Raw genomic sequence first — 144179 nt, 5'->3', positions numbered from 1 at the left:
AGTGATTTTGGTATATATGGGGATTATTTATGTTGAATTTCAACTTGATAGCGACATTTATAAAACATTTATGCTTATTTAAAAGATTTTCAGAAGTGTACATTATATGGGGGCAATGGTCAAATATGGGCCGATCCACGAAAAATTTTGTAATATAATTTTCTTTACCACGAAAATTATTATTGCTGAATTTTGTATGGATATTCCTATTCTGTAGGCATTTATAGACCATAGAACAATATTTCGGGAAGAAATTTGTATGGGGGCTAGGAGAAATCATGGACCGATTCTTATAATTTTCACCAAAGTTACTCCTTTTATCATAAAAGTAACGAGTGCAAAATTTTATGATATTAGCTGCAATGTTTTTACAAAAATTTCCAAAAATATGTCAAAACAAAATATTATAATTTTTTTTTTGAGGTTGTCCCACATTTTAATTCATAACTTTGGTTCCACTGTACCCATTTCACTGATTTTCAATACCAAACTGCTTAGGACAATAGTAAACATTTTTCTTGCAACTCTGCTAAGTTTGTTTGCGTATTTTGGACGTGAGCGTGTTTTACACTGACGGACAGACAGACGGACATGGCTCAATCGACTTAGAATTTCATAAGGATCAATAATATATATACTTTGTTGGGTCTCAGATGAATATTTCTCAATGTTACACACGGAATAACAAACTTATACATACCCTCATTCACCACTTATGGTGGTGGAGGGTATAAAAAACTTTAAAATGATACTCATTTTTATTAATAACACTGTGCTAGTTGAAAAAAATGTCCAGCGGGGCACCCGGTGGATTAAACTAATTGGGGTACGCTGAATTCAGTAGTTTTTTTAGGTCATTTTAGAAATATACATTTTTTTTGGAAAAATTTCTAAATTTTTGGTTTTTAAAACGGCATTAAAAATTGGAAAATGAATGTACGCTCTTAATTTTTAAATGAATATAAATTTGGAGTCAGTCACGATTTGTAAAAAATTTTTTTGTTTAACATATACATTTGTACTTAGTCCAATAAATGAAAAAATGAGCAAATCGGGAAATATTTGGACCCGCTGTTATCAAAAAACTGGAGTATGGTGGGTAAACATTTTGATAATTTAATTTTAAAATGCGAATATCTCCTAAGCTATAAGAGATAGTTGCCACGATGAGGTTTTTTGTAGTGCTCGATGAGGAGATTCTATTTTTGTAAGTTGTTTGAAATCGGAACACAAACGAAGAGAGAGTATCGTTTTAAAAATTTATCATTCCCGAGTCCTACTTTGGCGACCCCTGGCCGCACCTCTGGTGGACTCATGCGGTCAAAATTCAAACCTTACACTCGACAACACTTCTTCTGTGCACATGTCAAATTTCAATCAAATCGGACTAAGCGTTTAGATTTATTTCCCTCTTTTCTTTCTATACCACTGTGCACTGCACGATGTAGCTAATTACTATGAGTTATGTACTTTGACAAAATATTAGGGGATATTTGTAGTTTTTTTTGTGCATAGAATGAAAAGTTGTGGACAGATTTTAATTATTTAAAGTTTATTTTATTTGGAACTTCGTTTTCTAAATGTGTAAAGAGCATATATGCATTTTTCAATTTTTAATGCCGTTTTAAAAATCAAAAATTTCAAAAAATTTTTTGGCCAAAAAATTTATATTTCTAAAATGACTGCGAAGATTATAAACATACTAAGCTTTACTTGAAGGTAATTTCATTGCGGAATTTCGTTTTTTTTCAGTTTATTCAATAAACTAAACCGTTTTTGAGTTACGCGAATATATGCGAAATTTTACAAAGGTTTTTGTTATATTTCGCGATTTATTAAATGGTACGAATAATCCGCACACAACACAAAACTTATTAAGGTTTGGGCACTTCATATTTATTCACGTTTGCAAAAATTACTACGTTGTAGAAAAACTTTAATTGATTTAAAAATTTTAGTTGATTTTTTAACGTGACAATTATTTCAGAACCTACGAAAAAACATATTTTGTACCAAATAATCTAAGTACTAATTATTATCTTTTTCGATGAAATTTGAAAATAAATTATAAAAAATAAAACAATGCAAATTTAAAGTATTATTTAACACCTTAGCAGTAAAGCTAGAATGATAAAATTTTAGCACGTGATAACCCATAATTGGGTCTTTAACGCAATATTTTTTTGAAAAATTAAAATTGGAAATCTTAAAGGATATTAAAGGATACAAATTTTGAAGGACATTTTTGACATATTTTGATCCTGTCAGAATAAAATAAAAATAATACTAAATATTTTACAACACTTCTTGGTCATTTGACACCAAACTTGGCATAATAGGTTAAGCAGAAGTATTTTAAAACATTATTTTAAAAATGAGCTACTTTAAAATTTTGAAGGAAACAGGATCACGAAATAAAAACCTGTGAACGCAGTTTTGCTTCATTCAATCTCTATTTTCAGACTTATATCATCTGCTTCGTGTCTAATTTTGAGTGTTGGACGGTGTAATAACAGCTTTGAGTTATTTATACAGTTTTCGTTTCCATCCGACCTATGTTTAGGCAGCCCAGAAATTTACTTTACCACAGCCCACGATTACATTTTTCATATCATTGTAGGGGCCAAGCGTTTTGGCGAAACCCCACAATATAAATATTTCTTTTCTTCATTGAATAAAACATATATTTTTGAGAATTAACAACAAATTAACAGTTTTTGTTTCAGAAAAAAATGCATCTACCCGCATGCACACACAATTTTTAAGTTGATAGATGTATGTATCCCAATAAAATTATTTATTAATATTTGTGAAGTAATTTGAAAACCTTGATGTTAATTTTTTTATTTAATGATAGATAAACTTGGAATTTTGTTCAATAATTCAATATCTTCGACCATTGCCTGAAGTAAGGTGCACTATTATATCGATTTAAAAATTCTTGCAGCTTATCAATATTACAATTTTTTTTAAACGGTTTTTTTTATTAAAATAGGTTGGTCACAAATTTTCTGATAGCTCAATCGGATAGTGGAAGAAACTGATTTATTACAACTTTTCTTCCGATCCGATGGCCTCACGAATGTCGGTTTCTAAGAAGTACGGATCAATGACGCTGCCAGCCACAACCAGAACAAAGCACTATGTTTTTGATGCTACATCCATCAGATGAACCTCATTTCGATTGGTGACGTCCCATAACGGCAATTTTGCCCTTATAAAAGGATATTAATTGTTAATATATTATGCAATAGCGCAACTCTCTTTAAAATATCTTAAAACCATCTTAATTTGTTTTTATTTTTTATTTGCTTTATTAAGGTCAACATTCACATCCATTACCTTTAGCAAACTATTAACTATTGCAACAGCAATCAATAAGCAAAGATAATTTTTGTTATGAGTTAATTACATAAATTTACTCGTAAATGTTGAAGTCATTATCAATTTACATTGAAATACTCAATTGCATCTCACTCAATGTTTGTCCAATCGATAAATGTCTAACAGAGATTGTGGCTGAATGCATGCAGCCAGTAGTAAGTAGTATGTAAATACACGTTACAGAACAAGAACTTCAGCTCATCGTATAAAATGTAATCAAATTATGTAACGACACATTAAATGCATCCCCGGAACTTGAGAGTCTCAATCACTGGTGCAACTTGGCGATTTTTTTTTTTTTTGCTGTTTGGCATTATATTCATTAATTTCTTCTCCATTTAAGTGCACACATTCGCGTGCTAAAGACTTTTCAATATTAAAATAGGATGGTGGAAAAAATCAAAATATATGTAAATGATTGTTGGATCAGAAAAAAAACTATGCATACATATATAAGTGCTATACAAAAAGGGATCAAAAAAATATAAGTATTTATAAGCAGCGGTAATAGAAAACAGACTAGAGATTTATGCAGGTTTTTTTGCAAATAATTAGTTTGGATATTTAAAAGGGCCCTTAGTATAAGTACTATAAAGTCATACTTAAAAGCTGGTGCTTTGTATTATGTATTATAAAATAAATAAGAAAGTATAGTGCCCCTTTTTTACGGATTTATTAATATCTCAACAACAATAATAGCGACGCTCGCAAAATTTTACGTGGGTAGCCCTTAGACCAAAACGCATATTGTAACAAAATTTTAGGGATATAGGAGGGGGAAGTCAATTACCCACCATATAAAATAATTATTAACTGTGCTATATCTATAGAACTACAATAGTTATGCACACTAAATTTGTTGCGGGTAACTCTAAAAACAAACTACACGTTCCGCCAAAATCGGAAGGGTATACGAGGGTGGAATCGGGTTCCCCCCATACAAATGAATTATTAATTCTCCTATATCTATAGAACTACATCAATGAGACACTAAATTTATGCATGTTATTGATAAAAAATCTACCATATTGTTTTAAGATGATATCATTATATTAACTAGTAATGGGAGGTTGAATAATAGAGATTTTTATCTCATTATAATACAAGAATATAGCCACGTCCAGGCCTGACTCACACGTGACTCTCGTATTATTAATCACAACACTTGCACATCTCTTATAAAACAAAAAAAAATAATGACAATAACAACAACAACGACAGCAATTAAACCTTTATCAGAATCGCAAAGTGCTTTTTGATGGTAGACTTAAAGGGTGAAACTTTTGCTAATTTACATATAACTTATGAGGCGCAGCGATGCGCAACCTAATTTCTTCTGAAACAACGCCTAACTGTCCAGGCTTTTAAATTATATTAAATTCTCAGCCCAGCTGATCCCAGCTAATAACTTTATGTCCATTTGAACTGACAAAATCCATTTTTTTTTGCACTTCCAATATAAAAACTAATAGCATAGCCACTTCCACAAATAATTCAAATTTAAATTTAACCAAAACATATCAATAAATACTTGAACTTGATGGTTGCATAATTAGATTTGTTAATTTTTTTAAATTATCTATCACAAATAGTATTTATTTGCGCAATTTTTTATTTTTTTTTTTATCAAATTTTTAGGTTTTTTTCTCACAATATGTAATTTCAACACGTGACTATAAAAATACCTTTTAATATTTCACATTAATTTTTGCCTGCTGATGTAGAATTTTGTGCTCTTTAAGCTGGCACTTTCAGTTTTCACGATACTTGAAATTTGTTTTTTCAATTAATCCGCAAAATTAGTATGTTTGGCCCCTCTGTGGGCCGGGTCGATTTATATGAAGGATCAAAAAGTAAAAAATTCTATCTTGCGCATTTCGTCTTTTATCCAATAAAAGAAACTATTAAAAAAAAATTATATTGAAATATCATTGGATAAAAGACGAAATGCGCAAAATAGGATTTGATTTTAGACCTATGGTTCCTTGGGGAAAATTTCTGAGAATTTTCCGTAGAATGCGTTTTTTCTATTTTTCGTGAAAAAAATCGACCCACCCTAATATACAGTGGTTGACAAAACAATAGAAACTTTTCCAAATATTTGATATGTAGCCCAAAATTTAAAATATTTTTTGAAAATAAAATTTTTTTTAGTTTTATTTATATAAATTAACTGAAAAACAAACAACATAATTAATTATATTCTAAAAAAGTGAACAAAATTAAAAATATTCACTATTTCGCTACTGACAAAACAATGGAAACTTTTAAACTTCTGCAAGAAAAAAGTGTAAAACGAAATTAATATTTAAAAGAAAATGTAAAAAGCATCCTGTTTACAGTTATTTTTTTTTATTTTATTTTTAAATTCTGGTAATTTTTCACAATTTCTTTTTCTATGTTTTTCGCATAATTGCTTTTTTTAAAGTTAACGAAAATGGCTAAAGTTGAGATATGTGAAGACTTAAAAAATAAAGTAATTAACGATTTTAAAGCTGGTTTAAAACATAAAAGTATCTGTGACAAATATTCAATAAATAAATCAGCAGTTTCAAAAATTATAATGAAATTTCGTGAGACCGCTTCCGTAAAAACTCAACATTTAGGTGGAAGACTACTCCTAGACAAGATAATTTAATAGCGAGAGAGTTCAAGAAATTCCCAAAAATAACTCCTCGAGAGGTTGTTAATAGCCTAAAATTAGAAATAAGTACCCGAACAGTTAGTCGCAGGTTAAATGAGTCTGGTCTTGATTGCTATCGTCCTGTGAAAAATCCACTCATTTCTAAAATGAACCGTTCATTTAAACTGGTCGATACAGAAATGGAATACTGTCTTCTTTTCCGACGAATCCAAATACAATTTAAGAGGCAGTGATGGGAGAACATTTGTAAGACGACCAAAGGGAAAATATTAGATCCAAAGTACACAAATAAGACTGTAAAGTTTGGCGGTGGCAATATTATGGTATGGGGATGTTTTTCAGGGCCCAATTCATATTATAAAAGATACCATGACAGGTATAGGATACAGAACCATATTAAAGGATGTTATGTATCCATATGCTGAGGAAAATATGCCCTTAGTTTGGAGATTCCAACACGACAACGACCCGAAACACACCTCTAGGGTTGTAACCGAGTGGTTACAATCCAACAAGGTACGTGTTTTGAAGTGGCCTGCCCAGTCGCCAGATCTCAATCCCATAGAAAATCTATGGGAAATTGTAGATCGTAAAATAAGGACCCAAAATTACACCAGGAAGGAAGATTTATCGGAGGGGGTTATAAGGGAATGGCAAAATATTTCAAAGGAGACTATTGACTCAATGCATCGTCGATGTGTAGCAGTTATAAAAAATAAGGGATACCCAAGAAAATATTGAGTTATTGCAAAGTTTAGATCATATTTGTTAAAATAATACCTAAGTTTCCATTGTTTTGTCAATGCCGTATTAATGAAATATTTTAATTTTGTTTTCTCATTTTTAGAATTTAATTAATTATTCCTTTGTGTTTTGCTAAATTATGTTAATATAAGTATACAAATAAAATACTACAAAAATTTTAAAATTTAAAAAAATTATTTCAGATTTTAGGCCACTAATGAAATATTTGGAAAATATTTTTAATATTTTAGGTATGTTTTAGGCTAAAATTGCTGCGAATACTAGGCTCACAATTAGCTTGTAGTATGAAATGAATTTGACTCTGATTTTTTTTTGCTATTGTCAAATTGTTTATTGAAACCGAATGTATATTTTCTATTCACTTTTTTAGTTTTTGTATAAATATACTTACAGAATAAATATTGTTTTGTTATAAGAGAAAAATCTGTCACGTATGGTATGTCACGTAGGATATTAAATTTTCTTTATTATAAAATCATTCAAAGATTGTTTGTATTTAAATATGACGGATTGTAAAGGAAAAATATTTCATTTAGTGAAAGAAATTAAAAGAAAACATAACTCCTCACACGATTCGATTATTTTCGCATATTTTTACATGTACCTCAAAATGACTACCGTTTTATGTCACGTACGATATATCCTTATTTCGCTCAATATTTTGAACAACAATATTTCGAAAGAACTTTTTATTATTTTAAAATTTAGTACCCTCTGAATGGAACATAAAGACCAAATAATTTTTCAGATACTATTATTTTTGCAAAATCAATTCCACTCTATAGGCGTACAAATGTTACGTACGATGATATGGAATTGCACATAAGTAATACTTACCATAAACTGAGTATATGAGCAAACAGAGTTTTTACATTTTATTATTTTTTTTATCGTTAGTAATTTTCGGAATTGGGAATTATATGCAATTTAAGACTAGTTAATAGGGTATTCAATCGAGTAATTATCATTCGATTAATCGAATAATTTCTTATGAATAAATTCTCGAACAATTTAAAAATTACCATTTTCGAATAACGAATAATTCGAACTATTTTATGTAGAATAATCGAATAAAACGAATAAATGTACATCAGGGTGACCCTTAATAAACGAAAGTTGGATTTTGGCCATTCTCACCCTCCAGTTTGATGAACATTAGTAAAAAAATCATCCTGAAAAAATTTTAGGTAAATCGGTTGGGGATAAGACGTGCCACAAGCCCTCTGAAGTTTTAAGATGCATTTACAAGGGGAAAAAATGCATTTTTTTCAGTTTTTGTAAAAAGTTTGCCATTAAAAAATTACTTTTGCAATTAAAAATATAACACAAAGCCTTGTATTTACAAAAAGAGCAGAAAAATTAAAATTAACCCTAAAACCATAAAAAAATATGATTTTAAAAGTTTGGGGTCATTTTAATCCCAAGTGTCATTAAGGGTTCATTTCCATTCTTGTAAATTATAAACCCTAGAGTTTATGTTATATTTTTCTTAAGTTTCATCAAAATCGGCAAAAAAAAATAAATAACATTTCTATATCTTTAAATTAGAAATTCCAAATATTGAAAAATTTTACATTTGACCTTCACGATTTAAGGTTTAACGATTTCCAATTTTAATAAAACTTTCAGAATATATTTAGAAATATCTGGACTATAATACTCTGAATAGGTTTTACTTATAATTCATAACAGTAAGGAAATTGAGCTCATTCACAAAAAAATGGCTAAATAATTAGTTTTTCTCGAAAATTTCAAAATTTAAATCGCAGCTACGGAAAAACTATAGTAGATATTTTCATAACTTTTTCACATTTTTATTCCCTATTATATTCTTAATAAATCCCAATGAGATGATCAAAAAATTCTGAAATTTGTTTAACAAAATTTTTAAAAATTTGAAAATGGAGTTTTGAAACTGTCGTTAAAAAAATTTTATTTTTTTGTTCATACCTGAGAATGTGTTAACGGTATCCTACGAAGACAAAAATTCATATACAAGTAAATATGGACATATTTTAAGTAAAAATTTGCTTTTATTTTAATATTTATCAAAATATGTTAATTTTGTTCCTACCGTTCTTGTTCTAGTTGCCTGAGACACGTTAATGGCTTGGCGAATTTTTAATAACTTTAACATTTTTTGACCAATTTCTGTTTTGTATGTCTCATTAGAACGACAATTGCGTACACATTTCTATTCTTTTAAATTAAATTGGAAAAGTAATTTTTTAATGGCAACATTTTTACAAAAACTGAAAAAATGCATTTTTTCCCCTTGTAAATGCATCTCAAAACTTCAGAGGGCTTGCGGCACGTCTTAACCCCAACCGATTTACCTAAAATTTTTTAGGATGATTTTTTTACTAATGTTCACCAAACTGGGGGGGTGAGAATGGCCAAAATCCAACTTTCGTTTATTAAGGGCCACCCTAATGTACATATACATTAAAATTTATTAAATTCCTTACAATTTTTCATAATTCCAAATTTAAATAAGTAATAATGACTAGAAAAATTCGGAAATTCTATAACTAAAGATAAAATTCTAAAACCAAGTCTTTCAAAATGTTTAATTTAGAACTTGAACCAATGAAAATAAAAGGTACGGAATAAAATATTTGTTATTTAGTAAAAAAAAAAGGCTGAATGATTTTAGAATTGATTTCGAAACATAAATTTTAGCGTCTAAACATGAACATATGCTGGCGTAACATTAGCAGAATCGCAATTAATAATCAAAATATTAACTTAGGTTAAAGTGGTGTTGAAAGTGATGGCGAATGTGATTTTGAAACGGTCGTCGAAAGTGATATTGAGGATGATATAATGATTACGTTGAAATAGACGAAGGCCATGATCTTAAAATATATACATAAAGGTGGTGTTATTAATCGTTTACGTAAGTGTTGCAAAATATTTAATAAATCTAATAATAAACACAATATTGTCTATATTAATGACTTAGTAATCCAGATATAGGTCCTTATATCTCAGCCATTTGTGGACCGATTTTCTCGATTTTAAATAGCGACCGAGCCGGAAGAATTTCGGAGATACTAATGTATGAATGGTGTATGTAAGTTATTTGGGGGCTTCGGAAAGTTGATTTCAACACACAGACGGACATGTCTATATCGATTCCGCTATCTATAACGATCCAGAATATATATATATACTTTATGGGGTCGCAAATGAAAAATTTGGAAATTACAAACGGAATGACAAACTTATATATACCCTTGCCACTATGGTGAAGGGTATAAAAAGAGAGTTTGGAAAAGTGATTTCTGTCATTTATAAGACATCACGATATTTAATGATATTTATATATCATGATATTTAAAGCATAAAACTAAAAATCCCAAAAATGGGATTTTTAGTTTTTTGGCTATAATGTCCATACCAGGGTCGAGCTTATCGGAACCTTTAAAAAATAATTAAGAACATATTGGTCCATCTAAAATGAGTTACTATATTTTGATATCGACTATACGATTTGAGAATTTTTTAGCTAAAATTTAATTTTACATAAATATCGGCGTTTTGTTTTATAAGTCACAGATCTGACAAAGAATTTTTTTTTTTCTTTCAACTTTTTGTAACTCAAAACTCGCACATAAAAGTTTGTCTATGTTTTGTTTTCTCTACTTTTTTGTTAAATTTTTTAACGGGCCCAATAAAACAGGCATTGTCAACGCATAGGTGTGAAAAAGTTAACGAAAAAAATATGTATTTAAGTGAAAAATCTGCAAAAATAACAAAAAAAATGCTTAGATGACACCCACCCAACAATGTTTGAATCATCCATCAGAAACGTACGCAAGCGAAATGCAAACAACTTTGTTACAGCTTTTGAAAATATGTAAAAAAAAATGTTTAGATTGTTTATTTTAGAGAAAAAATTCGTGAAAATGAATACTCAGTTTGTTGCAATAAAGTTTCGTATGCACTTTTATATATGCAGATTTATCTCCAAAATTTTTGCAAATATATCTGGCTATTCAAAAAAGATGACATGTTTTTTTACCAAAATGTTCTCCTTACAGACAAACATTAAATTGTTATATATTCTTAAAGAAACTTTTTTAATTAAAAAAGAGTTAGGTTACCTTTTCACCCAAAAAACAGCAAAAATTTACGATTATTTCAGTTTAAGGCCCCTGCAACAAAATATGTCATGCACTACATCAACCCACCCGCACTGTGAGCCATTATCAAAAATAGCAAAATAAAAAAACAGCGCTATAATATCAAACAACGACCCTGAGATACTAAATGCCTTATTGCCCTTATTGTAGTTGATGATTATGACGACGTCGACAATGATGGACTTTAATGATGTTGATGGTGATGAGACCGATGATGATGATGACGATGGCACTAGAAAACCTTGCTACCGCATGCCCGACACATTCCTACCCACAGCAGTCGCTAGTCATCAAGCTAAAGTTTGTTTTTTTTTTTTGTTTTGTTGCTTTACTTTAGCTGATGATGATGGTGCTCTTGCTGCTGCATCACTTACTGCATCTGTTTATTTACGCTTGTGTTATAAGGATGATGAGATGACGATAATGATGGCGCGTTGGTGAATGGCGATGATGGTACTGCATTCATTCGTTTGTTTGTTGTTCATGATTTTATTATTATTGAGATGGCCCATAACTGTCATCGCAATAAATTTTCCATTTTACTCAAGTACCACTTTCCATATCCTTCGTTTTTTTTTCGTTTGTTTGCTTGCTTGTGATGCAGCTCAAGAAATAGCTGGAAATGTAAAGACTTTTCCTTGTTCGATGTTTAGCATCACAATATGCAGGATTTTTTTTTGCCTCACTTTATTTTATATCAAAGTTTTATTATTATTCTACGATACACAATTTGTCCGTCTGTTCATTCTACTTTTGAAAACTAGAGGGAAAAAATCGTATCTTCATTTGACTCGCCAATAGTTGATGTCATAACATGCCTTCTCCTGTTCCTGGTTGATGCTATTCTATGATATGATGTTTTGTACTGTTTTGTGTTTCGTCCTGTTGTTAGTTTCCCTTGTTGACTAATATTGACTGAAAATGTTAAATGAAAAACACAAAGGAGTGTACAAGAAAAAAATCATCATTTTAGTTTAAGTACAAGCTGCGAGAGTACACTTGAAATGTTTCCAACAGCTTAGAATCTAAAAACAGAATTCAATTGAATATTGCATTTAAGAGAAGAATGAATGAAAATTTAAATACTTAAATGAATGCCAGTAGGAGGTGTAGCTTTGAAATATATCGGCAGTAGTAAATATTTCGAATATTAACTAAAATTTATCAAAACATTTACTATCCATTAGGGTTGTCATTCGAATAAAAATTATTCGAATAATCGAAGAAAAAATATAATTTTTATTCGAATGAAAAACATTTTTCAATTTAGAATAAAAAAATTTACGATTAATCGAATAGTAGAATAAATTTATTCTCAAGTTAGAATTTAAAAAAAAACCTTGTTTATACTTATAAACAAAAATGTGTACAAAACTATTTCAATGAAACAGGGATAAGTCCCAATAATATGAAGTCATGTTATGTGTTAAGTAATAGTTATACTGACAGTTTTCATACAAAAATAATTTTAATCGAGACTGTAACTATTAGTTAACACATAGCCAGACTTCGTGTTAATGGCGGTAATAATTTTCCAATTTGGTTACATTGAAAGTTTATTAAAAACGACTTTTTACATTAATTTTCTAATTGATTTTCCAATATCAGAAGATTATTAAACCTAACATAAAATCAAAATTTTTAAGATTAGCAATATGATTTTGAAACTAGTAATAAACAAACGCCCTAAACATTTTCTGAAAGCCTTATACGAATTTAAGAATAATTTGGAAACTAAAAACTTTCAATTAATAACACATACCTCATTTTTTTGGTATTTTTCTTCTAAATTTTGGCTAATGACGCTTAGAATGTGAAATTTTTTAGCATGAAACTGGTTGACATAAACATATGTATGTATGTTTCTTTTGAGTATAATAATTCTAGGGGATGTTTTGGAATATTTGTCTGATCTTTCAGGAATGTTGAAATTTGACTCTTATTTATTATCGAGAATTTTGTATTTAGGTGATATACAGCGTTTTAATGACAATATCTTAAAACTTAAGGAAAAAAATATCTTAAAACTTAAAAAAAGGAAATTAAAGCATTTTTTTTTTTATTTTTGAGGCGTTCGCTGTCAGAAAAACTGAATTTGGTGAAATGAATTCCGTATACATAAAATTTATTTGGAGCGAAATTTTTGTAGATACCTACAGTGCCGGACATAAATATTCACACAGCATACAGATTTATCTTTAATCTTCCATATTATAAAACAAATTTTTAATGGAAATTTTGTTTTATAAACCTTTGATTAATTTAAAAATTGTTTATGCATATGGGAGTTAGAAAACAAAAAAAAAAACACATTCAAAATATAGTTTTTAAGTGGCTTTGAATTACTAAAGTTTTCTTCTTTGTTTTCTATAACAACTCTCACTTAAAACAGAGCGAAATCAATACTGTTTAATTGTTTCTCTTATTTATTTACAACAACAAATTGGACAAACACGCATTGCTTTGTTTACATTTGAGCTAATGTGTTAGTAACATCTTTAAACGCTTATAACTGCTAAAAAAACTGAACCGATTTCAATAAATCCCTTTAAAATGGTATATTTCTTGCCCAAATTGAATGTATAATGTGAGCGTAAAAGGGGTCGACTTGCATATTAATATTATGATATGGTGCTTTCCTACATGTCCGCCCAATTTATCCCACAGATGTTCTATGGGATTCATGTGATTGGTGATTGCGGAGGTGTCGGGAGAATGTGGGGAACATGATGCACTATCCATATTCGGACTCATGGGCTGTGCACGCAGAGAAAAAATATAATTGGGCATGGTTACTGTAACCATTTCAATATTGTTACAAGTTTTTTAACTATATTATAGTCACAGTAACCATTTACATGATTGTGGTAACCATAATATGGTTAACTTACGATTCACATGATTGTCTCAACCATATATATGGTTACAGTAAACAAATATATGTTTGTGACAACCATTTATATGATGAAGGACTTATCATATTATGGTGCTCTCGGCTTAAGGCTTATCATAATCTGAGAACAACATATTATGATAAAATTATTCATCATAAATATGGTTGCCACAAACATATATTTGTTTACTGTAACCATATATATGGTTGATACAATCATGTGAATTATAAATTAACCATATTATGGTTACCACAATCATGTAAATAGTTACTGTGACTATAATATAGTTAAAAAACTTGTAACAATATTGAAATGGTTACAGTAACCATGCCCAATTATATTTTTTTCTCTGCGTGTGTGTTTAGGGTCATTGTACTGTTGAAAGTAGAAATGTTCCCAAGCGTTAACTTTAGAGCGCATTGTAGTAGGTTTTCTTTTAAAATATTAAGGCACACTGTTTTGTCCATTGAACCATCGATGAAAACTAAGTTTCCTATACCAGATGTAGCCATACAACCCCACAACATGACTCTCCTCCACCATATTTGACAGTGTTTACTACATTGTTCTATTCCAATTTATTGTTTGGCCTTCTCCAAACTGTTACTCTGCCGTCATTAACAGTCATTTACAAATATTGTAAAACTTCGAGTTATTAGGGGGACCTTGTATGTTTACTAGGGACAATTGTTGTCCGATTTTCGACATATGTCCTTTACAGTATAATTTCAGAGACTTAAAACTAATTTGTGCAAATTTTTTTTTTTTTTATTTTTAAGACTTCCGCATAATCAACATATTTGTGACTGTTCAAACAGTATTCCGAGGGAACATTTCTATGAGGGGTAGGTATGAGGACCCAGAATGCATATATTTGTTGGTTATATGTTACAAACGGAATGACAAAATCATATTTTTTGATGGCGACTATAAAAATATTATGAACTTTTATTCGTTTAAAATAAAACTCAAACAATTTACAACCCTACAATCTATATAACATTTTTTATATAACATTTACTATATATAGTAAATTGTTCAAAACGTTCGCTATCTATAGCAAACTTGTTAAACATTATATATCTCTAGTAGAGAGTTTAGCTGTCCTCATACAGTGTGCTTTATTAATTTTTAACACTGCGATCTTTGATATTTTTTACTTTGAACTATATACTTTTTTCAATTTTCAAATCGCGATATTTTTACATCGGCAAGAGTTTCCGTTAAAAAATCACTGATATTAGAATATATTGGATATATTATGTATGTGGTAAATTTCATTAATATCGGAAATGGTAAATCCGACTGCTGTCCGCTTTCACATGGATCTTCCCACTAGTCATTTTTTCAAATAGTAAATTGAAAAAAAATATTCAGACATTCAACATTTACTATCTATAGTACATTTTGAAAAGAATTTGTATAAATAATACCAGTTGTATACCTTTTTTAACTACAGTTACTATTTAGTAAATTTTTCAAACTTTTTTTCTATTTATAGCAGATTTTTTGCAAATTTAGCACTAGTAAACTTGCAAATATATATTAAATCAATCAAACTAAAAGAACACTTTCAACTAGAACACCCTTTCGCAATGCGATTCAAGAACATTAGAATAGTTGAAAAGAAGAAAAAAAAGCTTCATCATTGAAACAGGACAAAACAACAACCAAAAATTTATTCATAATTTTTTCTAGTTTTTTTCTTCTTTCAGCTCGTTCTGGCCAAGTGTATAAGTGACAAGGGCACCCAACAATAACAATAATAGTAATAGTGGAACGACAACAACAACAATAACAATTTTATTGTAAAGTGTTATATTTGACCTTTTTTCTGCAGTTGTTGTTGCTGTTTTTGTTATTTCGTTTTTTTTTTATTTGTTTGTTGATCTCCGGTTATTTGCTCTATTTTGAAAATAGGACTTAGAGGGATGATGGCTTTTTGGAAAAATGTGAATTGCAGATTTAATTGCTGTTGATTGTTTATTGCTCGTATTTATCATTAAGTTTTATGATAAAAACAACAATAAAACTGCCAAAGACGGAAATAGGAATACAAAAAAAAAAAAACAAAAACAAAAACGGCAACATCATTAAACTTGAAACGGAAGTTAAATTCATAGGGGTGAACAACGATGCTGTTATAAGCAGTAGCACGATGCAATTGAAGTTATTTTAGTAGAGGGTTGTTTTAGCATTTCATAAGTACCACTCACTATTATCATCTTCATCTTCACCATCACAATCTTAATTACGAGTAATAGTGGAAAATGAGATTTTTATTATTTTAATTTAGCTGTTGGCTTATTAGCTGCATGCTGATAGGGATCAAAAGTTTATTGGCTTTTTAAAGGTCTCTGTTTCAAAATCATTTGGGAATTCTTACTATTTGATTTGGTTACACTTCCCCATCCATGGGTATCTTGCCATGGTAATAGACCACAGCTACTAAGAATTAAAATTTTTAGTTTTTCTAAAAACAATAAATTAATAAAAACTATGAGATATCACAGATAATTTAAGATTTCCACTGTGATACAATCCATCGTTGTTTGCCAATAAAAATAACTTTAAAGCAGGAACATCAGCTAGTATTCTTTAGGACAAAGCATTACAATTGCACAAAATGTTGCTTGTCCTAACATAACAATTTGTTTGAGTTCGAACAGCTATGCATAACACCTCGTTTGAGTCATAACAATATAGCAGATTATAAAATATTGTATTCATTAAATTATATGTATTGAACCGATTGTGGTTTCTGAATAAAATTGTAACTCTTCACTTTCATCATATTTTATATAAAAACTTGCCCCCTAGCTTTTACACTTAATTTTTCTTAGAGAAGAACTGAAATCTTTTAATGGAATGAAATTTTTGTGAAAAAAAATTATTAGTTTTTTGTAGAGCAAGCTATAAATTGCAAAAAGTTTTACAATTATGTTGTACTGAGATCGTGATTTTCAATCGCTCGAAGACAAATAAAGACACTCTAGTCTACATTTAAATAATTTCAAATTAATAATCCCAAGAAATTATCCAATTTGATGTAACTTGTAGGAAAATCAAAGCTTCATCTATTAACTCATCCATATATCTGCCGCATTACAACATTTGTGGCATTAATAAATAATGATTTGTCATTAAGAAACAGCAAATGGACAATTGCTGTAAACAACCTAAGATGACCTATAGATATTCGGTCACACATCACTCCAAAGCAATTAGAAGGAATAAAGTGTGACCATACAGTACGTACATTTATTTAAAGAAATAGATTCCAATTACAGATACACTTGCACACATGTGTAGGTAGATATATATACAAATATATCATTAAGGTGGCCCTAACTATGTTCATTGTACCATAGAGAAATATAGAGCGGAAACTAGAAAAAAGCTCAAACAAAATAATTTCTCAACATAATTACACATATGAGTGTTGTTTTTGCTTTCAAATAGTTTTTTCTACTAATACATTCTCACCACTTAGGTTTCAGACAACTGAGTTAGGTCTTTGACAGGTGAGTTTCCGCTCTATGTGTATTCTCTATGTATTGTACTTTGTCGATTTCCAAGTTGTAAAATACCTATCCGTTGTATAAACACCAAATGCTGAAAATTTTATCAAAATCGGATTAATAGGTCTCACCCAAAACTCAAAGCTTCAAAAAAAATGTGTAGCTTCTATACGTTATCCAATATTATACATGATATCAAAATTTGATGTGTCTACTTTACGAGAAATATGAAAAAAAAAACATTTAAAAAAGTCTATTTTACGTTCTGAATATCGACACCTTATTTTTGCTCTATACAAACAGGGCCATCCCAATGTTTCAACTAAACTAAAAGTTTGTATTTACATCTCTTCCATATGTAGTTTTGTAGTTAGTATTAAAGTACTGGTCAAAATCTGTTGGATAGTTATTAGTTGCCCTACAGTCATACATATACAAATATAAATATACATATGTAAGCTATCTTATTTACCCAGCAGTTCCAGGAGACTGTCCTAAACTAGTTCCCTATCATTTAGGGAGACAACTAGTTACCTAACTAGCTACTTGACTAGTTATTTTAACACGTGCATGTCCTAAGCACGGGAAAATGTTCCCTTTTTGATTACAATGAGAATGTCTAATAGCTGGTCCAAAGTAGTCAACGCATTGGATTCACATAAAACAAAAATTGTGAACATATAAAAACAAAAACAATTCATCTTCAAGATCAAAATCGCCAAAAAAAAAATTCGACATAAATTTGTTTAAAGTTGCCTAAAGTATGCTTTAGTTTATAATAATTTAATAGTTTATGGCCCAAAACACTTAATTCCTTTAGTTTTTATACCCTACACCAGCATAGTGGGGAGGGTATAATGCGTTTGTGCAGATGTTTGTAACGCCCAAAACTATTAGTCTAACACCCACCTTAAAGTATACCTATCGACTTATAATCACTTTCTGAGTCGATTAAACGATGTCCGTCCGTCCGTCCGTCTGGTCGGCTGGCTGGCTGTCCATGTAAACCTTGTACTCTGCGCAATTTTGTCGATATTTGGTACATATTATTTCTTCGGCTCAAGGACCAAGCCTATTGAAACTGGCTAAAATCGGTCCATTATTTCACCTAGCCCCCATACAAATGTCCTCCCGAAATTGGACTTTATCGGTCATAAATGTTTAATTTATATACGTATCTCCACAAATTCCGCTCCAAATAAGTTTTATATACACAAAATTCATGTCACCAAATTTTGTCACGATCGGTCCATAATTAGTCATAGCTCCCATATAGACCCGCTTCCGAAAATCACTTTAACGTGCATAAATCGCTTAAAAATGTTGGTATACACACAAAATTCAACATAGTTAACTTCAATATAGACATAAATCACACGACCTAATTTCATGGTGATCGGTCCATAATTGGTCATAGCCCCCATATAAAGCCCACATCCGAAAATCACTCAAAAATATAAATTATTGAAATTTTAAAAGAAAAATGTTTTTGCTCTTTTACTTAGTGTAGGATATTATATGGTCGGGCTTGACCGACCACACTTCCTTACTTGTTTCTTACTAACTTACCTAAATAGTGTTAAGAATTATTCCTAGGAAGTTCATATGTTCTAGAAAGTTGTTTATTGAGATCTTAGGTACATTTTTTTTAGTTGATTGTTTCCTTGAATTTTGAACGGTTTGCTACCTATGGACCTGAACAGGGGAAAATTTTTATTTTTTATAAGTTCACAGTTTTTGTTCTTTATGACAAGGGCTACAACTTTGCCTCAGAGAGTAAATCAAAAAAATTATCACTTTTTTGCAAAAATGACACCGAGGACCCAAATCTTTGGGGGCCCATAAAAAAGTCCATGACTTTGGGCAAAACTGGGAGACACGGGCCTTTTATCACGTAGTGGTTTCCGTATATGATTATTTTTGTTCGTGTTGCACTGTGTAATCAGTTAAAAAGACATCTCATAGGCAGTCCAATAATCAATTGATTCTCCTTACCCATTTCTGGTGGGTCAAATAAGTACTTTCTAAAGTGTAGTACAAAAAAAATGTTTAAATCTTACTTAGAGAAACTTGAGTGGTAATTGTTTTCATGCTAGATTGCATGGGATGTTTTAAGTAACCAACTGACTTCTCTCTGCACTACAAAGAGCACATAAGTGCCAAATGACCTAAAATATATAAATTGGAGTCAGCTAAGTGATCAGACATTAGTGACAATTACTGTCTGTAAAGGATACATTGACTACTTGCTTAACTGCTGGGTAATGCTTAGCTTTTTGTGTGTACGAGTGCTTGTGTGTATGTTTATGTCAATAGTGATTTCCGGTCTAAAGACTTTTGATGTCAGGTTTTTAGACCAAGTTTGTGCTTAGAAAAGATACATACGTACAAAAGAGCTGCATATTACATAGGAAATGTATTTGTTTTTAGGCCATAATGACAATTTACATATAAACATACGAGGTATTTATACAAATTCATAGGTACAGTGGTTACGATGTATAAAAACTGGTTGATTTTCAATTTGAAACACATCTAGAGAAAATAACCTTTTAAACCATATATGCTTCATCAATTTTGTTGGACAATAACATACTTTAATGTATACCACAATCGTGTGTGCTCTTTATATATAAGATTAGTTACTGATTATTTGTCATTTTAGATTTTTTCTCATTCGATTTTTTCCGAAGAAATTATATTTTCGGATTATTTTGTTCTTCTCTAAAAGTGATACGCTTGCTTAATTGGTCAGTTACATTCTGTGTACCACTGTATTATATTCAAACACTATTAATTTTTTGTATTATGAAACTCTTCTCTTTACCACTGTATACATTAAGTTGCCCCCTAACTCCTCTCTGCACTAATGTACTCTGCTCCACTATACTAGCATACCACTGCACAGCAATGTCAAAAGCAACCATTCCACATTCTAATGATTATTAAATAAACATGAGTTTAACAAGAAAACGCTTATTGCAATAAAACGCTAACACTAAACCAGCGACATGTTTTAGCATGCTCGAATACCTTGTACATTCTACTACACCTTTATAATGGTACAGTGGTAGAGTAGCTAATGTTAGTATATTAATACTCTATAGTCAGGGGTTCCCAAACTTGTTGATAATATGCCACAGGTTTTGATTGGAATTATTCAAATTCTGATCAAATATACAAAAGTTGTAAATAAAGAGCTTTACACATAATTAGCAAAATTGCACAACATCTCGGGTCTCACATTTTTTAAAAATATCTCCAAAATCCAAATATGATCCGAATGAGCTGAAATTTAAAACATAAATAGTCCTTAGGAAGATCTACAAAATGTATATATACATGTGTATGTTATCTCTTTTAGTTCAACAAAAAATTTAGGTTTATTTATTTATTTTTTTAATTCTACTCGATCTTTTTTTTTGTTTTTTTAGATATGGCGGGCCTACGGAGGTTCGATTTTTTTTTTTAAAATATCATCTATATCTGTAATAAAATTTCGAATATAACAAAATAACATGCTAACAGTTGTCTCATCCCTATAAAAAGTTACACGCTTCCAAAGTTGGAACATGAAAAAATGGTCGTATTTTAAAAAAATGTTAAAATTTTTCTAAAGGGAGCAAGGTTTGTGGAGCTCCTGGTGAATAAAAATAAGCTTTTTGTATAAGTAGTTGGTACTGTTGAAAACTTTAGTATTTGAAGCTTAATAGTTTAGTGAAATAATTTTATGAATTTGTCGGACGTCATTTAGCTTAGAAACTAAAAAAATTATAATATAGGGATTTTTCATGCACAAAAATATAAAGTTTGAATTAATTTAAAATTTCAACGGTTAATGATAATACATCAAAAATTGGATATAGTGTATATGCAAATGTCCTTAAATCAACGGCATTATAATTTTTGACACTTTTTACTTTAAAATACAAAAATTCCTAAAACGGGGAAAATGTGTTCCAAAAACTAAGTTTTTTTAGAAAATACCCTACTGCGAAGTTATTTACCGCTTGATAACAAAATCACTTTGTACGTATTTAAATAAGATATAGGAATATACAAGCATGATGCCTTTTCGAGGATCGGTGCTTTGCCTTTTTATAATTTTTTACTAAAATCAAACATTTTTTTTTTAAATTGGAAAAGTTTGGATATGTCTGGAGTCGACTAGGTTTTACTTTACACGCTTTTGCATTAGATTCTCTTTTCGGGTCATATAAAAATTTTATATAGTCCCGAAGAACATTTTTTTCTACAAAAAAAAAATATTTTTTGGGAAAAAATTTAAAAAATACGACCATTTTTTCATGTTCCAAATTTGGATGCGTGTAACTTTTTATAGGGATGAGATAACTGTTAGCATGTTATTTTTATTACATTCGAAATTTTATTGCAAATATAGATGATATCTTAAAAAAAATCGAACCTCCGTAGCCCTGCCACATCTAAAAAACCAAAAAAATATCAAGCAGAATTAAAAAAAATAAATAAATAAACCTAAATATCTCTTGAACTAAAAGAGATAACATACATATGTATGTATATATTTTGTAGATCTTCTTAAGGACTATTTATATTTTAAATTTCAGCTCATTCGGATCATACTTGGATTTTTGGAGATATTTTTAAAAAATGTGAGACCCGATATGGCGTGTAATTTTGCTAATTAAGCGTAAAGGTCTTTATTTACAACTTTCGTGTCTTTGGTGACCCCCACTGAAATTTTACGACAAAAAAATTCGTAGAATATTTTAATTTTGTCGAAAAAGGGGTCAAATTGACCCCTAAAGAGAGTAGATAGGGGGTTAAGATCTTCCACAAAAATTATCCCCATAAAATTCCACAATATAACTCTGACAATAAGAATTATCTCAGATATTACAACAACTTACAACAACTTACAACATTTTTTTCAGTTAGTATAATGCTACCTTCGATCAAAAATTAAAACTTTGACCCAATGTAAAAAAAATTCATACCAGCTGGACTATAAGTTTATTCTACAAAATTGATCTACTCAACATAGCCTTTCAGAATTATAGGGTCTCTAGTCTGTTCCAAAAATACTGTTGGACAGTGTTATTAAATAAAACGTTGTTTTCCAAAATATACTTCCAATAAAATAAATCTTTGAATATGGATTCTATTACATGAGGTGTGTATTTTTAATTTGTAAACATATCTTGTAAATGTTTGTATTTATTTTGATGTTTTTACTGATCTTTATTGTGAATAGTGTTATCGTCTTTTGTGGAGTAGAACTTCTGTGATAACAACCAATAAAGGAGGAGGAACATGTAGTGGTTCATGGAAAACTAAGGTTGAATGACATGTAACTCTCGATTTAATGCTGCTTTTGCAAAAGGTAAGTTCATGTGGGAGCCCCACGAAACAAATGACATGACTTTCATAATTTTTTCTGTGGTTTAAAGAAATGTATGTACCAAATTATAAAGGTAGAGTTTTAGTAAAAGTGGTTCTGTAAGCATTCATTTTTGTTGTAAATTTCCGTCTATGGGCGGCCCACTACAAAAAGGGGGCGCGGACCGCCCATTTTTACTCAAATGGAATATTTTGACAGTAGAAGACTGCGTACTAGAGATGAGCGATATTTCCATGCCTGTGATTTAATCACAATGACTGAAAAATCACTGGTAACAACAGTTACTGAATATTGCAAGTAAAAGGTACATTTAAGTCGTTCTTTTATATTTTTCAACATTCATTGGTAACGTTTTAGAAAAATCACTGGAACAACTTTAGTAACAGGTACTTTTAATATCGTTCTTTTACATTTTTCAACATACTGTTAAATGTCGTTCTTTTATATTATTCAACATTCACTGGTAACGTTTTTAAAAAAAATCACTGCTAACAAAGGGAGATAGTAACAGGTACATATTTTAATGTCGTTCTTTTATGTATTTCAACAAACTGTTAAATGTCGTTCTTTATATTTTTCAACATTCACTGGAAATAACATATATGTATATCTCCAATACAGTGTATCAAATAAAATGTTAAGCAACATATCAGTTAGTTAGCTTAATTTTGTTATTTTCCTATGTTTTTGGTTAACATAAGAACAGATTTAAGAATGAAAATAATACATAATGATTCTTCTTAACATAATTATTATTTTGCTTAACATAAACCAAACGTGATCGCAGTCACTGTTTAAAAGAACAGTGATTTATAAATCACGTTCACTGAGAACGACGTTCTTCAAAAATCACGGGATCGCTCATCTCTAATAGCAAGTAACAGGAAAATTTAAGTCGTTCTTTCATATTTTTCAACATTCACTGCTAACGTTTTTAAAAAAGCACTGTAACAATTGGAGAAAGTAACAGTTACTGTATATTTTTAGGCGCATAATTTTATTTATATTTAAATGCATGAAAATCCGCTCCATAGCTATCTCCAACACAGTGTATAAAATAAAAAGTTACGTAACATATCAGTTAGTTCTCTTAAAATTTTGCAGCATTTGCTTTATTCTGTTATTTCCTATGTTTTTTTTAACAGACGTTTTTAAATCAGCAAATATTAGTTTTTGGTTAACATAAGAACAGATTTAAGCATGAAAATAATACATAATAGTAATGTTCGCGTACTTGATAATTTGTAATAATTTGTACAAATTATCACTGGAAGTTACTGGATTCTGTTCGTTTACTTTTAAAAACTTGTAACGAGAGAGCAAAAGAGTGTTAAAAGTAACAGTTCATAGATAGAGAACATGATATTGGACATTTTTTTTCCAGTAAAAAATATCAACATAAAAATATGTTTATAACATATGGTTGAAAATTAATACAATTTAGAAGTTTGCAAAGAAAAGATGTAAAATAAAACAAAACAAACGTTTTGAATTGATATATAATAAAAAACAACTTATTTTTACAAATTGTTGTTCGCGTACTTTTTTTTTGTTAATTTTTCAGACTGAGAGTTATTTATTTTTACTCTCTAAAATAAAGTTACTGGATATTTTTTACTAGAAAGTACGCGAACACACCTAATGTATTCTTCTTAACATAATTTTTATTTTTCTTCACACAGACAAAACGTGATCACGGTCACTGTTTAAAAGAACAGTGATTTATAAATCACGTTCACTGAGAACAACGTTCTTCAAAAATCACGGGATCGCTCATCTCTACTGCGTACCAAATGTGGTGATGCCGCTACTTGGAGTTTTTCGGCCATAGTGATTTGGTATAGGCAGATAGTAATTATTTACGAGGGGAATTGTTTAAAATGGATCTAATAGCTATTCTGACATCGTTGAGCATTACAACTTAATTCAGTGGACATTATTTGATTTTTTGGAAAAAAAAATTAAATCTAAAAGAAGTAAGAGAGTTATACAGTCAGAGTCAAAATTTAGTATACAGCACGCATTTTCATCTATGAAGCTAAATATTTTAATAATAGAAAGAAATATATAAGTTTGATTAAACTTAAAATTAAATTTAGGGTTTAATCTTTTATTATTTTAAAAAACTTTGAAAATTAAAATTGATTTTAAGCGGATCTTATATGAAAACGATGGACAATCATTGAATTATCGTCACAAAATCCAATAAAATTAAGCATGATATGGTATTTGCGGTCTGGGTTCGATTCCCAGTCGCTGCCAATCAACAACATCAGTTTATAATTACACTCTGCTACATGAAAAGCGACCTAATGGGGGTTGTAGGCCCAGTTGAGGACATACTAAAACCGTTTTCAAAGATTTTGAAACACCTTCAAAATTTTGAGTTATTTTCAAAAAACTGTTTTAGGGTAGGCCGTAGTACAAAATTTTAAACAATTATGGATAGGTAAAGAATTAAGCTTTCATAAAATGTATGCATAAAATGTATATTCCAAAAAATTTTGTAAGTTTTTATAAAAAGTTTTGCTTTATTTTTTATATTTTTTAGTAATTTTTTAAATTCAACAATAGTTGATTAATTTCTTTTCTATGAAAATCTATTTTGTTTTGCACAGTGTTTTAAAGACTATTTTATATAGACAAAAATGAGACATTACTTGTTAAAATCGGTTTAAATTTGCAAAAGTAATTAAACTTTTTCGAATTAAGTTCGAAAAAATTTACCTTGTAAATTAAAAATTTTACAAATATTTTCTTTTGTAATTTTTTTGGTTTTTATTTTATCTATTTGTTTTTCTTTTAGATATTCTTAGCAAAAACAATACTTATAACTTACAAATGTATACAAAAATGTACGTCATTTTAAAGCGTAATCAGTTTTCTATCCAAACCTTTTAATAAATTTAAAGTGGGACAAAAACTAACTGCGCTACAGGTCGTAAAGGTTGTTGGCTTGACTAATGCGCCATTTCACCAACACACAAACATTTCGAAATTGCTGCTTGAGCAGCTCCCAATTCTTTGCCTTCAAATTTGTTGGGCGAAATTTGTCTTCCGTGTCATAATCACCATTTGTTCATTTTAACAACATGATACTTACAGTTTCTTTATTTCATTTGTTTGTTTGTTCATTAATTGTTACATTTTAAATTTATTTATAATAACACTCACAAAATTAAAAAATAAAAGGTGTAAAAGGTTCATGTCCTACAGCTATCCAATGTTTTTAAAAACCATTTAGTGATTTTGAATACATTTTACAATATTTTGTTGTTATTTAACTTCTGCCTCTGTTTTTGACGTTGTTGTTAGAGACCCGTCACCTCTTGTTGAAATACATATATAAGTACATACATATTTATTTTAAATAATTTTATAGGATATTTTACGTTGAATAACTTTTGTTTCGTAAGTAATTGTTGGTTAAAAACATTGGACTTCAATAGAAACCCCTTAAGGCTTTAAGTTAATTTGATTGCATATTCAATTATTATGTTTAATATGTTAACTGTGTGTTATTTCATTTTGCGAATAACATAAAATGACAAAAAAAAGTAATAAAGTAATTAGTGAGAAAAATAAATCCCGATCAGTGGAAAAAAATTTTAAAAATATATTTTGGTATTTGTAGCATCTATATGCATATATGTATAAATTAAGCTGAATTAAAACGAATTTTTTTAGTGATTCTGTTAAAAGTTTGTACTATAATTACCAAAAACTAGGTTTTTCGGATGAAAACGACAGCGATTTTGAAGTGTTTACGACGCCTTGACCTTTAAGAGACCTTGACCTTTCGAAAAGGAGATCTCAGCTGATAGCATATAGACTCAAAGAATGATATCTTTTAACTCAAGGTAAAAGCGTAATTTTATTGCAGTAGAGAAATAGAACTTCTTCCATTGTTAGCTCAGAAAATGCCATTGGTGGACTTTTAACGAAGATGTGACTCTCTAGCTACAAAGGTGACCGCTTAAAGTGAAGTTTAAAATGTGTTTTACTAGATATTAGTAAGAAATATGCAGCTGTACGTATTGCTTATTCTACGAAATTAAGGAGCAAAGCAAAACATAACCATTAGAATAAGAAAGACTGGCCTCTGAGAGAGATAAGATTGTTGTGCCACCATTACACATCAAGTTGAGACTTATGTAGCTGTATGTGAAGGCATTTTGACCACATTTGACAAATAAGACCATTAATGAAAGCAACGATTTCATACATTCAATGAAGCAGCGGCTTGGAAATCTTTTTTTGTCGTTGTGAAAAATTTCTTAGGAATTCAGAAGGCTGAATATTATGACGAAATAGTTACTTACCTCTTAATTAGCTTTAAAGATGCTAATATGAGCGTACACAATCTGCACAGTTATTTAAACAAGTTTCCAGAAAATCTTGGATCTTATAGCGAAGAACAAGGGGAACGTTTCCATATAGATTTAAAAGTGATGGAAGATAGATACCAAGATTGCTGGGATGAACATATGATGGCAGATTACTGTTGGAGTATCACATGGGAGTATCCTGAGGACATCCTTGGTAGAAAATATAAAAAAAAGAAGCTTCTAACCTGTAACATAATTTAATAAAATGTAGTCGCTTAGTGAAATTTGAGCACATGGTTTCCATGGACAGCCAGCTAGACGGACGGACGGAAGACCATCGTGATTATTTGCATATTCTTTATGGATTGTTATAAGTTTTGAAAAAACATTGACCATTATAAACAAATAATTTAATTCAAAATTGTTAAACTCATCAACAAACATCAAATATGTCAAAAATTATAATTTCATTATAAAAATATATAAATTGCTCCACTTTAATTCATTAAGAATAATATTAAATTCAAAATAACTCATTATTTTCCACTAGTCGTAACATCAACAACATTAAATTAAACTAAAAAAAAAAAATAAAAAATAACTAATTATTTCGAAATATACATACATATGTATATTTGTAGGTTGGTAGGCAAGCATAAAGTGGTGTATAACTATTGAAATTTGTTAAGCATCATAAAGATAAAAGGGGTTAAATTATAAATAAATATCAAATATGCATAAAATATTTGGTGTTATTGAATGGTTTATAAAATTGGTTACTATTTGTGGGGTTACAAAAAGACAACCTCATAACAGTACCATAACAACATGCCACAACTGGAAATGCTAACAGAGAAAAGCCAATTTAATAAGGACGACACAACTTCCGTTCTATAATCTAAACTACTGAATATGTGGAAAATTGTATTGGACAAGTCCTATTTTCATTATAAATCATGTATTCAATATTTATGAAATATTTAATTTAATTAGTACAATACATTTGTATGTATTTATAAGTATGTTTGCATATGCATTTGCGAGAACAAAATATAAGTACCACATACACCGCCATTTCTGGTACATATGTGAACCATGAAAACCAATTGTAACAAATACCTCTATCATGCTGGAATATTTTTATATATATATTTTAATTCTAGGGTAGCCCCAAAAAAATTGTGGATGTTTCCAACTAAAATAAAATCTAAGATACCGTTTCTCAAAATGTTTGTCCTAGCGTCAGTATTTGGTGAGCCGGATCAAAGGATAACACGTAAGAGTGTTATATTCGACTGTGCTGAATCTGGTATACCCATCATCAATAACACGGTGCTACGATGGAAAAAAAATTGGAAAACGACCTAGCATGGGTTATAGGTAGGGTTTTTAATTTTCCGAACTTTTTTGATTTCCGGGAATCGGTAAAATTTTTCTCTACATTCCCGGTTACCCGGCTATTCCCGAAATATATAATAATACTGTAAACTGTGAATATTATAGCAAAATTTCATATAAAAACTAAGTGTTATAATCATTATATATAGAGCTTCGTATTAATTAATTCAATTTGAGCTTAATTCACTAAAATCTTAATCCGTAATTAAAAAATGTCAGCCTTTCATTTCATAAATCCATTCCCAATATCTAATTCTTTAGCTTCCTTCAAAAGCTTCATTTAAATTGAATTAATTTTGTAGTTAAGTAATAACAGAATTTATTCAAACTTTGAATGATTAAATTTTTGTTGATTCAAATCTACTACAAATTGAGTTAAGTGTGTTTCTTCATTCAGTTTTATTTAGCTTTTAATCATTTTCAAAATGAATTGGAAAAGAAATTTCTTAAGCCTTTGAATAGTTAAGAGATAAAATTTATGTTGATCTCGAAAATTTCGAAATTATTGGATTCAAAGGTGAATTTTTATAATGCAACATCTGCAAAACACACTCATTATAAAGCTGTCATCGTTACCAAAATGGCCAAAATCAACACTATAGTTGAAATACCAAATTGTGTGCCGCCATAAAAAGTAGGAGCCTTTATTCTACTAGTGTTTTCTGGAATAATTCGCACCGGTCTATCTTGGCAATGAAGATTGTTCACCTTTATTTCTAGATCTTACAGTTTTTCATATGCTTTTTTAAATGTTCATTCGAAAAACCCCAAATAAATAATAAAAAAAACATTTTCACTTTTTTTAAAAAAAATAGAGTTCTAACTTGTTTTCTTTGTAGTTTCGACAGTTTTTAATTCCCGGAAATCCCGAATAAAAATCCCGGGAATCGGGTAGTGAAAAATTGGCAAAATTCCCGGGAAATTCGCCACGGGAATTCCCGGAATAAAAACCCTAGTTATAGGTCTTCCTGAGTACATTACCAATTGTGTCAAAATATTTCAGAAACAGCCTCAAATTCAGAAGTTATTCTAAAAAAACCGTTTTTGCAGTGATGGTCGTCAACTTATTGTCCCGTAACTCAGTCAGTTTTTGTCCGCTTTAAAATTTTTTAACGTGTTTGGAAAGAAAACTGATTACGCTTTAAAATAACATGTATAAAACTGTACAAAAAAAAAATATTTTTAAAATTTTTAATTTACAAGGTAAATTTTTTTGAACTTTATTCGAAAAAGTTTAATAACTTTTCTAAGTTAACTTCAATAATATCGGACTAACCCATTTTGAGTTATCATAAATTATGTGGAGAAAAATTTTAAAAAATTCGCAAATGTCTAAGACGGCATATAAAACGCTTTAAAAAAGATCTTTCACATGTTACTAATATTTCAGATTTTTCCTTTAAGTGAAATATGATAAAAATCTTAAAAACCTTTAAAAATTACTCTTATATCTTTCAATACAGCTCACCAAATAATAACGCCACGATCAAACATTTTGAGAAATGGTCTCCTCAAACAAACTGAACTTTAATTTCAGTTGGGTTTTCCTTAATATAAACGACACCATCCTAATGTATATGTATTTTTTTTTTTTGGTAGATACTCGCTCGTATTTATATTTAAACATATTTGGACATAAACTACAAGTGCGATTATTACTTTTATTATAATTATTTTTATTATTGTTTTATTTTATTGGCAATTGGTAATAATATGTATGTAAAATTTCTGTGTGTTTTTTTTTTTATTCTCTTAGTTTTTGAGGTAAAACATTTAAAACTAAACATACCATAATTTATACTACTATATATTTATTGAGGTACCCTTCATTTTAGTAAAAATTATATGTTAAGTGTTAGCTTTAACTTGTAACTTGCAAAAAGCTAACAAATATTACTGGCTTCACTGTTTTTGCTTTAACCTCATTTAACCTTTAATCCATTAACGCCGTAAAGATAGAAAAATTCCCAAAAATAGAGCAGTTTTAGAAAAATTCTCAAATTCAGCTGAGAGTTATAGCAAGTTCGTTTTCATGAGTAGATAAAGGAAGAAAAAGATAATGTTTTGGAATCTGCAGGACAAAAGTTGACAATTTTATGTATCATATAAGTAATTTTTGTGCATTCGTGACAACTTCACCCGAACCACAGCAATGATTTTAAGGAATTTTTTCCATTGCTTCAACAACGCTTATTTACAGAGCTTTCTGATGCTATCCGAAGTAGTTCTTCAGATCCTAATGGAATCAGATTTCTTCATTTCGATGAGATAACGGAGGGATAGGATTATACAGCAAATTCAATTGGTCAATTCACAAGGAATTTATAATTTTTTTAAAAGCTAACTTTATATAAAATATTAAAAAAAAAAATTAAAAATGGTTGATACCGAATTAAAAAAATGTCTATTTTTTATGTAAAATTCCAATTTAGAGCAAAAATTCTCAAATCGCATAGACGATATCAATATGTGTATAGTAACCCATTTTAGATGGCCCAATATGTTCTTTATTATTTTGTAAAGGGTTCAGATAACCCCGATTCTGGTATGGATATTATAGCCAAAAAACAGAAAAATCTTATTTTTAGGATATTTCAAAACTTTTTTGAAAATTGCGGGATTACTGATAACAAAGAAAAATCTTTATAACTGTAAAATTTAATTAAAAACTATTCATAAATAAAAATTTTATTTCAATTTAAAAAATGTTTATCTTCGCAAAAAACTCAATCTCAAAATTAAAAATTTAATTTTCTAAACGCATGTACTACTACTTTAAAGCTATTTATAAATTCTATATTTATTGCTATATTAGTTGACCGCCCCGGCTTCGCCCGGTAGAATTTACTAATGTTAGTTCTTGAAGTTTCTCCAACCAACATAACCTGCCTGTTAATTAATTGCAAATTAAATATCAAAATATGTACTGCATACTATAAGGAGCTTTTTTATTACAGTTGACTGGACTCCAAAAAAAAAATCCGAGTTTTACCCGGAATTTTTGAATTTTCGAATCGAATAAAAAAAAATTCAGCCATATCACTCAAGCCGTTTTCACGTGATGTCATTACATACATGGACCATTTAATTTTTATATATACTATAGATTTATTTACTATATAAGCAATGATCGGGACTCCATTTTGAACTGAAAATTAAGGCGTATACTATATATATTACTTATACGCTTAGTATTTCTAAACCTTCTAATACGTTGCAAACATTATGGAAAATCTAATTTTATTTTATTATTTAGTGGTAGGGCACACAAAAATATTTCACTTGTCTAATCTATAGTATGCTACGGATGGAGGTCATTGGTGCACAGAATGCCATAGTCCAATTATTTGTGCAAAATTTGTTACCTATTAGTTAAATAATTTCCACAAAAATTTATCTGCGAAAATATGCATATTGTTTTTGAAAACAAGCATAAATGTGTTTGCTAAAATATATGGAATTTAAAAAAAAAGAAAAAACTGAATTTTTTTTATAAAAATAATGTAATTTACAAAAACCTAATTGGATGGTTGGCAGGATAAAGGAAATAAAGCTTATGTGCAAATTATTGTAATTGGGCAGAAAAAACCCATAGATATATATGCACAAATGTGGAAATAAATTATTTATTATGGCAAATATTTAAAGTAGCTATGTTTAATAAGAAAACAAATATGTATGACCAAAATCTGTTTTCGTGTCTTAAACAAGCTGAATTTATATGTTGTTATTATTTATTAATATCTAAAGAGTTTAACAAATAACTAAAAACAATTTAATTTAAATATTTATTGCTTACAAACTGTGTAATTAAATTTTAGTGGATTTTCAAATAATATTATTTATTGTATTATTTGCGTTTTAAAATAAGTGATAGTGTCATATGAAAAGGATATCAAATTTCAATAAATGGTTTCACGTCTTCTCTATATATTTACATGTATGTATATAAATATTTATATGTTTATTTCAAAGTACTATTGCAATATGGCTTTAGGTTAAATTTTGATTGGCTTTGAAGCTTTGAAATATGGCATAATGTTACAATAAATGTTTATTGTTATTTGGTGTTTGTGAAAAAAAAGTGGTTAAATTAATAATTAAATATTTACAAGGAAATTCAAAAAATGTTTGAATATTTTGAAAAATTTTATTTCAGAAGTATTCTGATTCTTATTGCCGTCAAAACGGCAGCAGAATTCCAACAGAGTTGTTGACATTTAGAAACATTGCTTTGTAAAGCTTAGAATAGACATATATAGGTTGATAGAAGAGGTTGGGCGATAAGTTAAGAGTAGAGTTTATAAAAGAAATTTTAGATAGAAGAGAGAAGAGAGAAGAATTCGAAGAGCGCATTCCATCATGCGACAGATATTAGCATGTCTGGACTTACTAACCACCTGATTTTCCTAATAAATACATCTATAAATCTTAATTGCAGATAATTCAGAGAGGATGCTAAAGGAGAGTTTCCCTAAAAACCTAGCACGCAGATCACCCAGTGCCGGACAATAGCAAAAGAAGTGTAGAATGGTTTCTTCCTCCTCCTCATTTTGACAACTCCTACAGAAATCATAGTGAGACAGACCATGTCTTATAGCACAAATGAAACAATTCTTCCTATTCAAATTCATTCTAAAAACTCTATTTACATGTTACTTAACCCTCCGGCGGGTGAGAAGGTCCCTGGGGACCTTTTTCATTTTCAAACTGAAATTACTCCTGGATGGTCCATGGGGTCCCTCATGTATTTCAAGGAAATTTTATCTAGAATCGTTTAAAATCAGTACGGGAACGTGTGAAAAGGTACTTGTACTGAAATTTCAACAATAGTTTTTTAGGCTTTTTTCATATAAAACTCATAAAAAATTAATAATGTTATATATAAAGAAAATTTTTTTTCTAATACATGTATAATTAGTAAATATGTAATAATAAATCAAAACAAAAATGTTTAAAGAATGCGTTTTCATATAAAATTCCCTAAAGGTCCCTGTGGACTTTGTACTTCGTATAAGGGCAATTTCTCCTCAACCGTCGGAGGGTTAAATTAATAAATAATAATTCAAACCACTCTAATGCCATCAGTAACATTTACACTTGTCACTCTGAGTAACTTACACTCAGTTAGTTACTGATCTCCACAACTGAATGATTACTGTCCAAAATGTTCGTCTTTTATACTCGTGTACCTGTTCCGTCCCGTCTCCATTCATCTTAAACCCAATTGATTAACCAATGTATTGTCTCTGTCATGTCTACCTGTATTTTGTCCCGTTCCTACATATACATAAATATTCATTAAATTTTATGACAATAAGCAACGTCTTTTGTATATCTGTAACAAATTTCTAAGCTGGACACTCTTTTAGCTAATAATAAGTTTTAATCAAATTGGTTATTGATTAGCAGGGCAAGTTTAAATATGCTAAAAAAAATATGCCCATAAATATGCAGAAAAAAGCTTGGATATGCATAGGAAAAATAATCAAAAATAAGAATTTAAATTAAAATTATTGTAATAAACATTTTTTTACAAAAACGTGTGTGAACCAACACTTAGTAATTTTATTTTTGTAAGAGACAAATGTGTTAGCTTTTTTAGGGTTCACAATATGACGAAACAATCAAGGGTGTAAATATACATATCATAGGTATTGATCAACTGGATCGCTTCACTCTTCATTTTTCAAAACAATTGGTTGCCAAATCATTTTAAATATACCAGTCCTTGAAAATATATTTCAATATAGACATGACTTTTGTATATATTTTTTTTAATTCACATTAATCTATGTATGTATTTCTAACGAATATTCAACTCTTTAGCTCAAAAGTACCAAAAATAGACAGCTCTACTTTAATAAGTTTCTCAAACAGTCACTTATCAATCAAACCACGTAGTATCATTAATTTATACATAAAGTATCTGTAACTTTTGATTGTTGTCATAACAGAAAATAAGCAAATAACTACATAAGAGAGAAATCATCATCATTAAATCGATATCAATTATAATTGAAGGGTTGCGATGACGATGATGAGGTTAATGTTGATAATGACACTATGCAGAGGACGAATGCACACACATATGAATGTGTCCAAGTGTTTGTTAGTATACTTACAATATATCAAACATATGTACACTAGGGTGGTCCCAAATAAAATTTGGTGGATAATCCCAATTAAATGAAATTTTACTGAATTCTAAGATACCGTCTCTCAAAACATTTGTTATGTCTTCAGTATTTGGTTAGCTGAGCCAACTAAATTTGAAATAAAAATCGAAAAGGGTTTGAGTTGCGCTGACTACGAATCTGACCTCAGAATTGCTCCATCAATCGGATTTTTTGCATTCATAGCGAAAATACTCGTACCATGAATATAGCGAAAACTCGAATTTTTTCAAACTTTGTGTTAAGATATCTCAAAGAACGAACAGGATATAACAGAGGTTAAACATTTATTTTAAAGACAAATAGAACCATAGAGAATAGATATACAGAGGAAACTCTCCTGTCAAAGACCTAACTCAGTTGTCAAAAACCTAAGTGGTGAGAATGTATTAGTAGAAAAAACTATGTGAAAACAAAAAACAACACGTATGTGTGATTATTTTGAGTAATTTTTTTGTTTGAGTTTTTTTCTAGTTTCCGCTCTATGTTCTCTATGATTAGAACTTTCAGACGACATAACAACTTTCATAAGTAAAAGTGAATTCGCGCTGTTATAACGTCTTGAATATGGCGAAACACGGTGTTTCTTCAATCTTTAGGCTAAAATATTCTGATGTGATTGGAAAATTTTTAAGTCAGATTCGGATTCAGCACAGCTTAAACCTTAAGAATTATACTCTGGTCTCATGGTTAAAAATTTGTTGGCCTGTGTTAACATGTAGTTCAAAAATACTCGAACTTTTGTTATTTTTTTTTTTGATAAGGTCTATCGCCTCATCTGTATTTCTAGTACTTTTTTTTACCCATAAACAAACACAAACTGCGAAGCGTTTTGCTTGTCTGCAGCTACACCCAGAGTCTCTGGCGGGAATCGAACCCGCAACGCTCAGATTAATAGTCCTGCACACTATCGACTAGTCTATCGAACCCGCAACGCTTAGATTAATAGTCCAGCAGACTATCGACTAGTCTATCAAGGCGCCCTGGATCCATGAGGACCTGCACTGCTCTGGGTGCAGTCCTACACACACCACCCTTACATATATTGATAATGGAGGAAGCCTTTAGGAGAGCATCCAGATTACCGGGGATATCCCGTGTAACGCCGGGTGATCTGGTTGTGCACATGTGTATTCTTGTCATCTTTGGGAATGATCCAAATATTACAGTATCATACTATATGTCACAAACTTTGGTGTTACATAGGAAGTAGGGCTATAGGGCCATGAACGTACTAATTTTCTGGCCAAAAGGGTCGTCCGACGCTCGTTCTTTGGCATACCAAGTGGATACATTATAGAACGTATTCTTTCTTTGAGAATTTTGAGTTTTTAATGTTGAGGTTTTGCGAACTTCTTGCTGAATCCTCGGAACATGTTCTATGTGACTGTCCAATGCTGGCAAGGTGCAGAACTAAATTGTATAAAATATGCAGCAAAGGCGAATATAACACTCTTAATTGTTCCTCTATACAAACAGGACCACCCTAATGTACATATTGATGGATGGCAGTGTTAGTAATATAGCACAAATTCGCATAAAATTCATTACTAATTGGTCAACTTACTTCAGCAATAAAATTAAAGAGCTACACGTACGAGTAATTATAAGATTTATGTATATTAGGGTGGCCTCAAAATTAAAGTTGCGGATGTTCCCGCCTAAAATGAAAATTTGATTCATTCTAAGACTAAGTTTTGAAATTTTTTCGTCCTAGGGTCAATATTTGGCGAGCTGGATCAAAGAAAAAAAGAGGTGCTTTTTTGAGGTTTTTTACATTTTTTCCATATTTCTTTCAAAGGAAGTATATGTAAATTTGGTATCACATGAAAGGTCTTCGAGAGACGCATTCACTTGATTATTAGAATTTAAAAAAAAAAAATTATTTTAAAAATTTTCGACAAAATTTTAATTTTTTTTTAATTTTTTCATAGAATTTATTCAAATAAATATATGAAATTTCTTGAAATGGTTTTTCTCGTTTTTTTAAAATTCAGTCCAGTTCAATGTTTATTCAAATTTGTTTAAACCTAATTTCATCCCTATCTGACAATCTCTGTATACTCAATTCATAGTATATGTAATGGGCATAAAATTAACTCAAATTTTATAAGCTTTCCATCTATGTATAATTTAGTATACTTTTTTTGGTTACACTACGAATATTTAAATTTAAGATCCAGCTCGCCAAATATTGACTCAAGGACGAAAAAATTTCAAAACGTTGTCTTAGAATGAATCAAATTTTCATTTTAGGCGGGAACATCGATACCTCATTTTTTCTCCATATAAAAGGGGCCACCCTAATGTACATATATGAAGCCAAATTTTGGATGGCTCTTATTTTGATTTTTGATGCTCCCAAAGGTTTGCTTATTTACGATTTTGTAAAGCATTTTCAAAAGGCAAGTTTCAAACATCTACAGTAATGTCAAACGAACAAACATAATAATATGAATAAAAATGAACTAGAAGACTGAACAACTTCTTATTGTTCATTTGACTGAATTGCTCAATTAAACTAGTTCGTTCATGAACAACCCAACCATTATTAATGTTAAAAGTTCTCTGTTGCAATGAGTTCTTTTATTTGAATTTTCTCTATATTTGCAAGGACAGGTTGTTTCCGGATTGACTTTTACACTACACGGGCTGTTATATATGGAATCTCATCAAAGGAGTTGAAGATCAATTCAGGGGTACCTCAACGATCTGTACTTTCTCCTACTCTATTTCTTATCTTTCTAAACGACCTTCAAACTTCGAATCCTATCTATTCTTTTGCAGATGACGGACATTGGGACAATGAGGCAAAACATGAATGATACGATTAACAAGATCTTGTGACAATCTCTGACTCAAAGTTGTACACAAACAGATCATGTGGCTACATCTGTTTTTATGGGTGGTGTAAATATTAAACAATCAGTAGTGCTTGATTTTCTAGACATGAGAATTCAGTGCGATGTCCGCTGGACAAAATACATTTGAAGTCTCGAAAGTAGCAGGAAATACTTCACTCCATCTGATCTCTTACTATTTACACCACTTGGACCGGTGCTTCGAAGTATATTTTGGAGTTACACGACCGCGTACAGGAGAGGGCAAAGGTGCTTATCGGTGACAGTAGGGTATCCAGCTCTATTGACTCATTCGAACATCGCACAGAGGGATGGCTTCATACATTTTTTGGCAAACATTATAAGGAGTGGTCGTAGAGCGATGAAATTTGGCACCGAGAATTGTATGGACCAAACTAAGAAAAAAATAAAATTTTATCAAAATCGACCACGACCAACGCCCACTGCCCATACAATCCAAATAGATTTTTTCGCATAAAATTTTTCCTATCCAAGTAAAAGTCTAGAAATTTGATACATATATTTTTTGAAACAAAGGAAGAACGCATGCCGAGTTTCAATAAAATCGAACACGACCACCGCCCACGAATGGATAAGATTTTTTTTGATATTTCGTTTATTATTCGACAAAAAATTTCAAGTTCCGAAAACTATTTTTTTTAATCGAAACAAGACACTCCCAACTTTCATTTTATTAAAAAAAAGCTTGGGGGAAAGTGGGGCTACATTTTTTTTCCATGGAAAATCATAAATAAAATAATTTTTAGAGACTTATAGATTTGGGCATATCTTCTTAACGGTTTATGATATCCCCATAATTTTTTTTTTATTTATGGAAAAATGTTATATTTTTTTGTTATATTTATGAAAAATGTTATAATCGAACGACAGAGTAAGAGTTTGGAGAAGGCCAAACACTGAATTGGAAAATACAAATGTAGTAAACACTGTCAAACATGGTGGATAAGGGGTCATGTTGTGGGGTTGTATGGCTGCATCTGTTGTAGGAAACTTAGTTTTCATCGACGGTTCAATGGACAAAACAGTGTACCTTAATATTTTAAAAGAAAACCTACTACAATGCGCTCTAAAGTTAAAGCTTGGAAACGTTTCTATTTTCAATAGTACAATGACCCCAAACACACTGCCCATGACGTCCGAATATGAATAGTGCATCATGTTCCCCACATTCTCCCGACTCCTCCGCAATCACCTGACATGAATTCCATAGAACATTTGTGGGATAAATTGGCCGAACGTGTAGGAAAGCACCATAGTATTAGTAAGACTCAACTTAAAGAAGTCCTGTTACAAAAAAGGCAAAATATTGGAAAATATACGTCACCAAAAATTGGTCGATTCAATGCCAAGACGATTAAAAGAAGTCATTAAAAAGATAGGCTACTCCACAAAATATTAAACTATTAAAAAAAACTATTTTCCTATTAAAAATTAGAAACTGTGTGAATATTTTTGTCCCCCTTAAAATCGAACTTCGAAACATTAGATAATTATTTTTCTGAAATGTTCTACCTTATGTTTAGTTTTTCCATATATTTCAATAAGTTATTTTTTTGAAACCCGTACGAAAGTTGTGGCCTTCGTTTAAAAAATATGGAAGATTAAAGATAAATCTGTATGCTGTGTGAATATTTAAGTCCGGCACTGTAAGTAAATTTTTGCTTCACACCCTTGCATGGACTTTACTTCAATTTTTTAAAAATAAAATAAAATTTTTCTTAAAACTATAACATTTCATCTTTAAACATTTCTCTACAAAACTGCATCATTTGATTTTTGAAATTGAGTGTTTGAAAAATTGACTTTTTGACACCAAAATCCCTCTGTGCATCGTCGCAATGTGGGTTGTTTTTCTCTGTTCTACCGATACTACAATGGTATGTGCTCTGCTGAAATTAGCAAACTGCTTCGACCAGGGGATGACTCCTACTCAACGCATTATGTTGGAACTATGAAAATAGATTATGGGAGGTAGGATAGGGGCAGTAGTGTTTATGGACATTTGATTTGAATTTTCCTATATTGAAGCTTATTCCACAAACGGACAGTATGGCAAAATAACCAATATTCCCTGTAATGTATTCTGTGATCCACTGTCAAGTCAACGACGAATTGATGAGCCCTGGTAGAAGAAAAAAATACTACGGGTTGCGGAAACATGTTCCCTAATTTCAGCAGAGCACATTCCATTGTAGTATCGGTAGAACAGTGAAATTTATTTATTATTTTATTTATGCCAACTGAGTTAGGTTTATGACAGCAGAGAAATTTAATACCGTACGTGACAGATTTTTCTCTTATAGTAAAGCAATATATATATTCTGTAAATATAAAACTAAAAAAATTAATAGAAAATATACATTCATACTACAAGCTAATTGTGAGCCTAGTTTTTGCCGCAATTTTAGCCTAAAATATACCTAAAACATTAAAAAATTAAATATAATCAGTTTAAACTATTATTTTTGTCTTTCAAATGTTGTAATATGATTTAAATACTTTCACATAGTAACATTTTAATATTTTCTTCTATTCAAATCATCTTGAAAAAAAGTTTTAAGGGTTTTTGTTTTTTCAGTCGTGGTAGCGATTCTCGTGGAATTGCCCATATGTATTATGGTTAGTTACACTGTTTGAATCACATATTTTAATTCAACTCATTGACACAAATATCTAATACCTACTATACAGTTCTACTACGACGTATCATCATTTTAACGTAAGTAAGGGACTCATTAAATCCACGAAATGATTTCCAGTTGATGCCTTTGCTATACGTATTATCGCCATATTTTCCATTGAGATTACTAAGTATATAATAATTTTAATAAATAAATTAATTATGATTAAAAGCAGAATATTATATACCTAAGATGACAATTATTATACCACCATGCTCCCGTATAAGACTCAGCACAACTACTAGAATTCATATCATTGTCACGATCTTTAGTTGAAAATTTCATACCGATATGATGTTGTAGTGAATCTCCGGCAGTTCCTGAATATTTGCCCAATTTTTTCAATTTATACGATTCGGTAGCATTGCTTATTGCAAAGGCATCATATTTAGCAAAAGTTTTATTGGATTTAACATCTTCCATTACAATCAGTAGCTCCTGGGGACCATTGTAATTTGTTAGAGCGTATAGCTTTTTCAAACCAATAAAGAACTCCCCATCAATGTCACCAAAGCCCTCTTCATATTCCATCCAATCTCTATAGAAATCCACAGAACCATCTTGACGTTTTTGTATTACCAACCAGTCACCGTTTTGTGTATCTTCATCACAGGCCACCAAAACTGTTTCATTGTTGTACTGTGCAATTTGAATTTTATAAATGCCACTGCGTTTGGTGCAAGCAGTGGCTGTGGCACAATCTTTAGGCTGAGATATTGTTTCGCTTTAAAATTAAATATTTTTAAAAATTCAATCAATTATATTTCTAAGATTTTCCTACCATCTCTTGGCCACTTGGTCAAAACGTACATCAAACAAGGGCAAATCTGGAAATAGAGAAAAAATTATTTATTTAAATAAAATATTGTATTGAAATTTTAAAGTGTTCTGAGTAGAAAGAAAACTTACCTTTTTTTTGTAAAGTATTATTGCCTTGCTCACTATCTACATAACTGTAAATTAATATAACAATCTATTAAACTAACTAAAATTTAATTTATTTTGAAAAATGCATATTACATTGATTTCAGATCATTCACAATGGTTTTTATTTCATTAAAATCATTGAATATTTTCCTTAGGGCTTGTTCTCCACCTTCAATTATGACACTGTTGCACTATACAAATTATGGAAATTTACCAATTTTTAACAAAATTCAATAGAATTTCTATTAATTACCTCTGCTAAATTTGTTTTAATAGGTGTACATTTTAAAAAATTTATAAAAATTAAAAACCAAATATACTTCAACATTTTTTAATGGACTCGCTGTTGCAAATGGTTACAGTGAATTCTAAATGAAAAATAAAAATATTTAGCAAACAATTTATATACATTTAAAATAACGAAAAAAATCCATAAATAATTTATTTATAATATAAATTATATATGCGTAAAATAAATAATTTAAAACATCAGCATTAACAATGCACTGTGGTTTGAGTTCCTAATCGAGCTGAACAAAATTATAATAAAGCAAAATATATTTTTTATAATAGCTAACAACTTGCTCTCATACAATGTGAAACTGTTCTAACTGATCGTTTGGTTTTCATGAGAGAAGCGTGCTATATTTAACAAATCTCTAACAAATTTATGCTTTACTAAATAACTTATTGTTTATTTGTTTTAGCAAATACAAGTTTAAATTTTACTTTATTAGTCCTCACCTCTGTCCCGATTTGGTCCTTTAAAGAAGTATCTCAAAAAAAAGATTGTAATCCATTTAATTGTAACGGAAAAGATATTTTTAAATGGTCTTCCAATAAGAACTTCTTAGCTTTTACAGTTAATAGCGATCATATTTTTGAAGCTACATCTATCAAATTGGCAGTCATTTATTCGGTTTTCTAGCCAAATCACCATGGATGAATATAGCGTTCAATAACACATGCAAATGATAACATTGTTTGATAGAAATGTGTGTTCTGTTCGGGCAACGTCCCGCGAGCTTCGTTCATTTGAAGCTCATAGGATATTCAAATTATTCGATTTTTCTCTTGTTCGAATAAAACGAATAATTCGAATAAGACATTTTAACTTGTTCGAAATTCGATTACACGTTTAAAATTAATCGAATTATTCGAATTATTTAATTTTTTTTTAAAAGTATAGAATGATGTTTTGATGTAGGTTTTCTAATATTTCATTGTTAAAGAAAAACAAAAAGTAACACTAAAGTTAACAATTCAATTATTGATAATCAGATTCAGATTCTACAAAACAATTGACAAACAAATTCTTTAGTTTCTGTTTTGAAGCTAATGCTTTATAAAATTTGAGCTAATTGAACATGATACTGAATTCATGTACAATATAAACGTATTAAGAACTTTTTTATGTCATTCATTAATTCGGGTTTTAAAATGAGTAACTTATTCTTTAGTAAATGAATTATTCTCTTTTTCTAAATTATTTATAACAAATTGTATTTTACCCTCAATCTCTATCAACGTTGCCGAATATTTGATTGATTTTGATTTCAATGTACATGTAAATCAATGTACATATTTTGAGTTTTTATTAATAGTAATCGAATTTTGGTCTGAAATATGAGTGATCACAGATCCAGCTCCTTTTCCTCATTAAACGCTTATTAGTTTTTATACCCTTCACCTTCGTTAGAAGGGTATATATAATTTTTTCATTCCGTTTGTAATTTCTACATTTTTTATTTCCGACCCTATAAAGTATATATATTCTGGATCCTTATAGATAGCGGAGTCTGTCTGTATTGGTGTCTGTCTGTTGAAATCAATTTTCTGAAGACCCCAGATATCTTAGGGATCCAACTCTTCAATAATTCTGTCAGACATGCTTTCGAGAAGTTTGCTATTTAAAATCAGCAAAATCGGTCCATAAATAACGGAGATATGAGCAAAAAACCGGGACAACCTCGATTTTTGACCTATTTTTGATCTATATCTGGATTACTAAGTCATTGATATAGACAATATGGATATCTAATTATAGATATTTCAAAGTCCATTGCAGCGATGTAGATAAGGCTATAGTAAGTTGGACCTACAATGGGTCAAAATCGGGAAAAATATTTTTTAACCCGAATTTTTTTTTCATCAAAAATTTTTTTTGTCGTACATTTTTTTAAAAAAAAAAAAAAAATTTAAAAAAATTTGAAAAAACTTTTTTTAAAAAAAAATAAAAAACAATTTTGAAAACAATTAAAAAAAATTCAATTTTGTTTACCTAAAAATATTTAAAAAAATTTATTTTAAAGTATAATTTGGTGAAGGGTATATAAGATTCGGCACATAGCTCTCTTACTTGTTATATAACAAATCGTTTTTGGTTATGAGTGATCACAGATCGAGCTCTTTTTCATGATTAAACGGTTATTGGCCAAGTAATTAGCGAATTTAGATATTTTGAGTTTTTATATAAAAAAATCGATTTGTGTTCAAAAATATAAGTGATCACAAATCAAGCTACTTTTCTTGATTAAACGCTTATTGGCCAAGTTATTAATGAATTTAGATATTTTGAGTTTTTATATAAAAAATTGGTTTTTGGCTAGAAATATGAGTGATCACAGATCGAGCTCCTTTTCTTGATTAAACGCTTATTGGCCAAGTTATTAGCGAATTTAGATATTTTGAGTTTTTATATAAAAAATCAATTTTTGGTCAGAAATATGAGTGATCACAGATCGAGCTCCTTTTCTTGAAAAAAGTGGGCGTAAAAGTGGGCATGGTCAATTTTTCCTTCAGTAAAAACTTAAATTGGATAACTACGAACATTTAAACAAGAAATTAGCCAAATCGGTGTAGCCGTTTTTCGATTTTAGATAAATCGAAAAAAGTGGGCGTGGTCAATTGTTCATTAACCAAATCGGTTTAGCCGTTTTCCGATTTTAGATAAATCGAAAAAAGTGGGCGTGGTAAATTTTTCATTCCGTAAAAACCTAAGTTGGACTATGGCCGTTCCCAACTGATGCAATTACCAACGAACGTCATTTGATTTTTATTTATATAGATTTTGCAACGCTTTCATATGTACGCGGTTAATAGCATCACTTAATCACTTAATATATATTTTAATATCATGGCCTTCGCCTATTTCAACGTAGTCATTATAAATGTCATCCTCAATATCACTTAGCCATCCACACCACGTAAACTTCTTGCAGTAATATTTATATATTTATTTATGGAAGGAGCTATAGGACCACTCATCTACAGTGATCGAAAGAGGCTTTATATTAAGACAAAAATTGTTTGCTAAATTCCACGTGATTGTCAATTATTTTTTAAAATATTTCCACAAATATGTATGCATGAGGACTGTTTTAACACACAAGTGTGTTTTATTCGACTGTGTCAATTCATACATATTCACCACGAACACATAAAATTTTTCTACAACTTGACCAACAAAATTTTTTTTTAAATAAACATATTTTCTCACATTTATATCATTATATTTTTATTATTATAAAATATTCGGACCAAATTTCGTATTTTTAGTTCCAATAGTTTCGGTCATATCATGTAATTAACAGCGGATGTTCGCTGAGGTGGGTCAACGTATTTCCACATATCTTTGTCCATATATGTTTTACCGATTTTTCCAAACATTTTTCAGAAAGTAGAAACATTAATAATAAATTTCATACCCTTAGAGGTCCTTTTATTTTGGCTCCATCACACTTAAAATTCAGTTGATGAAAAAAATTCAAGTATTTGTCTTAAATTGGTGGCCACCACTGAATTCAAGTACAATTTCGTAACAGTATTTTAAACCGAAGAGCAAGTTTTAAATATTTTTGTTTTTCTTAACTTTGTTGTTGAAGTTGATGTGGTTGCTACATACGTATATATATTAATGTTATTGTTATGTGTTGTTAGTAACTATTTATTGCAGTTATAATCAGCAGCCAAATAGAATTTGCAATTAGATTAAGTTAAATAGACATTTGCACGTAATACATCTACTAATTCTAAAGGAGTATTTGTAAGTGTGTGTGTGTGCATTGAATGAATGTATGTTTTGCTCAACTTAATTTATGAACTACCCAACAGTTCTAGGAGACAGTCCCGAACTAGAGAGTTTACCCATCATTTAGGTTGGGAACTAGTTACTTCAATAGCTACGCGACTAGTTATTTTAACACGTGCCTGTCCTAAACAGGGGGGTTAATTGAACCTTTTTGATTACAATGAGACTGTCTAATAACTGGTCCGAAGTAGTCAACGCATTGGATTCACATACTGCTTAAATACCGTCAGTTACCTTACCAGCTACCAAACTGGGTCCGAATTACCGCATTCGATATCGAGTTAAATGGATCGTAATTTTCTTATTTGAGATTACGGCATTCGATATCGAGCATGAAATTTAGTACATTTTGTTACAACTACGATATCGAAATTATTTTTCGATACGATAGTTCATTCGATCACAAATGCGGTAATTCGGCCGCTGGTTACTTGATCAGCTACATAACTAGTTATTTCAACATGTACACGTGCTAATTGACCTCAAATAGTCAGCTAAAAAGAGATATCATAGACAGTCTAATAAAGGATTAAACAAACCTGCCTCCGACAACTCTCCAATGGATTTGCTTTCTAAAGTGCAGTACAAAATGAACGTTTAAAGTGACTTCACTATAGGTTACTAAGAGACACTAAAGTGACTATTGACTTCATGCTATGTTACAGTATGTTATCAGTATACTAACGCAAAAATAAAAATAAACTGTATGAGAATTATATCAAAACCAGTTTGAACGAATTATTCCCAAAACGTTTAAAGTGACTACACTCCAGATTACTTAGAGACACTTAAGTGACAATTGTCATCACGCTAGATTACATGGATTGTATAAAGTAACCAATTGTCTTATCTCTGCACTACAAAGAGCACACTACGTTTCAAATGACCCAAAATATATAAATTTGAGTCAGCCAAGTGATAAGACATTTGTGACAATTATTATAGTTAAGGAATACATTGACTATATGCTTAACTGCTGGGATAATTTATGAACTTATTTGTTCTTCATTTTCACACACACAATTAATATTTATAAGAACTGTTATCATTTAAACTAGTTTACGCACTTTCTCTTCTTCAAAATAGAGTCTTCCACTCAAACATTATGTGAAAAAAAATGTCAATCCAGAAATATCGTCTAGACAATTGCTTTCAATAATAGAAAATCGATTAAGATGTAGAGATTTTTGAGAGTTTTCTCATGAAATCTGCCACAAGGAGTTCTGGTAAATGTTTATCGTTCCTTAACAATGAGCTCATGTTGATGTGTCAGTAGATAGTTAAGGTCTTATTCATAATCAGTCTTTAAATTTGTAATAGGTTTATAAATAAAAACATCCATATCATGATACAACAACATAAGGTACACCCAGTAGAAAATAAATTCTCAATTATACAATTCTTGTAACGTCAAACAAAAGAAAATATAAAAAAATATGAAAAAAATCAAAATCAAAGTTTGACGTTATAGGGCTAAATATTGAAAACTCTCCCTAGTGATTCTACCTTCTACAATTATTGTATCATGATCCATATATAATTTCTTTTATAAACCTGATAAATTTAATAATTGTTTATGAACATGGGTTATAAAATATATTTACGAAATTGATCATTGTGGAAAAATAACATTCTAGGTTTTTCCGTTGAATAATTCATGAAACTACTAGAAGATGGCAATGTGTATATAAATAATAATCCAGTTTATTTAAAGAAAATAAACCATCGTTTTTAAAAGGCAAAAACGTAACAATATAATAGTTTTATGCGTCCTCTAATGTGACTGGGTTCAAACCTTAACATTGCTAAACACATTCATTTATTTGAAGCCATGACTAATAATTAAATTGCTAAAGCTTTTTAGCTGAATGTTTTATGATTATTGAATGCATAAAGAAATCCTTTATTAAATTAGTACCATATAAATACTTACACTTATATACAACACATACAGGGTGTTTTAAACAGGATTATGTATTTAAATCAATGTTTTCTACCCTTTCAATTCGGCTACCGTTACGAATAAGCTATTGTTACCATAATTACTGCAATTACCGTTAACGTTCTATAAATAATTTTAATTTATGAAAATACAAACTTTTCATTTCAATAATAGAGTTTATTCAGAATTATAAATGTAATATAACACGGTGCAACAGTATTTTTGTACTCATGGAAAGAAGAGTTCATTCATAGCTGCACTGCGTACTCAGTATTTGTTGATCGTGTCAGATATTCTTCAAAATGGACTTTAAAATTTTTTTTAAATAACAAAATTTTTAAATTTAAACAACGTTTTAAAATCAAATTTTGCTTTAAAACATTGTTTAAATTTAAAATTTTTTATGAATTTGGGGGTAAGTTTTATATTGAAAATATTTTCAAATTCATGAACATTTTTTTAACTTTTATATTCGTAAATGAAAATTGTAAGAAATTGGTCTCAAATAAAACAAAAATTATTTTTTCAAGAGTCTTAATGATTTTGTAAATTTTTTAACAGCTTCAAAATATTTTCGATTGTCATCAATCAGGTTTATGTATAATCTAGAGATTATTTTAACTGTTTTAACACTTTTTCGAACATAACATCGAATTTTCGAACATAATATTGCATTGTCATCGGGCTACGAAAAATGTATCAAAATTTAGTTACAAATTTTGACCTAAACCGTTACCGAAATAATCCGCATTAAAATTACCGTTTCTAATAGGTAGACTTTGAAGGTCTCTAAGTGCATTTTTTTTCAAAAAGAAGTATTCAAATACAAATAATTTAAGATTTTTTGTTGACTTTTGGAAAACGTTTAAAATAACACCTCTTCTTAAGAGACTTATACACACACATACCAAAACTTATCTACATACTTTCGTATGCACTTAAAACCAATTATGTATCTATACGGGCCATGTAAAGTGTGTGTATATTAATATATAAGTACGTATGTCCTTGTCCATTTGCAATTCAATTTTATTAAACATTAATAAATATTAGTGGCAGAAATTGTACGTGCCAATTATTGTTAAAGTTCAAAATTAATTTTAAGTTTCATTTAATATTTACACAAATACAGGAAATACTAAAACATGAAATTATTCAAAATTCACAATGATGCCTTGATTCCTTTTTTGTGTTATTTTCGGCAAAAATGTAGTTTGATAAGGGTATAATGTGTTATTTTCAAATAATGTTGCCTTACCCCCAATCAGAAAATTAGTGACTGATAACAATATCAATAATATTTCTATTAATCGGAACAAAAACACACCCACTTTACATAAATACTGAATTTAAAAAATTAAATTTAAATACAATTATGATCAGAACGCAAAAAATCGGTAAATATTGCAAAATTATAATTACTATTATTTATTGTGTATTTTATTTTGAATATTTTATTAAAATTAGTTTAAAATTGTAAAGAGCTGGGATTTTAACGCATTTTTTTAGGTAAAATTATACAAAAAAAATCTATTTTAAAAAGCATTTGTTAAACATAATACTGTTGATCTATTTTGTATTGGTTTTTTCGTTTCCGTTGTTTTTAAAACAAATATCTGCATATTTTAAGGGGCTTACTTTTAAGAAAAAACAAGTAAGAGTGCTATATTCGGCTGTGCCGAATCTTATATACCCTTCACCAAATTATACCTTAAAATTTTAAATATTTTTAGGTAAACAAAATTTAATTTTTTAATTTTTTGGGAAAATTTTTTTTTCGATTATTTTAAATTTTTAAAATTTTTTTTTTTTAAATTTTAAAATTTTTTTTTAAATTTTAAAATTTTTTTTTTAAATTTAAAAAATTTTTTTTTTTGTTTTTAAATTTTTTTGAAAAAAAAATTCGGGTTAAAAATTTTTTTTTTCCGATTTTGACCCATTGTAGGTCCAACTTACTATGGTCTTGTATACGTTGCAAATGTCTTTGAAATATCTATCATTAGATATCCATATTGTCTATATTAATGCCTTAGTAATCCAGATATAGGTCAAAAATCGAGGTTGTCTTGGTTTTTTCCTCATATCTCAGCCATTTGTGGACCGATTTTGCTGATTTTAAACAGCAAAATTCTCGAAAGCATGTCTGACAGAATTATTGAAGATTTGGATCCCGAAGATATCTGGGGTCTTCAGAAAATTGATTTCAACAGACAGACGGACATGGCTTAATCGACTCCGCTATCTATAAGGATCCAGAATATATATACTTTATAGGGACGGAAATGAAAAATGTAGAAATTACAAACGGAATGAAAAACTTATATATACCCTTCTCACGAAGGTGAAGGGTATAAAAAGGGTCCATTTTAAAAAAAAAGTCAAAAAAGTTTTTGATTTCGGAAAAAAAATTATTTAAAATTTTTTATTTTTTTTTTTAAATATTTTTTTTCGAAAGATTGAAGAAATAGCTATCTAAACTAGAACAATATTTAATAAGTTACATGGATAAGAAAAACATCTGTTTGACCAAATTGTCAAAATTTGACCCCCTATAACTCGGAGAGTTCTCGACCGATATTGTTGAAAAATTGTGTCTGAATTACTATCCAATAGAACTAACCTTGGATCATCCCGATCGGAAGACATCGATTTCAAAAGTTGGTTCACTTGACGTGAAATCCCCCATATGTATAAATTTTTTCAATCCTAATTTGGCGTTTATTAGCAGATAGCAATAATTTCGATTTTCTGAAATTTCGTTTAAAAATTTTAAAAAATGTTAAATTTGATATGATTATGAACTTGAAACTTGAAATGTATAATAAAATGTGCAACCTCTAAGCGTTATCCTATTTTGATAACATTTGCAACATTTGGTTTTTAGATGATGGAGAGAACAAAGATCTTGGGAGCAGGGTTTAATATTCAGCACCAAAATAAATAGTCTCATGTAACGACTGAACTGAAAAAAGTTTAAGTCTTCAATTTCAACAATTTGCTTACTGAAAACAGTTGACTGTGCACACACATTACAACAGCAAGCAGCAATCGACTTTGTTTTTTTTCCAGCAGCCAAACGAATCAGCAGTCGCCATGTTTCAGTTTTCAACTCTACCGAACTGATTAAACGACTTCAGCAGCAAAAACATTTCTGTGTGTGCTGCTTACGCATTGTCAGTTTCGAGTTTTGTTTTTCGTACTACGCAGCGTAACAAAAACTGCTAGCTCGACTGAATAGTACGACTGGCTAGTTTGGCTGGTTGTTTAAAATGTGTGTACAACAACACACACTTTATGAAGTTGAATCGTATGATTTTTTGGTTTTTGTGTTTACATATCACAGAGGAAATTTAAATGGCGCATATTCAGAAATCATAACTAAAGTCGGAACTAGTAAAACAGAAACTAAAAAATAGTTCATAGATAGTTGTAGATCTTATTCACAATTCATAACTAGCTTAGTTACTGCTTTGACATATAGAGAAAACAAAATATCGATAATATTTTGATCGATATATACTGTAATTAATTAAAAGGCTTATAAAGCTATTAAGAGACTATTTTTGTTCTCTAAAAGTACATACAAAATTTATAGTAATAGTTTGTATGTAAATCAATTAAAATAAGTGTATGTAAAATGAAATTTTTCAATAGAATGTTGTTGACAAAAAAAAACAGGTACTTAAATAGGTACTTAAAAAAGTCAACACTTGGTGATCGTTTATGAATATGCGCCAATGTTATTATTGTTAATAGAAATAAATAGGATATTCTTATATTTATTATACCTTAATTAAAAATACTTCTTATTAAAAAACAAATTTAATAAAATTATTAATTAATAAATTTAGAATAAAAAATTATTGATTTTTTTTATAATATTTTATATTGAATAATTATCATTTGCTTTATGATTTTTGGAATATATTTACTAATAAAACAAGTAAGAAAGTATGGTCGGTCAAGCCCGACCATATAATACCCTACACTAAGTAAAAGAGCAATTTATATTTTTGGGTGATTTTCGGAAGTGGGCCTTATATGGGGGATATAACCCATTATGGTCCGATCACCATGAAATTAGGTCGTGTGATTTGTGTCTATATGAAAGTTTACTATGTTGAATTTTGTGAGTATACCAACATTTTTAAGCGATTTATGCACGTTAAAGTGATTTTCGGAAACGGATCTATATGGGAGCTATGACTAATTATGGACCGATCGTAACAAAATTTGGTGACGTAAATTTTGTATATATAAAACTTATTTGGAGCGCAATTAGTGGAGATGGGCTATTCCACCATACTGGTATCTATGTACCAAATATGTAAATGATATTTAAGTTTACAATGAAAATAAAGCATTTCATTATAACCTCCCCATTATGGTGGTGTAGGGTATAATGAAATGCTTTATTTTCATTGTAAACTTAAATATCATTTACATATTTGGTACATAGATACCAGTAAGGTGCGTTTGTGCAGATGTTTGTAACGCCCAAAAATATTAGTCTAACACCCAACTTAAAGTATACCGATCGACTTAGAATCACTTTCTGAGTCGATTAAACGATGTCCGTCCGTCTGGTTGGCTGGCTGGCTGTCTATGTAAACCTTGTGCGCAGAGTACAGATCGCAATTTTGAAGATTTCGATCAAATTTGGTACATATTATTTTTTCGGCTCAAGGACCAAGCCTATTGAAACTGGCTGAAATCGGTCCATTATTTCACCTAGCCCCCAATGTCCTTCCGAAATTGGACTTTATCGGTCATAAATGTTTAATTTATAAATGTATCTCCACAAGTTGCGCTCCAAATAAGTTTTATATATACAAAATTCATGTCACCAAATTTTGTTACGATCGGTCAATAATTAGTCATAGCTCCCATATAGACCCGCTTCCGAAAATCACTTTAACGTGCATAAATCGCTTAAAAATGTTGGTATACTCACAAAATTCATGGTGATCGGTCCATAATTGGTCATAGCCCCAATATAAGGTCCACTTCCGAAAATCACCCAAAAATATAAATTATTGAAATTTTAAAAGAAAAATGTTTTTGCTCTTTAACTTAGTGTAGGGTATTATTTTCGGTCAAGCCCGACCATACTTTCTTACTTGTTTTATTAATAAATATATTCCAATAATCATAAAGCAAATAATCATTATTCAATATAAAATATTATAAAAAAATATCAGTAATTTTTTATACTAAATTTATTAATTAATAATTTTATTAAATTTATTTTTTAATAGGAAGTATTTTTAGTTAAGATATAATAAATATAAGAATTTCCTATTTATTTCTATTAACAATAATAACATTTAAATTTCCTCTGTGATAAGTAAACACAAAAACCAAAAAATCATACGATTCAACTTCATAAAGTGTGTGTTGTTGTACACACATTTTAAACAACCAGCCAAACTAGCCAGTCGTACTATTCAGTCGAGCTAGCAGTTTTTGTTACGCTGCGTAGTACGAAAAACAAAACTCGTAACTGACAATGCGTAAGCAGCACACACAGAAATGTTTTTGCTGCTGAAGTCGTTTAATCAGTTCGGTAGAGTTGAAAACTGAAACATGGCGACTGCTGATTCGTTTGGCTGCTGGAAAAAAACAAAATCAATTGCTGCTTGCTGTTGTAATGTGTGTGCACAGTCAACTGTTTTCAGTAACCATGTGATCAAAAACTGAAACTAGTTACTTTTTTTTAAGCATGAGACTGTAAAAAGTTAACTATTCAGTAAAATGAGACTGCTTTTAGTAGTTCTTCGAAACCCTGCTTGGGAGCACAGAAAATCTAAATAGTTAAATATTAGGGCCAAACTTATACTTATACATACCTACACATTTGTTTACATAAACCTATAAATCAACTCTTATATTCATACATAGTACGTACATAGTTACTTACATGTAAAATTTTTACAACCCAAAAATGACTGCAGAGCATACTGTTCATATTGTATTAAAAGTCCACTTTATTTATTTGTATTCTTAAGGGATTTATTAAAGCGTCAAGTATACGGGATCAATTGTTTAATTTAGTGAAAGTAATTTTCAACAAATTTAAGATGTAACAAGTAAGAGTGTTATATTCGGCTATGCCGAATCTAGTATACCCACCATCAATATGTAGTTTTAGCCTTCTATGGGGACTTGAATCAATTATGGTCCGAACTGTACAGAATTTGATAGAGCGATATATTTCATAAAACTTTAAATGACATATGTCTAAATTTATGTTAAAATCATTATGTATATGGGGCATTTCATGTCAAGTGAACCAACTTTTGAAATCGATGTCTTCCGATCGGGATGAAATTTGCACCAAGGTTAGCTCTATTGGATAGTAACTCAGACACAATTTTTCAACAACATCGGTCGAGAACTCTCTGAGTTATAGGGGGTAAAATTTTGACAATTTGGTCAAACAGGGGTTTTTTCTTATCCATGTAACTTATTACCTATTGTTCTTAGCAAAATGTGTCCCAAATAGTATAGATAGCTATTTCTTCGATCTTTCGAAAAAAAATATTTAAAAAAAAAAATAAAAAATTTTTAATATTTTTTTTCCGAAATCAAAAACTTTTTTGACTTTTTTTTAAAATGCGTCCTTTTTTTTTTTTTTTCTTAAAATAAAGTTTAGATATTTTCCTTGAACACCTACTTGGTCGCTTAGTGGGATGCGAGTGGGATATCTATCAAAATAAATATTTTGTAACTCAAAACATAAAATTTTTGACTTTTTTTGCAAAATCAAAAACTTTGTTGACTTTTTTTTTTCAAAATGGACCCTTTTTTAATCTTTTTTTTTAGGTCAAACAAAAGCTTAGATATTATCCTTGAAGACCCTTTTGGTCGCTTAGTGGGATGCGAGTGGGATATCTATCAAAATAAATATTTTTTAACTCAAGACTTACAATTTTTGACTTTTTTTTTGCAAAATCAAAATTTTTTTCCAATATGGGCCCTTTTTTAATTTTTTTTTTGCTCAAAAGAAAGTCTAGGTCCATTCCTTTAAGATATTTTTAGTCCCTTAGTGGGATGCGAGTGGGACATCTATCAAAATAAATATTTTGTAACAATTTTTTAATTTTTTTTTAGCAAAATCGAAATTTTTTTCCAATATGGGACTTTTTTTTAAAAATTTTTTTTTGCTCAAAAGAAAGCTTAGATCTTTTCCTTTAAGACCTATTTTGTCACTTAGGAAGATGTGAGTAGGATATCTATTAAAATAAAAATGTTGTAACTCAAGACATTCAATTATTGACTTTTTTTTGCAAATTCGAATTTTTTTTCAAAATGGGCCCTTTTTTAAAAATTTTTTTTTAGTCAAAAGAAAGCTTAGGTCCATTCCTTTAAGATATTTTAGGTCCCTTAGTGGGATACGAGTGGGATATCTATCAAAATAAATATTTTGTAACTCAAGATATACAATTTTTGATTTTTTGGCAAAATCAAAAACTTTTTTGACTTTTTTTTAAAATGGGCCCTTTTTGTAATTTTTTTTTTTTGCTATAAAGAAAGCTTAGGCCTATTCCTTTAAGATGGTTTTGATCGCTTAGTGGGATGCGAGTGGGATATATATCAAAATAAATGTTTTGTAACTCAAGACATACAATTTTTGTGTTAAAACATTTATTTTGATAGATATCCCACTCGCATCCCACTAAGGGACTAAAAATATCTTAAAGGAATGGACCTAGGCTTTCTTTTGAGCAAAAAAAAATTAAAAAAGGGCCCATATTGGAAAAAAATTTTGATTTTGCAAAAAAAAATTAAAAAATTGTATGTCTTGCGTTACAAAATATTTATTTTGATAGATATCCCACTCGCATCCCACTAAGGGACTAAAAATATCTTAAAGGAATGGACCTAAGCTTTCTTTTGACTACAAAAAAAATTTTAAAATAAGGGCCCATTTGGAAAAAAAATCGTATTTGCAAAAAAAAAAGTCAAAAATTGTAAGTCTTGAGTTAAAAAATATTTATTTTGATAGATATCCCACTCGCATCCCACTAAGCGACCAAAAGGGTCTTCAAGGATAATATCTAAGCTTTTGTTTGACCTAAAAAAAAAGATTAAAAAAGGGTCCATTTTGAAAAAAAAAGTCAACAAAGTTTTTGATTTTGCAAAAAAAGTCAAAAATTTTATGTTTTGAGTTACAAAATATTTATTTTGATAGATATCCCACTCGCATCCCACTAAGCGACCAAGTAGGTGTTCAAGGAAAATATCTAAACTTTATTTTAAGAAAAAAAAAAAAAAAAAAAGGACGCATTTTAAAAAAAAGTCAAAAAAGTTTTTGATTTCGGAAAAAAAATATTAAAAATTTTTTATTTTTTTTTTTAAATATTTTTTTTCGAAAGATCGAAGAAATAGCTATCTATACTATTTGGGACACATTTTGCTAAGAACAATAGGTAATAAGTTACATGGATAAGAAAAAACCCCTGTTTGACCAAATTGTCAAAATTTTACCCCCTATAACTCAGAGAGTTCTCGACCGATGTTGTTGAAAAATTGTGTCTGAGTTACTATCCAATAGAGCTAACCTTGGTGCTCTATTGGGGATCTTCCGATCCCGATCGGAAGACATCGATTTCAAAAGTTGGTTCACTTGACATGAAATGCCCCATATATAAATTATTTATTGACAATAAAATATTCATCTAATTTAGAAGTTATATCGGGGGTAGGGTCAATTACGGACCGATCCTCGCAAAAGTTGGTAGAAAGATTTAGGTTCATATATTGCCAATTAGATCACTATATTAATTATTATAAGACAATTATGAATGTTTAAATCATTTTCTAAGGGGGAACTTTTACAGGGACAAGGGATAAATGTTGCCTGATTTTCGCCATACTTTACATTATAATTTCAGAGTACTTACAACAATTTGTGCAAAATTTCGTGAGGATAATCCGCATAATCAACATATTTATGACTGTTCAAACAGTATTCCGGGGTATATTTTTTTGGGGGCTAGGTGGAATTATGGATCGATATTGCCCACTTTCAATAACCAACAACAGACACACGGACTGACGGACCGACATACATAGCTACATCGTCTTAGAATGTAATGAGGATCCAGAATATATACTTTTGTGTTACAAACGGATTGACAAAACCAATATATGAAAATCTGGAAAAGTTGCTTAAGTAAACTAACGTTGTAAAATGTGTATTAGATGTGAACAAACTGAAATTTAGGCAGGGGCCAAATATGCCCAATGAAAAATTTGTCTTAATTAGTTGAAATTAGTAGAAATTAAAAATAATTGGTCATAGTTCGATTATAGATTTCAAACGATGGACCACACAGACATCGATAATTGTGACATGAAAATAGCACTTCCGACAAACAAACATTTCAAACTACAACTAATTCTACTTAACTATCTCTTAAATATAAAGCATTAATATTTTTCTGAAATCATTGATCCTCCTCTGTAATTTGGTTATATTTAAAAACTCACCTTGGATCATCTGCGTAAAAGTACACCCCCCTTGAGGGATGGTCTCTATTAATATGTTTTTGGTTGATTATCCATTGGCGCTTTAACGACTTATTATTTAAGATATCACCTAAACATATATTTTTTTGGAAATATTTCTAAACATATTAAAAGAAAAATGCATTGAAAATAGAAAAAAAAAAAAAAAAAAAAAAGGAATTTACGTTTGTCATTATTTTTGTCACATACAAAAAGTTATTAAATTCCATAAGTTTTCAAACACTGCAAATACAATTTATTTTTAGTATTAAATAAGAAATTTATTATTCGAAACTCGCAGAGGTTGTACACATCTGTTTATAAAGTTATAACTATTAATTTAGAGTATCAGTGTTAGTAGTTCTAAATATATATACACAGACACACCAACAAATACATATACATATATGTATAAGAATGTATTAATATTAAGCTGAACCTTATTTAGCACTTTTTTTAAATTTTCGATCCCAGGGTTTTAAATTGTTCTCAGACATCTGAAAACTTAATGCTGCAAATTTAAGCAAAATCAGATAACTTTTAGAGGTTTCATCTTATTTGAAGTTTCAAGTTTTGGATCAAAGTTCCAATATTATTAAAAGAAAATTAAATCATGAACAAAATTCCAATTAAAAATATCCCAAATTTTATATTTTCAAAAAAACGTTTAAACGAAATTTAAATAGAATGCAGGTCACTTATGAACACTAAAAGAGGATTAAAAACAGTTCTACCTACATTGGTGCATATTCCTATAAACCCACACTACATTTTTTTTAAAAAAAAATTGTAAAAATTAAACGAGAACATGTTTAGGGGGCTACAAATTTGTTTATTATATTAGTTAAGACTTCACTTAAAATTTGTACTTTATTTATTTAGTTTTACTTAATTTTCGAGATTAACAGCCATTTTTAAGGGTATTTTCCTATAAACGCACTGTAGCATTATTAACAATGTGTGGATGATCCTTTGTTATGGATTGTTTCAAAAATTCAGTCTGGCATTAATTCCACTAATTTTTTAAGCAGATTGAATCAATTTCCTCCCAGACTTGTTTAATTCTTAGTTTCAGCTCTGTCACAGTCATTATGCTTTCATTCTGGGCATTATTTGCATAAACTTTACGGGCCATGTATCCCCACAAGTTCTCCATCGGGTTTAAGTCCGGACTACAAGCCGGCCAGTCCAACAGAGCAATGCTATGTTCATTAAACCATGATTTCGATTGCTTAGAAACATGGATTGCAGCATTATCTTGTTAGAATATGCAATCTTCATCCATTTTTTCATACATAAATGAGAGAAGAGCATCTTCCAACAGTTCGTTATAAATCCCACTATTCATTTTTGTCGGAACAAAACATATTTTCGACTTGCCAACTGCAGAAAACGCTGCCCAAACCATAACACTGCCACCACCGAAATTAAGTTTTTACATCCGAACATCGCACAGTGGTATGAGAATAAAAAAAGAGTGAAATAAATCTGTAACTTCTAAACCTAAATTTCACATGCGCAAAGAGGAAGTGTAGTCGAGTTTAAGTTTTGAATTTGGACCTCATGACCCCACCAGGAGCGGGACCAGGGGTTCCCAAAGTAGGACACCTCGGGTATGATAAATTTTTAAAATGATCCTATTTCATCGTTTGTGTTCCGATTTAAAAAAAAACAAGTAAGAAAGTATGGTCGGTCAAGCCCGACCATATAATACCCTACACTAAGTAAAAGAGCAAAAACATTTTTCTGTTAAAATTTCAATAATTTATATTTTTGAGTGATTTTCGGAAGTGGGCCTTATATGGGTGCTATGACCAATTATGGACCGATCACCATGAAATTAGTGATTGGTGTCTATATGAAAGTTTACTATGTTGAATTTTGTGAGTATACCAAAATTTTTAAGCGATTTATGCACGTTAAAGTGATTTTCGGAAGCGGGTCTATATGGGAGCTATGACTAATTATGGACCGATCGTAACAAAATTTGGTGACATGCATTTTGTATATATAACTTATTTGGAGCGAATTTGTGGAGATACATTTATAAATTAAACATTTATGACCGATAAAGTCCAATTTCGAGAGGACATTTGTATGGTGCTAGGTGAAATAATGGACCGATTTCAGCCAGTTTCAATAGGCTTGAAAAAATAACATGTACCAAATTTTATCGAAATATCTTCAAAATTGCGACCTGTACTCTGCGCACAAGGTTTACATGGACAGCCAGCCAGCCAGACGGACGGACATCGTTTAATCGACTCAGAAAGTGATTCTAAGTCGACCGGTATACTTTAAGGTGGGTGTTAGACTAATATTTTTGGGCGTTACAAACATCTGCACAAACGCAGATGTACACCCCACTATGGTGGTGTAGGGTATAAATACACAAAAACGTAGCTTTCAACATTTTTACCCACCCTACACCAGTTTTTTGGTGACCGCGGTTCCAAATATTCTCCGATTTTATCCATTTTATAAGATTAACAATAGATCTATATATGAAATAAAGAAAGAAGTGTTTAAAAATCATGACTGAGTCCAAAGTTACATGCATTTGAATATAAAAAAATTAAAAAAGGCGATTTTTCACAATTTTTTGGGGAAAAAAGTACTTTTATTCTTTTTAAGTTATCTAAAAATTTTCTAAGAGGATGTATAATGAATTTATACTTTTTGAAAAGCTAACTTTACGTCAAATATTTTAAATGAAAAAAACATTTATAATTTTTGATACCGGTCCATTCAAAAAATGCCTATTTTTTATGTAAAATTCAACTATAGGGCAAAAATTCTCAAATCGCATACTCGATATCAAATCATAGTAACCTATTTTAGATGGCCCAATAAGTTCTTAATTATTTTGTAAAGGGTTCCGATACGCCCCTATTATGGATATTATAGCCAAAAAAACGAAAAAATCCCATTTTTGGGATTTTTCAAGATTTTTTTTGGGAATTGCGGGGTACTTGATTACAAATTTCAAAATTTGTTTTTATTTTTCCATTTTAAATAGAAGAATCTACACAACTGTGAAATTTCATTAAAAAATATTCATAAATAAAAATTTTATTTCAATTTGAAAAATTTTTATCTATGCAAAATTCAATAAAAAGAATTTTTTGTCATATTTTTCAAAAAAGTATTCCTTGAATTTAATTGTCAAAAGTTTTATACATTTTTGAAAAGTAGACAAAATCCTCTATTCATTGATATATAACATGTCTATCTTATGTTTTTTACGTGTCAAATAAATTAGGGAGAACTTAACAACTCGCTGAGAATTTACCTAGCACTGTTATTTACATTCATAAAAATGTTGTTATGTAGGCAACATGCTTTTTTATGAATTTCTATGTTAGGTAAATTTTCAGCGAGTTGTTTAGTTTTCCCTAAACAAAGGAATAGACCTAAGCTTTCTTTTGAGAAAGGGCCCCTTTTGAAAAAAAGTTCGATTTTGCCAAAAAAAAAATCAAAAATTGTATATCTTGAGTTACAAAACATTTATTTTGCTATACATCCCACTCGCATCCCACTAAGCGACCAAATAGATCTTAAAGGACTAGACCCAAGCTTTCTTTTGAGCAAAAAAAATGTTAAAAAAAAGGGCCCATTTTGGAAAAAAAAGTTCGAATTTGAAAAAAAAAAAAAAAAAATGGAAATGGAAAATTGCATGTTTTGAGTTACAAAACATTTATTTTGAAAGATATCCCACTCCACCAAATAGGTCTGAAAGGAAAATATCCAAGCTTTCATTTGAGCAAAACAAAAAAAAATGGATATCAAATTCGCATCTCACTAAGCGACCAAATAGGTCTTAAAGGAAAATATCTAAGCTTTATTTTAAGAAAAAAAGGGCCCATTTTGAAAAAAAAGTTAAAAAAGTTTTTGATTTCGGAAAAAAATATTAAAAATTTTTTATTTTTTTTTTAAATATTTTTTTTCGAAAGATTGAAGAAATAGCTATCTAAACTATTTGGAACACATTTTGCTAAGAACAATAGGTAATAAGTTACATGGATGAGAAAAATCCCCTCTAACTCAGAGAGTTCTGGACCGATCTTGTTGAAAAATTGTGTCTGAATTACTATCCAATAGGTCTATCCTTGGTGTAAATGTCATCTCGATCGGAAAACATCGATTTTAAAAGTTGGTTCACTTGACGTGAAATCTCCCATATATATTTCATATTTAATCTTCTATTTGTAAATGGAATACAATAACTATCGGAAACTCTACTGTCAAAGACCTACCTCAGTTGTCCAAAAAATTATGTGAAAACAAAAACAGCTCTCGTATGTGTGATTATTTTGAGAAATTTGTTTGTTTAAGTTTTTTTCTAGTTTCCGCTCTAGGTGAATTTCTCTATGACAATGACTATTTTAAATAGATATTTTTTAGCATTAAAATTATAAACTTTTTTGGAAAATAAATAAAACAAAAAGTTATCCGATTTTGTTTTTTAGATGGCGAAGACCTTGGGAGCATCGAAAATCCAAAAAGTTAAAAATAAGGGCCACCTTAATGTATGTGTTTAGTTTAATATAAAAACGCATTTTACCAGATGTCAAATGTTCAACAATTTTCTTGGAATCTTTTAGTATTTAAAGATGGCCAAGCATTACTGTTTTTTGCCAACATTAAACACATGTATAGTGTTTATTTATTTAACTGTCTGTTCGTTGTTTTATATCCTTGACCAATACAAAAAAACAAACAATAGAACAGAACAGAACACCCTCCCATTAGATACACTTCCATATACATACATAACTATAATATCCCATACGTACTAACATACATACATAAATAAACTATCAATTTAAGCAAGATTTTGCCATGTTGGCATTTTATTTCTTAACAATTTTCCTACATTTGTACCTCCCCTCCCCGCTCTTTCTCACATCCCCCTTTACTAGTTGTTGCTTCTTGAGATGACATTAGAAATTGTTGTGTTAATTTAAGAAATACACAACTACATGTTTTTTTAGTTCCCTCTTGGTATCAGTGGTATGCCTCATTACCAATCATTCCTGCCATTCTGTTTCCATAGCCACCTCATACTCATCGGTAGCAATCCAGTTGAGGTTGGTTGGTTGCTTGGTTTATTATTATTTAGCTGTAATTGCTTAAACTGGCTGGCTGGCTGGCTAAAAATCGTTGAGACAAATTAACATTGGAAAATTTATTGCTGCTTTCATTTCTGTCATTTCATTTTTATTCCTTGTGTTTTATTAAGATCTATGGTCATTGAATTAATGGATTTTGTGTAATGTTGCAACATTCCAGCATGTTGAAATATTTAGCAAAAGTTACAGCGTGTATATTGTTTGTTAGTTGTATCTTAAATTTTTCACTTTTCGTTGTGTTTTTTTGGTAGGGGAAAAGATATTGAAATTGTTTAATGATATGAATTTAAAAAAAAAAACAAGTAAGAGAGCTATATTCGGCTGTGCCAAATCTTATATACCCTTCACCAAATTATATTTTAAAATAAATTTTTTAGGAAATTTTTTTTTTTAAATTGATTTAAAATTTTTTTTTTTTTGGGAAAAGAATTTTTGTGGAAAATTTTTTTTATAAAAACAAAATTCGGGTTATAAAATATTTTTCCCGATTTTGAACCATTTTCGGTCCAAAAAATAAAAAATAGGCCAACCGAGCCGGAAGAATTCCCGATTTCAACATACAGACAGACAGACAGGCAGACGGACATGGCTATATCGACTTCGCTATATATAACGATCCAGAATATATGTATATACTTTGTGGGGTCGCAAATGAAAATTACAATCGGAATGACAAACTTGCCACTCATGGTGAAAGGTATAAAAAGTAAGAGTGTTATATTCAGATGTGCCGAATCTTATATATCCACCATCAATATGTGGGTATTAGGGTATTCATTCAACTAACGATCTTTCGATTAATCGAATAATTTCTTACGAATAATTATTCGAGCATAATATATCGGGCCATTTTCGAATAACGAATAATTCGAACAATTTTATGTAGAATAATCGAATAAAATGAATAAATGTTCATATATGTATATGTATTTAATTTTATAAAATTGCTTAAAATTTTTCATAATTCCAAATTTAACTAAGTAATAATGACTCACAAAACTTGTATTGTTTCTGAAATACGACAAATAACTAAAGACAAAGGGACTTTCGATCACTGTAGAAGCGTGTTCCGATAGCTCCTTCTATAAATATATAAATATTACTGCAAGAAGTTACAATTCTAAAAACAAATATTTCAAAATTTTTAACTTAGGACTTGAACCAATGAAAATAAAAGGTGCGGAATAAAATATTTGTTATTTAGCTGGCGAAATATTAGAATAATCGCAATTATTAATCAAAATTTTAACTTAGATTAAAGTGGAGTTGAATGTGATGGAGAATGTGATTTTGAAACGGCCGTCGAAAGTGATATTGAGGATGACATTTATATTGATTAGATTGAAATAGATGAAGGCCATGATCTTAAAATATATGTATATAAGTGATGTTATTAACCGCGTACGTAAGTGTTGCAAAATATTTAATAAATCGAATGATAAACACAAATATTGCAAACTAACGTTTTGTTGCAAGAAAAGCATGGAGTTCGTCTTATACATGATTTTGAACATCGTTGAACATCTTTGTCTTACATGGTAATAAACTTTTTGCGTATTAGTAAATGCGTCAATCATGCACTGCCTGACTTCAAATTAGCCACGTTCACTGACAATGATATCAAACTTAGGACAGATTCCCTTTATTATGTAATTCCCCAAGACCACTTTATTAAGCAAAGATTCGGCAACGTTGATAGAGCTTGATGTATAATACAATTTGTTATAAATAATTTAGATATAGTGAATGATTAATTTACTAAAGAATTAGTTACTCAATTTAAAACCCGAATTAATGAACGACATAAAAAAGTTCTTAATACGTTTATATTGTATTTGAATTCAGGATCATGTCCAACTAGCTCAAATTTTTTAAAGCATAGCTACAAAACGGAAACTAAAATGTTTGCTAGTCAATTGTTTTCTAGATTTTTCGGGTGGGAATCTGATCAAAATATAATAATGGACATTGTTTTTGAATGTTTTTTAACATTATCAGTACTTGAATTTTTAACTTTAACGTTATTTTTTGTTTTCCTTTACTACCTGTCTATACCTGATAAATTTTTATCATGATAAACGTCAAAATCGTTGTCAAGATAAAAAATTATCAGGTATAGTCTTCATTTATTAGTATTATTGCTTCGTTATGACAAAATTGTTAGTGCTTTTGCTCAGACAACTTTGTCTTGACAACAAACGTCATTAATTGTTATGATAAATATTTGTCAAGTATAGACATGGAGTTAACAATAAAATATTTAAAAATCTACATCAAAACTTCATTCTTTACTTTTTAAAAAAAAATTTAATTATTCGAATAATTCGATTAATTTTAAACGTGTGATCGAATTATTCGAACAAGTTAAAATCTCTTATTCGAATTATTCGTTTTATTCGAACAAGAGAAAATTCGAATACCCTAGTATTCGAGTACAAACATATTTTTCTGATATAGGGGTTATATGGGGGTAGGTTCAATTATGGACCGATCCTCACAAAAATTGGTAGAACGATTTAGGTTTATATACCATATAACTTGTTTATGTTACATTTCATCACGATATTATCATAAGACAATTATGAATGTTCAAGTCATTTTCAAATGGACGTGGCACTTCCCGTAAGAAGTAAATAGTTATTATGGAATATCTGAATTTTGAGACGGATCGGAACAGGGGAACAAAGTAAATTGTTATTTTCGAATATCTGGAGCTATGTCCGTCCGTCTATCTGTGTGTTGACAACACGACAGGACCCATTTTATTTAAGTAATAAAATGAGAAATAATTGGATTAACTCCATCTCTAAGTTAGTGGTGGTGTTAGTTTGCTTCCGGGATTTACAAACTTTTGGCAATAGCTTTGGTCTATATCTCTTGACCACAGCATAAATATTCCAAACATTTGACTAAATTCCAACATAAATACTAAGTGTTAACTACTAAATGTTAGAAGATCGCAAATTGTTTGATGATAATAAGCTTTAATAATTTTGAAAATGATTAGTTATACTATTTAATTATAATATTTAAATGCCTTTAAATATTTCCTACACCATGTCAATCCATTTGTAATTTCTACATTTTTCCTCTGTCCGTGTGTATGTTGAGATCAACTTTCCGAAGCCACCAAATAACTTTCATATCTGATTGATACATCAATATATCCGGTAGAGAACAACTTAGACTGCTATTTAAAATCGAGAAAATCTGTCCATAAATGGCTGAGATATAAGAAAAAAACGTCGACTTAAATTTTGTTTCAGAAAATTTTTTTTTGCATTTTTATTTTTCAAAAACTTTTTTCAAAATTTATTTGCAATAGATATCATTTATATCCCCCTATCACAGAATTTCATTCCGATCGAATGTGGAATCAATTCGGTATTTAGCTTCTTCCGAAAAAGTAACACGAATAATTTTTTCGAAATTACTTTTAGGGCACTGCTACACGTTCAATATATATTGACTGCGATCCAGTATCGCGATATTTATTGAACATCTAGCATGTAGTATTGATGGATCGCGATCCAAATCGCAGAATAACCTCATTTTGCGTGATCCATTACAATGGATCGCGATCCAAATATCACAATATATATTGAACGTGTAGCAGTGGCCTTAGGGACCAGCTACGCGTTCAATATATATTGTGATATATGGATCGCAATCCATTTTAATGGATCGTGTGCGTATGCACATAATGTAAATCGCATCAGTATTTACATTATTTTTGAGTTGTGCGGGCCGGGCCGGGCCGGGTGCTAATTAGAAAACCAACGTATCGACATTAAATATTTATCGCGTGATCTGCGATCTGGATTTCAGAATATTTGGCTTTTCTGCAATATGGATCGCATATTGAACGTGTAGCAGTTTTCAAGTTGAAATTTATTTTCTGAATTTACAAAACTGAACGGCACGAAATTAAAACATAGTCGATGAGAATGTCAACTATGGAATCGAAATCAAAATACGAAAATAAGTAACAAGAGAAATCGACTTAAGTTTTATTTGGATTGTTTAGGAAGAATTATCGTATTAATTACCATCTCTTCTTTTCCATCTTCATTTTAATTCTTAAGAAAACAAACACATGTGCATTTTTTCCAAGTATTTTTATTAAATATTGTCTTTAATTTTAATTTTTTCGATTAATTTCATTTAACATTATTTGTTTTAATAATTTTTAGCGGTTTGTTATTTATAGGTATCAATAAGAAATATTTTATATCTGTTTTTATAGAATTACAAAGTTTTATAGTATATTGTAAGTTTTATTTATAATTTCATATTTATTGTAATTTATTTGTAATATTTATTAATTATTTAGAATAGCATTTTATTTTATAAACTCGTTTATATTATTAAACTAATATTTATCTGTTTTTGTATTTTAATATAGTTTAATTATTTATATTTAGTGTTTTTTTTATATAAATATGTATGTGGTTTTAAAAATCTATCACTTTTAGGTTTTTCTGTTTAAGCTTTTCAATCACAAAACACTAATAAAATTAAGGTTAGTTTAAAAAAGAAACAAAGGAAATGAAATGTACGTTTATCTGCTATAAATAATAATAATTAATTAAAATGAACAAATAATAAAACGAACGCATTTGTTTTAATAAATATTTATTGGAAACAGAATACAGTAAATATTGGCGAGAAAAAAACTTTGGTAGAAGAAAGTATGAAATTTAAAAATATATTAAATGTTAATGCATGAAAGAATTGAAATTAAAATTGTAATTATATAATTCATTTTGAATTTTCGTTTGTAACACATGGAATTATTCAAATTGGTATAAAACAAGTTCGAGTGGGTATAGAAGATTTGGCTGTGACAAATGTTCTATACCCACCATCAATATGTAGTTTTGGTCTTCTATGCGGACAAGAATCAGTTATGGTCCGAACTGAACAGAATTTGAAAGGGATATAGAAATTTATGTTAATATCATTATTTAAAAATTATTTTATCTATCTATATAAATAAAAATCAAATGTCGTTCGTTGGTAATTGCATCAGTTGAGAACGGCCGGACCGATTTAGACAATTTTTTTTTTAAATGTTGGCCATAGTCCAACTTAAGTTTTTACGGAATGAAAAATTTACAACGCCCACTTTTTTGTAATTATCCAAAATCGGAAAACGGCTGTACCGATTTGGCAAATTTTTTGTTTAAATCTTCACAGTAATCCAATTTAAGTTTTCACTAAAATAAAAATTGACCACACCAATTTTTTTTCAATATATGTATATACAATCGTAGAACGCCTGGACCGATTTTTGAATTTTTTTTTTTAATGTTCGCAATAGTCCGCAAAAGATTTTACAGAAATAAAAATTGTCCACATCCACTTATTAAATACATCTGCAAAATTCATCGATCTGTGATCACTCATATTTCAGACCAAAATTCGATTAATTATATAAAAACTCACAATAACTTAACTCATTAATAATTGGCCAATAAGCGTTTAATCAAGAAAAGCAGCTCGATCTGTGATCACTCATATTTCTGAACAAAAATAGATTTTCTATATAAAAACTCAAAATATCTAAATTCGCTAATAACTTGGCCAATAAGTGTTTAATCAAGAAAAGAAGCTCGGTCTGTGATCACTCATATTTCAAAACTAAAATGTATTTTTTATATAGAAACTCAAAATATCTAAATTCGCTAATAACTTGGCCAATAAGCGTTTAATCAAGAAAAGCTGCTCGATATGTGATCACTCATATTTCTGAACAAAAATAGATTTTTTATATAAAAACTCGAAATATCTAAATTCAAAACATAAACATAAAATCAAACATAACCCAACATGAACAAAAATTATCATTCAACAATACGTTTTTTTTTAATTTTAACTATTTTTATCCATTTGTATCCGCTTCTCAAGCATTTTTTTTAATTTGACAGGACAACGTCTGTCGGGTCAGCTAGTTGACAATAAAATATTTATCTGATATAGATATATCAAGGGTTGGGTTAATTATGGACCGATCCTTACAAAAATTGGTAGAAAGATTAAGGTTCATATCCAATTTTATCACTATATTCATTATTATAAGACAATTCTGAATGTTCATTATAACCTACTGTGCATATAATGGGTGTGTGCAGATGTTTGTAACTCCTAAAAATTTTAGTTTAACACCCACCTTAAAGTATGTATACCGATCGACTCAGAGTCAGAATATACGGAAGTCATTTCACGAAATTTTATGATGATCGGTACATAATTAGTCATAGCTTCCATATAAGTCCCGCATCCGAAAATCACTTTAACGAGCATGAATCTCTTAAAAATGTTGGTATTCACATAACATTCATCAGAAATAAGCTTCATATTTCTTATATATAAATAGGCCACACATTTTTTTGTGGTACACTTTTAAGTATGTTATTGTCCACCAATATTGATGAAATATATATGGTTTAAAAGGTTTTGTTCTCTAGATATGCACAATATAAAATATTATTTCAATAAAAGTGGTAAAAAGCTTTTTAAAAGTGGTCGAATTTCGTCCACTTACATAAATCACACGACCTAATTTCATGGCGATCGGACCATAATTACTCATAGCTCCCATATAAGACCAACTTCCGAAAATCATTCAGGAATCTAAATTATTGAAATAAAAAAAAATATTTGTCGGGCTTGACTTACTTGTTTTCTGATGGAGCCATACTTTATAATATAATTTCAGAGTACTTAGAACTAATTTGTGCAAAATTTCATCAGGATTTCCGCATAATCAATATATTCATGACTACTCAAACAGTATTCTGTGTGGTATTTGTATGGGAGCTAGATGAAATCATGAGCCCATTTTCAATACCAAACAAACCTTATCAACAGAGGTATTTGGTATTTGTGCAAAATTTCAGCCAACTAGCTCCGTTCTTTTGGTCCCTATCGTGTTTTCAACAGACGAACGGTTTCTTATGAGGACCCAGAGTATACATATATACAAACGTGGGTCTGCGACAAATTTTACAAACGGAATGACAAAATCAGTATAACCCCCATCTTTTATGATGATGGGTATACAAATATGGAAGAATTTAAATTAAAATTTTAAATAATTCATTTGAATAAATTCAATTTGAATTACATATGTATGTATATTAAATGTCAAACAATTTCAATATTATCTGAAAATCACTCTAAAGTTTTTGAACGGACAGAAAGCCCTTCGATGACAGATGTTATAATAAAAGATTTCAAAATAGATAAAATCGTCATTGGTCTTTTGCCACAGATTGAAAAATTAGCAATTTCATACAAATTTATTATACTATGCGGCCAATGATTGACGGGTACATGTCAAAAACTATTTTCTAAACTCTTTAACAACTATTTGATATCGATTGCGATTTTGTGATGGAATCGTTTGTTTAATTGGAGAGTTATGAATAAAATACAAACATTAATAATATAATAGAAAAAATTCCGAAACATAATAAAAAGTAACCTTCAAACCTTCACTTTAACAGATCACAAATTTTTTTTTTAAACTTAAATTTTTTTTTTAATTTATTATATAGAGACTTCTCCTAGAGAGTTTAGCTTTAAAGGACATAAAATTTATATTTATTATTAATAATTATTTTTTAAATTCATTGTTTTTTATAAATATAAATTTAATTTTGTGTTTTTTTACATTTTAATATAAAAAAAAAATAATAATTAAAATTATTTGTTTGTTTTTAGATTATTTATATTTAGTATAGCCTGCTGCTGCTTATTTTTTGATGTGTGATTTAATTGTTTAATTTAATTTTAATGATTATTGTAAATTTTATTCGGTCAGAATTTGCAAATTCTGACTAAAATCTGTAAATCTCAGAAGTACGAGAACAGATAAAATATTTTTAATATTTTGTCGGGAAAATCTTTTTAGTTCCATAGTCGCTTTTTCGTGTTCATAGTTACTCTAAAGTGTTTTTAGTGTGATCATTTGTTATAAGTATTAAATATTTATTTCATAAAAGAATGTAAAAAAATCGTTCGATTTGGATTGAGAGCCGATTCCTTAATAATTAGTTATTGTATATTAGGTGTTATCCCTCATCTATAAACTAAAAAAAATACTTTTAGTTTTATTTAAGGCTAATATCTTACATTTTCCAATTTCGAACTTAAATAAAATTAAACTATTTTTTATATAAATTGTCTTCCATTAAGGACTTTCGAACTTTGATAGTATTTGTTTTGCCAAAAAAAACTTGGATAGATCTAACATTCAAGAACAAGTGCAAATGATAAAATTATTTTATCAATATGATAAAAGTCACTGTTTGGTGTGTATTTTATCGATATTTCCATATTTCTTTGAGAACGACGGCAAGCCTATCGGTCAATGATTACCAACTCCTATTAGCCTGAATTGGATGGTAAGGGCACCAACGGATTTGTGATTTCAACAGGACGGAACTACGTGCAACACATCTCATGCCACATTGGACATTCTGCACGAGCGATTTCAGGGCATGGTCATCTCACATGGATTTGACCCCGTTACACTTTTTCTTGTGAGGTTTTCTTAAGTCGCAGGTCTATGCGAATAAGCCAAAACACAGCGGCCCACAAACAAAACCCATGCCATCAATCAGATTTATGAGCCATAGTCATGGAAAATTTTACATATCATATGCGCGCCACTCATCAAAGCCGCGGCGGACTATTGCACGATTTTATATTCCATACATAATGGTCTTTCTAACCAATATAAAAATTCGATGTTATCTCCCTCACACAGTTTTATATAAATTTAAAGATATGAAGCTGTTTATGAATTTAGTATCGGAATTTTATAAGTTTTTTAAAATATGATCGCAATTTTAAAACTAATTTGAAGCTCTAAACAAAAGACTTAGGTACTGGTTTCAAAGAGTCGGACTACTTGTTCTACTTTGTTAACAGCCTTTTTGTTATAATTTTGTCATTGTCATAAATTTCAAAACGTTAGTCAAAATAACAACTTTTTCTAACCCCCTATCTATACTTGACAAATTATTATCATAACAATTAATGACGTTTGTTGTCAAGACGAAAGTTGTCTGTGCAAAAGCACAAACAATTTTCTCATAACCCCCTGTCTATACCTGATAAATTTTTATCATGATAAACGTCAAAATCGTTGTCAAGATAAAAAATTATCATGCTCCGTTATGACAAAATTGTTAGTGCTTTTGCTCAGACAACAAACGTAATTAATTATTATGATAAATATTTGTCAAGTACAGACAGGGGTAACGAAACTATAATACTAATAAATGGAGACTATCAGGCCTGTCACAGAATTCCATTCCGATCGAAAGTGGAATTAATTCCGTTGTTTTACTTCTTCAGAATAAGTAAAACTAAAATTTCTTTCGGAATGAACCGATTTCAGTATTCGAAGTGGAATTAATATTTCTTTGTAATTATTTGTTATATAAATTTTTTATCAGTTTCTGTAGTAAAAACTTAACTTATGCTTTAATATAAAAAACGCAGTCAAATTAAATTCAGAAATACAGAATTATTAAATATTTTTGGAATTAATAAATTACACGGTAGCTGAAGAACCTAAAACGAAATCGATCGGTATTGTAACTACGGAATTGAAACCATTCCGAACAAAATGTGTGACAAGCCTGTATACCTGATAATTTTTTATCTTGACAATCTTATTGACGTTTATTATGATAAAAATGTATCTGGTATAGACAGGGGATAAGATTCGAAGAAAAAGCTGACTGTATAACAAGTATACTTTTTGATATTTTTTATTTTGTATTCAAAATCAAGTTTGCGGAAAAGTTTTGGTTCCCAGAACGATTTCAACTGGTTACAATAAAAAAAATATTCGTGGTCTCCAAAACATCTTTATTTTAATAGTAATAATACATTCCAAGTTAACATTATCAGCCCAATTATGAATAAAAATTCCCCAGGAGTTTTTTCCCTTTTCCTATTCAAATTCAATGGGGAAAAAACTCCCGGGGAATTTCTTATTCATAATTGGGCTGTATATGAATTTAACACAAAACGATTAAACCATTATACAACAACATAAGGTACACCCAGTAGAAAATAAATTCTCAATTATACAATTCTTGTAACGTCAAACAAAAGAAAATATAAAAAAATATGAAAAAAATCAAAATCAAAGTTTGACGTTATAGGGCTAAATATTGAAAACTCTCCCTAGTGATTCTACCTTCTACAATTATTGTATCATGGATTAAACTAAATTCAATCTAACAGGCCTGTCACATTTTGTTCGGAATGGTTTCAATTCCGTAGTTAAAATTCCGATCGATAATTTTTATTAGACTATTATGTTTAAAAAACAAAAATTTACAAAATGATGTTCTGCAACTGGTTTGTTACAACTGGTTCAGAGAATAGGAGGTAATATTTCTGGTCTGTAAAAATCTGTTAGTCTGTTTATACCTTTTTTCAATAGTTTGTATTAAAAGTTCCTCTGAAAAGGTATTACGTCATCAAGTGTAATGCTTGCTTTACAAATAAGGAATAGAAAAGCTGGGGGTTACTCCGAAAACGAAAATGTTCGAAAATGTTTGTTAAATACATTGTAATTCGAAAAGATTTCCTTTCGAATCGAATTAGGGAATTAGAATAGAAACGTTTGCACACATTTGTCAGATTATCAACCCAGCGACAGCTGTATCAACCGAAAGTTTTTTCCTCAGGAAAGAACTCTCAACTACAGTAGAACTGTTACAACAAGTACTTCCTTTAATTGTATTAATTATTATATAAAATAATTAAAATTATGCCGATTTTATTCAAATAACCAGAATCATTTAAAAAACTACAAATACAGATTCTATTAACAATTGAGAGAGAATATCAAACAGTTCGGAATAATATTTAAGGGATTGAAACCATTCCGAATTGTGTGACAAGATATACCTTGAAGAGATTCTATAGAATATTATAATATGGAATCAAATTTCAAACCTTTTAATCCCCAACTACAATATAACCCTCCCCTTTAAAATAGAATTTCAAATAGCAAAATTTTGTTTTCGTTTTTTAGGTTTTTGCATCGGAATTAATTAAATTCCGATATTTAAGATTTTTTTTTTTATTTTTTATAATTTTTTTTTTTAAGTAAGACTTAATGCGCTAATAACAAAAATTCAGAATTTAAAGTTAATTTAATAATCAAATTGTGTGTTTTTTTTTTCATTGTAACTAAAATTATAAAAATAAAATATTTACAAAAGGAAAAAAATTCATCATTAAAAAAAAACTTCTTTACATTCTTTTATATATTAATAAATAAATGATAAGTTTGTTTCATTTTATGCAATTTTCAAGTACGAAAATATAAATTGAAAACTTCTATCAAGCTTGGCACTGGGGCAGCACAATTATTTAATATTTTTATGTTTAATATATTTTATATTTAATTCATTGTTATCGGTTTCGGTTTGATGCCGATTCTTTCATGTTTTTTATATATAATATAGTATTGTATTGTGGTGTAGTGTTATGTTAGTATTTTTTTTAAGATATTTGTTATTTTTCTTTTCATGACAATAATTTTATGTTTTTTTTTAGATTTTCTTGCATTGTTTGCAGTTTAATTTCTATATAATTGTTTTAATTTAATGAATAATATTAAAATAATAGGAAAAATGTTATTAAAAATTTTTTTATATAAAAAATAACATATGATTAGAGAAACATTTTAAACCAGCCAACAAATATTTAGAGGTTTTTTAAATAAAAATAGAGCTTAATCTCTATTTTTTAGTTTTAAATGTTTGATTTTGTTTAAATGCTTTTAGTTGAAACTGTACTTCGTTTTTTAGAAAATTCTTAAATATTAAAGACTTTTAAAGCAATTATTGTAGGGATAGTTGTAATTTTCGCAAATTTTTGTTCGTTTTCAATTTTTTTTAAAATTTCAAATAATTTTTTTTTTTTAAAAAACTTAAAAGAATTGAAATTAAAATTTTATTATTTTTTAATTAATTAACTAAAATAAATATTTTTTTAGAAATTTAATTTTAAAAATTTGTATAAGATTTTAAACACGTTATTTAAGTTTAAAACTTAAATATTTTAAAACCTTATTTTAGATATTTTGTTTCGTTTCTTTTTATAGTTTTAGACTTAAAATTTTATATATTTGAAATTAAAAAAAAAATTAAAAAAAAAAAAAATGTTTAAATAAATTTTTCGTTTTTCATAATGTAGATTTTCAAAAACAATATATATTGCGAAATTTTAGCTTGATTTCAAAAAAAAATTTATATTCGAAATTGAATATTTATAATTTGAAATGGCAATTTTGAACGATTTTTATTTTCTAAAATTTAGCTTGATTTCAAAAAAATTGTTATATTTGAAATTGAATATTTATAATTTGAAAAGGCAATATAAAACTAAATCTTATTTTTATTACTTTAGAATAATTGAAGTACATACTTTGTATTTTTCAAAAGAACGAATTGTAAACAACTATTTTTGATACTCTTAAATTTTTACTTGAATTTAACTTGAAGTTTTTAAAATAGAAAAATAAACTTATTTCACAATTCTCAGGCTTAAGCTGACACAAAAGTTTTGTAGTTTGTGTCTATATTTCAACAATTAAACCAATATTTTAATAATGTTTTACAATACCAGTTTCGTATGTAATTACAAGTTTTAATGATTTTTAACTTACTAATCATTTATAATAATCAAATAAACCAGTATTTGATAAAAACAAAAAGTAGTACGATTTGTTTGGTTTCCAACAAATGTATCTTCGTTTCAATAAACCCTTATTATTCCCTAAAGCGAATACAAATGTATTTATTAAACAACCAAGTGTTTCGTATTGTTGTATAAAACAACCTTTTCTTATAATGAAGTTTATTTCCTAAATAAGTGTGCCTTGATTTGTCTATTCCTTTAAATTATAGCAATATTTTTGTTTAGAATTCTTTGAAAATAGTGTGTTAAGGAATTTTTGTGTTTTTCTAAAATAAATTGTTGGCTGTAAAACTTTTTACCGGGTCAAAAAATACAATATCTCATATTAGTTTTGGTGTGTTTTTTTTTTGTTTTCTCGGTCCCTGGTTTGGTTTTATTATTAAGAATATTAAAAATTTTTTACATAATATATGATAATAAAGTCACTTTTAGCAAATATAATTATATTATTTAAATTTTTTTTTTTTGCATTTTTTAAAGATTTTTTTTTAAATTTTAATAACATCAAAAAAATAATATTAATATATAATAATAAAAAGTATTTAATAATATATTGAAAAAAAATAATAATAAAACAACAAATTTTTTTAAAAAACCATTTTTTTTTTGAGCATTTTCGAATTTTTTCATATATATTTTTTTGGCTGACAATAATTAGTAGAAAAAGAAAATCAACACTGAACTACTAAAAAAAAAAACAAAGGAATTATAAGAGAAAACTAAGAAAATATACCTATTTATTCAATAAAAAGTGTATAGTAGTTTTTTTCTATATATTTATATAAAACAACAAAGTAAATTGTATTTCGTTCGTTTAAAGTATTCGTTAGTTTTGATTTAAATGTACTTTTAAAATTTAATTCTTTCTTTGCTTTAAAAGTAATAAATGTTTTCTTGTTTAATGTTTAAAAACAACTCTACTCTATTGAGATAGAAAGAGAGACACAAAAAATTCCTTTTTTTAAATTAATTTAAAAATTGAAAATACCCAAAAATTCGATAAAAGTAGTAGGGAAAATAATAAGGAATAATAATAGAGCAAATATTTTAGCATTATAAACTAAGCATAAAAAATAGCACTTAATTTTATTTAATAAAGAGAAAAAAAAAAGAAATAATATAATTATTAATAAAAAAATTATATGTATTAATAAAAAAAATATTTAAGCAGAGGAGGAACAAATGAATTTTTCTTAATTTTCCGCCACTACAGACGCTGTCGTTGATTTTTTAGTTTGCTGTGATTGTTGTTCGTTTGATGTCTGTTGTTGCTGTTTGTTAGCATCTTTTTGTTGTTGCTGTAGTTGTTGGGGTCCCGTAGTTGTTGGTTTTGATTTCTGTTGTTGTTGATATTGATTTTGCCTATAGTTTCTGTTTAAACCCGTATTGCTGCCATTGCCGCCCGCACCACTACGTCTCAGTTCATGGGGTGAACCATAATGATAATTGCGATTGGCAATTTGTGGTTTATTGCCCAAGGAACCGCTGCGCACTCTAACAGTGCTACTGCCAAAGGAACCAGTACGTCTGCGATTGTTATGGCTTTGGTTGTAGTTGTTGTGCTGTTGGTAATGATTTTGCTGTTGTGGTTGATGTTGATGTTGCTGCTGTTGTCTATTGCCCACATAATCACTACGATTGGTAATGGTAGTATTTGGTCTACGACCGCTACCGGCTACGATTACTTTGGTGCCATCGCTTTCCGAGACACTGCGATGACGTTGCAAATTGCGTGCACGATTCAAGCTGCCCACACCCTGTAGCATTTCGTTGATTTCGGGTTCGACCACACGGAAGTCTTCAATGGTTTTGAATTTGGTCAAATATTCAGCTAATTTTGGTTGTACCTCCAATTTTTCAGCATTTTTGTAGTATTTCAAAAAGGCCCAGAATTTTTCCAAACCATAAAGTTGACCTAAAAAAATAATAAATGAAAAAAAAACTTAATAAAAACCATTCAATAATTCAAAATTGTTTAATGTTCAACATACCAGTCTCATAATCAGCCATAGTTTCTTCTTGGAAATCTTCGTAAATGTGTGGACGGAACTTCTTTTCCAAACCATACGAAAAGAAACGGAACAAGCATTCCAGACCATAACGGAAACCATTGCTAGCATCTTCCAATGCCAAGGAGCGGAACTCATTGTACATGGTCTTATTGAAATTTTCACGCAAAAAGAATGACCAGAAACGATACAGAGTGTTCATCTCCTGCGATTGGCCATAGCCCAAACGGCGACGCTCTTTGAGGCATCTCGAATGATATTTGTGATATGCCTGTTGCGTGAAATTGTTCTCCTTGAGCAGGGAGTGCGATGGATGCTGGAAGACGGGCAACGATTGTGGCACAGACGAGCCATAGGAGCCGTACGATGAAGCAGTGGGTGAGGTGCCCGTCGACGAGCCCATCGAAGTGGTACGTGGCCGATGTTCGACAGTGTCGAGCAGCCAACCGACGTGAGCCTCGACGGGTGGATTGGACGAGTGGCGGGTTTTACGTTTGCGTGGCGTGCGAAGATCAATTGAATGTGAATTGGGTGCGGCATAGAAACGAGCACGACGTGACTTTAGCGTCGAGTTGAGGGTTGAGTTCAGGGTGTTGTTTAAGTCTTCATCGTCGTAGGCGGGTGGAGGTGGTGGTGGCTGTTGTGGGTGTCGTTGTTGGTAGTGGGGTTTTTGGCTACTAGAGAGTTTTTCGAAATCTTCTTGTGAAATCACATTGACCGTACGGTAATTGTTGCCAGTTACCCACAAGTCTTCCTCGTAGTTGACCAAGCCATCGTTGATGACATTTTCCAAGTCCTGAGTGATTTTGGTTCGAGATGTATAGTCGGCCGTACGGTCGTAGCCCTCGTGTTTGGGGGCGCGTTGTACTTGGGAAACAATCAACAGTTTGTTAATATCACGATCGGCAAACTCGTAGTCGGATTCATCATCGTCGGAATAGTGGTCGGTGAAATTGTTGACGCGTCCGGTGGCGGGTATGGGATCCATAAGCTCTTCATCGAATTGAAAGTCTAGTTCTTCCTTCTCGCCATGATGCTGGCCGCCGGTGGTTGCGGTGGTGGAGAATGCAGCTGTTTTGGAGGAGGCAGAGGAGGAATTGATGGTTGTTGTAGTGGTAGTTGTGTTGTTGGTTTTGTTTTTGTTGGCATTGGAGGAAGCATTTGATGGGGTGGTGGTGGCATTGATGGCAGTGGATTTATTGTTGTTGGGCAATGATTTATTTGTGGTTTTGGTGGATTTGTAGGAAGCGGGTTTGGTGTTGATGGAAGAGTTGGAGGAGTTTGAAGTGGAAATGGTTGTGGTAAGGGTGGTAGTAGGAGTGGCAGAGGAATCGAGTGGCAATTGTGATGATGACGTTTGTGTTGAGTTGGTAGCTGATTTAATATCTTTATTAGCATATGATTTAGAGCGTCTCTTTACCTCTTTCCACATGCCATCGGCAGTTTCGGCAGCAGTCTCATCATTACCAGCCGACGAGGACTTGGCATCGCCTTTTGCTGCTGCTGTCTTCTTTTCCGGTGTCGAAGTAGATTTTGGCTTTGCTTGTGTCTTCACACTCTCTGCCAGTCCACTCAAATGATCCGCCAATTGAGCCACAGCTCCACCCGTTGTTGGCTGCTCAGCTTCCACCTTCTTGGTTAAAGCACTGATGGCATTTAAAGATGGGGCAGGTGTTTGTCTCTCTTGTTGCATCAACATGGTGGGTATAAGATTGTGTGAATTACGTGGCACCGGTGGTGGTGGTATACAACTCAGTGGCTTTGTGGCCATGGGTGAGGTCAGTATCGGTGGCAGAGGCACTTCGGGTACATAAGTTATAATAGGCGAGGTATTTGATGATTTGACAGTAGCTGTTGATTTAGCATCGCTTCCAACTGCTTTTTCGGGACTTGTTCCAGCTGTCGTCTTATTGTTGTCTGAAGTTTCTGCTGTAGCAGTAGATTTTTCATCATCATCTTCAGTTTGATTTGTAGTTGCAGAGGCATTTTCAGCAGTTGTTTCCGAGGGTTTGGGCGTGGTAGCACCAGCTACTCTAACTGCGTTTTGGGTTCCGGTAGCATCTAGCGCATCTTTAATGGGCCAAATCATAGGGTTTGTTTTTGTGCGTACCTTGTAACCTTCGAGAAGTTCAATTTTGTCCGACTCTTTGATGGCTGTAATGATTAGAGCAACATCTGTGGATAGGGCCAGAACACGATGGAACGAAGCGATTAAAGTGACTGGAATGCAGCCTTCGTCGTCCATTTTGCGGCGTAAAAAGAAATCGCCAGTAAGATTTTCTTCGCTAAAATAATATTCACTAAAAGAGACGAAAAAAAAACCAAAGTATAAAGCAAATGTTTGTCTAATTTCAGTTTAAGAATACTTACACTTGTTTTTTAATGGCTTCTTTGACGCTTTGAGCATCCATTTCAATGTAAGCAGCAGGCATGGGCCCATAGTAATGGGTACCCATAAGGACAAATGATTGATCTGTACCAGCGGCATCCGCCGGCAAATAATTTGCGTACTCGCCATTGGCTAACAGATGGCGTGGTATGCGATTTGACGTACGACCTGGTCCCGATCTTGAGAATCCGCCGCGACCTTGCCGCCCGCCCCTGAAGGACGTGCGGAAACGCCGTTGCGTACGGGCTGGCCGTTCGTATTCCCGATCATTAGAGCGCTCGGCGCCGCTGCCGCTACGCCAGGAATCAATGCGCTCATTAGGGCCGCCAGACTTTTTGTGGGCACCGCCGCCATTTCGCTCCCCAATCGCCGTTGATCGTTGCGTTTCACCATGCCCGTGGTGGGCATTTGAGCGACGTTCATGGCCGTTGCCGTCACCCCGTTGATTGGTGCGTTCATGGTAGCGTTGTTGCGACGAGATGCCTCTGCGTGTGGGCCGACCAATTGATTTGGAACGACTAGATTTGGCCAAATCGATTTGCAAAGGTCGCCACTTGTGTTTGGGAATTTTCTTATTGATGCCATTTCCTCCATTACTGGTAGAGGCTGCTTCATTGTTACCCGCTGTGCTGGCTTGAGCTGATTGACCATTTGCAGATTTGGGGTCATTGTTTTCTTTATCTTTTATGGCAGCTGTACTAGAGCTGGCGCTTGTGGCCGAGGTTAATGCCGAAGTTGACGCAGCAACTATGACGACTTCCTTGTTATCTTTCGAGGTTACTTCTGTTGAGGCAACAACAGTCGAGGAGTTTTCTGCAGGTGCTGTGGCTGTGCTATTTGAAGCTGCACTAGTCGAAGCGGTGTCTTCTTTTTGAGCGTTGGAACGTTGTTTCTTTGTAGAACGTTTTGTTTCGTTGCCTGTGGGTTTACCACCAATTAGCATGGGCCAATCGCCAACGTTACTGAAATCACTAGCTTTTTGATTAACTTTCTTTTTGTCCTTTACTACGGGAGCATTAGCTTCACTTTTGGAAACAACTGAAATTGAGGGGAAATAAAGAATAATTTTAGTCAAATTTTGTAAGGCATTTTGAAAAGTGAGGAGCGAATAAGAAATTTTACATATTGAAGGACCATTATATTATTGTATGTATGTATATGTTTATTTCGAATTCGAATGACCATTTTCATGAGCTCTCTGAAGAAGATCTTAAATACTGATAGTGATTATTTGATAAGACTACTTTTGTTTATATTTTAATTTTGAATTGATAATGATAAAAATAATCTAAAATAATCTATATACCTAAACAAATATAAATTACTATAACAAATACTGAGTGTTAACTTATCAGCAATATTATGTTAAGATTGTTGTAGTTGTTGTATTATTCTATACTATATACTGATTTCTCTATTTAGTTAATTAATGAGTGTACAAAAGATCAGGCCATTTCAGAAAAAAAAACAAGTTCGTATAAAGAAATAAAATAAACATTATCATATTATAAATAAGCATGTCTGTATTTATAGCCTTTATACCACAGAAATCTTTAATGAACACGCGTTCAATAAACGAAAATGCATGAACACTAAAGTTTTTTTTTCTCTAAATAATGACGATGTTGGAGCTTGATAAAGTAGTGGGGGTGGGGTGTAGGCAACTACAATAAAAATGTGAGGTTAAAGTAAATTATAAACAAACTACTATGTACTAAAGAAATTTTAAAAACATTTGTTTTGCATATTTATTTATTTATGTATGTAGAATATTAAAGACCTTTGTGCTATTATTGTCAATTATGATGACCATAAAATAATCATAATTTATATCTGTTTTTTGTATACAATTTAACTACGCAATTTAAATCAATTGAAGCTTAAAAAAAGCATGGACCCCCACGTACGAATGTCTACAAAAATAAAATTCAACATAACCTAAATGTACAATGTTTTTCCCTCCGCTCTCTTTGTCCGTTTCTCTGTTTATGTATATAAAAAACTCACCAATGGTTGTTGACTCTGCTTTCTTAACAGTTTGTGTTTTGTTGATGGTTTGAGTCTGTGCGTTAGTGTTGTTGTTGGTGGTGGTGTTTTTAGCTGTAGTGGCTGTAGTAGTTGTTGTAACAGTGGTACTGCTGGTGGTGGTAGTATTGGTAGAATTTAAAGTCGCCGGTTGATTTTCTCCTTGATTCTGTTGTGTTGTTGTTGGGGTTTGCTGTTGTGGTGTTTTTGTTTGTTGCTGTTGTTTAGGTTGTTGTTTGGGTTGCAAAACACGTTTATCCAATGGTGACGAACCAGTTTTGGGACTGGAAGCTTGCTGTTTTGAAATCTAGAAATATAAAGAAGAAACGTAAAAATAATATGAAATTTCCGATTTTTGTATTTCTTTCATAAAGGTAAACAATCTTAATTTTTGTTTTTTTGGCAATAACTTATAAAATGTGTTTACCATTAAAAATTACAAATAAACAAATTTGTTTATGAAAAGGAAATGAACAAAAATGTACGATAATTTATTTATTTTTTTTAGCCATAAACAATATAAAAAATAGGTCGTAAAACTTTTTGGTTTATAAGAGGAAAAAACGCATGTTTTTTTAATGTTGTTGTTGAAAAACGTTTTTAAATTTTTGGATTTCATTCAGATTTTTGAAGAGGTTAAAGTACGCCGCATAATTTGCATGTTTTGTATAGAGCAAATTGGAAGAAATCAAAACAATTTAAAGAAAAATTATGAAATTTTTGAGTTAAAGAATTAACTGTACCATTTTAATTGAGATACATAATTATGAATTTTTTTGTACTTCAGATATTTTAAGCGATTTTTTAAGAAAATTGTTTAAAGTAAAGAAAACTGATTTTTTAAATTATAAGATACTCGTATTAACAAGAATAATGATGGTGGTTTATTTTAAAAAAAAAAATATTTTGGCCAATTTGGCATATATGACTTTGAATGATTTGTTTGCCAATTTTTGTTTAAACTTTGCGTTTATGAGCGAAACATTTTTTAAAATCAAATGTTAATTAAGCATTTCCAAAATTTAAAGTTTCATTCTTAGATGTTTTATGGTTAAACCTTTTAACCATAAAGATGAGCTTGTTTATTTTTCTACAAAATATTTCAAGTTCCTAATATGAATGAATGGTTTAGGTCTTTGCTATTTGGTAAATAATTACTAAAAATTTGTATTCTTCAATATTTATTATAATAAAAAAATGTTGAACTTAAATTTGTAATTAACAAATGGGCGACAATGTTTGATTTATTTTCTTTCAACTATCTATAATCTGAAATTAGGTTTAATTATGGATTTTGAACTCAAAAGTCTAGATTTTATTAACATTTAACATATTTATACGATATCAACAGTTATTGATTCAAATAAATACCAGATTTTATATTTTTGAATTGTCTATGTTAAAAAAACCTTTCTATATATATTCTTAATGCAGCAATAATGAACATTACTAATGAGTAATAGCGGTTAAAAACTTGACCTCATCCTTGATGCTTAAGTCTTTTTATAAACTCCACGCAAATTATGGAAAATTACGAAATTGGTGGATGTAACTAAGTAACACGCCTGTCTTTTTTTAGCGCATACCTCATGATTTCACTTAAGATAGGGGAAACTCTCAAGCACCTAAACAATAATAATAATAATAAAAAAAACGTGTGACACGATAACAAAATTTATCGATTTTCTTCGAGCATTTGCGTACATATTTCTAATTTTTGAAACAAATCAACACAATATTATTCATATAAAAAGTATATTATAACTGAAATAAAAAACTATATATGAAACAAAGGTCATATTATCTATAGTATAGATGGCATTCTTCTGGGAAAACAACAAGAATTAAGAAAATATGCCATGACAAAGTGGAAAATAACCCATTGTATAACAAAAACATATTAAAATATACATACATATATATAATATAAATGTTTTATGTATTCTAAAGATGATGAAAAAACACCACACATACATATGTATACACTACAATGAAATCATCAAAATCGAAAGATATTAAGAAAAAAAAAACAAAATATCAAGAAAACAGTCTAATTAAAATCTATTTATGTAAATCCACCAAAGGATAGTTAATAAAAATTTAAAAAAAAAAATCAAAATAAAATTATATCATACCTAGAGTTGTAGATAATCACCAAATACTCTTTGATAAGAGGAAGCACTTTTAATAGTTTGCTTTACAAATCTTTAATTAAACACTTTGTTATAAATATTTATTTTGTTTTTCAAGTCTTATCTCAAAATGTTTTTAATAAAGTTTTTATTTTATTATTATTTATTCCTGTAATCTTATCATTTATTAATTATATATAACAGAATGATAAGTGTAAATCTTTTGTTTCTTTTATAAAAAAAGTTTATTTTATTTTTAACACAATGGTTTTTTTTAATATAATATTTATATATTTCACTTTTTTACACAAAGTGACCCAATTTTTGTAGTCAGTTTTTTGCTCTTCAACTGTTTTCTTTTTCAATTTTATACAATATAAATTCTAAGTAGAATCTTTAATATTTTTTATTAAAAAAAATGTTTTTTAAATTTGCTTTTATTTTGTTTTAAGAAATTGACGAGTGTCTTGTACGAGTGTTCAAGATATTCTGAATTCATATGGATTCGCGCAGTGGATGAAAACAACTTTTTACGTTGCCGGTTTAGCATCTAGAGATACGTAGTACGTGAGCATTACCAAGTGTGTTTATTAAATGGCTGCAATAGTAGTGGTAGTCATCAATGTTAAAAAACAACAACGACGAAAAAAGTAAATAAAAATGTAAAATCAAAACAAAAACAAAATAAAAATAAAAACATATACATTCATACACATATACACATACTAAGAAAACCAATATAGTAGTGTTATCAACTTTAGCAGTGGAAAATAAAGAAAAAAGAAAACGCTAAAAACCCTGTTGCAATATGGCTGACTACCTGTCATCAATACGCTTAAAAGACTCACTTAGAATGTACAAATTATAAAAAACAATTGTAGTAATATATTAGAAACATATTCAATCCGGCCTGTCTTGAAAATCATTTTTATCAAAGTGATTTCAAATCACAAAAAATGTGTTCTGCGTTCTAAAATGTTTCAAATTATGTGATTTTAAACCGTTCAGTTACTGTTAGATATTTTAAACCGTTCAGTTACTGTTACATATTTTATAAAAAATAATGTTTATAATTAACAAGGCAAGGATTTTCATGCACTAAAAAATTTAAAATATGCACTATAAATGACAAAAATATGCAATAAAAACAAGTGTTTTATTTGAAATATATTTATTAATAAAAGAAAAATATAATTTTCACTATTTTCAGATAGGGCAATTATATGGTGGCTAGGAGAAATAATGGACCGAATTCAATAGACTTCGTCCTTGCAAAAGAAAAGATTGTACCAATTTTTGTCGAATTATCTTTGACAAAAAGACAAGATTTCGTTACATCATAGGTATTATGCAGGTATTATCGAATTATGTACTTCGTTAGCAAAAGTTTAATGATTTCTTGCAAGCATTAATTTTCTGACATTTGGGTGGTATATTATTGTGGTAGGAAGAAATATCTGGTGGATAAATACTAGAACGGTATACTTGAGGTCTATGGCCCTTAGAGCAAAACATTGGCGAACTCTACGTTCGGCAAAAAAAAATGTTCGTAACAGTCTTGAAGAAATACATTACATTAGGGGGTGGCGTTTTTTTCAGGTACGGTCTATTGTACACTAATATAAAAATATATCCAAAAGAAAATTAAATATGCAATAAAATGGAAAAATATGCTAAATATATGCATTTAAAAGGAAAATATGCAAAATATGCATTTCTAACAAAATATGCATTTATAACAAAATATGCAAAAATATGTAACAACAAATCGATGCCATTTTGTTGCAAATTCTTCGATTCGGAAAGATAAAATGTCAAAAGTGATTTTGAGTTACTGAATACAAACATGCATTTGCATAGAAATCCTTGCCCTGATAATTAATTTATATAAGTAAACTCTAACCATTAACCCCATTAACATGAAGTCTGGTTATGTGTTAACTAATAGTTATAATGACAGTTATCATACAAAAATTATTTTAACCGACATTAGTTGACACCTAACCAGACTTCGTGTTAATGGGGGTTAGGATAAAAACTAATTTATTATCTTAAGTTACATGGAAAACTGTCAATAATTTTATAGTATTTTGTGTAAATTTAAAAATATTAAAGCATAAATATACAGTGGTGGTCAAAACATATGCAACCAGCAACAGAATTTTACAAAAGTGGTTTAAACTAGTTTAAGATGTAAACAAAAATATTCATTTGCTTATAATATTTTTTAATTAATGCTTTAAAAATAAGAATATGAAATTTAATTCAGAATTTTTTGCATTGAAAAGAAAAAAAAAATAAAAAACTACGTATGGGTTGATATTTTTCATTGGCCAAAACATATGCAACTAATTGCTTTTAAAACATTTCTGTCTATAAAACTTAATATTTCGTGGCAAATCCTATATTTTCAATGACGGCCTTACATCGGCAAGGCAGTGAAGCTATCAAATTGGTAAAAAAATTTGCAGGAATAGCGTTCCAAGCATCTACCAATCCTTGAAACATAATATCTGAATTAGTGCAATTTTCGGGGTCGATTCTTTGATTAACGATTTCCCAAATGTTCTCAATGGGATTTAAATCTAGTAATTGTGGTGGCCATTCCATTACCGAAACTCTTTCTTGTGCTAACCACGATTTAACAACATGTGAAGAATGCTTGGGGTCGTTATCGTGCTGAATAACTCATCGAAGAGGCATATTATCCACAGCATTTGGAAGCATTACTCTTTCCAAGATGTCTCTATAGATAAATCCATCCATTATTTCATTAATTTAGAGCGATGGGACAACTCCAGCAACAGAAAAACTGCCCCCATACCATTACGTTGCATCCTCCATGTTTCAGTGTCTTTTTACAGTATCGTGCTTGAAGCCGGGTGTTAAGTGGTCGTCTTACGTAACACATGAAATCACTTCCGATGATATTAAATTCGGATTCGTCGCTAAATAGGACAGTCGTCCATTTGTTTTCTGGACAATTTAAATACTCCATAGCAAACTTCAAACGTTTCTTTTGATTACGTTTTGATATAAGCGGTTTTTGCGCGTAGGGAAAACGTCGGTGAAGCATGCAGGATGCAACGTAATGGTATGGGGGTTGTTTTTCTGCTGCTGGAGTTGTCCCATCGCTCTAAATTAATGAAATAATGGATGGATTTATCTATAGAGACATCTTGGAAAGAGTAATGCTTCCAAATTCTGAGGATAATATGCCTCTTCGATGAGTTATTCAGCACGATAACGACCCCAAGCACTCTTCACATGTTGTTAAATCGTGGTTAGCACAAGAAAGAGTTTCGGTAATGAAATGGCCACCACAATTACTAGATTTAAATCCCATTGAGAACATTTGGGAAATCGTTAATCAAAGAATCGACCCCGAAAATTGCACTAATTCAGATATTATGTTTCAAGGATTGGTAGATGCTTGGAACGCTATTCCTGCAAATTTTATTACCAATTTGATAGCTTCACTGCCTTGCCGATGTAAGGCCGTCATTGAAAATATAGGATTTGCCACGAAATATTAAGTTTTATAGACAGAAATGTTTTAAAAGCAATTAGTTGCATATGTTTTGACCAATGAAATATCAACCCATACGTAGTTTTTTAATTTTTTTTTCTTTTCAATGCAAACAATTCTGAATTAAATTTCATATTCTTATTTTTAAAGCATTAATTAAAAAATATTATAAGCAAATGAATATTTTCGTTTACATCTTAAACTAGTTTAAACCACTTTTGTAAAATTCTGTTTCTGGTTGCATATGTTTTGACCACCACTGTATATATAGTTCTAGAACAGTGCATCCATGTGATTTCGAATAATTAAAGTAAGTACTGAAATGTGTGATTTATAGAACAGGCACAAATAACACGTGTGCTTTAAAAACGGTTAGAAATTTGAAATCACCAAAAAAAACTTAATCTAAAAATTTCGGAATTTGTTTTTATGATTGGGCACTGATACACGTACAATATATATTGACCGCGATCCAGTATCGCGATATTTATTGAACGTGTAACATGCAGTATTGATGGATCGCAGAATAGCCTAATATCCTGAAATCCAGATCGCATTCCAAATATCACAATATATATTGAACGTGTGCAGTGCCCCTAGAGAGCTACACTCCTATAAAAGCAACTAATGGAAAATTTTTTTGTTTTAATAACAAAATTCACTTTGCCTTGATATCATATTGTTAAAGATTTGAAAACTTTTTCTCAAATAGGTATCTATTATTTAAGACAATTTGAGAATAATAGAGATTTCGTTTATTCATAAACGAAAATTATTTAAAATGTGGATTGATTCATTTTACCGACGTAATTATATTCAATACAAATAAAATAGGAAATCAAAGACAGAATTTTCATGAAAAAGAAAACCAATAAAAATATTTTCTAAAACATCGCATTATGGAGTTAAATAAAATACAAAACTAAAACTTTCAAACATAAATATGCTTCTATATTTGAAATTTATTTAAACTATGTAACATAGAATAAACGCATAGAACGGAAGTATTTTTTGTGTACTTGAATAAAAAATATTTTCCAGTTGGTTCAAAAATGAAAAATCGATGAAAACTTTTCTTAGGCAATTTAGTATTCTATTTATGTTTAGTTACTTACGGAGTAAAAATATTTGGTAATTTTTACCCGTAGATATTGATTTGGAATTAATGTCAAGATACCTTTTAGGTAAATTTATCAGCTGGGTATTTAACACCGTAAATATCTATTTGTTGAAAATACGGGCATTAGTCAAAATTATCACCAAAGAGTTTAAACTAATAGTCAAAATACCGTATAGTCACCAATTTTATTAACATATTTAAAGAAAAACTTTTGAAGTAAACTTTGCTGACTAAATGCCTGTTTTTTTTAATTAAAAAATATAAAAATTTTTCTTATAAGAAAATTAAAGTGGATTATATTAAATAAATTGTTCTTATAGGAAGATTAAGAATGGATAATAGGTATAAACATTTCGATACATTTTTCTTACACACTACTTGCCATTATTTAAAATAACGATTTTATTAGGTTTCTGAGAACTATATAAATATACCTACATAGAGACGAGACACTCTGATTTGTCAAACAAAAATACAACAAATCACATGTATGATACAACAACAAAATACATTGACTAGCATGTATTTTGTTGTTGCGATTTTGAGTTAGGGTTTTGACAACAGTCTTAGGTTTTTGACAATTACGTCTCGTCTTACCCTATGTATACCTATTTTCAATTCTAAAATCAATCTACAAGATTCTGTGTTATACATTATCAAAAGAATAAACAAAACTTCTTACTCTATTTCAAAATCGCTAAATTGATAACATTTGAAATAAATATAAAGTAAAAAAAATCAAAAAAATGAAATCATCACAATACAGGAGAAAAACAAAACAAAGAGCGTGAAGTGAAGTGAAAACAACAAAATCAACACAAATAAAATCAATGTAGTATAAAATTGTAGAAGAAAAGAATTTGTTTAAAGCAGCAAAAAATACACTCCCAATAAAAATTATAAAAATTAAAAAATGATAACAAACAACTACCAAAATGGCCGAGTTTATCATAAAAAAGCACACACATCTATAGATGGGTAAGTGTGTGTATATGCATTTACAAGTCCTCTCCCAAATAAAGAAAGAAAACAATAAAACGTACTACAAAAAAAACAAATCAAACAAAACACGGCCTCACGCAATGTGGTTTTTCAAGTTATTGTCTCCAGTTTTTTTTTTAAACATCGATATTCAAAACAATATTTCGTATGGGTGTCATTTAATGGGAGAATACGAGTACAACTGCACCACACCACTCCATTCCAGTACCACTACTACACCACACAATCCTAGTTTATTTTCTTTTTTTCTAATGTTTTCTACTGTACTGATAAAATGTATTCAAAACAAATATGGTAACCAAAACAAAATATGAAAAACAAAGTATGTATGTATGTTTTTATGTACTTTGCTGAGCAACCAGTTTATGTTGTAGCCAACCAATTACGTAGTTTCTAATAAAACTTCTTCAACACACAAATAAACATTACATTTAAAATGTAATACCTACATAAAATATTTTCCAAAACAATAACAATAACAAGAAAACAACAACCTAAACGAAGTAACAAACCAAAATAAACATGCTAAAACTCACGTAGGCCAAGTTGGAAAATGTGTGTACGATATGAAATTTAAGGGAGTCTCACCACCACTTACAATCTAGCAATAAACATTAATCCGCATTATTCGATACGCACAGACGCAGTTTGAAATTGAGTGTGTTGAGAAACTCAATTTCCCCCCTTTTCCTTTTTCATTCAATGTTAATTTAATGAGCGTATGTTGTAGTCAGTCTCTATTTTCTATAATATTTATGTTAATTGTTGTTGTTTTTTTCAATTTACTGTAATCTACATCATACATACAGTGACGTACATAAGTATGTAACCACCACTTGAGACAATTAATGAAAAATATGACTTATAAAAATACTAATTGAAATGCCAATTAAAAATAATTTGGAAAATTTTTGTGGAAATTTAAATATAAATTACCTCAATTTATAGAAAGAAAAAACATTATGGACTTAATAATATTATACGTGATAAATAATTCAAGAACATTTCCTAGAAACGTTTGACCTTCATACCAAATTTTCGCAAAAATTGGGATTTCCCTTGAAATTACTCACTCTAATAATTTGCAAGAAAAACAAAACAAACAGAAAATTGAATGTGCCAAAAAATAAAATTTAAGTATAATTTTCTTGCACATATGCTTATGTCTAAAATTATTAATATATTTGCCTACTTGTTTTGTGTTCTTCCCAGTTCTTTTCACTAGAACCCAATCTATTTTAAATAATGGATGTTAGTTCCGGTCAATTAGAAAGATTCGCATCTCTTAATTTTGCAATTCGACCAAAAAAATATTCTGATAACAGTATCGTGGCGTTTTAAGATACACGTGCCCGGAACGTTTTGTCATACCCCAGCAAATACCAAATTGGTATTAATAAAATCCTTTTGAAATGACAAACATTTGAGAACGATTTCATATTTATCTACAAGGAAGTTTATTCTATATTTGGTAACTAACTTCATACTCAAGACTTATTCTCAGATGTATTATATAAAGAAAAGTCTAAGATTATGAAATTTTAAAAGAGAAACTACTTTCCGTCAAAAAATGGTATCAAATTATGAATATTTTCATGCGATGCTTTTTAACGATTTCTTCAGTGGTAGGCTGATTAACTTGATTTAACTTGGACCAATAAATTTCCGACGCTTATTTCTTCAAACAATTGAAGGTCCACACGAAATGGTATGAGTCAACAATGCAAACCAAGGATATTTCTCCACGATAACTAGATTATTCAAAACCCCGAAATGTGTCAAAAATGTTTCCATATATAAAATTTTATTAAAATGTGTATTGTTTTGGAGATCTCAAAGGATATTATTAATAAATAATAATAAAGAAAAAGATAAAAATCTTTTTCGAAAATATTGTGAAATTGTATAACTAAGGACAAATACAAACCGGTCGTTTTTTCATACAGAAAGCTAAGCGGTAATGGTAGCCCACCTTGATTTAATTAAATCAAATTAATAGGTTATACTCTTAAACACCTAATTTGGAATCCAACAACTTATGATGAAGTGTCTACAAAGGTAGATTTGAAGTTAGCAAAAAATAACATGCAAAATTGTTCTAATCTTCTATTTTTTGCTGGTAAATTAAAATTTGTATTCGATTTTCTGTTAAAAAATTTAACTATTTCGAACAGCATACTAGTGCTATATTTATGATTAATTAATTCCAATGCAGTGACAGACACTGTGCTTAGAAAATATCAAAGAAATGAGAAAATTCAACGATTTTTTTGTAAATAATAGTTAAAATAACAAGTGTCTATGTATCTTTCATATGTTCAACGCAATTTCACATGTCACTGCCACATAAAATAAATTATAGATATTAGAATAATAATGACCTCCTACAACATATTGTTTGTGTTCTAAACATCTGCAATCTTATCAAATTACTACTTTATTTTGTTTGTGAAAATTCAATATATCAACATACAAATATAAATATTTTTCTAGACTCTGATATGGCCCTGAAGAAAAAAAGTGTCAACAGGCGCTAAAAAAAATAAACAAAACAAAGACACGATACGATACGAAATTTTCAAATATAAACAAACATATCGAAATCAAATCAATATATTTTTTTTTATTTTAAGAATCTTTATTTATTTGGCATTAAATGTTTAGTTTTTGTAAGACAATATTTATGAAACTCAAACATAAAAAATCTACAATATTCTTGAAATAATAATAATCTTCCCGTTTTATTGATAATACTATTTTTCTGTTAGAAATTCTACTAAAATTTTTTAAATATTCCCACACATCTTCATATAATTATCTAATTACTTAAAATTGTCCATTAAACAAACGTAAATCAACCACATTATTTCTTCTTTCATATCAACATTATAAACAATTACAAAACAAATATTTTCCCCACTTAAAAATCATTTTTATTGAAGGGTCCGGTCATAAACTAAATTATTGAATAAAAATATAAGGAATTTTTAAAAATGGCCAGACTCTAGTGATCGCTCGCTTGTTTACTTTATGTCGTTTGGTTGAAAAACGTGATCACATTTGAGTGTTCACATTCTGGTTGTTGTTCTTAATGCTGTTTACAATCAGAACATGTATGAATATTGTTCTTTTTATAAAATCAAAATAAGATTATTGTACAAATTGTCACGTAGACATACGATATTTTTAAAGAAAAACGTACACACACCAACAACCACAAAGAAAAACGCCAAATTATACAAACTCAAAAACTATTGTACCTGTGTTCAACTAGAGTAGCAGCATGTCTGTCAGTTAGTTACATCTGTAACCAAGATTAGAACTTGTGATTATACAATTTGTTATTTTGTTTTTGGTTTTTATTTACATTTTTTGTTATTTGTTTAACAATTAAATACAAACATAAATAAACAAATAAACACGAATAAACAAAATATTTGTGTTTCTTACGAAAATGGAAAAAAACATTAAACAAGTTAGAAATTTATCTGGAACTAGCTGACCCGGTGCGCTTCGCCACCCCAATTAGAAGAAAGAAATAGTACTATCAAGTCTCACTTTGTGAATCTAATTGTAAATGTCTAATTTCTTATTTCTGGGTCCATTATTATAGAAAATGCAAAATGTGTTCCTAATTTTAAATTTTTAGGTTTATTATTATAAAATATTCAAAAAGTACCATTGCAATAAGGATATAGTAACATTGATTATCACTTTTAAATTCGCATTCACTAAACCATAACCCGTCAAGTTTGAATTTTAGATTTGTATATCATTTCCTATATTATCAACTAATTTTGTTTCTATAATACTTAAGATTTAAAAAATTATCACAAAACCGAAACCGATCGGTTTTTAATTTTTTAAAACCGAAACCGCGGTTTTGAAATTCTTCGATTTTTTGGAAACTCTAGGTCCATTATTATAGGAAATTCAAAAAAGTACCATTAGAATATATAAAATGTACCAAAAATCCCCCACTTGTGGTTTCCCACTCACTCGGGTCCATCTAAGCTTAATTTCATGGCTTTAGGTTCATTGGTGTAGAAATTACAAAAAGTACCATTCGAATAAAGAAAAAGTACCAAAAAGTCTCCCCTAGAATTCTAACTCACTTAGGACCATGTATGCTTAATTTCATGTTTTTAAGTCCATTGCTATAGAAAATTAAAAAAAAGTACCATTAGAATAAACAAAAGGTACCATGAGGTATCCGCTTGAATTTTCAATCACTTAGGACCATATACGCTTAATTTCATATTTCTAGGTCCATTATGTTATAGAAAATTCAAAAAGTACCATTAGAATATAGAAAAAGTACCAAAAAGCACCCACTTGTAGTTGCTCACCCACTCGGGTCCGTATAACCTTTATTTAATGTTTCTAGGTTCATTGGTGAAGAAATTACAAAAAGTACCATTTGAATAAAGAATAAATACCAAAAAGTCTCCCCCTAGACTTCTCACTCACTTAGGACCATATATGTTTAATTTCGTGTTTCTAAGTCCATTGTTATAGAAAATTCAAAAAAGTACCATTAGAATATAGCAAAAGTACCAAAAAGCAGCCACTTGCGGATTGACACTCACTCTGGTCCATATAACCTTTATTTCATATTTCAAGGTAAAGAAAAAGTTCCAAAAAGTGGCCCCCTAGAATTCTAACTCACTTAGGACCATGTATGCTTAATTTCATGTTTTTAAGTCCATTGCTATAGAAAATTAAAAAAAAGTATCATTAGAATAAACAAAAAGTACCATGAAGTATCCGCTTGAATTTTCAATCACTTAGGACCATATACGCTTAATTTCATATTTCTAGGTCCATTATATTATAGAAAATTCAAAAAGTACCATTAGAATATAGAAAAAGTACCAAAAAGCACCCACTTGTAGTTTCCCACTCACTCGGTTCCATATAAGCTTTATTTCATGTTTCTAGGTTCATTGGTGAAGAAATTACAAAAAGTACCAATCGAATAAAGAAAAAGTACCATAAAGTCTCCCCATAGAATTCTCACTTACTTAGGACCATATATGCTTAATTTCATGTTTCTAAGTTCATTGTTATAGAAAATTCAAAAAAGTACTATTAGAATAAACAAAAAGTACCAAAAAGTCTCCCCCTAGAATTCTCACTCACTTAGGACCATATATGCTTAACTTCATATTTCTATGTCCATTATTACAGAAAATTCAAAAAGTACCATTCGAATATAGAAAAAGTACCAAAAAGCAGTCACTTGTAGATTCCCACTCACTCCGGTCTTAATTTCATGTTTTTAGGTTCATTGGTGAAGAAATTACAAAAAGTACCATTCGAATAAAGAAAAAGTACCAAAAGGTCTCCCCTAGAATTCTCCCTCACTTAGGACCATATATGCTTAATTTCATGTTTCTAAGTCCATAGTTATAGAAAATTTAAAAAGTACCATTAGAATAAAGAAAAAGTACCAAAAAGTCTCCCCCTAGAATTCTCACTCACTTATGACCATATATGCTTAATTTCATGTTTCTAAGTCCATAGTTATAGAAAATTCAAAAAAGTACCATTAGAATATAGAAAAAGTACCAAAAAACCCACACTTGTGGTTTCCCACTCACTCGGTTTATATATAAGCTTTATTTCATGTTTCTAGGTTCATTGGTGAAGAAATTACAAAAAGTACCATTCCAATAAAGAAAAAGTACCAAAAAGTCTCCCCCTAGAATTCTCACTCACTTAGGACCATATATGTTTAATTTCATGTTTCTAAGTCCATTATTATAGAAATTTCAAAAAAGTACCATTAGATGAACAAAAAAGTACCTATAGTACAGTTCACACATTTTGGTACCTAAATATTATCCCCTATTCCTAACACTAACTTCACTCAAATACATATCAGCTAACTTTAATGTCGATAACTGAAATAATTTAAAATTTTAAAAAAAGTACCATTAGGAGAAAAGTACCAATTTCCCTTTTCTTACTTGAACACCCCTCAAGTTTGAAATTTAAAAATATTCCATTTTGCCAAAATTGTTTATGCTACAGGCATGTATCAAAATATTAAAATCTGTGTTAATGTGCCCAAGAATAAATATGTTTTAAAAAAGTACCAAACTGTTTACCCGGATTTGGCCCAATATACACCTTGGTACTCGAGTTCAAAATAACACCCTGTTAGTTAATTTTTGTATGAATCCAGGAACCAACGTTAAAAAAAATTATCAAAATTGGCTTAATAATTCCAAATATAATGTATTTTCCCGATTTTATCCCCTTTTTGGTACCTTTTTTATCCCCATTGAGGTGGTACAATTTCATTCAAATAAATTTCTGTAACGTGGTGGGAGCTCATAATAAAATATTCGTATGTCTATGTCAAATTATAGAAAAACATATTTTATGAAAAAGTACCAAAAATTATCACAATTTTTATCCCTTAAAGGTTCGAATTTCCAAAAAGTACCAAACTTATATTTTTTATTTTTTGTTAATTAAAGAATACGATTTAAAATTTGTTTCTATGTTTATTGGTTTAAAAGATACATAGGGTGCAAAAAAAGTACCAAAATACAGTTTTTACCCGTTTTCTCCCCTAAAAGTTTCGAATTTCCAAAAAGTACGAAACACCTGTCAGCTTATTTTTTAAATGGAGTAACATGCTATTTTAAGTTTTTTTGTATCTTTATTAGTTTTGAAGATATAAGGTTACCGAATTTACCCGTTTTTACCCTTTTTTACCCCCTAAACGTTCGAATTTCCAAAAATCCCTTCTTATCGGATCGTTTTGGGGAGGGAGGAACCCACAGTTAAAATTTCGTGATTCTAGCTTCAGCCGTTTGGGCTGTGCGATGATGAATCAGTCAGTCAGTCATTCAGTCAGTCAGTCAGTCAGTCAGTCAGTCAGTCAGTAACGTTACTCTTTTATATATATAAGATGAAAAAACCCTTTAAATAATACACATACGATTGCAAAATAGTATATAATCAGATTGTTTTCTCAAAAGTACCCTGTCTCATTTAAATAATGTATTTAAGAAAACTAGACAGTATTGGTCAAGAAATTAGCATATTTTATATCAAATTATTATAAACGTTTCATTTAGGGTTTTCAATAATTTGGTAATTTCGATAAAAAATATCTTCAAATTTCAGACAATGTTTTTTTTTATCAATTTTCATCCTAATCCTTCTAAAAATACAAAATATCTATGGCGACAAGTCAAATATCATGTTTTGCTTCAACAAATTCAATCTAAGGTTTGATAACAAATTGAGAATGATTTGCAATCAATTCATTTCATAAATTTTGAAACGTTTATTACGGTTAAGAAGTGGAGTTTAATCTGAATTTGAGAAATACCTTTATTTTTCAAATTGTTCAAATTGTTCTCAAACAAACAAAGATAATACTAATGTATTCCAAATGTAATACATTAGAGTTATCAGAACTCGAGAGTTCTCTCGAGTTCTGAACCTAACTAATGAAAACAAGTAAGAGTTCTATGTTATAGAATATTGAAAACTATTTTCGGCTTATACTTTAAAATAAAAATTTTAAAAATTTTTAGGTAAACATAATTTAAAAAAAAAAAACTTTTTTAATTTATTAGCGAAACAAATTTAATGCAATTTTTTTTAATTTTTAAAAAAAAAATTTATTTATTAGTGAAACAATTTTATAACAAAAAAAAATTATTTGGAAAAAATTCTGATTTTGACCCATTGTAGGTCCGACTTACTTTGGTCTTATAAAAGCCGTTGCAAAGGTCTTTGCAATATCTATTATTATTGTCTATATTAATGACTTATATATAGATCAAAAATCGAAGTTGTCCTGTTTTTTTTTTATATAAATTTTATTTTCAATTCAATTTCATTACAATAAGTTAGCCTCTGCGCCTTAAAGGCATTGTTGAGGCAAGTTGGCAAATTATATTAAAACTTAAAATTTATATATGTATGTTTATAAAAATGTGTTTAAGAATTATATCAAAAAATAAAAAAAAAACTTTAACAATTTGAGATCATTTACATTAATTGTCTCGATTTTAAATAACAAACGAGCCGGGAAAATTCCTGATATATTCATGTATGAATCATGTATGTAAGTTATTTGGGGGTTACAGAAAGTGGATTTCCGCTATCTATAACGATCCAATAATTTAGAAATTACAAACGGAATAGCAGCCGAACCGGGACTAAAGCGGATATATTGATATAAATAAATAATGAATGTAAGTTATTTGGGTTGATTTCAACATACAGATAAACAAACGGGCATAGCTAAATCGATTCCGCTATCCACAACGATAAAGAATATACGTGTACTTGGGGGTTCGGAAATGAAAACTGTACAAACGCTCTTGGTAAAGGGTATAACAATTGTGAACAGTTATGCAGTATGAATTGACATCACAGTGTTAAATTCAAGCGCATTGAGAGTGGGTTGTAGCTGCATTCAAGGAATTGCAGGAAAGTAAGTGACATAATTTACAAACAATATTTTCACTCAGATTCGAAACATATGTATCTAAACCTAGTATTCCTCGATTTTCTCTGTACTATGTTAACTTTGTAGGTAGATCTGATGTTGACTATTTAAATTACAAATCAAACACGCTTGAATTCAGCCCCTATGATCCAATTCTCCTATTTCTTATTGAAATTATACAAATTGTCCCGGTTTATATAAATTTTGTATGCCACTTATTTTCTTATTTACTTTAAAATGTTTAACATTATTTGAAACCTGTTCGTAGAAAAAAATAAAACTTGTAGTATATAATGAACACGTTTGCCCATTAATTACTATTTTTTTAAAAAAAAAACTTATTTGTGTTAATTAAATATGCAAACATATTTAAAAATATACATACAACTTATTATTTGGCATAACGATATTTGTTTAAAAAATTCAGAATATTAAATATTCATTTACGATTTGTTACAGTTCAAACGAAAAATTTAATACAACTTCTTACTCATCTCATGTTATTGTTGATATATTTAATTAAAAACTTAAATATGTAGACAGCTGCTATTAATAAGTGCTGTATATCATGCAATTATCAGTTTGTTATATTTATTGTAGATATAAAATTGATTACGAATACATAATATTTGTGCGAATTTCGTAAAGGTTTGCATACATGTTACATAATTTAATTCGGTTTCAAATGGCGTTTTCTGTTCTGGCACAAATGATGCCTTTATTCTGTTTTTTACCCTTTTCTGTGTACTTTTCTAAAAAAAAATGTAGTTTGGTAAGGGTATAACGTGTTCTTTTCAAATAATGTTGCCCTAAAACCCCGAAGATATGCTACACGTTTCAGCCTCAATTTTATCAAAGGGTTAGAAATGAAAATCAAATTTTCATTAAATTCCTACTAGATCCAATCTATATATATATCTTCTATATATACAGTGTAAGACAAAAATGTGTAAATGATGGTCATATATTTACACTTTGTGACACCATTTTTAAAGTGCAATGTTTATAAAGAAACGTTTTGTGTTTTTTTAAACAATATTTATTAAGGATATTTTAGGACTAAATAAATAAAATATTTCCTTAATTATACTCCAGTAATCTAAAAAAAATAACTGCAACCCATTTACACACTTTTGCCACAGATTACTAAAGTAACTTTTTTAGTACTTCGAATAACCTGCTTTCGCGTCAATGGCAGCCTGAATTCTGGAGGGCATACTCTCCACCAGTTTGCGACACTCTTCTTGCATTATAGATCCCTAGATATCATGGGAGCGCTCCTAGAGCTGAGTTGTGTTTCTAAATGCATTTTGATAATTATAAACGCGACGTTTTAGAATTCGCACCAAATCCTCAATCGGATTTAAATTCTGAGATTGTGGGAGTCAATCTAGCAATGTAATTTTGGCGGTTTTTAAAAAATTAAGGGTCTTTTTAGACTTATGTTTGTTGTCGTTATCTTGTAGTATCACAGTGTTTTCAATTTGTCCACGCCAATCATTCAGACTATCCACATGTGTTGTCTTGATAATGTCTATATACATTTCTGCATTCATATTACTACCAATTTTATGGAGTTTTCCTACACCTTTCGCAGAAAAACAACCACAAAATGGCAATATTCCACCACCATATTTCATAGTCGTCATAAAATCACGGTCTTTTAATGGCGCATTTCGTTTTTGGTAGTCATATTTTGGTCCATCAGTTCTAAAATGGTTAATTTTCGATTCATCTGTACAGATAACTTTTTCCCAATCATCAAAGGTCCATTTCTTAAAAAAATTTACAAATGTTAGTCGAAGAGACTTGTGTCTTTCAGTTAAACGAGGTTTTTTAACAATCTTTATTGCATAAAAACCACATCTTTTGATTTCTCTAAGAGATGCACGTTTTGAAATCTTAATTTGGTAGCATGAAGATAGTTTTGGTTGTACCTCACGGGGACTATTTTCTTCTCCTGATGCAACTAGACGTTATACAATGAGACCATCTTTTAACAATAGAATTGAATTCCGTCCACAAATTGGTGCTGGAAAAGCCAAACCACATATATTCGCTATGTTCTCAACAGATTAAAAGAAATATTGAATTTGGTGGATATTTTTCGATAGGAGATACCATTTTTCAGCTGCTCGGTAACAGAATTTGAAACTTCGGTGATAATCATCTTCATATTCAATATTCCTTAAAGAATTGTAAATTGTTAACTAGTAACATGTTTTAACTAACTGTCATTAATGAAATTGATTAAAATTGTTATTTTTCTAAATAATAATAACAAGTTTATTTAATTTTAAAGAAAATGCGACAAAATTGTGTAATTCAGTTTTTAACTTTTTGATATCCTGGTATTTAAATGCCATTACTTGAAATTAATTTTTTTGTATTGCTATACTTCACTAATCATGATCTTCATATTGTGTAAAAAATATTGTCAGATTGGTAAATGTTGAGCATAAAAATTCAAATTATAGATATTTCCAAATTTATTTACACATTTGTGTCTCGTACTGTATAAAAATTAGAAAAAAGAAAAAAATTAAAAAATTCGAAAATTTTAATTTTCAATATATTGCCTCCTTTTCACTTCTAATTTTTCATAATAAGAGAAATTTTTTGGAGAAACTTGAAGAACTAACATTAGCAAATAGCTACCGGACGAAATCGGGGCGGGGCGTTCAGTTAATATGTAATAAATATGTATATTTCAATTTTTAGTAGCTCAAAATATCTTTCATAAAAAAGTAATAATCATAATAATTTCTAAATAAAAATACACACTCAAAATACCCACACTATAATAAAATAATTAACAAGCCCATCATAATTGAAAAGATTAAAAAAATTAAACTAAAAATAGTAGCACAAAATGCGTTTTAAATTTAAATGTTTACAACAAAAAAATATAGCAACAAATTCAAATGTGTATTGAAATTCATTAAGAATGTAATTGAAATTTCGTAAACAACAAGTTATGGACAGCTAAAAATAAAATTGAAAATAATGATTTCATTTGACCTTCAAGCCGTGCATTTATTACTTTTTTTTTTGCAATTAAATTATAAATAATCTTAATTTCATTGCAATTGACTTACATATCAAAAATGTATCATGTTATTTACCCCCACCCCCTTTTTTTAGAACCAATCTCAAGTGACTTATAGACTTGTTTGTGTAAATTATTAAAAGCATTTCTAATTTTTTTTACTATCTTTCTAAACTTTTAATTCATTTTATAATGGCGCCATTTTTAATCGAGACTTTTTGCATTTGCTTTAATAAAACAACGCAAAATAATTTCCATAAATTGTATTATTAATAGTTTAGTTAATGAAAGCTGATAAATGATTTTATTATTGTTGGAATTGTAAGATAATGTGTTTTATTATGAATATTCTATTTGATTTATGGTAGAAAAGTTTCATAGATTACAATTTTTTTATTTTAAATTTTGTAAAATGCATTTAAAATAATTTTAAACAATTATTTTTATAAATACTTACGGCCGTATCAATGAACAGAGTTAGCAAAGAGAATAATTTGAAAATCATCTCTGAAAAGTGTGATGTATTGCCAACAATTTAAAAAAAATTCAATCTAATGTATTTATTGACATTTCTATTTAAGTTTTTTCTCTCAAATTATAAAAAAAGAATTTTTAATTTTATTTTTTTCCCATTAGTTGTGTTTTTTTGCTAATATCTCAGCAATATTTTAAATAGCAACCGTACGAGGACCATACCTAATATATTAATATGACAATCATGTTTATACGTTATTTGGGGCTTCGGAATGTTGATTTAAACACAGTTTGAATTTGCTATTTCGCCTATTTTTAAGCACCCAAAACTTTGTTGTGTCGCAGACTTTTATATAGCATTAACTCTTATGGTGAAGGTTATAATTAGAGTTAATTGTGGGAAATTGCGCAACACAACTGGTGCGATATTTAATTAGTTTTATATTTTGGGCCGTCGTAAGATTCTAAGACGATCTGTCTGTTGAAAACACGAAAGAGCTAGCACAAATGCATTCTGTTGTTAAGATTTGTTTGGTATTGAAAGTACTGTAAAAAGTATTGAAAGTTCTGTAAAGTAACAACATTTGTCCATAGAACCTAAATCTCTCTACCAACTTTTGTGAAGATCGGTCCATAATTAACCCTTACCCCCATATAACCCCTATATCAGAAAAATATTTTATTGTGCATATCAGAGCTGTAAATGAATCATTCATTTTTGAATTAATTCGCGAATCATTCACACAAAAAAATGAATTGAATGAAATTTGATCAATTCTAATGAATTTGGTAAAAATTAATTGCAATTCGTTTTCAATTCATTTGAATTGAATTGATTTAGAATTAATTCAATTGCATTTGGTAAAAATGACTAGCAATTCGTTTCCAATTCATTTGAATTGATTTTGAATTAATTCAAATGAATTAGAAAAAAGAATTAGCAATTCATTTCCAACTCATTTGAATTGATTGAAATTTGAATTGATTTTGTAAGTAAATCTACAGTAAGCATTACTGTCGTTTTGTCATTCAACTAATTTTTTATGTAAAAACAAGCATTACATACATTGTTATTTTTCATGAGTTTTGATTGTTAGCAAAAAGTTTGTAATTGGGTGGTCGTGGGTCACAAAATTTCAAAAATTATTAATTGTTTCTTGAATATTAAATGTGTTTTGTCGTTCAGCGTATTCTTCTTGAAGAAACAAACTCCAAACACCATGTTTTCATTGATCAGGCGCGGATACAGGACAAGGCTTTTCAATTTTTGTACTGGATATTTTCATTTTGGTAAGAAAAATTTGTATTCCCCCTAGAGATTTGCTCTTGAATTTGATTGATTGCAACACATTTTTGATTCATTCATTTGAATTCCTAATTCTTTTTTCTAATTCAATTGAATTAATTCAAAATCAATTCAATTCAAATGAATTGGAAATGAATTGCAACTCATTTCTGCCTAATTCGTTTGAATTGATTCAAATTCCATTCAATTCATTTTTTCAATTCAATGAATTAATTCAAAATTTAGCTAATTCATAATGAATTAAAATCAAAAAAGAATGATTCATTTACATCTCTGTCACATATAGATGGTGAATACGCAATCCCTTTGCTAATACAAAGAGACCAACTGAATGGACCCAAGTCAGCTTTACGTGGTGATGACTGCCTGTTATCCTAATGGAAAGAAACGTTTTAACCGTTAAATGCTAAGGTAATATAATTCAGTTCACTTGTTAATAAACTCATTCATTTGTAACATTATTTTAACTACACATCTGCTCAAAATAATAGATACACCTAATTGGAAAAAATTTAAATGGCGGTAACATTGAAAATTTCCTCGCAAGCGTTAAGAATACATCATATTATTAAAATTTCTATCTGGCAATGTCATGTCAGTCAAAAATCTGGCAACTATTTGCTTTCATGTTGATTTTTAAAAACGAATTTATTTGAATTACAAAAAATTATTTGCTCATAAAAATAGATACACATCAGTAATTTGTAATTTGTTTATATACAATTTTTTTTTTGTGCAATTTTTTGTTCCTATTTACGTGAAACAGTAAGTATAATTTAAATTTTAGCAACAATTTTATAAAAAATAGGACTCTTTTGAAGAAAATGGGACGAAATCATCATTGTACCGAAGATGAGAAAAAAATTGTTCAAACGATGAGAAATCAAGGAAAATCATTACGGGAAATAGCAAAGAGCATAGGAAGATCTTTACATTTTGTCCAAAATGCTTTATCTAAAAAACAAAAAAGAGAAACTCGCGGTAGACCAAAGAAAACCAGTCCAGAAACAGATAGGCGGATCGTCCTTATGGTTAAAAAAGACCCTTTCATATCATCGAAAGCTATTTCTGCGGAGCTATGTAACGAAATCAGTCCACAAACAGTTCGTCGTCGTCTTTTACAAGCTAAATTGCCGGGAAGAATTGCCAGAAAAGTGCCACTAATGCGCCAAAAAATATCAAGACAAGATTAGAATTTGCTAAAGAGCACTTACAATGGTCCGGGTGTGAAGGCGAAAAAAAATGGAGAAATATTTTATGGAGCGACGAAACAAAAATAAATTTGTTTGGAAACGACTGCCAAAGAAATGTACGCCGACCAAAAGGAAAAGAATTCCACGTTAAATTTACAAAAAAGACGGTAAAACATGGCGGGGGAAACATAATGGTTTGGGGTTGCTTTTCATGGAATGGTGTTGGTCCGATATTCCGAATAGAAGATACCATGAATGCTAGTGGGTATAGAGACATATTGGAAAACGTAATGCTTCCATATGCATCGGAAAATATGCCATTAATATGGACATTCCAGCAGGACAACGACCCAAAACATAGTTCAAGATTAGTTAAAAACTGGTTCTTGGAGAATAACGTACCTGTTTTAAGCTGGCCCAGCCAATCCCCTGATTTAAACCCAATAGAAAACTTGTGGAGTGAATTAAAGATAAGGCTTTCGAAGGAAGTTTTCAAAAATAAAGACGATTTATGGGAGAAAACGCAAAAAATATGGTACGAGATTCCATTGGAGAAGTGTCAGAACTTGATATCCAGTATGCCCAGAAGAGTGGAGAAAGTTTTACAAAACAAAGAGGATATACTGGATACTAGCTTTACTTTAATAATAAACTAATTTTTTTAAGATAAAATTTATTAGCTTTTGTTTAATAAGAATTTTTAAAAATGTATCTATTATTATGAGCACCAAATTTTTCGAAATTTAAGAAATTTAATTTACTTTATAATATTTATTATTAATTATGAAATATTTTGTTTTTGTTTTTTACTCTCCTTTTAACTATAAATAAAAATCGACAGAATTTTTTTTATAATTTTACAATATACCATTATTTTTTTCGTTTTTAAAAAATAAATTTTGGTGTATCTATTATTTTGAGCAGATGTGTACATACTTACAATAATAACTAGTAGCAGTCATATATAAGTAACTTAATAAAATGTTTACAATTGTTTTATTAATATACACATCATAATAACATGTTGTATAATTATTTGCTATATATAGATTAATTATCTGACGAATTCTATATGTGAAACGTACTCAAAAGCAAATCAAAATAACAAAAACCTGGTGATATAATCACTAGTTTAATTTACTAGTGTAAAATATGTAAGTCACACGTTTTCAATTTACAGTTTAGGCGAATTGTTGTGAATAGAAAAACATTGAAACAATTTTGAATTTTAAACGTGTTTTATTATCAATTACAATTAAAAAAAAAACAAGTTGTCAACTTATGTAAATTTTATAAACAGGTATAAAATATATTTCAAAAATTAGCTAATTATGGTAGTAAAGGTTTAATAAAAAAAAAAATACGATTTTAAAATTTAAATAAGCCTACAGGTAAAGTACTAAGTTAATAAATTTATTTTGTATTTTCTTTAACTACAACTAATATAGCAGTTAGCAATTAGTTACAATTAGTTATCTAAATTATACTTTATCTTAAGTGAGCCTCAAAAGTGATTAAACACCAGTGAATTATTTGATTTTTATACGATAATGGAAATCATAAAGACTATCCATCTAATATTAGGAAATGTTTATAATGTTCTTCATTATTTAAAAAAAATATATAATTCACTGCTGTTTACCCACTTTTGATGTTTATATTAAATTTAATAAATCTAAACATGTTTAAATAAACTTGTTTAGTTAACGGCTTTACAGGATATAAAAATATTAAATCCCTGTAATAAATTTGTATAAAATATTTTACTTTAATGAATTTCTGAATTTATTTCACTTATTGCTATGTAATCAACTTACATGAATGCATGTACAACACATTTGAAAATCACATTAAAATATTTTGAATATTTTATTATATTTGATTAAAAATTTTATTTTAAGGTAAACCTGTTATTTCAACACTATTTACTTTTAAACTGATTGCTGATATTAACGATAATTTTATAAGAAAATTTTCAATAATAAATATTTTTAAAAATTATGATTTTTTAAATAAAGAAAATTTTAAATACAAAGAAAATGATTTTCTTTAACATTTAAAAACAAAAGCATGGAGCACTAAAAATTTGTCTTTGTATTTAAATAGTATGTACTACTGTGTATGTATTACGCCTATAGCGGAAGTCTATTTTAAATTGAGGCAATATAAACAGTGATAATTCCAATCTGGCGGACACGCTTTAATACATAAAACCTTCATTACATAAAATTCTCTTAAGCTACTTAGTTCTTAACGATTATACGTTCCCTTTTTTGTGAGACATCAACAAGAACAATGAAAATCATATGAGATTTGATAATAACAGTGACAAAATCGTATTATTTTAACCTTTCACCATTTGGATCGTTATAGATAGCGGAGTCGATATAGCAATGCCCTTCCGTCTGTCTACGTCCAAATAACTTGGAAACATTATTGATACATCAACATATAGTATACTTTTCACCGATAATAATAAAGATGTGAAACTCGTACTAACGGAATAAGAATATTGTTATTTAAATAACAATAAAGCGGTCGGCATTTCTCGAATAACAGATATTCATTTAATCATAATGGTGAATATTATAGCACCAAATTTATAATAGACAAACTATTTATTTATTTAACTAACAATACATCGGGAGGAATTTATCAAATATGCGATATTCATTTAATAATAATGGCGAACATTTTAGCAATAATAATCTACAAATTAAGCCCACCTGCCTGGCAAGTTAATTTAAAAATCTCATTTCTATAAACAAAAAATCCACATAGAATTAAAAACAATGTTGTTTTCAACATTCTCCTCTATTGTTTATTTATTTTTTTTTGTTTAATTAAGGTCAGGGATTAATGTACATTTACTGCATAGCATAGTGTACTTTAGGTAAGTATGTAATTATTTATAAAAACTAAATACATATGTACTTATAATACTCATTTATAGTATATAAAATGCAAGAGAAGGACGAAGACATTGTAACCTTGTTTATATAAATCAATAATACAGAAATACCATTGATTGGTTTTAGAAAACAAATGACAAAACAATATAAAAATAAACTTTAAACAAATTCACACTAAAAGTGCAGTGCAATGTAAAATAGTTCTTCAACAACATGTTTATTTGAAATAGAATGATAGAACGTACATACATTAAGTAAACATAAACATTTCAATATGGTTGGACGAACGAACTGTGTTTGTTAATTCTATTATCGCCACAATGTATGAAGATAAATAGAAAACTATTTTACAAAGACTACAAACATATTTACGTATGTATGTGCTTTGATACAAAAATAACAACATTTTCACACATTCATATACATAACAAGGTGTTGTTGTATGAAATACAGAAATGATAATGAATTCGTTCATTAAATTAAATTATAAAGTTTTTGGTGTTACATTTTTACCAGAATGAGAAAGGTCGGCTGTAACAAACGACAATGACACAGTCGGAATTTTTATAGAACCACGAAGAAACTCAGAAACAAAAGGCTGCATATAGAGAACCGTTAAGGATCTATTGGTTCTTCCAAAAAAAGGGACGTTACTGAGAGCAAAATAAGGAGGGAATTACATTCCTCTCTGAGCTAACTATCTAATGCACTTTAAGTTGATGGACGTAACGTGTAAGCAAACAATAAGTCTTGTATTGAACACATCAATGTATAATAATCTAAAAATGTCTAAAGACTGAGGTGTCTATTATGAACTAAATTCGATTTTCGACTGTAGTCGAAATAGCTGATCGAACGAATTGTCATTTGGTATTATGACACACATTCGTTGATTACAACCATAGACATGCATAAAATTAACGAAAATATTTAAGTTAGTAGTATTTGGTCTACCAAAAACAAATAATCCCAGCAAAAACTTTACTTACCTAGTAAGCCAGCAAGTATAATTGGAGCAAAGCGATAACTACTTATTATTTGACTGAAACACTACTTACCGTTGTTCGAGATTTTTAAAAAATTCAGGGGTCAAGCTTACAAATGTACTTACAATCAGTTAAGAAATAAGTAGTAAATTCACAACAAGAATATGTAGCTAAAAAAAAAAACACAAAAAATATTGCCTTGTGTGGGAATCGAACAGTCACATTATTTGCTTGTATTTGATAGTCAAGCTGCTAACTCACTGCTCCATGTACGAGTTATTTTATTGGAAGTTAACAATAGTTTTAACATCAACATATAAATGAATATGATATGAACAAAAAAATTAATGGCTTTGACAGGTGGCGAACCACTAACCTCCCGTTTTCCAGTCAAACACACTAGATAGCTGTGCTAAATGCAAAAGTTCATTACCAGCCTGCATAAAAATAAGTACTTATTCTAGTAAATAAAATAATGTGCTGGGTAACCACCACTCCTTACAAAAGAATGCATGAAATAACTAGTGGTCATTACAAAAATTCACAAAATTTTTCCTGGGATATTACAAATACTTACATTTTCATCAATATTTTTAATTTTATTTGCAGTGTCGAAAGCAAAATTGTGTTCGATAAAAATCCGATGCACAACGAAATTTTCGACAGCGATGCCAACTTATAATACGAATTTTACATTCGATAGTCGATATTCGATAGCCAACGAATATCGTTTGTCGAATGCAACTCATAATAGGGGTATGAGACTCTCGCAAATCCGCTTATGTCAGACTAAAAGGCCAAAGTACTTCTTGAGATAACATCGGTTCCTATCGGTTGACTATGAAAATCCGAGAAAGATGGTTAAAACACCGATTATAACTATCATAGGTAAATAGATCCTTTATAGCACTAACCAATCCTGGAAGATTATTTTATAATTCGTTTCGAATAGAAAATCGTTCGAATTTGTATATTTAACACATTGTATTTGTAGCGTCAGATGGGTCTACAAGGTATCACCTACAAATGAGTCCTCGTACCACACGATTACCCGTTTAACTCTAGTGGCAAATGTTTTGGAATTCCTACTGTTGTCATCCCTGAAGGAGCATTTCTAGCCCCACTCCAACACGGCTTCAGGGAAACCCATATCAAAAGAACGGCTTAAAATTTGATAAATACCAAGAGATCGCAATCAGCAGTGACCACTATTATTGCAGCTTTGAATTTTTGCTGATTAACTGATTGATACGATTAACCACTCTATACATCACGAACGCCACTCTACCCAACAATTTCAAACGGATTGCCAACTTTATCTGTTGCAAATATGCGTTTGTTAAGTTCAGAGGACAGAAATTTAAATTCCGTAAGAAAAAGATGGGAGTGCCTCAAGGAGGAGTATTGTTTCCTATGGACAGTTCCTCATGGCATTTCACAAGCCAAGTCACCCAAAATTCTTATGGAACATCCCCTTCTCGACACATCTGGTTGGATTTCCGACGTTACTCAAGCGACATCCAGGATTTCATACCATCTGACGGCGACCGATTGTCAATGTCAAACACTCAGAAAACATTACATCAATTGGCGGTCACAGAAATCATAAATTGCTTGCTGATGGAATAAAGTCAGCAATGAACATCCGCCCGCGATTATGGATAGTGAACGGCAATTACCCAGGCAAATCCGTTCAACTCTGGCGCAATTAGAAGGCGGTTGGTGCAGTATTGTCAACTGTTACCGTGAAAGAATTATCCTTCAAAGCAGGGACCCGAAATAACTGTTATTTTTTTTTAAACAAGCAATTGGTTATAGAAAAAATAACTGCAAAAAAATAGGTCCCGTAATAACAATTATAAATAACTCAAAAAAATTTTAGTCTATGATAACCATTATGAAAAAATTTAATTTTGTTAGGTCTTTGATAACCATTATGAAAGATTTTTATTTTTTTTGGTCTTCAATAATCATAATGAAAGATTTTTATTTATTTCGGTCTCTGATAACCATTATGAAAGATTTTTATTTTTTTTGGTCTTCAATAACCATTATGAATGATTTTTATTTTTATGGTCTTTGATAACCATTATAAAAAAATTAGATTTTTTTGGTCTTCGATAGACTACAGCCATTACAAATATTTATAGCCTACACCACCATAGTGATATAGCGTATAGTGCCCCAAGGACGAAGTCTATTTAATTTGGTTAGAATCCGTCTATTATTTCTCCTAGCCCCCAAACGATTGTCCTATCTGAAAATAGATAATCCCTCATAAATATCTTAGTTATATAGATATCCAAACCAAATTCAGCACAAATAAGTTTTATATAAGCCGAACTCTCACTACTAAATTTTGTGACGATTGGTCCATAATTAGTCATAGCTCCCATAAAAGGCCCACTTCCGAAAAGCATTTTAACGAGTATAGATTTCTTAAAAAAGTTGGTATTCAAATAAAATTTAGCACAAATAACTTTCATATATATAGAAGACATGTCACTTAATTTTATGCCGATTGGTCCATAGTTAGTCATAGCTCCCACATATTGCACATTTTAAAAGAAAACTGTTTATAATCATAAATATTCTTAATTCTTATGAAATTCTGAACCAATTTATATTTCTCTGTCTATTTTAAAATACAAGAAAACCAGGTCCATGCGACCAAAAAACTTTGTCGGTACTCAAAATGTTTACGGAAGACCAAAAAAAATAAAAATCTTTAATAATGGTTATCAAAGACCTAACAAAATTAAATTTTTTCATAATGGTTATCATAGACTAAAATTTTTTTGAGTTATTTATAATTGTTATTACGGGACCTATTTTTTTGCAGTTATTTTTTCTATAACCAATTGCTTGTTTAAAAAAAAATAACAATAAAAATATTTTATAATGGTTATTGAAGACCTAAAAAAATAAAAATATTTTATAATGGTTATTAAAGACCTAAAAAAATAAAAATCTTTCATAATGGTTATTGAAGACCAAATAAAATAAAAATCGTTTATAATGGTTACCAAAGACCAAAATAATATTGGTTATTTTTAACTGTTATTCAGGGACCATTTTTCAAAAATTCTTGATAAACAATTATTTCAGGATTTTTTCCAATATTGGTTATAACAGTTATGTCCCTGCTTCAAAGCCCTCATGATACAGTGCATCTTTTTCATTGCGCCAATAGGTCTACTAATTTGCGCAAAATGGACTTGAATTAAAATTAATTTGTATATCATTCAGGGAAGAACTTTCGGCGACAGCAGAGCTGTTACAACAACAGGTTGTCAAGGATGGATCAATGACACTACGGACTATTGTATATCGCGTGGTACAAGTAGGGATTCGTGATGGTATGTAGTGCATTTTGTGTGTTATTTCCCGGGATTTAGGTAACAAATTAAGCGCAAAGGTCCACCTCAGTGCCTTAATTGCCAAGAGTTCGGTCACACCCGAACATTCTGCAAATTACCTTCTGTATGTGTAAGATGTGGAGATATTCATAAAAGTCAAGAATGCCCCCACTCAAAAACAGATAATATAAGAAAATGTAGTAACTGTGTTTCTGGCGCGAAACTGGACGTGATCCCGGTAAACGAGATACCTCGTAGACCGAGATCAGTCACAGTTATTCCGGCGGAGCCACATGAACCTGAGGAGATTCTGGCATACATTCAGAGCGGTAATCCCGATCTACCAACCCATAACTGGAAGGTGGTTAAGGTTTCCGCTCCTGAAGGTGCGCATAGAAAGGTGGTCGTAGTCCTTAACAAGGAATCCTTGGCGCCACTACGTGAGAGGCAAAGCAAGATTTACTATGGATTCGATAGTATCAAGCTGCGCATCTACCGTGGTGACGACAAGCTCGACCCCGAAACTTCTGGTGTTAAACTGGAAGCTCCGCAGGATATGGACTGCAAAATTAAACTGGACGACCCCGCAAGCTCTGAGGACAAAATGGAGACCCAATCACACTCCAGTATGGTTGGGGACCTATTCTGCGCTCTGGGTGATGTGGAGGATGAAGATGTTCTTCTGGAATCAGACCCAGAAGACATCGACGTTACGGTCATATATGATCCAGACCACGGTGAAGGCGATCCAAGTGAACCTTCACCACTCTAAGGCGGCTTCGGCTGCCCTGCTCCTCCACATTGCTAAATATGGGGAGGACATTGCGTTGGTCCAGGAGCCGTGGATACACAATGGCGAAATTCGTGGACTCAACGCCAAAAAGTACAAACTTTTGTACATAAGACGCACAGGTAAAATAAGATCTTGCATTTTGGTTAAGAACCATCTTAATATCTTCATTCTTCCTGATTACAGCGATGAAGATACAGTAGCTGCTGCTTGGGAGACAGGTGCAGGTAAGGTGTGGCTGCTCTCGAGCTATATGGCGCACGACCAGGTTGAACCACCACCGAATAACCTGGTATCTAATATGATGCGTGCCGCAAATAGGGCCAGAACTCCTGTAATTATCGGAGCTGATGCAAATGCTCACCACACAATCTGGGGTAGCTCAGATAGAAACGAACGAGGTGAGTACATTCTAGACTTCATATTAGACTTTAATCTGGTAGTTGTCAATCGAGGTTCAGAACCTACTTTTGTGGTAGCAAATAGGCAAGAAGTTCTGGACATTACGCTTGTCAGTGCAAGCCACTCGCAACTCATAAGGAATTGGAAGGTTTCAGATGATTGCTCTCTGTCTGATCACAGGTATCTGACATTCTTAATAGAATTGGAAGTTGAGAAGGAAAAGCCTTTTCTAAATAGGAGGAAAACCAATTGGGATGATCACAGGCGGATCCTTGATGGTTTACTTCCCTCACCCCCTCTCATAGGTGACACTAGGGACATTGAAAGCGCTGTGGAAAAGCTCACACTTTCTCTCAGTGAGGCCACAAGACGTACATGCACTCCCTCTGCTCGCAGAGGAAAGGTAAGACCTCCATGGTGGTCTTTAGACATAGCGAACACTAGGCGTAATTGTCGTAAACTATTCAACGAGGCGAAAAGATCAGGCAACTGGTCAATGTATAAGTCTATGTTGAACAAATTTAAGAATATGGTCAGGAGCGCGAAACGTAAGTCCTGGAGGAATTTCTGCAGCGGCGTCGAAAGTTCCTCTGAGACAAATCGTCTGCGCAAGATCTTATCGAAAACACCAACTGTTCAAGGTTATATTCAGAAACAGGATGGTAGGTGGACTACTGATGGACGTGAGACACTAGAAGTACTCATGGACACTCATTTTCCGGGGAACTTGCCTCCGGATATTGCTAGTGCATCCCAACCGAACAATCGGACAACTTCGTCAATTATACTTGACGAACATTTGATAAAATGGGCCATACGGAGTTTTGACTCTTACAAGTCTCCGGGCCCAGATGGTATAATACCCGCTGATCTACAGAATAATATAGATCTAGTCACTCCTTGGCTGATAACTATCTATCATGCCTGTCTTGCATGGTCCTACATACCAAAACGGTGGACCGAATGCACTGTGACATTCATCCCGAAAGGGGGGAAAGCGTCACACACCAAAGCAAAAGATTTCAGACCGATAAGTCTATCATCATTCTTGCTGAAAACCCTTGAAAGAATCATCGACATCCACATACGAGTGTCTTTGAAACAAGGATCAGTATCTCCCTCTCAACACGCCTACATGAAAGGCAAATCCGTTGAGACAGCACTTCACTCCTTAGTGGGATATATTGAGAAATCCCTTGAATTTGGTAATTTCTCGTTAGTGGCCTTTCTGGATATAGAAGGAGCCTTCAATAACGTAGAATCTGCAACTATCGTTTCAGCTCTACAGGATCTTGGTTTAGACCAATCAACTGTAAGGTTCATCACAAACCTTCTACGATACAGGATCATTCGCTCCGAAAAGGGAACGGCAGTGATCACGAGAATGGCCACTAGGGGTACACCTCAGGGAGGTGTCTTATCGCCACTTCTGTGGAATTTGGCCATAAATTGTCTGCTCAGGAAATTGGATCTCTTAGGTTATAAAACTGTCGCCTACGCGGATGACGTCGCGGTGGCAGTCTCTGGGATCCACTTGGACACGATATCACAACGCCTGGAACATGCACTCAGTATACTGAGTCGGTGGAGTACGGACAGTGGATTGAGTGTAAACCCAGGCAAAACTGAACTTGTACTGTTCACAAGGAGGTACAAGATTCCTCATTTCTCGCTTCCCCGATTAAATGGTGTTGAACTAACACTATCGGACAGTGCGAAATACTTAGGAGTTATTCTGGATAGTAAACTATCCTGGAAACCCAATACCCTTTCAAGGACGTCAAAAGCCTTGACGGCTATGTATGTCTGTAAGAGGGCGATAGGTACGCAATGGGGTATTAGACCCCAGTTTGTCAACTGGCTATGTGATGCGGTCATTAAGCCGACACTATTTTATGGAGTTTCTGTCTGGTGGAAGGCACTAGACAGTGGCTCGACGTGTATGCTATTCGAGAGAGTGTTAAGGAGAATGGCAATCCTGATAACAGGAGCTTTAAGAACGACCGCAACAAAGTCGCTCTTTACTATATTGAACTGGATCCCTGTGGATCTTATGGCAAGGAAAATGGCATTTACTTCTGCCTTTAGGCTAAACGCGATTGGTGCGTGGAAACACGCTCCATATGGTCACGCCAGCATAATAGGTAGTATTCAGACTCTTCCGGAGAATATCGATTACTGCATTTCTAGGCCCTTCTTAGCGAGGAATTTCGATTTCTCAATTCCGTGTGGTACGGAAGCAATGAACGGGCCCTTACATGACACAACGGGTCTCTCAGTCTATACGGACGGTTCTGTGAAGGGAGATCGAGTTGGCGTAGGTGTCTATATTCGGGAACTCGATATTAGGTTATCTTTCAGACTTCCGAATGAATGTAGCATTATTCAGGCTGAATTATCGGCCATCAAAAGGGCGGCTAACTGGCTTAGTTATAACAAGATATCTGACAGGGATATTTGTATATATACTGACAGTCAGGCAGCTATAAAATCCCTGACAGGTGTATACACAACATCTAACTTAGTCCAGGAATGCCGGGCATCCTTAAACAGGATGGCGAGACATTCAATAGTCGTACTCAAGTGGGTACGGGGACACGGGGATATTACTATTACGGGCAACTGTGTTGCCGATGATCTGGCGAGAAAAGGCGCCATGTTACCTGACGGAGACATAGATTTCCTATGTGGGATTCCGTTATCCAAATGCAAGCTACAAATTAGTAACTTCTACTATGAGCTCGCTCAGGCAAGATGGGACTGTGAACCCACATGCACTATGACCAGGACGATATGGCCCCGACTAAATCGGGGACGGACAATTCATCTTCTTGGCTTTACACGCTCACAATTGAGTGGTGTAGTGGCGGTCATAACTGGACACTGCACCTTTGGTAATCACGCTAGGAGACTTGGTTTGCCGTACCACGACTTCTGCAGAAGTTGTCAAAATGAGGAGGAGGATGAAACTATTTTTCACCTTCTTTGTCATTGTCCGGCATTAGGAGATCTACGCCTAAGGTTTCTGGGGCATCGTTCCCTTGATAGTCTCTCTGAGCTCTCGAATATGAGGCTTGAGGGCATTAGTGCCTTTATAGGTAGAAGTAATTGGTTGAAAAGACCAGACACGGGGATCACTTTAGAGTGACCCAATGATCGCCGACTCATTGGCACGTAAATTCTCCAAGATCTCCTCCCTCCTCCCTCTCTTTTTCTTCTTACATCTCCTCCTAAACTTCTTCAATCTTCTTCTTCTCCCTTTTCACTTATATCTGTCCCTCTTTCTTCTTCTTTCTTCTACTTTCAGGTAACACAAAAGGACCATTGATGGACCCATGTGAGCTGCTCTTTCTATCTTCCTTATTTCGTGGCTGCCTGGAAAACCTAACCTAACCTAACCTAACTGTGGTCAAAATCACACCGCAAACTACCGTGGATGCCCAGTATTCCTACGCATACAGGAATCAACGAAGGCAAGAAGACCTTTATATGCTCAATATACGGCTTCTAACTTTCCAAGCCTTCCTGATGCTTCTAGTGCTCAATATAGAAGTATCATAAAAAACAATAATCAAAACAAATCGTATGCCCATACGACAAATGAGGGTTCAGTTACCCAAATGAAAACAAACACAGGTGCTTCTAGTGCTCAATATAGGGGCATCATAAATGATAATTATCAAAACAAATCGTATGCCAATACGACAAATGAGGGTTCAGTTACCCAAATGAAAAGAAGCAATGGAAATAATTCCCCATTATTTTCATATGCACATGCATTAAAAGAGGGTGTACCAGTACCCGACAATAACTCTCAAAGCTCTATTGAGAATCTAATTCAAACCATGAACAGTTTCATGACGAACATGCAAAATATGTTTCAACAATTGATGCAGAATCAAAGCATGCTCATGCAGATCCTGCTAAATAAAAAATGAATTCTCTAAGAATTTGTTTTTGGAATGCTAACGGCCTTAGCCAACATAAGAATGATGTACAACAATTTCTCCACCTTCAGGAAATTGATGTACTACTCGTTTCTGAAACACACTTTACCATAAAGAACTGTTTCAGAATTAACGGATACTATACTTATGACACAAAACATCCAAGTGGTAGAGCTTGTGGTGGAACAGCTATATTAGTGAGAAAGGATATTAGGCATTTCCCAATGCCAGAATATAAAACGGATCACATCCAGGCCACATCTATAAATATACCTGATGGTAGAGTTACAATATCTTCAATATATTGTCCTCCTAGGTATAATATTAATCGAGAGCAGTTTCTCGAATATTTTAGGACTCTAGGTCCAAGATTTATAGCAGCTGGTGATTACAATGCAAAACATACATTTTGGGGCTCTCGCCTTATTACTCCTAGAGGGAGGCAACTGTTAGAAGCAATATCGTCTAACAGACTAGATGCCATATCTAGTGGCCAACCTACTTATTGGCCTACAGACCTCAATAAGATTCCCGATCTAATTGACTTCGCTGTAATCAAGAATATAAAAAGAGAATTTATTTCAGTAAGGGATCACTGAAATAAATTCTCTTTTTATATTCTTGATTACAGCGAAGTCAATTAGATCGGGAATCTTATTGAGGTCTGTAGGCCAATAAGTAGGTTGGCCACTAGATATGGCATCTAGACCTCTCGTCAGACCACTCGCCTTCAGTTTTAACGTTATTAGCAGTTCCAAGTAAATTGGAAAACTCTTACTCTTGTTTCCCTAACAAGAAAACGAACTGGTTAAAGTATAAAATGTATGTTAGCTCACACTTGCCACAAAACATCTCATTGAAAAATGAGTATGAGATACAATCCGCTGTCGATATATTTACAGACATTTTAACAAACGCCGTTAAAGTGTCCACGCCCCCAGTCACCCTGGGGAATTACAGACATTCAAAATGTCCTAAAAACATCGATTCTCTTATCAAAGAAAAGAGAACCCTCAGACGTCAATGGCAACAATCGCGATCTCCGAACGTAAAGGCTAAACTTAATCAGTGCCAAAGAAGACTTCACGTCGCCTTAAAGATTAATAAAGAATCTAACCTGAGAAATTATCTTAGAAACTTAGACCCTACTAAGAACACAGAATATAGTCTCTGGAAAGCTGTGAAAAATATGCAATGCCCTATTGTATATGAGTCGCCCATACGCCTTCAGAACGGAGAATGGGCAAAAAATACTTCAGAAAAAATCGAAGCATTTGCCAATCACTTGGAGAATGTATTTACCCCAAATGATACAAATTCATATATTAGAGATAATGTCATAAATAATGTGGTGCCAGCCCCACTAAAATTCCGGTTCTCTGCCGTGAGGACGACGGTCAAAGGTCTTAAGGCTGGAAAATCACCTGGTATAGATAAAATTACTACCACGATGATAAGTAATCTGCCCAACTCAGCACTGAGAATTATTTTGTTCATATTTAACTCAATACTACGTATTGGATATTTCCCATCCTCATGGAAAATATCTGATATAGTTATGATACCGAAACCGGGAAAAGATGTCACTCAAGTGACATCATACCGTCCCATTAGCCTATTGTCAATATTCTCAAAACTTTTTGAAAAGTTGTTACTTGAGAGACTTATAGTGCACCTTGACGAAAATTGCATTATTCCTGACCATCAATTTGGTTTCAGAAGGAAACATAGTACTATCGAACAGGTACATCGGATAACTACACTTATTCGGAAAACCTTCGAGAGCAAGCAGTATTGTTCCGCATTATTTATTGACATATCTCAAGCCTTCGATAAAGTCTGGCACGATGGACTAATACACAAAATTACTAGATTACTACCTGCGAACGTACATAAACTGCTTAAAAATTACATACAAGAAAGATCTTTCCAAATCAGATCAAAGGATGTGATCTTAACACGTCGAAAAATATCCGCTGGTGTACCACAGGGAAGTATTCTAGGGCCGTTCCTATATATTTTATATACTGCAGATATGCCCACGAGCGCACTGACTCACACATCTACATTTGCGGATGATACCGCTTTTTTAAGTACACATGAAAATCCCGTAATAGCTTCTGAACAACTCCAGTCTCACATCGGCGATTTGGAAAAATGGCTGGACAAATGGAAAATTAAGGTCAATGCAGCAAAATGTATTCACGTTACATTTACTTTAAGACGAGAAAGTTGCCCTTCCATACAGATAAATAATATCAAAATCCCAGAACAGAGCCATGTGCGATATCTCGGTATCCATCTTGATCGCCGTTTAACATGGTCCCACCATATTGAAGCCAAGGTTACGCAAATAAAATTAAAGTCAGTCCAACTGTACTGGTTAATTGGCCCACGGTCTGCTCTAGACTTGGAATACAAAGTGCTTTTGTACAAAACAATTATAAAACCGATATGGCTATACGGCATTCAGCTATGGGGAACAGCCTCCTCATCTAACGTTGAAAAATTGCAAAGAAAGCAGTCAGCACTGTTAAGGACAATAACAGGTGCCCCATGGTACATTCGCAATAGTAATATTCATAGGGATCTCAATGTCCCCATAATACGCGAGGAGATCAAACTCTCCAGTCTAAAATACATTTCAAAACTAATGGAACATCCAAACCCCCTCGCCAGGGAGTTGCTGTAATTTGAGGGTCATAGACGACTGAGGCGATTGGAAACACTGGATCTGGCCAGATAATCATCGAGCACTCATGTTGGATATTGCAGCGGCAATAACAACTTTAGTTTTAGTTTAGGTTAAGATTTGAATACTTATTTGTAAATTTCTAAAAAGAAAGATTCAATAAAGAAAAAAGATACTGAAAAAAAAAAAAAATTCCCGGGATGTGACCTTTTTTTCGCCATTGAATTACCATTTACAAAATTATTTACAAATCGTGTCAAAAAGGGATCCAAATCCGTAAAGTAATTTTGGCTCAATTGTGCCAAAACTAAGTTTTTTCGGAAGCTGACAATCTGCTCTCCTCCAATACAAATGGGTTTTTCAATTGGACATTTTGTTATCTCGACAGAAGCGCCAGAAGTTCAACAAATTTTGAATCATATTTTCGTTAATTTTTTTTAATATTTTACTGCTTTACTAAATTAGATATGTACCATATAGAAATTCATACTTCAAAACATAGATAAACATTGATATAGGCTTTTATTAAATGTATATCTTATATTTATGGGCCTCTCCATTTTCCTGTTATAGTCCTTTAAACTTGGTTCTCAAATATACTGATATTTTTTTTTCTTAAAATTTTATATAGCTTGACTATATACATCATTTAAAGAAACTTCTGGGGAATGCCTTTGTAAAAAAATTGTAGCCGCTAGCACCCGCCGAAATACTTTTTTTTAATTTTTACGGAATGGAATTTTTAGAAATATTTCTTTATTTATTATTGAGTAAGACTGTCAGTGCCCAGAATATCAACGCTTCATTTAAAATCGTAAAGGCATTAAAAAATAGCAAATGATACCCTACAAAGTATTAGGATTATTTAATATTAACATTTTTTTTAATTTTTAAAGTTTTAATTATAATTTAATATAATTGTACGAATTTAAGTGAAATATGAATTTTGTGATGTTCTTTAATTTTCGTCAATATTTTTTTAACGAATTGAGGTTTTGTTAACTTTTTTGTTGAAATACATATTTTTTGTTCCAATTAATAAAATGACTTAATTTTTTATATAATCACCTATTATTGCCTGTATAATTTCATAATATTTAAAAAAAAAAATATGTTGTACGATTTTGAGTGACACTCACTGTATATCTAGACCCTAATATAAACTAAGTTTATATTGATCTTTTAAAGATTTTTTTTTGGAATCGGAGATACCAATTCTATATAAAAAGATCGCCAAATAATTTTGTCCACCTAGATTTTGATTTGAAACCACAGTGCACTAGAGGCAGCTTAAAAAAGGAGATGAATACCGAATCTTATAAATTGTGGAACGTGTTAAATGCGTTGCAATAGACCTTATCGAATGGAATAAGTTCGTTGAGGCCTTATTCCTTGTAATTTTCTCTCTCTGCAGAATTATATAGCTAAACACATGATACTTCAGTGTTTCATGAATGTATACATTTATAATCTGCAAGTGTTCACACTTTACATATGTACATATTTCGGTGTATACATACATACACTTGGCCGCATAAGTTTGCGTACAAGAACGAAAATTAAAAGTATACTCTAATTTTGGATATAAAAATAAACGCTACTCATTTGAAATTTTTTATATAAAACTCTTAAATATTTAAGAACACAACTGCGTTGTAAAATGCATATTTAAGAATCAACAAAACTTATAAGAATTCAATTCATAAAAAAATTCAATTCCGCATGTAGGCAAAAGTTTGCGTACATAAAAAAAAAATTAAATATTACTGATTTTTATAAATTAAACTGTATTTTAATAATTATTGGATAACCCCGACGACCAAGAACATCATGAAGGCGTTTTGTCATTGATGAAACCAGTTTTTCGGTGTATTTGGAACTAATATTTCTCCTTTCCTCAATTAATACTGTTTGAAGTATTTCCTTTAATGTTATTACATGGTTTCGTGTTTTTCACTCCAGCAAATCCCATAAATGTTCTATGGGATTTAGGTCTGGTGACTGCGGAGGAGTTTTCAATTGTTTTTGTTTTATTAAACAACTACAAAAGCCTTGTGTTGTGTGTAGTATGCTTTGGGTCGTTGGCTTGCAGGAATATATAATCATCTTCAATGCCCAATTTGCTAACGCTTTCGGTAAGATTTTTCATTAGAATGTCTAAATAGACCTTATGATCCATTGTCGATGGAATAAATTCTAAATTTCCCACACCTTCACTTGTCATGTACCCCCGTACCATCACTGCACCACCACCATGCTTAACTGTTGGTTTTAAATTTTTGGGACTAAGCACTGTACAAGGCTTTCTCCAAACAAACTGACGGTCTTTTATGCCAAAGATGCAGTACTTGCATTCATCCGTGAACAGAACATTTTTCCAGAACTCTGGAGGCATATTTATGTGTTCTTTAGTGAATGCAATTCGTTTTTGTCTATTAACTTTTTCCGTGCTACATGGCATCTAGTTGGCCTTTTTCAATTATTACCAAACTTTGCAAATGCAAAAAGAAAATACCTATCGTAATTTTCAAATGTTTATCTATACATAAAAACCAATTTCAAATGATTACCGTTGTTACTTACGACTAAAATAGCCTGTTAAAATATATAAAGTAGTTTGTACGCAAACTTATGCGGCCAAGTGTATGTATATTTAAATACTCAGGGTAATTGAGTAGGTGGCGACTATATAGTATACATTGTATATACATCCATATGTATATTTACATATTTATGTACATTAGGGTGGCCCCAAAATTTAAGTTGCGGATGTTCCCACCTAAAATGAAAATTTGATTCATTCTAAGACTACGTTTTGAATTTTTTTCGTCCTGGGGTCAATATTTGGCGAGCTGGATCGAAGGATAAAAAGGTCCTTTTTTGAAGTTTTTTACATTTTTTCCATATTTCTTCCAAAGGATGTATATGTAAATTTGGTATCATATGAAAGGTCTTTGAGAGACGCATTCAATTGGTTAAAAGAAATTTTTAAAAAAAAATTTTAAAAATTTTCGACAAAATTTTAGTTTTTTTTAATTTTTTCATAGAATTTATTCAAATACATAGATGAAATTTCTTGATCATAAACATCATGTAATTTCACCGAAATGGTTTTTCTCGTTTTTTAAAATTCAGTCCAGTTCAATGTTTATTCAAATTTGTTTAAACCCAATTTCATCCCTATCTGTTAAGCAGTTTTTCACATGTTACTTAAAATTAACAACAACATTCCAAAGGAATAACATTAAAATAATCATTATAGCGCTATGTATAGCAAATGTTTTAGCTTAAATTTAAATATTCGCAGTGTAATAAAAGAAAAGTATAAGAATTTATACATCGATGGAAAGCTTATAAAATTTGAGTTATTTTGATGCCCATACATATACTATGAATTGAGTACAGAGATTGTCAGATAGGGATGAAATTAGGTTTAAACAAATTTGAATAAACATTGAACTGGATTGAATTTTAAAAAACGAGAAAAACCATTTCTGTGAAATTACATGATGTTTATGATCAAGAAATTTCATCTATGTATTTGAATAAATTCTATGAAAAAATTAAAAAAAAACTAAAATTTTGTCGAAAATTTTTAAAATTTTTTAATTAAAATTTCTTTTTTTAAATTTCTTTTAACCAATTGAATGCGTCTCTCAAAGACCTTTCATATGATACCAAATTTACATATACTTCCTTTGGAAGAAATATGGAAAAAATGTAAAAAACCTCAAAAAAGGACCTTTTTATCCTTTGATCCAGCTCGCCAAATATTGACCCCAGGACGAAAAAATTTCAAAACGTAGTCTTAGAATGAATCAAATTTTCATTTTAGGTGGGAACATCGATACCTTATTTTTTCTCCATACAAACGGGGCCACCCTAATGTACATATATTGCATTATTTGTCTATTATTGTATGTATGACAAACATATTGCATTCAGTCACACTTAAAGAACACATGTGTGTTACATATGTTGAGTTTGGATGTATTTGAAAGCGAATGTAAATAAAGAATTAAAAAAAATCAAGAAAATAATAGTAAGTGCATTGAACGCTGAACTGTTTATCATGAAAATTGTTTTTCATTTTTTTTTATTTTCTTATTTTAAGTATATTTATTTAAATATGCTAAGAGACAAATAATTTAAGATGATTAAATAAAAAAAAAATCAGTGAGTGTTGTTATTACAATGAAAGATAAGTGGGTGAGTGAGTGCTGTGCAGTGTTATGATTTTAACCCTCTAAGGGAACTCATGAAAATTAATTTTTGGGAACTCCCTACCCAACTGCTTACAGTATTTGTTTAATGAAACAATTGAATATTGATAAAATAAGTCATTTGGTATAATAAAAAATAAGTACCTACATATTTAAAAAGAGATTTATAAAATATGATGGATTATGACAAATTTTACAAAACAAATAAACAATGGTTTGATATTGAAACAATAAAACGCAAATAATATTTTGGAAACACAAATGTATTTCTCAAGTATTTTTCAAACATTGATAAAATTTTGAATTTTATATTTAAATACAATATGATATTAATTTCTTTTATAAAATTAGGTAGTATTTTATTAAAATTTTTTAAGAAAACTATTTTGTAGTCCCCAACATGTAAATTCAATTTTAAATAAAATTTTCCTAAATCTACATATAATCAACAATTTGCACATGTTTAAAACTGAAATACACGTTCTTTTATTCCGATTATTCATATGCTTATCAGTTACTACACTGATATGAAGGTCAAGCAAAATGATAAACCCATCAATTTATATTGAATTCATTTAAATTATTGTTTTAATTAAACAATATATAGATTACTTTATCAATAGATTTTAATTCATTAATAGCGATTAAAATATTATCAATCTTTAAGTTGAATAAAATAACAATAATATTGAAAATTAATAAGTGTATCAAGGATTAATTAATTTGCAAAAAAAATTATAAATAATCTCATCTAATCATCCAGAAAAAAAATCTGTTATTAATGATATAAATTTATATAAAAGCAACTCTTTTCCAGAAACTAATGAAATTTACTTAACATAAATTAATGTTTAATATTTTCAGAATATCTTTATATATATAATTCTTCTGTACGTGTGTTTGTAACTGAACTCTTCCTTAATGGCTGGGCCGATTTCGATAAAATTTTTTGTGTGTGTTTGATGGATGGATGCTTTAGATCCATGGTAGGCGTTCATATTGTTCAGGTTACGATGATTTTCGTCAAACAACCCGAATGTGAACAAAAGAGCGCAATAGAGCGTAAAAATACACACAATTCATTCAGTTTCTTAATGTTGTTGTGGATATTTTATTTTTTACCCAAAAGAGCACACAAATTAAATGCCTCTTTTTGCCTACCACTGGTTTAGATTCACAATTGACCTATATAGGTACAATGGGCGTGGTACCACCCATACGAAATAAACATTTATTATTGTATATCTGGAGTACTATTATAGCGGGAGGCTTCAAACTTTGTGTGAGCTATGACAGAACAACGTTTGTCGGGACAGCTAGTATGTATATATAATTAAAAAAATAAATGTCCTACAAGGTTTAAATATTAAGTTCCTGTTCATCATACCACCTGTTTGTTTAGGCATATTGAAGCAATTAAAAGCAGTTAATGACATGATGGATACATACAACATCAAGTTTTAGAACATAGTTTCATCACTACAAACAAGTTTGTTTGCATCTGTTGAATGACCCTTACAGTAAAGTTGTTTATGTATTATTTTACAATTATTTACTACTAATATTGAATACAAAACCAGATTCAAATTTTGACAACGAATAAGATTAAACAAGATATTATACATACATATCGTATACTATGCAGCATAACTATAAGATTTATTCTAAAAATATCAATTTACCAGAAAAAAATTACTTTAAGGTAATCTCACTTATGGTCAGTATTCAGAAAAAATTTGCCGAAATGCGAAACTTTTATAAATAAAAATCACAAAGGCAAGAGGTAAAAAACGATGCCGTAAAATTTGCGTGAATAAGCAGGATAATTGTTTTAGCTATTCCAATCGCTGATTTTACTTCGAGGAATCTTGTGGTTTCATTCCGAAATAAATTTTCGTTTTAATTTTTCTGAAGAAGCGAAATACAGAATTAAAACAAAGTGTATTATTGCAATAACAACACAACATTGCGCTCACTTATACTCAGTTATAACAAAAACATGTTCTGGAATACAACAAAAACCACACTGCGATTTTTAGGTCATTTAAAGGTTAATTTAAATAATTAAAGATAAAAATAGCAAATAATATAAGAAATATATAATAAAAGTTGTAATAAATAAAAAAAAAAAACAATTATTTACTTTTGTTTTCATTTTGATAAAGTTTTGTCAACGCTCTCGCTCTCTCAATTTGGTCGTTATATTTTTTTGAGGTTTCCAGAGAAACTTACACGTACATATTGTTTTATAAAAAAAAATAACTTTTAGAAAGGCAGGTTGACAAAAAAATTAAAGTCAGTGAAACAATATGGAGTTGAATTCGAAATAAACTGCGCATTTATTTATAAATAGGCATAATAACAATATCACAACAACACATTTTCACCAAATTTGTCGTACGTTAGCATTTGCTACACGCTATTTTTTGTAGTTGTAAGATTATAATTTATATCTTTTTTTTATTTTTAAATTTTGGTGGTACATATTTTTGTCAACAAGGTGTTTTTTTTATTTTTTTTTTTGGAAATCAAACACTTTATCAGCGATTTTGTTGTTTATCATTAGATAATTTGTAATAAATATATTTTTTTATAACAAAATTCTTGTGTAATTTTTTATTTAGCTTTCAAAGTATTTTTTTATTTTTCCTCCGCTTTATTTTCTTTTAAATATTTAAAATTTTTTTTCTTTTTTAAATTTGAATGTTATGTAGACGCTTTTAGTATTATCACTATTATGCTAGAGGTGTATATGGGTATGCAATACCACCAAAAAATAAATAAAATAAAAAAAAATATGTTCGTATGTACGTCTGTCTGTCTTTATTTTGGTATATATTTTTGTTTTATTAACAAAAATACTGACAAAACTAAAAGTTCAGCTAAATAAAACAAACAAGAAAAATAGCATTTATATGTATATTTTACGTATTGACGTATCTGCATGTACTACACTGTCAAATTATGGAAATTAGGAAGAGACATACAAAGTACTTATGTACTTTAAAATACGCCCATAAATTAACTATAGATTTAGACATGCCAAAACATATTAAGTTTATTGATGTGGAGAAATTTATTATTCAATTAAAGTTTTGAAATAAACTTCTTCAATATTCAAACCTCTCTATCTTAGAAAACACAAGTTTTTATGAGAGCAAAAAAACTGTTTATTTCGCTTATTTGTGAGGAATATTGACTTCGTTCTTCTACAATATATCGAGGGTTTATATTCAAATAGTGCTATAAGGAAAATCAACATTTTACAGGAGAGCGAAAAAACTGTTTTTTGTCGTTAACTATAAGATTAATAACTAAAGTTTATTTTACAATGTTATTTAAAAACGATGCCTAAATCCAACATATGTTAAGTTTTTATTAATTCCTGATATTCGCGCATATATGTTAGATAGCACTTTTTACAAGTTGAAGTTTTTTCAATTCTAACAGTGAAAAAAGCTGATATCACTATTTGAACAAAAATAAAAATGAGCTTTAATGTAAACTTTGAGGTTTTTATGTAAGTAATAGGGCTCATACACAACACCATCAATGATGTGCCATCAAGTGATTGTGCAATTAAGCACACTACACCAGCATACTGGTACAAAATTAATAATAGGAGTTTTTTCCGTATTTAAAAATAATATAAAAAATTAACAACATTCTCCAATGACTAACAATTGTAATATTCATTGATTTTTCATTAAGATGAGTTTATACCACTGGTGATGAGATCTGTACTTCTTCTCCTAACTTTTTTTTGGTCAGAATGTTGATTATTTGTAGTATGGAAATTATTAAGTTGAAAAATTTAGTGTCTTGTTAAATTTCGTACTACGAATTATACGAATAAGAAATAGTCGATAACATCAATTTAAAGAACGCATATTGACTGAATTAAATAATTTCTTGAACTCATAGAAGGTTCAAGAAATATATAAGACATTGTTACTCAAATTCTAAGCTGATATTCGAATGATTAATCTTTACCAAGTACTGTTATCTATTAAATTTATATTTTCGAAAGATTCTGACGTCAATCAAAAAGAAATAAATGATAAATATTAAAATAATAATAATATGTCACTGATAATAACATTTAGAATTATGTATCAGCCTATTGAAGTATCAAAAAGATCAAAATACTAAACAACGTTTATATGTTTCATTAATTTTAGTCATTAAATTTAAACAAATTAGTCATTTCGGTATTTCTAAATATTAATTACACAGTGATACAAAAGTGCACGAAAAAAATATGTAGAGGTTCTCATGTACCAATTCTGTTTAATTGGAGTCCAAAGAGTTTGGAATACTAATAGTTGTGATCACTTTGTTAGTATTTTTTAGTGATAAAGTTACAACTTCAAAATATAATAAATATATATGTTGGTTTGAAATCGATTTTAAATGGTTTAAAAGATACAAGTTTTATCTTTTAAACATAAAAAGATTTATGAAAATCGGATGCTGAGTTACTTTTGTAGTTTAAAGTCAATTTGATCTCCAAAAAAAATAAAATACTGTCAGCATTGTTAAAAACACAAGTGTATATTCCCTTCACCAAAGTTAAAAATTATTTCTGGTCAAAAAAAATATTTTGGTGGAAAAAAAATTTGGATGAAAAAAAATTTTGGTGAAAAAAAATAAACTGTATGAAAATAATATCAACAAAATTTGTATAAAACCAGTTTGTATGAATTACTCACAGACAAATGAGGTACAAAAAACATTTAAAGTGACTACACTATAGGTTATTTAGATATATTAAAGTGAAAATTGAATTCACGCTAGATTACATGGGATGTATAATGTAACCAATTAACTTCTCTCTGCACTACAAAGAGAACATACGTGTCAAATGACCCAAAATATATAAATTAAAAATGGCCAAGTGATCCGAAATTAGTGACAATTAATGTCTATAAGGGAAATATTGACTACTTGCTTAATTGCTGGAAAGGTTATAAAAAAAGATGAACTCGCAAGCATTTGTATGAAAAAATAACGAAAAACCCAAAAAAAATGTTATCACAAAAATTAGCATAACTCATAATATAGATTCGAATTTACTTACATATGTATTTTCATTTCATTTTCATTTATTTGTTTGTAATACAAAAAGCCTTCAAGGCCAAAAACGTATTACATCTATTTCCATAATATTATTTTAACATTATATTACATGAATATTATTTTAACAATATATTTTTTAATAAACAATTTAAATAAGCCAAAAGTATTTGTTAAACAAAACGTAAATAAAAATTAAAAGTTAGATTAAATTCATTCGAATTGAAATTGAAATGTACACCCTTGATTCTTTGATATGACGTATAAAATTTGTTTCAAGACTCCCTATTTTGGACTATTTTGGAAAGCTATTTCACAAAAATAAATCAAGTTAGAATAAAATTAAAATTTGTTGAAAAAAAAAATTAAACTTCAACGACCGAAACTCAGCCTTTTCCTAAAACTCATACCCATAGATGACAGTAGATTTATTCTAAGCTCATATCTTTAAAATAAAAAAAAAGATTATTGTAAGGTGTAACAATATATTTCGACCAAGCGAATAATGCCCGTAATTTCAGCAAAAATTATCTACGGTGTAAAATACCAAGCAAATAAAAGTACCTGACATTAAATTCAAATAAATGTATACGGTTAAAAATTAGCAAATACAGCATCGCTGTGTCAATCCGTCACATCTAAATATTGCATTTTTATTTGTTTTACTTTCACATAGTTTAACGCTGCGTTTACACATGCAAGTAGATTGATGAAAGTTGATAATACGTATTATTATCGAAAATGTCGAAAATACATCGAAATGTCTACAAGTTGCTTGAGCGTTTACACATGCAAGTAAAAGTTCATTTTGTAAATGTTAGCGAAGGAGAATGATGTCTTCAAAATGCCACAAATATAAGAATATTACAGCTAATTCGATAAATAAACCTTTTATATATCAGCATTTGTTATTTTTAAGTCCATTTGCGGCTTGAAACCAAATTTTATTATTTTTATTCATAACAATAAAGTGTTACCATGATATTCAAATATAAAAATTTCTGGGGAAAATGTTAGGTTAACAATTTTTATAGATATTAGTAACAATTTTATTTATTAAAACTAATGAAATTGCTATTTTTACGAAAACGATAAGCATTAGTGGTCATTTGTACTATTTTCTTTTACAAAAATACATAAAATAAGTTAAAAATATAATTATTATTTCACCACCTTCTGATAAATTTTTTAAAAGCTATTTATTGGCAACTCTATTTGTCATCACTTGTATGAAAGTGTCGAAAATCACTGTCCACCTAAATTCAGTAGGCAGTGAGCTGCAAGTGGCTGCATGTGTGATTGTGTTAGTGCAAAAGTATGTATGTATTGTGTTTTTCGAACTGTTACTTGCATGTGTAAACGCTAGGTAAGTCCCACTGTATTTTGATATTTAAACCACACGCCAAGGCGAATTTATACAAGGTGGAGTCAGTCAAACAGCTGATAATTTTTTTTTTCGCTTTTTGGTTCTAACAGTTGTCAAAGCTTGTTTTTATATTTAAATATCTACATATTCCAATCGTATTAACATAATATTTATTGTTTACATAAATAAGTAAAGCCCTCACTATTCAATTATCTACACTATATTAAGTTTAAATACTTATTTGTTTAATTTTTCATTTTGGTTTTTTGACATTTGTTAAGACCAATCGTTGTTTTTGTAGAACTGACACCACCTTGTATGAATTCGCCTTGCCACACGCACTCACACCAACCTACATATACCTTTCCCTCTTCATAAAACTTTATTCTATTGCGTTTTAACGAAAAATCAAAGCAGCATAAATTTGGTAAACAAATCAAAAGCAGAAAGAAGAAACGAAAAAAACCTATAAAAATAAATATAAAAAAGTGATATTTTGAAGCACACAAAAAACAAAACAAGTTGTTTTGTTTTTAGAGTTTTATTATTTCTTGTTTTATGCAAAAAAAGAAGAAAAAAACAATTAAACAAAAAAAATAAGAAAAAAAAAGTTGGTATTGTTTTGTTTATTTAAAAAACCACGTGTTGTTGTGTTTATAAAAGAGTAGTAGAAAAAAATTATTAAACAGGCCAAAAATTCGATATTTATATTGTAAATTTTAAAAGCATTTCCTTATAAATATTATGTATATATGTATTTGCCAAACTATTTGAAGGTTATTGTAAATATAGTTTATATTTAAATATATTTGTTTAAATAGCATCACTTTTAAATCATTTCTGTAATATAAATTGTTTGCTGATTTTGTTGAAAGCTGGCTGTTTTCAATATTTATACCCAATACATGAAAAAGAAATTATGCAATGTTTAGCCTGTTAATTAATTATTGCTGCTACTAGACATACAGGTGTCTATTTTTTATTTTGTTCTTTATTTTGCATGTTCTTTACACTTTTCCTTTTATTTCCTTATACTGGTGTTTATATCATCAATTTTTTTTATAAAATTATAAATAAAACAAGTAAAACACACCCTCGTTTCTTTTGCGCAAATGTTTCGCGATCTTCATCAGTCTTTAACAAACAACCAGAACAAATTGCCTCAAAAAAGAAGTGAAAGATTGAATCAGGGAGAAAAAATAAGGCTTATTATTATTGAAGTTTAGAAATAAATGTCAAGGCTGCCATTACATTGTTTTTGATTTTTAGTTAGTAACGGTGATCGAAGTAGGGAGAGTGCTACACCTATAAAATATTTAAAATCCTTTTTAATCTGTCGAGGTATGGTGCGATGTATAATGTTGCACAAATTTGTTTTCAAGATTCTGTAATTTTAATAATCTGCAATACATCACGAAGTTACTGATCACATTTGCTTCACGGACGAATCCAAACAGGTGAATGTTGAAAACGGAGCGAGAATTTGTGAACCAATTTTCTTGGAAAATACCCTTTAATATCTCAGGCGGATATTTACACCATCTTCATTTGCGCTAGATAGTGTTTGAAGAAATATTTAAGGGATACAAGTATTCTTGTGATGTCGGGTGAAATTTCAAATTCTTAAGAAATTGTTACTTAACATAAAATTTTGTACAGCCCAATTATGAATAAAAATTCTCCGGGAGTTTTTTTCCTTTTCTTATTTTTAACATTGAATTTGAATAGGAAAAATAGGAAAAAAAAAAAACCCGGGGTATTTTTATTAATAATTGGACTGGTAACAAATTCATATCATAATGACAACAATATTAGTTACAATTGGTTTATATACATTCTGATTTGAAAAAGTTTATTACAGACTTTTTTTTATTTATTTATTTATTAGTCTTTTAAGAATTTTCGGGTGCAATAAAAAACTGCCAAATAAACAAAAGTTTACCATCAAACTGATTCCAATTAAGCGGTTTCAGGCAATCATGGTTAGGAAAAAATTAAAGTTCCTCTTGATATTTGTAGAGACATTTAAACACCCGAATATTCTGACCAAAACCTAATGCAGGACTACTACAAAGTATTTACAATTGAAATCAATCTATACAAAATAAATTGTCCGCTGAACTATTGATGACAAAACGTATGTATTATTAAATTTTCAATATGTTTCGGATCCATTTTTTAATGTTGCTGAGCTGGAGGTGAAAAATCAAAAGGCTCAGAATTTGTTAATAGGTGCTCTATAAATAACGCAACTCCAGCAAAAAAAAACCCTACATTTTGTCTTTGACTGTTTAAAATTGTACAAAATTTAAAAAGCTGAAACACGTCGCTCTAATTTGCACAAATATGATACTTAAGCTTTTAAATTAGTACCCTTATTAAGGAATGTGTACACAAAGTGAATAATTTCATGAAATGATACATAAAAGATTATTTAAAAAAAAAATAAAGTTCTTCTTAACCGTTCGAGCATCCTACTGTAAAGCTGAATTCTTGGAGTGTTGTTTAGTAAGCTGTCGTAGTGTTTTGAGTGATATATTGTTGCATGTTGTACTAGTGTATTTGGTTGAGACGCCAAAATGATATATTCGTTTGGAGCTTAATTTGCGGATAGTGTGTAGACATTGATTTGGTGACTGTGATAAATATCTTTCCCGTGAATTTATCATTCTCTCTTAATCTTATCGTACATGTTTTGATTATTGTTGGAATCACTTATGATATTAGTGATTCGAGTATTGGAATTGGTTATTAGCAGGGAAACCAAAATATGCAAATGCATGTTTTTTTCTGGTGAGTCTAATGAGCACATGGATAAGATATTTACACGTTTCAGAACTATTTAAGAATTTTGGCATCGATTTGTTAGTGCATATTTTTGCATATTTTACCCTTAAATGAATATTTTTGCATATATTTGTTTTAAGAGCATATTTATGTCATATTTTTGCGTTTTTAGAGCATATTTTACTGTTTAATAGCATATTTTGACTTTAACAAAAACAAATTTTGTCTTACTTATTTTTCGCTGTTGTGTTAGAGCTTTTTACTTCCTTTGTTTATAATTCAAAATTGAAAAATAGATAGATGGCTTTTCACCAAAAAAAAAAAATTTAAAAAACAAAAAATTTTTTTTCAAATATTTATAAAAAATTAAAATTTAAAAAAAACAACTCGAAAATTTTTTTTCCCAAAAAATTAAAAAACTGAATAAAAATTTTTGTTGGCTAAAAATATTTAAATTTTTTATTTTGAAGTATTCGGCTGTGCCGAATCTTATATACCCTTTTTAAAGTTTTTACTGCATATTTAAAGCGCTTAAAACGCTTTTTTAGAGCATATTTCCGGTTTCCCTGGTTATTAGATATTCACCCCTTTGTCATATAGGTTGATCCCTCTATTGTTTATATGCATCTCTGAAGGTAGTATCAACTAATAGACTCTAAATGACTAATACTTATATATACATATATTTGATCCTATATAGTTTCTGGGTTGTACTGAGTACATTGCTTTCTCTTTGACTTGGTTGATTATTTCTGTTACACATACTATTCCGAATATTTGTTTTCCTGGCTCTAGTGGTCCCTAGTTTTTCTTATCAAGTTGCTAATTAAATCAATTAGAAAATCATTTAATGGAATTTAACTCAATTTAATTGACTTTGTTAAATTTTATTTATAATAATTTTATTTATGTAAACTATTTTTAAGCAGAAATTTATAACCGGTTATGGCCAATAGGCAAGGTTGTTGAATAAAAAATAAAAAAATTAAATTATAGTGAGACATAAATTTCGTTTTGCCTTGTAATAGACGAGTCGTAGAAGAAGTAGTAATTACTAATAATGGCTTATAAACAAGCCTCAGTTGGAGGCAAACAACATTTAAGATACCGTTAACGGTTTACTCGCTAAAATATGGATTAAAACTTCAAACATATATAATAAACTTCATATTCTAATTAGAAATGTATAATTTATTTAAAGTTGTTGTTCGCAAAAACTAATTCACTACAAAATCTAACTAAAACACTGATTATGAGATTTATTTAAAGTTTTTAACAAAACTTTTCTAAAATTGGAAATGGTTTTCCAAAATCGATACATATCTAAGAATATTTGTTGTTTTCAGAACTGGTCATGAGATTTTTAATATAATTTGTAATCAATTATCTAATGTTTATGAATAATTTGTGAAGCTTTGAAAATTGTAATTTTAACATAAAGGGGAATTTAATATCAATTTAAGAAATAATTATTTAATTCCCATATTTTATTTTAAAATTGCAACCAACATTTTAAATAATTTTAGAATATTAAATATCAAATTAAAAAATTACATTTCACATTTTTATTTAAATCAACTGCATATTATGATTCAGTTTAGCACTGAGTTTTTACAAAGTGTATGAACTTGCATTATATATTACAAGTTATGTACAAAAATATCAAAATAAATGAAACTACTGATGCTTGATATTTTAAACGTATCTGTAACTTGCGTAATAAACCAAACCGATCGATAGGTAGAAATAAGGGGCGTATAATATAAACTTAATTGAAATATTGATGTAATGAACCACGAATGTTATATGTCTTCATTCATAATTCGTATAATTTTATACATTTTAAATAATCCATGTTAATCAATAATTTTAAAAGTACAAATTCGAAGTGTCTTTATCCTATTCATCCGAAGACAGTATTAATTCATAAAAATGTTGTAAATAGAATTGGATAATTATGAAATAAAAAATTCTAATTTATTTTAAAATTACGTTTTGATTTTTTGTTAATTTCTTAAGAAATACATTAAGAATATTAGGATTAAACATTACAAATATGTACATATAAATAAAATATTAATTAAAAAAATCAATTTTCACTTACCTTCCAAGCATTCACCTTTGGTGGTGGAGCAGCAACAAATTTTTTGGGTTGTGTGGGATTAGCAGCAACTGTAGTGGCAGTGCCAGAAGTTTGAGCTTGAGTTTCACCATCACCTGTTTTCGCTTCATTACCGCTGCTAGCATTTTCAGCACTAGCACTGGGTGAAGTATCTTTGCGATCTTTGGGTTGTGATTTATTGCCGCCAGCAGCTGATTTACGAGGACTACCACCACGTTGTTGTCGTTGGCGTGATGGAAATTTACGTTCACCGTCTTTATCAGTAGATGTTCCAGCGACAGCACCAGCATTACCTCCATTACCATTACCACCATTGCCACGACGTTGAACATTGCCAGACTTTTGATTACCAGAAGATTGATTAGCCGTAGGATGAACATTACCACCGGCACCGCCAGCTCCATTTTTGCCATCGCGAGGTTTGTCTTTACGTGCCTTTTTACGATCGCGGCGATGATGGGAAACCACTGGTACAAAATCGCCATTATCGTCGACTTCGGAGGAATTCTCAGCAGTTGTGTCGGCATTGGCTGCCGCACGCTTTTCACCAGCCACATTGGCTGCTGGTACGACTTCATCAGCTGCTGCGGCTACTTCATCGCTCCACGATTTCAAAGTTTTAACACCAGACTGATTATCCTTATTATTGTCGTTATTTTCCGACTTGCTAGGATTGGCCGTAGTAGCGGTTTTAGTTTCTACAGCAGCGACAGTAGTAGCTGTTGCTGCTGGAACTCCTTTCTTGCTTTCAAGATTTTGCAAAACATTTGCATAGGAGTTGGTGGTTGAACCACCAGCAGCAGCAGCAGGAGACGTAGCAGCTGCAGTAGGGGCCACAGCAGCAGCTACTGCTGTGGAAGTTTCTTCCTTGGATGCCATAACTGAGATTGGTAGTTTCTGGTCCTGTCTTCCAGAGTACAATAACGTCTCGAGCGTTATTTACTCCAGAATTGAGAAAGTAGACGTGTTGGAAACTCTTTGGTGCTTCCTTGCCCACTGAAAACAATCACAAATTGTTTGACTCACTGACACGGACTGTACAATGTGCTCTGCAGTACTTTTAAATGTAACAAAACTCCAAAAGATTATAAAAATCCAAACTGAAAAATACAGAAATAAAAAATATAAATTAGTTTCCTCAATTATACATATATCAATAGTACATACTGAACAGCTACAAGAACACTAGTGCTAAGTGCTCCAAAAGACCGTAGTTTCGTTAAAATTATGCACTACCTGAGAAGGGAGGTGTCTTCCAATCTTATTGTCTATTTCAATCTTAACATGTTTGTTTTTATTTTTCTGCGGAATTCTACTTCTTAGTTTTTCCTGTATTCTTTTAACTAAGAGTATTTTATTTGACTAGATTTCATCATTTATTTGATTTATTTTTTTGTAGTGGTCGGTCGATTGTAGGTTGGTTCAAATTTTCTTTGCTACCTTTCCTTTTCCTCTGTGCTTTATTTTTTCTAGTCTTTTGTGGTTTTAATTATTAGCAGAACTACTTATTTTTTTCAAGTTGACATTTTAAACTTTCAAACGTGTATCACAATTATTTTCAGTTTTTTTATTAAACTGCAACAAATTACAATATTTCACTATAATTTTCATTGATTTTTTATACAACAAAAAAATTCGTTATGATTTTTTAAGAACTTTGTCGTAATAATGTGTGTGTGATTGAATTTGAGGCTTTTGCTTTGCTTTTTAGTTTTTCTTTTGAATTCCTTTTATTCGAGTTGTTGTACGTATGATGTGATGTGAAGAAGAAGATGTGAGGTTAGAATTCAACTTTTGTCTATTCTCTTTCATACCCCATACTGACTTATAAGAAAATGGTAAGAAAGAAACACACACAATAAAAACATAATAAAACATTTGCTCAGCTGTTTTCGAAAAATTGGGGAAATCGAAATCATTGTCAGGGTTGCATTTTCATAACGGCTTTTTGGACAAATTGACCATCACAGTGTAACGTTTCATTAAATAATGTATTTAAATAGTATTTACTTGAATTGAAATAAAGTAGTTCGTAGCTGCCGTGAGACCTATACTATGGAATTTTGTAGGATTTTGATTATAACGCCGACTAATATAAATACTGCATTTACTTAAACCTAAATTGTATGTCTAGAATATTGTATTCATATGTATATGAGCGAAGAAATAAGAAAAATTACAAAAATAAATAAGACTTGACAATTCGTAGTTCTCAATTGATCTATAGTTTTATTTGCATATTATATTTAGCTTTCCTAAAGACTTTGGCAAAGGTTTACAGATGATCTGGCCTAAGCAACCAGTAAAATGCGGATAGGAACTAAATTATACCCCAACAATAAATTTCAGTGAATATGTCATTAAAACTAAATCTAAAAAAATATATATTTTATCTATGTTATAATAACAAAAAAAGTTTATCATGAGAGTGATAATGTTGTCCAAATTAAATTCATTTTTTAAGTAAACATTAAATGAAAATTTAAATAATAACAACAGTCAAAGAAATCTGCGACTCAATTTGTCTTGATTTGGTCGAGAGTTCTTAACAGATTTTCGACAACAACCGAAATGTTTGAAGTCATAGAAATCGTAGTACGTACATTATGTTTTAAAACATAAAGGTTGAAAAAATTAGTTGCTAGTAAAATTTGTAGATCTGAAAACATTGAGCAAAATGTAAAATGTCGGAATGTAGTATTAAAATCATTTATAGTCTAAGTAGGTATGTCCTGACAGGCTTTTATAAAATACGTTTATTTAAAACGTTGATTTTATTTATACAATAGTATTTATACAATATTAATTTTTGAACAATTAAATGTTTATTAATTCAAATCTAACGCTAATTGATAAACATTATTTTTCATTAAATTTGTGTTGTTTTTAATCATTTACAAAGTGAATGAAAAAAAAAATCAAAAGCTGTTTTGAATAGATTTGATGAAAGAAAAATTTAATGATTCAATAAATTTTATTAAGCTATTTGGCATAAATCAAGATCATCGAAACAGCTTGCATTTTAATAATTTGTTTGGTGTGTATAGCTCTCATAATTATAAATTTAAAGTCAATATATATAATAGTAAATTTCTCATGTATTTTGAATAGTGCTTCAAAATATCTTTAATATGATATATAATATGTAACTATTTATTAATATTGTACTGCGGCAAATTTTGATACACAGAAAAAGTAATTTTAGCGAAGCCGGTGATCGATACACCCCAGAGTCGGCTACACAGAAATTATAAAAATATAAACTGTTGGGTGGATCTTGATTTGTTCCCAATAATCAAAAGTCAATTCCGTGGCTGCGAGAATATTCAACGATTTTGAGCACAGATGCGATGAATTCGTCTAAAGTTCTATAAAAGTTATGGATAATATTTATTCATATTTCTAACTTAACACCAACTATAATTTGTATAAATAAATCTACAGGATATTAAACCAATCAATCTTTTCTGTTTTCACACAAATTTTATTTCCTTTTCCTGTTAAAACACTGTACCCAAATATGCAACCAAGTGCATAAATTTGGATAAAGCAACAATGGATAACAGCTGATAAGCCATACAAAATCAGGAGAAATTTCGAAAATTTTAAATTCCAACTTGAATTAATATAAAAAACTTAATAATTTTCTTATGCGAATATGTATTTATTTCACAATAATGCTCACATTACGATCATATTCTATCAGCATGTTCCATTTTTATGTTAAGATTTTCACGAAACAACACTTTTGAAAAACAACAACACAACTGTAACTAAAAATGATACAACAATACTCACCAACAATAAATCCAAAGGAAAAGAGGGGAATAATAGAAATTAAATTTTGGTAAAAGAAAATTCAAAAAACAAGTTTCTTTTTTTATGTTATTAATTCACGGTTAGTACAATTTTTTTTTGCTTTCTTATTTTTGCTTTCTTACAAAAAAACTTCCTCAATCACTTTTTTATTACGCTGTTGCTTTTAAAAAATATATTATATATTCTTGTTTTTGTTTTCGTTTCTTTTATTTCACCTTTTGCACAGATTCTCCGTTTAGTTCGAATTTGAAATAAAAACAACAACAACGCTGTGTTTTAACGTTACACGAATCCGTGGAGGGGTAATTTTATGTGCGAACGAATGAAAATATGTAGCAACCAATACGTAATTTGACAAGTCGAAGAATGTCAAAAAGAAACTTGACGATAAAAACGAATTGTGGAAGAAAAGGAAAAAAATTATATTTTTTTTCGTTTTGCGTTTGTCAGAAAAATCTTTGAAGTGATTTTATGCACTTTGTGTCACGATTTTGCACTGATCTTTTATTGAAAATTATCACTGCGATATTTAGATGTCACTTTTGCACACTTTCACAACACTTTTCACCATATTTCAGTGTAAATTTTTAGAAAATCTCGTGCGACCGAGAAGACATGTGGTTTTTGCCGTTGGTAGAAACTTCGAAAAGAACGATGACATTTCTGAACACTTTAATGACCGGGAAAAACGTGAGAGGGGAATATGGCAACCGCGTGTTTCTTTTGTTTCTTTTTCTAGTTACAACTTGTATTCCTACATAATATAGAGAAATATCCAAAATGTCTTGGTGCTTTTCTTTTATAAAAACATCAATAATTGCAAGAGAATTGAAACAAATTTAGCTTTTATTTATTGTTTTTAGTAGCTTGTATTATTTGTTTTGTTTTAGTTAAAATAGTGACCATATTTGGTAGTTTACAAATAATTGGTAAATGCAACTCTGAATTGTTTTCGAAGTTCACTTGAGAAAGCCAAAGAAATAAAAGACAAAAAAGACAATTAAACGGAAGTTAAAAACTTCGAAAAAACGATCATTTTTAAAATGTATTGTAAAATGCGAGCGATATTTTAATTCAAAAGTATTTTAGATTATTACTATAATAATAATTTAAATAATATATAAGTGTATATTATTAAGATAAGAATTTCAAAAGTTTATAAAATAAGTTTTATATGTTGATTTTGTTTTATAAACCTATAAATTTAACATTTCGTTTGAACTGAGTAATACAAAACGTTCCCATGATTTTTTTATCCTTTAACGATATTCTCGTTTAAATTAAATTGAAAAATATATAAATCTCCGTAAATACATTTGTTTACTTTTTTACTTTTTCAAATATCAATTTGCATCATTTTTGGTTTTAAATCTCATTTTGATATATAAAAGTCTTGTAAACTTTTATAATATATTTTAGTAAAATAATATGAATTGTTATCGTTAGGTCTATAACTTTGTACCTTTATGTTTAAATTGTCAAGTGTCGTTATGTTTATTAAAATAATAATTATAGTTTTAAGTAGGGATGTGCGATAAAACAAACATCCAGTTTAATCAATTATTCGATTAATCAAATATTTTATTATTCATGACTAATTGAATACATTTGATTATGCAAAGTTAATGAATAATTTATTAGTCAGACATTTTAACAATTTAAAATAAATTATTATTTTTTCTTGTATTCTTTTAATGAGATGCGTACATTTAATTTTTTTTTAAATATTTTAATTTTGTGGCTTATAGAGTTACTTAAAGGAAAGAAAAGGTTATTTGTTGTTGTTATTCTTTATTTCATTATTCTAAAAAATAATAAAAAATATAAAATTTTATTTTAAAACTAGTTAAGCGTGGCCGAGCTTTATATGTACAAATAAACAAAAATATTTGTGCATTCTACGGGAAATTCTAAGAAAGTTTCCTCAAGAATTCATAGGTCTAAAATCAAATCCTATTAAAAAATAAATATATTCTGAAATATCATAGGATAAAAGATTTCTCATTACGAAAAACGGAACAAATCAAGTTCTCCGTAACAGTTTATATTTTCATAATTTTTTTTCTGTTAATATTCACATTTTCTGTATTGTCGGTCTTTGGCCGGGTGAAGGGACTTTTAACTCTGGGGTGTATCGAACACCGGCTTCGCTAAAATCACTTTTTCTGTATATCAAAATTTTCTGAAGTACTGTCATATAAATTCAAAATGGAATATTTGGTTCACAATATTAATAAACTGTAACATATTATAAATGTTTTTGCTCATATCAGCGGTTCACGAAGTGGGCAGCGCAGTGGCATCGGCTCACAGTGTTGCCACCATTTGATACAACGTTGCCAAAATCTAGCTTTTCTATCGGTGTATTTACTCACTTACAATAATACGGCAACATTGTGTATTATAATCTTCAACATATGGTATCTCTGCACAAATTTTGTTCTTGATTGGCAGACGTGTTTTTTCTGCAATTGTTTACACTAAAAGTAATTTGCAATTTAAATGAAAGAATCGTTAATTTATCTAAAAAGTGGGTCAGCGATCGTATATATTAAAATATCTATAGATTAAAAACTTCTTGGCGGAGAATTAACCAACCAAATTGTTTACATTAGCAGCAAGTGCCATCTCACTCTCAATTGTTTATAGAACTACAAAAACAACAATAGAACGCTAGTTTAGCAAGGGTGTTGTACCAAAAAAGGGTGGTGGTGTAGAAACAAAAACTGAATACTTTTTATCAAAAAATAATCAAGTGCATTAATAAATTGCGTTACGTGTACGTGTATTTTTAAAATTTATAATTTTCGGAGAGAGAGCTACAAGAAAAGTAAATAAATATTGTTATAATATACAGAAAACACTTGAATAATTATTTGAAAAATGTGTGGTATATTTGCTTATCTTAATTACTTGACACCAAAAACACGTCATGAAGTGTTAGATTTGTTGGTCAATGGTTTAAAGCGTTTGGAGTACAGAGGTTACGATTCGACTGGTGTGGCCATAGATGCCATTGGTGATCACAATGACATTATGATGGTCAAGAGAAGTGGCAAAGTAAAGGTTTTAGAAGATGCAATCAATGAACTGTGTGCCGCCGAAGATTATTCAGCGCCCTTGAATACGCATGTTGGTATTGCGCACACCAGATGGGCCACCCATGGTGTGCCTTCCGAAGTCAATTCACATCCTCAACGTTCTGATATGGACAATAGTTTTGTGGTGGTCCACAATGGCATTATAACTAATTACAAGGATGTAAAAACTTTGCTGGAGAAGAGGGGTTACATATTTGAGTCTGAAACCGATACTGAAGTCATAGCCAAATTGGTTCATCATTTGTGGCAACAACATCCTTCGTACACGTTCCGTGAACTGGTAGAACAGACCATACAACAGCTGGAGGGTGCCTTTGCTATAGCCTTTAAGTCACGACACTTTCCTGGTGAATGTGTTGCTTCTCGTCGTGGCTCCCCTTTGTTGGTGGGCATAAAAACCAAAACCCGTTTGGCCACCGATCACATTCCCATACTGTATGCCAAAGACCATCGTCCCATGGGTCATGGTGGACTGCAACCTGTATTGCCTTTAGTGTCACGCACGGAGAGTCATTCGGAATTTATGCCTTTAGAAGATACAGAAGTGGAATATTTCTTTGCCTCTGATGCCTCAGCCATAATTGAGCATACAAATCGTGTTATTTACTTGGAAGATGATGATGTGGCTGCCGTTAAGGATGGCGCATTAAGTATACATCGTTTAAAACGTTGTTTAGATGATCCACATGCTCGTGAAATTACCACCCTAAAGACGGAAATACAGCAGATAATGAAGGGCAACTATGACTACTTTATGTTGAAAGAAATTTATGAACAACCCGAGTCAGTGGTGAATACCATGAGGGGTAGAGTACGTTTCGACAATCACACAATAGTCTTGGGTGGAATTAAGGAGTATATACCGGAAATTAAAAGATGTAGACGTTTGATGCTGATTGGTTGTGGCACCTCATATCATAGTGCAGTGGCTACTAGACAGCTTTTAGAAGAATTGACCGAACTTCCCGTAATGGTGGAATTGGCATCTGATTTCTTGGATCGTCACACACCCATATTTCGCGATGATGTATGTTTCTTTATTTCTCAGTCCGGCGAAACAGCAGATACTCTAATGGCTTTGAGGTATTGTAAGCAGCGTGGTGCCTTAATTGTAGGCATAACTAATACAGTTGGTAGTAGTATATGTCGGGAATCTCATTGTGGCGTTCATATTAATGCAGGTCCAGAAATTGGTGTAGCTTCCACTAAGGCGTATACCTCACAATTCATATCCCTAGTGATGTTTGGATTGGTAATGTCGGAAGATCGCCTGTCACTACAACAAAGAAGACAAGAAATAATAACAGGTCTCTCAAATTTAGCTGAACAAACTCGAGATGTTCTGAAGCTTGACTCTAAGATTCAAGAATTGGCCAAAGACTTGTACCAGCATAAATCTCTTCTAATAATGGGACGTGGCTACAATTTTGCCACCTGTCTGGAAGGTGCCTTAAAAGTTAAAGAACTTACGTATATGCATAGTGAAGGTATATTGGCTGGTGAACTAAAACATGGTCCCTTGGCTTTGGTGGACGATGAGATGCCAGTATTGATGATTGTCTTACGTGATCCGGTTTATGTGAAGTGTATGAATGCCTTGCAACAGGTGACCTCTCGCAAAGGCCGCCCTATTATCATCTGCGAGGAAGGTGATGAAGAGACTAAATCGTTTTCTTCACGCAGTTTAGAAATACCACGAACCGTTGATTGTCTTCAAGGTATTTTGACAGTCATACCTATGCAATTGTTGTCATATCACATTGCAGTCTTAAGAGGATGCGATGTTGATTGTCCGCGTAATCTTGCCAAATCTGTAACAGTAGAATAGAAAGGAAAAGTGATTTTTTTGATATGCTATTCCAAAAATAAATAATCTAACATACATAGTTCTTAAAAGTTCAACACAAAGTTAAATAAGTTTTATTGCATTTTCAATATTTAATTTACATAAACGTTGTATTTATATTTTATTATGGCCATAAAAGAAACTTTCTAAAATTATGAATAATATCAAACAAACCAAAATTAAAGATTTAAATATAATCGACTTAAAGAACCGTGGCCTGGGCGAAAGTTAAGTTGTGCCTTTAGTTATCAACTCCTACAGAGTTACATTTCCCTTTTGTATTACTTATTATATAGCAATTGTATCTGGTATGTTTTTGCTACTACATATTTTTTAATTCCTTTAGAAAGTTTTTTATTTTATCTTCCTATTTTTTAATCTTTATTGTTATGTCTATATCATTATTGTTCATACATGATTTGTATGGTTTTATATTCAAAATTATTTTATGTATTTTTCCAAAATCTGTGCAATTCTACAATTCTATTGTAGTTATTAACTAAACTATTTCTTTCATATAACGCCATTTTATATAGTAAAATATTTTCATTTTATTACTACATATTTTTAATCACTTGACTTAGTAAAAAATAAAACAAAAATATATATTTACACGATTTTTCTTTAAATAATTTTAAAGGTAAGTTAATTGTAAATTTTTAAAATTTATTTTTTTTTTATTATAGTCAAACCAAATGTTCGAAAGACTTTTAAATTTTAATTGAATTTTCAAAATTAAACTTAATCTTTTAACCATTCCATAGCCAAATGCATTGAATTCATTCCTCTGAGAATACATTCTTTGTTGAATTATTCAAGTTTTCTTTAATTCAAATCCATAGTTTTAAAAATGTATTAAATTATAAAAATTTTTTCAATTCAACTCTATTACAAAAAGTTTTTCAATAAAAATTTAAAATTTTTGTGTGAAAATTTGTAATAATTCGTAATAGTTTTTTGTTATTGAACAGACCAATTGTAAATGTTTAAAACAAAACTGAATTATTAGATTTAAATTAATAAAAAAAGTTAAAACATTTAAATGTGGAATTAATTATATTATGAATTAATTCAACAATGAATGAATTCCATTCAAATAAAATCCTTTGACTGAAGCTAAAGAATTTATTAGGTTGGGAAAGTTTATATGAAATGAATTGCTAAAATTTTTGTTTCCGAATTACGATTTTTTTTATTTATGCTTGACATGAATTAATTAGTTCTAAGCTCTGAGTCAAACCAATATTACTTGAAACAGTATTTTCAAAATAATTAAAATCGGTAATTATTTGTATACCCTACACCATGACTGGTAGGATATATATCGATGGCTTAATATAAAAATGGCGTAACTCGATTTTTTGTTAATTTACAGGAGAAGGAATAAAATTAATAAAATCCATAAAATTGTAAGCACAAAAAAAGTTTTAATGTTATTATTAATAAGAGACATCACATTTTATATGTCATATAAAATTTATTTTTTTTAATT

The 144179-nt window shown here is 30.2% G+C and overlaps 3 protein-coding genes across 5 annotated transcripts; 1 reads left to right on the top strand and 2 right to left on the bottom strand.

The window, feature by feature from the left end:
• Positions 1–40086: 40086 nt before the first annotated feature.
• LOC135957825 (ficolin-1-like) lies at positions 40087–41498 on the bottom strand. Its single transcript, XM_065508632.1, has 6 exons — positions 41385–41498; positions 41225–41322; positions 41114–41157; positions 40986–41031; positions 40392–40928; positions 40087–40330 (listed from the first exon to the last, which is right to left on the bottom strand). Exons 1-6 carry the CDS (start codon positions 41457–41459, stop codon positions 40207–40209), a joined length of 924 nt encoding a protein of 307 aa, XP_065364704.1. The 5' UTR covers positions 41460–41498; the 3' UTR covers positions 40087–40206.
• A 33376-nt stretch (positions 41499–74874) lies between these two features.
• larp (La related protein) lies at positions 74875–135021 on the bottom strand. 3 transcript variants are annotated; one of them, XM_065515950.1, is made up of 5 exons: positions 133904–135021; positions 80955–81279; positions 78929–79985; positions 76541–78858; positions 74875–76464 (listed from the first exon to the last, which is right to left on the bottom strand). In XM_065515950.1, exons 1-5 carry the CDS (start codon positions 134798–134800, stop codon positions 75743–75745), a joined length of 5319 nt encoding a protein of 1772 aa, XP_065372022.1. In that variant the 5' UTR covers positions 134801–135021; the 3' UTR covers positions 74875–75742. The 3 variants fall into 3 exon arrangements, with proteins under 3 accessions (XP_065372022.1, XP_065372024.1, XP_065372023.1); XM_065515952.1 differs by lacking the exon at positions 133904–135021 and adding an exon at positions 124714–124740; XM_065515951.1 differs by lacking the exon at positions 133904–135021 and adding an exon at positions 105077–105189.
• A 5515-nt stretch (positions 135022–140536) lies between these two features.
• On the top strand, positions 140537–143295 carry LOC135963936 (glutamine--fructose-6-phosphate aminotransferase [isomerizing] 2-like). Its single transcript, XM_065515947.1, has one exon. The coding sequence runs from the start codon at positions 140624–140626 to the stop codon at positions 142667–142669; it is 2046 nt and encodes a 681-aa protein (XP_065372019.1). The 5' UTR covers positions 140537–140623; the 3' UTR covers positions 142670–143295.
• Positions 143296–144179: the final 884 nt, after the last annotated feature.

The sequence above is a fragment of the Calliphora vicina genome, chromosome 1 (assembly GCF_958450345.1).
Source record: "Calliphora vicina chromosome 1, idCalVici1.1, whole genome shotgun sequence".
NCBI classification, from domain to species: Eukaryota; Metazoa; Arthropoda; class Insecta; order Diptera; family Calliphoridae; genus Calliphora; species Calliphora vicina.
The sequence above is the reverse complement of the archived record's forward strand: the minus strand, read 5'-3'. Positions and strand labels throughout refer to the sequence as shown.

Bases quoted from the DNA above. Each gene is read 5' to 3' on its own strand.
- LOC135957825 (XM_065508632.1), bottom strand. From the start codon at position 41,459: ATGTTGAAGTATATTTGGTTTTTAATTTTTATAAATTTTTTAAAATGT. The intron at 41,323-41,384 runs GTAATTAATAGA...TAATTTGTATAG, and splicing joins TTAAAACAAATTTAGCAGAG to TGCAACAGTGTCATAATTGA. The intron at 41,158-41,224 runs GTAATATGCATT...ATTAATTTACAG, and splicing joins GTGAATGATCTGAAATCAAT to TTATGTAGATAGTGAGCAAG.
- larp (XM_065515950.1), bottom strand. From the start codon at position 134,800: ATGGCATCCAAGGAAGAAACTTCCACAGCAGTAGCTGCTGCTGTGGCC. The intron at 81,280-133,903 runs GTAAGTGAAAAT...TTATATTTCTAG, and splicing joins CAAAGGTGAATGCTTGGAAG to ATTTCAAAACAGCAAGCTTC. The intron at 76,465-76,540 runs GTATGTTGAACA...TTATTTTTTTAG, and splicing joins TATGGCTGATTATGAGACTG to GTCAACTTTATGGTTTGGAA.
- LOC135963936 (XM_065515947.1), top strand. From the start codon at position 140,624: ATGTGTGGTATATTTGCTTATCTTAATTACTTGACACCAAAAACACGT.